The sequence below is a fragment of the Triturus cristatus genome, chromosome 4_2 (genome assembly GCF_964204655.1).
Source record: "Triturus cristatus chromosome 4_2, aTriCri1.1, whole genome shotgun sequence".
Lineage (NCBI taxonomy): Eukaryota > Metazoa > Chordata > Amphibia > Caudata > Salamandridae > Triturus > Triturus cristatus.
In genome coordinates this window covers 855,390,060-855,534,238 of record NC_140586.1, presented here as the reverse complement: position 1 = coordinate 855,534,238, position 144,179 = coordinate 855,390,060, and the positions used below count along the sequence as shown (strand labels likewise).

At 44.3% G+C, this 144,179-nt stretch overlaps 1 protein-coding gene and 1 long non-coding RNA gene across 2 annotated transcripts; one reads left to right on the top strand and one right to left on the bottom strand.

Annotated features, from left to right (window-relative positions):
* The first annotated feature begins 49,750 nt into the window (after window positions 1-49,750).
* On the top strand, window positions 49,751-50,690 carry LOC146835256 (uncharacterized). Its single transcript, XR_014960401.1, has 5 exons — window positions 49,751-49,820; window positions 49,903-49,965; window positions 50,062-50,118; window positions 50,240-50,301; window positions 50,416-50,690. It is a non-coding gene; the product is annotated as an uncharacterized LOC146835256 (long non-coding RNA).
* Window positions 50,691-58,868: 8,178 nt separating this feature from the next.
* LOC146835255 (zinc finger BED domain-containing protein 5-like) lies at window positions 58,869-98,376 on the bottom strand. Its single transcript, XM_085599966.1, has 3 exons — window positions 98,323-98,376; window positions 68,620-70,230; window positions 58,869-58,880 (listed from the first exon to the last, which is right to left on the bottom strand). The coding sequence occupies exons 1-3, from the start codon at window positions 98,374-98,376 to the stop codon at window positions 58,869-58,871; spliced, it is 1,677 nt and encodes a 558-aa protein (XP_085456092.1).
* Between the last annotated feature and the right edge of the window lie 45,803 nt (window positions 98,377-144,179).

Below are 144,179 nucleotides of genomic sequence, written 5' to 3'. Positions count from 1 at the left end.
CTGTGTCACCCACCTTGACTGGTGGGAGAGGGCTAGGGTGTTTTTTTAACATCTGCAGTTCATTAGTCAGTATCAAAATAATGGCTCTCAGGCTCTTCCATACCCGTCCCCTAGTTTATGCCTGTGTTACACCCCAGTTTCTATGCCATAAATGGAACCCGAGACAACAGGATATAAATATCATGATATCTCTATACATTGTTCATGCTTCCTGGTTACGAATCATCGGTATATACAGTTGCTGAATACCATTGCTGGATGTATAATCTGATATGACTATCTGAAGATTATGTATGATGCACAATGTGTGAAATATGAAAATGGCAATAAAAATAAGTTTAAAAAAAAAAAAAAAAAAACCTTCAAAATAATGGCTCTCAGATTGACGGCCCACGTTGGGAGCGGGGAGGGTTGATGGGGCAGTTTTCCAAAGTGGGGAAGCCATGATAGAGAAAGCGCATGGTGTGCTGAATGTTGCAGGAAAGCATGTCGTGCCTGCAGTAGGAGAAACTCATTAAAGAAAATGGGGGCATATTATCAAGCACAGCGTTAAAATTATCGCCACTTTAGCGGCAGAAAACTGCCACTTAAGCGGCGATAATGGGCTTGATAATATACCGCAGAGAATTCCAATAGAAGCCCATGTTGACTCCAGAACATGGGCTTCAATTGGAATTCTTAAGGGCATATTATCAAGCCCATTATCGCTGCTTTAGTGGCAGTTGTCTGACGCTAAAGCGGCAATAATTTTAACGCCGTTTCTTGATAATATGCTCCATAGTGCTTACAGACTAAATAAGACATACTGTGTAATAACCAAAGTAAAGGGGCCAGTCCTCATGGGAGGTTACAAATGAAGACGAGGTGGTACTATGGAGGGACTAACAAGCCTATTAATTAATCAGAAACCAGCATTTTCAAAGGACAATGACACAAGCCAATGAAGAAATTGGGCGGAGCTTCAATTCCATACGCGAATACAGCATGCTCTGCAGAGCAGAGCATGCGCAGCAAAGGCTCGACCTAAAAAAATATTGCTTTATTTAAAAAGCAATCACAGAAATGGTGGTCTGCTGATTCCAGCAGGCCACCATCCCTGTTATTGTAGCCATTCCCAATGGCTGCAAATTGCGACTTGCCTTATGAATATAGACGATAGGGTGACCAACTGGCATTGGTGCAAATTCAGGACGGTGAGTGTAAAAATTCAGGACAAAGGGTCAAAATTCAGGACACAAATTCAGGACAGGAGGTCAAAATTCAGGACAAAACTTCAGGGCAATAGGTAAGTTTTACAGACACATCAGAGGAGGTCGCACCATAGTATATAAGTAAGCCCAGCCATATCCAAACATATTCAACCATTTGCAAACCTATCCATCTTGTATCCTTCATTCTATCATTTCACTCATCCATCCCTTCATCCATCTTTTCACTCATCCATCCATTATCCATCCATCCACCCTTTCACCCTATCCATCCATTCACTCATCCATCCAGCCATTTACCCTTTCACCCATCCAGCCATCCTTTCACTTACTCATCCATCCACCCAGTCACTCATCCTTCCACCCATCCACCCTTTCAGTCATCCATCCATCCTGCCTTTCTCTCTCCATCGGCCCTTTCACTTAGCCATCCTTCCTTCCATCCATCCACCCACCCATCCATCTACTCATCCACTCATGAATCCATCCATTGACTCTATCACTCCTCCATCCTTTCTCTCATTCATTTATCCTTTCACTCCTTCACTCATCTATTCATCCTTTTGTCCACCTACCCTCCCTTTCACTCACTCATCCATCCTTACATCCACCCTTTCACTCATCTGTCCATCCATTCACCCTTGTACTTATCAATTCATCAATCCATCCATCATTTCACTCATCCATCCACCCAGTCATCATCCACCTTTTCACTCATCCATCCACCATTTTACCCATCCAGCTACCCTTCCACCCATACATTCAGCTATTTACCTTTTCTCTCATCCATCCTTCCACTCACGCATTAATCCATCCATCCTCTCTCATTATCCATGTATTCAATCTTTCATTCATCCATTCACCCTTTCACTAATTCACCCAGCCATCCACCCATCCCTTCACTTACTCACTCGCTCATCTTTTCATATTCATTTTGAGCTGAGCCTTTTTGAGAAGAGGCCCATCGAGAACTTCACCCTAGCTGCAGGAGCCATTTCAGGACAGGGACAGAAGCCACCCAGGGCAGAGACAGGATCCGCCACAGGGGGGACAGGAGCCATCACAGGCGGGGGGGGGGGGGACAGGAGCCACCACATTGGGGGACAGGAGCCATCACTGGGGGGGGCAGGAGCCATCACAGGAGGGGGAACAGGATCCACCAGGGTGGGCACGCAGGGTGGGCATGCAGTATTCTAGTATCATCTTGGTCTCTTCCAGGGTGGGGTAGGGATCCTCACCCCCTTCTGGACAAGACAACGAGAAGACAGGCTCTCTTTCCAAAATGTTAGATTTGCCACCCCCAACTGTGATGTACAGTACTTAAAGGTGATACTCCAAGAGAACTGATTTAACTGATTGTCCTCCATGCTTTGTTAATCAGTGAGGGTGCGATTGTGCCATTTCTTTATTTTATTACATTATAGACTGCATGTTTGAAGAACCGAGGTTTGCTTACAATTTAGTAACGGTAAGTAAGCTCTGTGTGAAGAGAACCACGTGCTGCCTCAGTGTAATCAGGGAAAAAGGAAATGTGTGAGGCCCCTCTAAATTGCAGAGACGCATTCAGGGCTGTTTGCATCTGAATAGATGCCCCTGCTCCTGACGCTGCAGCCCCTCCGCTCAGTCACCTTCAAGCACCTCTTAACAGCTCATCAAGGGCTGAAGGTGTGAGGGTTGCCATCCCGCTGCGCTTCTCCAATGCTGCTGGGTATCTGAGCTTTGGTACTGCATCAGAGTCTGTTACACCGACCTCAACAGCATCGAGTCAAGCAGGGAGGTGGGTGGAAGCTGTGCCGGCTTTAGGGTGGTGCGATCGGCGCCCGGTTAAAATTACGGACAAATGGCGTCCGTTAAAGAATCCTTCACGGACAACGGACAGACGGCCGAAATTACGGACTGTCCGTGAAATTTACGGACGGTTGGTCACCCTAATAGACGAAGAAGGTCCATTTGCAACCTATTGGGAATTGCAAACAGTGTCTGAGACACCGCTGTACATAGCTGTTTGCAATTTCCTAATTTAGAATCACAAAAATTCGCACTTAGCAAATCACAGTGATTTCTCTGTACATCTGGCCCTTGGTAGTGCTTTGTTGTGATTTTTGCCAAAAAGTATGGTTGCCCTTTTCAGGTTTTCCCCGTTTTTTTCTAATCTGCTCTATAACTCTTTAGGTCTCGCGAGCCAAAGGCTCGAAGAGACATTTTGTATATGGGCTTCAAAAAGTGCTACCAGGCCAGCCTAGAGCTACAGTGCATGTGCGCGGGCGCGCGCTTGCACTGCTTACTTTCACTTTCTCGGCCGCTTTGATCGCGATCACGATCACTTTCACTTTCGCGGCTTTGCTGCGCAGACCCAGCCTCCTCTGCCGGCACACCCACTGTTTTCATTGAATCACCTTCAACGCCACTTGTTGCTTCTTACTTTCCTACCCTTTCTCCTCTACCTTCCTCTCCTTTTAATCTGCCTTCACCGTATATCCTTTGCTCTCCTCCCTTCCTTCTTTACAACCTTCCTTACTTTTTTCATCCTTCCTTCATCCGCTTTCTCGTCTATGCCTTCCATTCTTAACCTTCCTTATTCTCCCTACTTACCTACTTTACTTCATTCCTTTTTATAACTTACGTATCGACCCTGCCTGCATTTTTTTCTGTGCCATGCTCCTTTTCTTACCTCTTGTTCAATCTGCTCATCAGCTACTACAAAATCTCGCTGAAGTATGTACGGCAGCTCACACGGCGTTTCCTAGAGCTTGTCTTTATTTTGAAAGTGTGACCAGTGCTGATACAGTATGATACTGCGGCCTCACTTGTCTCTCCCGCCCGTGTTGTGTGTCTCTGTGCAGGCGGCGCTGTTTACTTGTCTGGTTGTTGGGACAGCGATCCCGGCAGATCACGTGATGGTGGAAAGCTTTAGTCTTATACACAGAAACCGTAATTTTCAGGGCTGCCAGGCAAATAAAACCTTGCATAACAAATACAGCCAGAAGCAATCAGTCATACAACCGTGGTAAACAGAAGCACTGGCAGGCATCCGCCATTATATAATGACCTTATATGTTGATCTCGCTGAAGTATGTACGGCAGCTCACACGGCGTTTCCTAGAGCTTGTCTTTATTTTGAAAGTGTGACCAGTGCTGATACAGTATGATACTGCGGCCTCACTTGTCTCTCCCGCCCGTGTTGTGTGTCTCTGTGCAGGCGGCGCTGTTTACTTGTCTGGTTGTTGGGACAGCGATCCCGGCAGATCACGTGATGGTGGAAAGCTTTAGTCTTATACACAGAAACCGTAATTTTCAGGGCTGCCAGGCAAATAAAACCTTGCATAACAAATACAGCCAGAAGCAATCAGTCATACAACCGTGGTAAACAGAAGCACTGGCAGGCATCCGCCATTATATAATGACCTTATATGTTGTATGTAGTATGGTTCTACACAGAGTACTTTGTGACAACATTTTTTGTTTATTTGCCTGTGTAATCTATTCCTTCCAGTTGGTTGTATTCTTTTGAAACCAGCCTCCTTCAATTTCTTGATTATTCCCAGTAAATTATTCCTTCGTGAGAGTGTTTTGTTTTGAAAGTGGTGACATTTCCTGCACAGTCGTACACGGCAGGAAAAACTCATACTGTGCCGAATTAGTTACACCAGTCTCTGTAGCCAGTTCACTTTAACTTTTAAAGCGTATACACTCCTGGAGGAAACATAATTGATGGGGTTTCAGAAGGCGTTACAACTAGCAGAAGCCTGTGGCCTATTACATGATTCAGTTCTCAGTGTAGATGCCAGAAACACGAAACAATTTCATACATATTGAGTGTAGAGAAGCCTGCTGGACCTTGCATAGGATGTTGTTTCTATATGTCTAGTAGCCGAGAAGAGCCTGCTGCAGGAGAATGCTGGAAGCCTCATGTGAGCTAGTTGCAGTGAATGAACCGTATTGGAAACTTTGTGGAATTGATTTGGTCTCGGGGCATACACTGTAAAACTTATTTTTACGGTGTTTTATTCTAATAAACTTTGGTCCTTTCAAAATCTCTGGTCCCGAGAACCTATAAATGATGCATGGCCATGATTAGAACCATGCTAACCATGATTCCTTGGGGTTATGGTAGTTTCTGATCACCACATCGAACACAATGCATTCTGTGTTCTCTGTGGTTGCAATCCGAATTAATCTATTAATCAGTGCCACCAAGTCCGGACATCTGGTGGACTGAGAGGTTACATTGTGCAACAGTATTAATGTTTAGTCTTGTTGTACTTCATTTGAATCCCTATCAACGGGAAATACATCCCCCATGATTCTGCGGGGTTTTGTATTCCCTGTGGTAACGTGACGCAGTATATGCACGCGAGTCAAGTGAGATTGCATTCACCTGCAGATGCGGGTTTTTTCTACCTAACTCTCCTCATACTTTATAAGAGACTTGAGACCGGCCCACCGGCACTCACGCTGGGAGTAGCAGACCCTAGTAGGTGTCGCCGCGGGGCCAGGATCCTTGAAGTAGTAAGTGGAGGATCCAACAGAGATGGATATATGGGTGTGCAAGTGAGCATTCAGCATTGGGTTTATTGAATCGATGTTATAATTTTTCTCACATTGACTCCCTCCCTAGAGTTTGACTATAGGAATGCCCCTTCTTCTCTGCACTTGTGAGAAGTGTTTTGTCCATTTCAATTGGGTAAGAGCTTTAGTCTTTCCTGTACACTTTGATGTTCAATATGGGTGTTAGATACAAAAGGAAGTACGCTTCACCACAAGAGCACCTGTTTGTATATAAAGGTGATACTGTCATGACATCGAATCCTGTGTCATGACATCGGATCCTGTTCATTCTACCTCTCAGCTGCGTAAATACACGTTTATAATATTATCTAACGATAAGGGGCCCTGGCATTCCTGTTCACAGCCGCTCCTGCTTTCATGCATGCCCTCTCCCTGCGACCGCCACCTTCCTGAGAGCGCATTTCATGAGACAGTGTTGTGTCGTCCGTCGCAGCCCAGCTGATAGTCGTGGTCGGGTACTGTGTAGTCCTGAATTTCCTTGGGACCAGTGGAATCCTCAGTAGGAACAAGCTCTTTGCCGACCCTTTATCAGTGCAGTTTCCTGTACAGAGTCTGCCATGCCTACAAATTTTAGCGTTGCGGTATATATGTATAAAGTACTGCATGAGCAAAATTACAAAAAACCCTAAAAAACTGTACTGTTGCGTGATAGTTTTTCATTTACTCGCAAGTTTCAACAAGCATTTGCAATGCAATAGGTCTCGCATTTGCGAGAGTTTAAGCTATTGGCATTGTTAAATGCCTTATATTTATGTTTTGAAAATCAAAACATAAATAAAGGCATTGTCATTTACAATGCCAATAGCTCAAACTCTCGTAAATGCGAGACCTATTGCATTGCAAATGCTTGTTTTTTCTTGCTTTGTGGAACCTATCTTTAGGTCTCGCCTGACCCAGCGCATGCGCTGGTCTGGCGAGACTTATTGAGAGGGCTCCAAAAAGTGCTGCCAGGCCAGCCTAGAGCTACAGTGCATGTGCGCGGGCGCGCGCGCCGCGCTTTACCGCGATTACTTTCACTTTCTCGGCCGCTTTGTAGTTTGATCGCGATTGCGGCCGCTTTGCATAGCCAATAGGTCTCGCTTTTGGAACCTTATAAGTATTTCGTTATGCAACTGTTGCATAGCTAAACACTTATAAGGTCCCAAAGGCGAGACCTATTGGCTATGCCAATGCTTGTTTTTAGGAGTTACAGATATATTATAACGTCTGTTTTCCTCACGTTTACATACAAAAATTCAACTCGCGCTGTAATTTTTCTGTTCAAGCAAACAACTTTTTCAACGAATGTAATGTTTGAAGACTTACTTCTCACTGTAAGGTTCTACTTTTTACCGTTGTAGTTTAAGATCCCTTAGGATCTTCCAAAAATTGCATCCAGATCATCAGCGCCCCACGAAGTGCACTGAATCAGCAAGTATGCTTAGAGTGTGAATTGACTCACCTCAAACTAGATTGATGTAGTATATTCAATACACATTACAGTGTTAGTGTGTGTAATAACGAGGGTCAGTAGTCTAATTGAACTTCATGGAGAACAGCTGCACACATGAAAGTCACGCCACTTGTTTATTTCCATCCTATTGATGAATGATAAGTGTAACGGTAGACATGCAGGCAAAGGATTCTGGGTATACGAATATCCGGTAGAAAGAGTACACACAGAAGCAGGCAGCAGTGCGGAAGTAGCTCTTGCCAAACATCAGCAGACCCACAATCCATTGCGTAATGACGTCATCCCAGTACTGCCGTGCAAATACTTGCAGCAGATCAGCGTTCGTACGAGCGTGCCGGCCTGTGCAGCTGTTCTCGTGGAATTAAGACAGATATCGGGAAACAAGTGCAGCATACCCCGCTACACCCGGGGTGATTCTCGAGCTCAGTTCTTACTACAAAGTCTCGTAAAAAACATATAGTTAGACTTTGTGGGCGATGCGCCAAAACCTTTTATTCTGTTAAAAAGTCTTTGGATTGAAAAAGAGGAAAAATGTGGGTCTGGCCTGGGTGCAGTTACTTGGTTAATGTCTGCGCTTCAAATGACCTCTGTAGGCTTAAAGTTGCCGTAGCTCACAGTTATAATAATGGGATTCCAGACACTGTATCATTCGTTCAATCCGTGCACCAGCATTCGAAGTGCAATAAACAAGCATTGGCATAGCCAATAGGTGTCACCTGTTGGGACATTACAAGCGTTTAGCCAGAGCTATTGGCTTTGCAATCTCTTTAAATGATGTTGTAGAGCATTGTGGCTGCTGTGCAGCATGTTGAAAAGTTATAATAAAAACGTGTTACAAGCATTTTTGTTACATTATATGTAACCAAGAAGACCTTTCCAACAGTAAACCGGACTCAATTGGAGTTCCACAAGGATCCGCACTCTCACCAACTCTTTTCAACCTGTATCTGGAGCCTCTCACCGTAATTCTGAAATGGACTAACATACAACATCATATGTACGTGGAAGATACTCAACTGTGTATGAAAGTTTCTTCACCGGACGACATCACTACTCTCAACTATGCTCTTTTAAAAGCCTAGCAATGGTTATCTCACAACCACCTTTTGCTAGTTACACTTGAAACTGAATTCCTCTTGCTTGCCCCGCACAGTCATACAGCGCCCCTCAGGACTGGCTCAAACTACTAACAGCCCTTAACTGCACCCCACATGTTGTTAGCTCCACTAGATCAATTCGCGTAATCCTGGACAAATACCTGAATATGCAGGATCACATCAGTGCTACAACAAGAGGAGCCAATCACCAACTCTGCACATTAACAAAAATCAAACAGTTCCTACCGTCCACTGACATGCAAGAAGCTGTCCAATCCCTTGTTATCTCCTGTTTAGACTACAGAATTGCAACCCTGGCTGGGCTGCCCAAAGCTAAATTGGCCCCTTTAGCCCCTTCGATGCGAGTGACGGAGCGGTTCCGTCATGCGCGTCGGTTGCGCTGTGCGCATGACGGAACCGCTCCGTCATGGCCCCGCCCGCGCACGGAACCTTCAGTACGACGCGGTAATCCGCGCCGCGCTGAAGGGGTTAAGGGCAACTCTGAACTCTGCTGCCCAACTAATTTTGGGCACAACAAAGCGTGACCACATCACACTTGATCTAATCCAACTAAACTGGCTTTCCCTCAATGCAAGGCTCAGTTATAAGATAGCCTGCTTGACGCAAAAAGCACTGCATCAGAACGCTCCCACATACCTTCCAAATAAACTTGAACTATTGGGTGGAAATCACGCCCTAAAAAGTTAAAACACTCTACTGCTGAAACCACCAAAGTTCAAAAAGAGGAGAACCTACAACTGCACCTTTTCCGGACATGCTCCGAGAATATGGAACGCTCTCCCACCAGAAATCAAACAAGCGCCTCGACCTCTACATTTAAGAGAGAAGTCAAAGACCTGCTGATGAATAGCTACATGCGACAATAGTAATGTAGCTTCACAAACGATTTGAATTGACCATACAACCTTGCCCCCCTTATCTACGATGCAATCTGCATCATCTTAACTGTGTTAACCTCCGATCTTCCAACCTCGCACTGGCCGAAACCCCACGCATCTGCAGAGCAGGAGGAAGATCCTTCTCTCACACGGCGGCCAAAACCTTGAACGAGCTACTGTAGACATAAGACTCGCACCCTCAGTGTACACCTTCAGGAAGGCCCTCAGGACATGGCTCTTTGGCTAACGGACCTGCAAATACCCCCCCCCCCCCCCACTGCCTTGAGACCCTCATGGGTGAACAGCGCCCTTTAACAACCCCTGATTGATTGATTGTATATGTGTCTATTTCTTTTGTCCTCAATGTGCTTCTGCTGTATATGTGTAGTTATTTATTATGTTTTCCAACTCTAACTTAACCAGCAGGCAGCATTGTACAGCGCCCTGATACCCTGCCAGGTCCTGATCGCACTTAATAAAACTTTTCAAATACAAAATAAATAAAATAAAGACATTATGTACAACTGAAAGACCTAATTAAAAAAAGAATAAACATAAAAAATGTTTTGTAGAGTTGCAGTGGTGGTGCTTTGGGATGTTGTGGTGGAGAGGCATTTTTGAGGTGGTGGTGTTGTGTTGGCGTTTAGATGGAGCTTAGTTGGTGATAAGGTGGTGCTGAGTTCTGTTCAGTTGGTGTTCTGTTGACCAGGACTTTAAACATGTGGATGAGATCTGGCCCTTTCCAGTAATCCTTTCATCCTTTCTAAATAAAAGAAGGCTAAAATAAATCAGCTTAATTGACGCTTAAGACAGTGGAATCGGGGGAATATGTATGTGAAATATACTTATTTTCTACTGAATTCTTTGTACCATTATAGATGTTTTTACACCTTACATAATGCAGCTGGTATTTAATCCATAATAATGAATTCAGTATTCACTGCTGTAAACCTGTTCATAAGAAATGCATGCAATATTAATGTGTGTGCAATGTGTTCAACCATAAAGCCACTCCAGTATTTTAGTAATAATTGATTCCCCATTATGTGAAATGCCAATGATTTCAAGAATGGCTCTATTTATGTGTTCATTTAATGGAGATAAATGTATTTCCCATTGTAGATAAAAGGCTTCCTGCCACAGAAAAGTGTGCTACCATTAAATTACAAAAAAGGGACCCAAATGATGTACAGAATGCAGAGCAAATCAAACATTCACCCCCTGTCAATAGATCTGGGTTAAATCCATCGTTCTTTTGCTCACCATGTCACCCCAGTTTAGATCCAGCCATATGCAAACAGTCTTGACCCTGTGCCCCATGGGAACAGTCCAGCCCGACTGGCAAGCCAGGTCTTCCCTGGACCAGAAACAAGCATACTGGGATCAGTTTTGGGGTATCACCCCTCATCAGCGAGGCTAGCTTGAATCCAGTGACATAGTGAGCCTGGGACCTATGTCTGGGCATAATTGGCGCACTAAGGGCGAGAAAGCAAAAGACACACAAATGATGGACGGAATGCAGATCAAATCAGTGTGTAGAAGGTTTCTGAAGGTGCTTTGGTGATGTGTAAAATTGCCCTTATTATTGTCATTACCTTCCCACATACTAGTAGCAACCAAATAAATAACTTTCTGTTTCAAGTTAGTTTGTTGGAAAAAGTGAATGAAATATAGAAATACACATCAGCAAATGAGCCTTTCTGTGGTTAGGCTGTTTCTAAATTTTTATTGTTGTTTGCAGCTAGGCTGTGGCGCTTGTAAACAGTGTAGTGTGCCCAGGATCACACACTTTAATCACATGGAGAACAGTGGATTACATCACAGGTTTGCCGCTTCCATGTAATGGACAATAGAGCTGTACAGCAGGGCTCATTCTTTAATGAATATGTGACAAGTAACCGTATAATAGCTGGGCCAAAAATTCTCACACAAACTGTTAATTGTTTGAAGTGTTTCACTTTTGCACAATACTCTTGAAGAGTTAATGATGGCACGCTGGAAATCCAGTTGCAGTTTCATGTGAACTGGTATTTAAATTAAAATAAGGCAGCATAAAAAAGAAAACACACAGATATTTTTTTTGCTTGGGATTTGGGATGGGGCACACTGTGTGGTCTGGATGTTGTTGACTGTAGGGGCATGAGGCTCTGACATATCATTGGTTGTGCTGTAGTTGATTTGACAAAGTTAGCTGTTAGGTCCTAGGGCTGTTGTTTTTTCTTAGATGGGTTTTAAGGAAATAGGGAGATGGGGCTTGTGAAGTGATCCCTTGGGCTGGCTCTCCATCATGCTATGGGTTTTGTATGTGAATTGCCCAAGAGAAATGCAGCCTCCCTTTTGTGGGTCCCTTGTTCACTTTGCCACTGGATTCAAGATAGCCTGGCTGATGAGGGTTATGAACCCGAAACCGGTCCCAGGATGCTTGTTTCCGGTCCAGGGAAGACATGGCTTGGCAGTTCGGGCTGGGCTGTTCCCATGAGGCACAGGGTCAGACTGATTTGCATATGGCCATGTCTGAACTGGGGTTGTGGATTGAGCTAAAGAATGATGATGGATTAAACCCAGATCAGTTGACTGGGGGTGAGTGTTTGATTTGCTCAAATGCTCCGTCCATCATCCCCTTTGGTATCCCTTTTGAGATGGGCAAAAATCTTGCAAATGGGCAGCCATACTTGCATGAATCAGGCAAGAACTACGCAAAGGAAGTTTAAACCAGTAGCTCAAGTAGTATCTCAACAAAACCAACATCACTGATTAAAGAGGAAAAAAGGAAAGCAACAGATGTGTACATGGTGGTCACAGGTGCCACATTCTTCCAGTCCAAGTCTTAATATTGGAAAGTTCAAATTGGTCTGGATGTTGTTGACTGTGGGGGCATGAGGCTCTGACATAACATTGGTTGTGCTGTAGTTGATTTGACAAAGTTAGCTGTAAGGTCCTAGGGCTGTTGTTTTTTCTTAGATGGGTTTTAAGAAAATAGGGAGATGGGGCTTGTGAAGTGATCCCTTGGGCTGGCTCTCCATCATGCTACGGGTTTTGTATGTGAATTGCCCAAGAGCAATGCAGCCTCCTTTTTGTGGGTCCCTTGCTCACTTTGCCACTGGATTCAAGATAGCCTGACTGATGAGGGTTATGAACCCGAAACCGGTCCCAGGATGCTTGTTTCCGGTCCAGGGAAGACATAGCTTGGCAGTTCGGGCTGGGCTGTTCCCATGAGGCACAGGGTCAGACTGATTTGCATATGGCCATGTCTGAACTGGGGTTGTGGATTGAGCTAAAGAATGATGATGGATTAAACCCAGATCAGTTGACTGGGGGTGAGTGTTTGATTTGCTCAAATGCTCCGTCCATCATCCCCTTTGGTATCCCTTTTGTGGTGGGCAAAAATCTTGCAAATGGGCAGCCATACTTGCATGAATCAGGCAAGAACTACGCAATGGAAGTTTAAACCAGTAGCTCAAGTAGTATCTCAACAAAACCAACATCACTGATTAAAGAGGAAAAAAGGAAAGCAACAGATGTGTACATGGTGGTCACAGGTGCCACATTCTTCCAGTCCAAGTCTTAATATTGGAAAGTTCAAATCATATTTACCAAATACTCTGCTGTCTCTGTTAGCTTCTTTCATATGACTCAGTTGCTCTGTATAACAGGAAGTGCCCAGCTACCGGCTGAAACAGAGGCATAGAGGAAGGAGTAGAGAAACAGACACCTGCCGTGACCACCATTATCAGCAAATACACAGACATTTTCAGCATTAAGGTAAAACAAGATAAACCATGAAGCGAGGCGTCCGTGAACCACACAGCACGCTGAGCAAGAGAAAGCGTGCAACAAATAGAAAGGGGCTGAAACATGAAGCACAGTGTCCTTGAAGCGGGTGCTGCGCTCAGATTCAAAGTACAAAAAGATCAAGTGTGACAAAACATGAAGTACGCTTAGTTTCAAAGTAAAACTAGCTGCACCTTGCTCACGACTAACAGGGAGGTGGGCGCTACCCTTGTACCAGGGAGGCAGGCAATACCATTATACAGGACCCGGGAGAGGCCATTCCGGCTCCCGCCACCTTACAATGCACATGTAGGTGGATGCAAAAACAAGTACAAGTGAAGTCGCGGCATAGCTCAGGTGCATGCCAGGAAGTGGCAATTGGTGCTATTGTACTGCCTGAGGCTCCATGGATCTGTTATGGGCAGTGCCAAACAAGCAGCAAGGGGGCGGGACATGGTGCGATCAGAGAACAATGACACACACTACAAATAACAAGCTGCGAGGGGGGGTGTTTTTGTGGGAAGGACATGGGGAGATTAAGTGAACTGCGAGCAATGAGGAGAGAGCGGAAAGACAATGTGGTGCACTGAAGCAAAAGATATGGCCTATAGTTGAAGGATTCATCTAGCTGGGGCTGTCTCCATGGCGGAACAAAACAGCCTAAAGGTGTATTGTTTGTACTACGAGGTCACAATCTGTGACAGAGAGCATTGTAAATATGTAAGTCATTATTTTAAACTTGCATTACACACACTATAAGATAGACTACTACAAAATGTGCAAAAAGGTTTGAGATAAAAGGATGCTTCCAAAATATAGATTTAAGTAATACCCAGACTTTACATAATGCAATTTTATTATATAACTGTACCTTAAAAGCACGTACTTCCTAGCTCTGCTTAGTTAGCAAATAAAAATAATTAGGGGTATATTCACAAGAACATGTGCTAAACATCACCAAAAATGCTAATGCAACTTTACACATCGCAGCCTATCGCGGGACAATAACGACATGTCAACGTGGAATTCACAACATGGCGGTACCATGCGATAGTCTGCCGAAACTGCAGCCAATGTCTGCGATACAACCACATTGACGGAGATAAAAACACAAACCCCAACGCGTAAAAAGACGCAATGTGCCCAAACGCGATAAGAAAACAGTGACAACCAGCGAGACGGCAGCAATACCCACGCGTAATGTGGGATTAAGCACAAGAACAGCATACGCAAAATGCCACTAAAAACTACACCAACTGCGGAGTACCACGGATGCAACCTGACCGACTGCAGAGGACAACATGAACCCCACAATGCCCACGGAGGAACACCCAGGAATACAGGGCCCGTGGAAGGCCAATGAGAAGAGGAAGAGGAAGACGCGGTACAGTCGCCAGGAAAACCCGATTATCGCCACGGATGAGCCAGAACACCAGCACCAACTGTACGTCACCTCCAACGTGTCATTGGCAACAAAGAGGCAAATATGGCACACCACCTCGGACCATGCGAATGATTCGCATGGCAGAGGAGGACAATGGAAGAGCACAAGAGGCCCTGGACTGATGTCAATGGCAAAACCAAGCAGAAACCCGCTGCCAACACAAAAGCAGCAACGCACCCCGGAGGAGGGGGGCCAGCAGAACAGCAGGAGCTGAATGACATGGAGAAGATGGTGGCCACAGTCACCAGGCGGGAGACGGTGACAGGAGTCGGGGATCCGGACACTGTCCAATATTACCTGACACCACAGCAACAGGGTGTGCACCGACCAGGGAATGGGTGGACGGGGGTAGATGGGCACAATGGCACACATGCACAATTAAGCAGACTGCACACCCACAAGGACTCAGGATCATGTCCCTGATCCCACAGCAACACTTCAGCACACACACAAACACCAAGTAGTCCCACGTACACTATGTGCCGAAAGGGGCACCCACACAAGACATCAACAAGCACACAACCAACACATCAAACATGCATATACATTAGCCACACTGACAATGCAAGAGACACCACATGATAAGTAGCACAGCTGCAGTCCAATCACCATGACAATGTACACAGAGCGGGTGCTCCACCAACAGAGACCTCATGTATTTTTGGTAAAATAACAAGTATCTCTGTCTTTAAGTGCTAAAATGCATATAGACATTTTACAAAAGTTAAAGATTATTTTGGGATCCTCCCTAGGCTAGGGAGAGAACCAAGCAGATGCCTTGAAAACAAAGAGCACATCTGAACGATTCAGTGTTGGTCCCTTCCTCTTAGGACCACCCCAAGCACAGTTATGGGCAAAAATACAATCCCAACCAAAGGCCCTACAAAGCATTATGGGACAAGATTAGAAGTGGGCAGTGAATATTATAGTATCCAATATTAGAATAATTCTACAAAGAGCTGCAGTTCAACTCTTCGTTACTAGGTGTCCCTCACAGGTCATATGCAAAAGCATTGAAGCAAGCTGCAGTTCCACTAGTCCTTACTAGATGTCCCTCACGAGTCAAATGCAAAAGCATTGAAACCCTGAGCTGAGAGCTAATACTATAAATACTACAAAGAGCTGAACTGCAGCTTCATGAAAGGGTTTCAAATTCAATGCTTTTGTATTTGACTTGTGAGGGACATCTAGTAACGACTAGTGGAACTGCAGCTTGATTCAATGCTTTTGCATTTGACACCTAGTAAAGACGAGTTGAACTGCAGCTCTTTGTAGAATTATTTTGATATTGGATACTACAGTATTCACTGCCCACTTCTAATCCCGTCCCATAATGCTTTGCAGAGCCTATGGTTGAGATTGTATTTTTGCGCATAACTGTGCTTGGGGTGGTCCTAAGAGGATGGGACCACCACTGAACCGCTCAGCACGATATGCTCTTTGTGTTCAAGGCATCTTCTTGGTCCAAGAGTCACAACTCGACAAAGAGCACAAGTTACCCAAGTCTGTAACATCTCAGCACCGTGGAAGCAAAGAGCACACTGCATGAAAAGGACCCGTGGCAGACAAATCAGAGCTGCAGGAGCGAATCACCCACTGTGCAGAATATGCACATAAGTATAAGTGCACCGTCACGGCAAATCACATCTGGCACAGCAGGAAACCGTGACATGACAATGTTGGACATTTTGTACTTTACCATGATTGCCAGGGACGGCCACAATGTCACGTGCTCATGAGAAGTAATTGTCAATGATGGTGTTCCTACAGACCATTCCTGCCGCAGCTGCAGTGGGATGTGGGCCACCTGCCCCATCGTCCCCATCATCGTCCGGTTCTTCTGGAACTGGGATCCATGGGGCATTGGTGCATACACAGATGTTGTGCAACACACAGCATACAATGATCATCTTGCACACGATGTCCGGGCTGTACAGGAGCTTTCCACCTGTGCCGTCCAGGCACCTGAAACATGACTTCAACACGCCAAATGTCCATTCAACGCTGCTCACGGCGTCAGCCTCATGGCGGACTGTGAGGCACCGCCCTGTCAGTGACGTTGGCTTTTCCGGGAGAGAACCACGCTCTGCGCCATGCAGTTTTTGTCCACACCCCTGCGCAGCCCTGGGGTACGCAGGGCCAACCCACTACGCTCACGCACACAGGGGGGATGCAGCGAGTGACATTTCCGCTATCTGACCCACGGCCTGGGGTGACATGGTTGCGTCCACTGTTCACTACTCTCCAGTCACCAGCAGTTGTGGTCTGCATGGACATATCTTTGGTTTGCATACCCATGTCTGTCCTGCACATCCTCACCTCACTTGTCATTGTGTACATTCCCATTCAGGGGTCACTTGCATCCTTCGCACATGGCTGCATTCTGCATCTACACACGTTCAGCTGTTGTGGGGCTGTGGTGCCAAGATATAGCTGTATTGTGTGCAGGGGTAGCCCAGGATCACCATGGAGTAGTGTTGTTGTGTCTGGTAGGTGGGCATGTTGATTGACAGGTTGTATGTGGTTTGGGCACATTTGCATTCCCACCGTTGTGCTTTGTGTGATGGTGGCTTTGAGGTGTGTGGTGTGTTGATTTGTCAATTACCAACGAGCAGTCCAGTTCCATATGTGCCATCTTAGGAAGCCTTGGTTGATGATGGACTGTCGGAAGATGTATGAATCATGCACATTGCCTGGGTAGTTGGCGACGACATTGGTGAACATTCCCCAGTGGTCCACTATTGCTTGCACATTGATGGAATGTGTGTGATTTTTGTTGCGGTAGTGGTGTGCAGTATCCATAGGGGGCACAAGTGGGACATGTGTGCAGTCTATTGCCCCCAACACGGCTGGGAATCCAGCTATGGCGTAGAAGCCTTGCTTGGTCTCCTGCTGTTCTTGCGCAGTGTGAGGGAAGTGAAGGTACTGGGGTATGAAGCTGAAGATGGCATCCAGGACAGGTGTGATGAACTTTGATATGGCTGGCTGTGAGGCCCCTCTGACTCAGGTAGTTGTTGGTTGAAAGATACCAGAGGCCAACAGGTGCAGCACAGCCAGCAGCTTTGTGTGCGGAGGGATGTTGGTTCTCCGCTGTGTTGGGACCGTCAACCTGTGGCAGATGTGGGTCATTATGCGGATGATGGTTATCCTTTTGAGCCTGTAGTGGGCAATGACTTCCTCCCGCGTTAGGTCTGTGAGAATGGTGCGTTTTTGGTAGGTCGGCTGTCTTACTCTGTGCTGTCTCTGTGGTGGTCGGGGTGGGTGGGTCCGGGTCCTGGGGGTGGTGGCAGTCCTGGGGGTGGTGGTGGTGGGTGTTGTGGCCCTGTTGGGGCTCCGAGCTGTATGATGAGTAGATCAATGGTGTCGTTTGTTCTTCGGGTGTGGCTGTGTGCGGGGCTCCGTTGCCTACTGCAGGTAGTCATCCGGCTTTACATCTGCAGGAGGCAGGTGTTAATTACCTGCTGCTACCGTGGCTTATCACATGGTTTTGACTTGCATCGCGGATCTGGCAGTTCGTTGTGAAAGTGGTGTTGTGGTTTTTTCATGTATTTTTGCACGGGAATGCCTACTCTGCATCTCATTAGGGTTAGTTGGTGGTGTCCACCGTGGAGATACATTTTCGGGCAGTTATCACAGGAATACTGGCGATGTCTGCAGTTTGCACCAGCTTGTGAATGGGGTGTTAAATCTATCTCCACTTTTGATGCGTTAAGGTGGAGATAAATCGGAGATACGTCCTTGTGAATATCCCCCTAAATCTTTGTCATCACAAAGCTGCAAGTGATTCCATCAATTAAAGCCAGTACCTGCTCCCAAGTGCCCTTTACATTTACAGATAAACCAGTTGCGCACATTTGCACTTCCTTCAGGCAAGCAGGCACTCTGGTCAGAAGGCCTATTTATTGTTGAGCTGTCTGCTCGCCTTCGGCTTCACAGCACAATGAATGACACTTCAACTGAAGCATCAAAACTATCGGAATTAACGGTCACGGTTGTCTTTCCACAAAAAGTAGGGGGATGTTTTTTCATAAATTAAAAAAGAACGGGCACGTCGAGCTTCTCCAAATCCTGCCCACTTCGACCTCTGCCATGGACTGTGAACCATGTACAAACCTTGCACAATTGTATTGAATGTATGATTTCATCGTATTTTGTATTATAAAAGAAGCCCTTTTCTGAGAGTGTAGGGCTCACTCTCCTCTGATCTTTAAGAGGCGACCTCTGATTTATGGCTTATTTTATTTGAGCCGAACTACATTTTGTTCTGCTGTTTTGCTATTTGCACTTTATTCTGAGATACATGCTAGCCCTTGATTTAAAATGACTGATCGACTGATTCAAATCATTTCTTTTACCTTTTGTGATGATTTAAAACTTTAAATATACCTTCATGGTTTTTGTTTTAATATTTGTCTTGTTTTCTTTGTAACACCTAATTTACTTTATTATTTATATGGAAATTTCCATTGAAATTGATTGAGGAGGCACAGTTGAGGAAGAACTAAGGCCCTCATTTTCGTGGATTTGGCATCGGGCAGCGCAGCAAGTCACCTTGCTGCGCTGCCCTATGCCAAAGTGAAAGGACGGGAATGAACCATATTTACACAATACGATGCACTCCTGTCCTTTCTCCCTGTGCCGGCAGCCTAGTGACAACTCAGGCACCCTTGCACCATGGTGCATGAGTGCATGTGTTGTTGGCAGTATTGTCTTTATGCAGGAAGGGGCACCTTCCTGCTCAGAAACAATCCTAAGAGGAGCAACGATGAGAAATAAAGAAATTTCGCCTCGTTAAGCCTCACCTCTGTGGCGTAAAGATTTGGCGCTTGCCCAGGTTTACATGCTCTTTTAAATCTGGAGCACCATCAATATCCATGGCTGTTGAGTGGGAACACCTACCGCAACGCCAATGGAACGCCTCCAGACTGCAGAGTAAGGCAACGCAGGGATTTACGCTGCCTAGCCTTACTCAATATCTATGAGGCGATTCAAAGCCACACATAGTGGCTTTGTGTGGCCTCATATATATGATTTTGTCGTTTCCCTGACAGAGCTTCACAAAAGGGGACGCTCTGATGTCACAAGGGGCTCGTAAATATGCCCCTAATTCTTTTGATGATTAGCATGCTCCCAGCACATTACAAGCGTTTTAAATTTGACATTAGTAGAAAAACTATTATCACATGTATGACGAGGCACAAGTTATAGTTAGTTTCTTCAGCTATAAATGGCAAATTTCAGTAGTTTTTCAAAATGTAAACATTAGTTCTTATCCCATTTCAACACCTGACTATAAGATAACTCTAACATTTGTTTTTTCAGCGACTTTCTGTTTTTTAAATTATATTAAAACCTTGTAACCTTACCTAACTATATTGTCATTTTACCCATACATCCACACCCTCCCGATTCAGGCAGGAGACTACCGATTTCAAGGCTACATAACAATATATAACCAAAGGGAGTGTTCATTTGTATGCTTCCACATGGGCCCGGGTGTCAGGTTGTGCCACGGCCTGGAACGAGCTCCCAGTCAACATCAGACGCTCCCCTACCCTGCACACCTTCAGATAGAACCTCAAGACCTGGCTCTTCAACTGAACCAGAGCTGCACCCCCCACCCCCCAGCGCATTGAGACCCTCACAGGTGAGTAGCACACTTTATAAACCCCTAATTGATTGATTAATTGATATGCAACCTTTTTTCTTCTTATTTTCATGACTTGGGACTGAAGCCCTTAGTTATGTATTGGCGACCGCAACATTTCTGCCATGTTGCAACCAGCCAATCATATAGTTTCAGTACTGCACTTCTTTCTATGGATTTGCATTACCAAAAAGGCTGATAGGAGTAAAATCACCAGTAGTCAGCCAAATCTTTGGTACCTCGTTTGTACCAATGTACCCAGAGGTCCAGCTGTCTCTAACTTTTCTTGAGGATTAACCTCTTCATGCCCAACCCAAGCCCCACCTCCAACCCCCTATGAAGCTGAATAAATTCATTTAGCGAATATTGACCAGAGAGAAATACCCAGAATAATTTGTAAATGCAACTGAATATTCCGTGGTCCAGAAGAAAGCCAAGTGACCTGTAGAGACAGTGATTAGGCTGAAATATGTAGACCTTGGAGATGCCGCCAAGAGCATCCCCGATTGTTTTTAAACTTTCAAGGGAACCTTTTTGAATAAAATATAGAAATTCTCTATAAAGGGTACAGCTAGGTCATTTTAACTTCAAGATTCCTCCACAAGATAGTAAGTGCTCCCTTAGAATCCAAGCTAGAGCCCACCCAGTTGCACTAGACAGCTGGAAGTGCACTCAGCGATTATGCATACCCTGAAAATTCTAGTGGATGAGAGTCCTTTAAAAAATCTAGGATGGATTCAAAAGTAGGTTTAAGGAGACAATGATATAGCCGTTGAGGTGTGTTTCTTTTTAGTGGTATTCTATTGATGAGATGGGAAGCAGAGTAACACACTGTGTCTCTTCTCACCCCCTTCCTTTCTAGATTAAACTGTTAATAATTTAATGCAGAATTTTTCCAACTTTTGAAAGTCGACTAAGAATAAAGAGCTATTTTTTTTACTGTCATTTGGTACCAAATTAATGGTGTTTATATCGTAGGCTGTGCTCAATCAAAGGCATGGATTGTAAATAATATAAATAAGAAACAGTATTTCACTAAAACCACTCCCAATATGGCTGTTTTGATGTAACAAGAGGTTTTTTTTTACTTCTGGGCTTGCCCACATGAACTTTGGCTGGAAAGGGGTACACTCTAATCATAACTTCCAAAATGGCGGCTTCTGCTTGCCTACATCTGCCCTCTAGAGTCCACCATGAAAATCTTGCATCTGTTAAGATGGAATGACTTGGGAATCTGTATTTTATAAATTCCACCTAAACGTATCATACTAAAACGTGGCGTTAAAGCAGTTTTTGCAACTGAAATTAGTAATCAAACGAGTTTTTCTTTTATTTCCCACTTTTATCTTTAGATACCATATACAAGGGAAATCAGGTATTATACAGAGAATATTAAAAACTGAGGAAATACTTCCTGATTTGTATATATTTTTTTTTTTAGTGAGAGTTTATGAATTGATAGCTTCTGAAGATTAGATCGAACTGATTCTGAATGTTACAATATATTGAGGGTAAATATACGAAGAATATCCATTCTACCTTCAAGTGACTGATATGATAATTAGAGATCTCTGGTGCCTTTATGAATTATACATTAGATCTGTTAATTCTCCATATGAATAGATTTGTAAGCTACCTTGAGTACATATCCAGTAGACAACTGACCTATTCCTAATGACTTTGGTTGTTGATCGATGGAAAACGTGACTATATATTTAGCTGTGACTAGTTTGTTTGCTGTTGGATGATTAATATATAATAAAAATGATTTCACTATGTGCAATAGAACAGATACATTTGAATTCCTGCAATGGGGTGTTTTTTAAGACGTGTCATTTGAGATACAATCTTTATGTCTACAGACATTATGCGTTTATATAAAGAATTTGTAACCTAGAAAGTGCGTGGTGTGCAAAAACTAATTGGATATGGAATTAGGAGAAGTGGACCCCTTAAGTTAATGAACAGTAAACAGATACAAGTTCACAAGTTGAACCATTGTTAAACATATCTCTCTAGCTGGGTATCATCTTGCTGTTGCAAGTTATGGCCACTGCAATAATTTCTTTCCCAGTGTCTCTGGCTGGGGTTACAAATGCATCATAAATTAATGACTCAGATAAAGAGTATTTCTAGGAAAATATAATTGTATGGGGAATACTGTTTCATTCTTTATAAACAAGTTAGATACACTGATGGTGTGGGGTTATCTTTATGTGAGACCACTATGTACATGGATAATGCCATCATATATGAAATTGTATTTCTAATTTGACTATGTTCTCAATATATCTTTCATATTATTGTACCATGTAGTGAATATTGTGATATGCAATGATTGATTACATTTTATGTATGTTGTAAATATGTTCAGCATTGGTGTACAATCTATATGTAGGCTATTCTGGTCACATAATTTATGTGGTTTGTGATTATGCGTTTTATATGTGCTCTGTTACCAGCCCTGAGGAAGCTGAATATCTGCAAAACACGCGTTTGCTATATACAATTTTGAATATCGATGAAAATGTGTGGCTCAGTCATGAAAATTGAAAGCAACACTTTTAAAAATACTTCAATATGAAAACTGCATAAATCATTTTTTTTATTTAAATCACCACGGGGCATATTATCAAGGGACCGCGATAAAAGTATCGCCGCTTTAGCGTCCGTTTTCGGGCAAAAGGCGGCGATAATTTTATCGCATTATCATCAAGGACACGCTAGCGCGTGATTCCTTGATTTAGCGCCAGTATTCCACACGCCTCGCCTCCCATCGATAATGAGATGCAAAGGAAGCGGGGCTGTGAAAACAACATGGGAAGGCAGCTTCGCGATATTATCAACGAGGGGTAGCAATATTTGAAATCGCGTTAAGTATGCCTCAACGCAGGAATTTAACATCTGTTAAATTCCTGACTAAGTCATTCATAATATGGGGGGTGGATTGTGTGGCTAAGACCACAAGCCCTATCATCAAGGATATCGCCGTTTTCCATAGAACATCGCTGGAAAACCAGCGATGTTCCATGGAAAACACCGCTATTGCTGGAATAATTATCGCCATTGTGCTATGCGTTGTTAATACATCGCTAGCATGGCAATAAAATCCAGCGATAGCCGGCGAAAAAAAATCCTCACGCTTAGAGCGGCCAGCGATAATTATCGCTGGCGCTTGATAATATGCCCCAGGTAAGGAATGTAAAATCAATTGTTAAAACACATACAAGTGCACAGCACTGTAACCAGTGCCACAGGGAGTTCTAGCACCGGACACATATCTTGTTCATCTATGTATATCTTGATTTATGATGATTATATAGAGTGCTAAGAAGGTTGGTTGTTGATAATTGTGTTCATAATTTATTTGCATATGTGACAGAGGTAGTGTCTAAACATATAGATTAGAGGAAAGCATTGGCAACCACATTTCTTTCAGGGATATAATATAGTGATGCGAATACCAAAAATAAGAATCAACCTAAAATAATTCTACCTTAAATGAGATCGTATTCAGAAAAGAGCGGCATTCAAGTGGTGGGACTCAATGATACTTAAGAAGTACTCCGTTAATAGGATCTGCCGGGGCCTATGAATAAATATATTTCCAGTGCTAGAAGACGTAGATGATGAAAGAGCAGAAAGATGGGAACAAAAAAACTAATATACTGAGAATTAATTAAGATGGTGCTAGATTTGGCAGTGTCCCAGGAGGAAAAAATAGTTAAATAAATAAATGAGATTAAAAAAGAAAGTGAGATATTTAATTGTCCCAGAATCTACAAAAGAACTATGACATTTAAAGTGATATCATGCAGAAGTATCAAGAGGAGTGTAAAATAAACAGAGTAAGAAATCAACAATTATCTGAACAGAAAGATCCCCAACAAGCAACTCCCTCATCTCACTCACCATCAGCTAGCATAGAAAGGAAACAAGCACCGGCAATGCCCATCGGTCTCCCCATATTGATGAGTTTAGAGTTGAAGTTTTTAATAGAGAGAATTATTATAATGCTAATCTAGGCTAACCTGCCTAGACTTACTCCAGCTCTTTCTGCCTAGCTGCTCGCCAAAAAGCATGCAACCTTAGATACAAAGACAATAAGTGTAAATGCAGATTAAGAAAAAAACACCAAACCGGACTTGCCTATCAAAGAACAAACAAGCAGCAACTTTAAGCTCTAGCACTCAGCAGCCACATAAGTCCCAAATAAAGGCCCACACCCACTGCTGAGTTTGTAAAACATGAAGGCTAAAAGCAAGATTTTAAAGATCCCCAAAACCTGTCAAAAACACGATCACAAAGTAGACTCAAAATACTTATTCCCTTGAATGAATTGTCTTCAAACTATTTGCAATTAAATAACCACACTTGCATATAAAAAATCAAGCAGCACCTACCTTGTTTAACTTTCCAGTACTCTGCAGCCACATAAGTCCCAAATAAAGGCCTACACTGCATGCTTAATTTGTAAAATAAGAAGTTCCGGCGCTAAAAGCATGATTTCAAAAATGTCAAAAAACACATCAAAAACGCAATAACTCTTATATAGCGACAATAAATGTAAATATCGGCACGCAAATACGCGGATCGGCGTTTTCATTCACTTTTGTTCGGTGACATTTTACCATATTTGTACCGTGGAACATTGATGAAAAATTGATGAATATAGGAAGCCCGATAATGGCATTTTTTGACGAATTGTGTCTTCATGTGAGAGTTTTCTGAAGGGTATACCAGTACCTACTTATGAGTCATTTTGCAAAGCTCATCATGTTTCAAAGAACTCGGGCTACTACTATTATATGATATGCAGTTGTATATTTAAAGGCCTTGAGAAAGTCTTAGAACAAGAGGAAACACGTGTTGGCTATAATGTGCTGGGAATATTTTATGAAAACAATGAAATATCTTCACTGACAAGAATAAAGAAATACAGATCTTCACTAAAATCGGATTGTGTTGAATCAATGTTTTGAATTCCTGTTATTGTATTTTGTCTAATGTGAAAAAGAAGAAGGGAAAATTATCCTTAATATTTTCTATACGCTTGATCTTGAATAATTATAGATCTATTACATATACGAAGGTGTGCCATAGGAAACCTAAATTTGTTATAATAAATAAATATAAATACGGCTGAAAAGAAATCCTCTAAACTGGACCTGCCGATCCAAAATCAGACAAGCAGCAAGTTTCATGCTGCAGTACAAGCAGCAAATGCTACGTTTTACTCTCCAGCACTCTCCAGCCACATAAGCCCCAAATAAAGTACTACTCAGCCATTGCTTGGTTTGTAAAACCTGAAATGCCTGGACTAAATGCAAAAAATTTAGAAATGCCTAAAATCACGTAAAAAACGGGATGTCAAAGTAGAGTCTAAATACTCATTCCCTTGAATGAATTGTCTTCAAACTATTTGCAATTAAATAATCAGACTTGCTTATTAAAAATCAAACAAGCAGCAAAGGCCACGTTTTACTCTGCAGCACCCTGCAACCACATAGGTCCCAAGTTAAAGCCTATACCCAGTGCTTAATTTGTAAAACATGAAGTGCTAGGGCTAAAAGCAAAACTTAAAAAATGGCCTAAAGCACGTTAAAAAACGCGACGAGAAACAACACTCTAAATACTCCTTACCTTAGACAAATTGTCAGTTATCACAAGTGTTAATGCCTCCAAGTAAACTATGTCCTCCATAAAACACTAAAGTGTTTAAAATGCAAGCTTTGGTTGAAATATTTAAAGGTAGATGGCTGCTGAAAACAAGCATTTGGAATGCAATCGGTCTCGCATTTACGCGAGTTTGAGCCATTGGCATACTAAATGACAATGACTTTTATTTATGATTTAGTTTTGAAAATGTAAATAAAAGGCACTGTCATTTACAATGGCAATAGCTGAAAGGGGCTGAAACATGAAGCACAGTGTCCTTGAAGCGGGTGCTGCGCTCAGATTCAAAGTACAAAAAGATCAAGTGTGACAAAACATGAAGTACGCTTAGTTTCAAAGTAAAACTAGCTGCACCTTGCACACGACTAACAGGGGGGTGGGCGCTACCCTTGTACCAGGGAGGCAGGCAATACCATTATACAGGGCCCGGGAGAGGCCATTCCGGCTCCCGCCACCTTACAATGCACATGTAGGTGGATGCATAAACAAGTACAAGTGAAGTCGCGGCATAGCTCAGGTGCATGCCAGGAAGTGGCAATTGGTGCCATTGTACTGCCTGAGGCTCCATGGATCTGTTATGGGCAGTGCCAAACAAGCAGCAAGGGGGCGGGACATGGTGTGATCAGAGAACAATGACACACACTACAAATAACAAGCTGCGAGGGGGGGTGTTTTTGTGGGAAGGACATGGGGAGATTAAGTGAACTGCGAGCAATGAGGAGAGAGCGGAAAGACAATTTAGTGCACTGAAGCAACAGATATGGCCTATAGTTGAAGGATTCATGTAGCTGGGGCTGTCTCCATGGCGGAACAAAACAGCCTAAAGGTGTATTGTTTGTACTACGAGGTCACAATCTGTGACAGAGAGCATTGTAAATATGTAAGTCATTATTTTAAACTTGCATTACACACACTATAAGATAGACTACTACAAAATGTGCAAAAAGGTTTGAGATAAAAGGAATCTTCCAAAATATAGATTTAAGTAATACCCAGACTTTACATAATGCAATTTTATTATATAACTGTACCTTAAAAGCACGTACTTCCTAGCTCTGCTTAGTTAGCAACTAAAAAGAATTAGGGGTATATTAACAAGGACATGTGCTAAACATCACCAAAAATGCTCATGCAACTTTACACATCGCAGCCTAACGCATCGCCAGGAAAACCCGCCAGGAAAACCCGATTCTTGCCACGGATTAGCCAGAACACCAGCACCAACTTTATGTCACCTCCAACGTTTCATTGGCAACAAAGAGGCAAATATGGCACACCACCTCGGACCATGCGAATGACTCGCATGGCAGAGGAGGACAATAGAAGAGCACAAGAGGCCCTGGACTGATGTCAATGGCAAAACCAAGCAGAAACCCGCTGCCAACACAAAAGCAGCAACGCACCCCGGAGGAGGGGGGCCAGCAGAACAGCAGGAGCTGAATGACATGGAGAAGATGGTGGCCACAGTCACCAGGCGGGAGACGGTGACAGGAGTCGGGGATCCGGACACTGTCCAATATTACCTGACACCACAGCAACAGGGTGTGCACCGACCAGGGAATGGGTGGACGGGGGTAGATGGGCACAATGGCACACATGCACAATTAAGCAGACTGCACACCCACAAGGACTCAGGATCATGTCCCTGATCCCACAGCAACACTTCAGCACACACACAAACACCAAGTAGTCCCACGTACACCATGTGCCGAAAGGGGCACCCACACAAGACATCAACAAGCACACAACCAACACATCAAACATGCATATACATTAGCCACACTGACAATGCAAGAGACACCACATGATAAGTAGCACAGCTGCAGTCCAATCACCATGACAATGTACACAGGGTGGGTGCTCGACCAACAAAGACCTCATGTATTTTTTGTAAAATAACAAGTATCTCTGTCTTTAAGTACTAAAATGCATATAGACATTTTACAAAAGTTAAAGATGATTTTGGGATCCCCCCTAGCCTAGGGAGAGAACCAAGCAGATGCCTTGAAAACAAAACTTAGTATCATTCTACGTGGTAAGATTTAAACACAATATATGGTGATGGTCATCTTACGTAAACATTGCGTTTCCGCTCACTTTAATTTTATTTATCGTTCAGGTTCCCCAACCCGTTAGACGTCTGTTTGGTATTCATTTCACCCGAAATCGTGTTGATGACCGTCTATCGGTATGACATTATGTTTCAGACCTCTCGTAGTTTTTCAATCACGGCTTGGGAAGAGGGTTGTTTTTCCACCAGAACTCGTGTTGTTTTTTTACCAGCACTCGTGGTGTTTGGAATCATTTTGTTTCACAGTTGATCTTTGACTCACTGAAACTTTATTGTTTTTCCTCTTTCCATTTTCGTTTCATGTTCTGTTTCTACCATCATCACGTACTGTTGGCATGTCGTGAGTCCTGTCCACATATGGGCCAGAATGTAAATATCCATGCATATATATGTTGTAATGACAAACATGTAGACTGTTGTCGTTTATGTTTCACAGATTCCCCTGACGAAGGGCTTTGCTTTATCAGCCCGAAATGCATTGGGAAACTCAGAAATTGAGACGTTTGTTTTGATCATCTGTTAAATGTAGTGCGTCGCTACATTAATCATGAACACTGATATTCCTTGACAGTAAAGAAGAATTGTTGCACAATCGACATATGATTTCGTTTGGATTCTGTTTGATTCATTGATACATTTTTGGATTCATAAATTTGCAATGTGTTTCAAGTGATACATATGATTTAATGCTTCATAAATGTGAAAGACTTACACTGGACAGTGTTTCTTCGTAGTGCACTAGGTATCCCCAGACACACTTCTGGGCTTTTGTTGTACTGTTGAAAACAAAGAGCACATCTGAACGATTCAGTGGTGGTCCCTTCCTCCTGGGACCACCCCAAGCACAGTTATGGGCAAAAATACAATCCCAACCAAAGGCCCTGCAAAGCATTATGGGACAAGATTAGCAGTGGGCAGTGAATATTATAGTATCCAATGTCAGAATAATTCTACAAAGAGCTGCAGTTCAACTCTTCCTTACTAGGTGTCCCTCACAGGTCATATGCAAAAGCATTGAAGCAAGCTGCAGTTCCACTAGTCGTTACTAGATGTCCCTCACGAGTTAAATGCAAAAGCATTGAAATTATTACAACAAGCTGCAATTCCACTAGTCGTTACTAGATGTCCCTCACGAGTCAAATGCAAAAGCATTGAAACCCTGAGCTGAGAGCTAATACTATAAATTCTACAAAGAGCTGAACTGCAGCTTCATGAAAGGGTTTCAAATTCAATGCTTTTGTATTTGACTTGTGAGGGACATCTAGTAACGACTAGTGGAACTGCAGCTTGATTCAATGCTTTTGCATTTGACACCTAGTAAAGACGAGTTGAACTGCAGCTCTTTGTAGAATTGTTTTGATATTGGATACTATGATATTCACTGCCCACTGCTAATCCCGTCCCATAATGCTTTGCAGAGCCTATGATTGAGATTGTATTTTTGCGCATAACTGTGCTTGGGGTGGTCCTAAGAGGATTTTGTTCTGCTGTTTTGCTATTTGCACTTTATTCTGAGATACATGCTAGCCCTTGATTTAAAATAACTGATCAACTGATTCTAATAATTTCTTTTACCTTTTGTGATGATTTAAAACTTTAAATATACCTTCATTGTTTTTGTTTTAATATTTGTCTTGTTTCCTTTGTAACACCTAATTTACTTTAATATTTATATGGAAATTTCCACTGAAATTGATTGAGGAGGCACAGTTGAGGAAGAACTAAGGCCCTCATTTTCGTGGATTTGGCATCGGGCAGCGCAGCAAGTCACCTTGCTGCGCTGCCCGATGCCAAAGTGAAAGGACAGGATTGCACCATATTTACGCAATACGCTGCACTCCTGTCCTGTCTCCCTGTGCCGGCAGCCTAGTGACAACTCAGGCACCCTTGCACCATGGTGCATGAGTGCATGTGTTGTTGGCAGTATTGTCTTTATGCAGGAAGGGGCACCTTCCTGCTCAGAAACAATCCTAAGTGGAGCAACGAGGAGAAATAAAGAAATTTCGCCTCGTTAAGCCTCACCTCTGTGGCGTAAAGATTTGGCGCTTCCCCAGGTTTACATGCTATTTTAAATATGGAGCACCATCAAAATCCATGGCTGTTGAGCGGGAACACCTACCGCAACGCCAATGGAACGCCTCCAGACTGCAGAGTAAGGCAACGCAGGGATTTACGCTGCCTTGCCTTACTCTATATCGATGAGGCGATTCAAAGCCACACATAGTGGCTTTGTGTGGCCTCATATATATGATTTTGTCGTTTCCCTGACAGAGCATCACAAAAGGGGACGCTCTGATGTCACAAGGGGCTCGTAAATATGCCCCTAATTCTTTTGATGATTAGCATGCTCCCAGCACATTACAAGCGTTTTAAATTTGACATTAGTAGAAAAACTATTATCACATGTATGACGAGGCACAAGTTATAGTTAGTTTCTTCAGCTATAAATGGCAAATTTCAGTAGTTTTTCAAAATGTAAACATTAGTTCTTATCCCATTTCAACACCTGACTATAAGATAACTCTAACATTTGTTTTTTCAGCGACTTTCTGTTTTTTAAATTATATTAAAACCTTGTAACCTTACCTAACTATATTGTCATTTTACCCATACATCCACACCCTCCCGATTCAGGCAGGAGACTACCGATTTCAAGGCTACATAACAATATATAACCAAAGGGAGTGTTCATTTGTATGCTTCCACATGGGCCCGGGTGTCAGGTTGTGCCACGGCCTGGAACGAGCTCCCAGTCAACATCAGACGCTCCCCTACCCTGCACACCTTCAGATAGAACCTCAAGACCTGGCTCTTCAACTGAACCAGAGCTGCACCCCCCACCCCCCAGCGCATTGAGACCCTCACAGGTGAGTAGCACACTTTATAAACCCCTAATTGATTGATTAATTGATATGCAACCTTTTTTCTTCTTATTTTCATGACTTGGGACTGAAGCCCTTAGTTATGTATTGGCGACCGCAACATTTCTGCCATGTTGCAACCAGCCAATCATATAGTTTCAGTACTGCACTTCTTTCTATGGATTTGCATTACCAAAAAGGCTGATAGGAGTAAAATCACCAGTAGTCAGCCAAATCTTTGGTACCTCGTTTGTACCAATGTACCCAGAGGTCCAGCTGTCTCTAACTTTTCTTGAGGATTAACCTCTTCATGCCCAACCCAAGCCCCACCTCCAACCCCCTATGAAGCTGAATAAATTCATTTAGCGAATATTGACCAGAGAGAAATACCCAGAATAATTTGTAAATGCAACTGAATATTCCGTGGTCCAGAAGAAAGCCAAGTGACCTGTAGAGACAGTGATTAGGCTGAAATATGTAGACCTTGGAGATGCCGCCAAGAGCATCCCCGATTGTTTTTAAACTTTCAAGGGAACCTTTTTGAATAAAATATAGAAATTCTCTATAAAGGGTACAGCTAGGTCATTTTAACTTCAAGATTCCTCCACAAGATAGTAAGTGCTCCCTTAGAATCCAAGCTAGAGCCCACCCAGTTGCACTAGACAGCTGGAAGTGCACTCAGCGATTATGCATACCCTGAAAATTTTAGTGGATGAGAGTCCTTTAAAAAATCTAGGATGGATTCAAAAGTAGGTTTAAGGAGACAATGATATAGCCGTTGAGGTGTGTTTCTTTTTAGTGGTATTCTATTGATGAGATGGGAAGCAGAGTAACACACTGTGTCTCTTCTCACCCCCTTCCTTTCTAGTTTAAACTGTTAATAATTTAATGCAGAATTTTTCCAACTTTTGAAAGTCGACTAAGAATAAAGAGCTATTTTTTTTACTGTCATTTGGTACCAAATTAATGGTGTTTATATCGTAGGCTGTGCTCAATCAAAGGCATGGATTGTAAATAATATAAATAAGAAACAGTATTTCACTAAAACCACTCCCAATATGGCTGTTTTGATGTAACAAGAGGTTTTTTTTTACTTCTGGGCTTGCCCACATGAACTTTGGCTGGAAAGGGGTACACTCTAATCATAACTTCCAAAATGGCGGCTTCTGCTTGCCTACATCTGCCCTCTAGAGTCCACCATGAAAATCTTGCATCTGTTAAGATGGAATGACTTGGGAATCTGTATTTTATAAATTCCACCTAAACGTATCATACTAAAACGTGGCGTTAAAGCAGTTTTTGCAACTGAAATTAGTAATCAAACGAGTTTTTCTTTTATTTCCCACTTTTATCTTTAGATACCATATACAAGGGAAATCAGGTATTATACAGAGAATATTAAAAACTGAGGAAATACTTCCTGATTTGTATATATTTTTTTTTTTAGTGAGAGTTTATGAATTGATAGCTTCTGAAGATTAGATCGAACTGATTCTGAATGTTACAATATATTGAGGGTAAATATACGAAGAATATCCATTCTACCTTCAAGTGACTGATATGATAATTAGAGATCTCTGGTGCCTTTATGAATTATACATTAGATCTGTTAATTCTCCATATGAATAGATTTGTAAGCTACCTTGAGTACATATCCAGTAGACAACTGACCTATTCCTAATGACTTTGGTTGTTGATCGATGGAAAACGTGACTATATATTTAGCTGTGACTAGTTTGTTTGCTGTTGGATGATTAATATATAATAAAAATGATTTCACTATGTGCAATAGAACAGATACATTTGAATTCCTGCAATGGGGTGTTTTTTAAGACGTGTCATTTGAGATACAATCTTTATGTCTACAGACATTATGCGTTTATATAAAGAATTTGTAACCTAGAAAGTGCGTGGTGTGCAAAAACTAATTGGATATGGAATTAGGAGAAGTGGACCCCTTAAGTTAATGAACAGTAAACAGATACAAGTTCACAAGTTGAACCATTGTTAAACATATCTCTCTAGCTGGGTATCATCTTGCTGTTGCAAGTTATGGCCACTGCAATAATTTCTTTCCCAGTGTCTCTGGCTGGGGTTACAAATGCATCATAAATTAATGACTCAGATAAAGAGTATTTCTAGGAAAATATAATTGTATGGGGAATACTGTTTCATTCTTTATAAACAAGTTAGATACACTGATGGTGTGGGGTTATCTTTATGTGAGACCACTATGTACATGGATAATGCCATCATATATGAAATTGTATTTCTAATTTGACTATGTTCTCAATATATCTTTCATATTATTGTACCATGTAGTGAATATTGTGATATGCAATGATTGATTACATTTTATGTATGTTGTAAATATGTTCAGCATTGGTGTACAATCTATATGTAGGCTATTCTGGTCACATAATTTATGTGGTTTGTGATTATGCGTTTTATATGTGCTCTGTTACCAGCCCTGAGGAAGCTGAATATCTGCAAAACACGCGTTTGCTATATACAATTTTGAATATCGATGAAAATGTGTGGCTCAGTCATGAAAATTGAAAGCAACACTTTTAAAAATACTTCAATATGAAAACTGCATAAATCATTTTTTTTATTTAAATCACCACGGGGCATATTATCAAGGGACCGCGATAAAAGTATCGCCGCTTTAGCGTCCGTTTTCGGGCAAAAGGCGGCGATAATTTTATCGCATTATCATCAAGGACACGCTAGCGCGTGATTCCTTGATTTAGCGCCAGTATTCCACACGCCTCGCCTCCCATCGATAATGAGATGCAAAGGAAGCGGGGCTGTGAAAACAACATGGGAAGGCAGCTTCGCGATATTATCAACGAGGGGTAGCAATATTTGAAATCGCGTTAAGTATGCCTCAACGCAGGAATTTAACATCTGTTAAATTCCTGACTAAGTCATTCATAATATGGGGGGTGGATTGTGTGGCTAAGACCACAAGCCCTATCATCAAGGATATCGCCGTTTTCCATAGAACATCGCTGGAAAACCAGCGATGTTCCATGGAAAACACCGCTATTGCTGGAATAATTATCGCCATTGTGCTATGCGTTGTTAATACATCGCTAGCATGGCAATAAAATCCAGCGATAGCCGGCGAAAAAAAATCCTCACGCTTAGAGCGGCCAGCGATAATTATCGCTGGCGCTTGATAATATGCCCCAGGTAAGGAATGTAAAATCAATTGTTAAAACACATACAAGTGCACAGCACTGTAACCAGTGCCACAGGGAGTTCTAGCACCGGACACATATCTTGTTCATCTATGTATATCTTGATTTATGATGATTATATAGAGTGCTAAGAAGGTTGGTTGTTGATAATTGTGTTCATAATTTATTTGCATATGTGACAGAGGTAGTGTCTAAACATATAGATTAGAGGAAAGCATTGGCAACCACATTTCTTTCAGGGATATAATATAGTGATGCGAATACCAAAAATAAGAATCAACCTAAAATAATTCTACCTTAAATGAGATCGTATTCAGAAAAGAGCGGCATTCAAGTGGTGGGACTCAATGATACTTAAGAAGTACTCCGTTAATAGGATCTGCCGGGGCCTATGAATAAATATATTTCCAGTGCTAGAAGACGTAGATGATGAAAGAGCAGAAAGATGGGAACAAAAAAACTAATATACTGAGAATTAATTAAGATGGTGCTAGATTTGGCAGTGTCCCAGGAGGAAAAAATAGTTAAATAAATAAATGAGATTAAAAAAGAAAGTGAGATATTTAATTGTCCCAGAATCTACAAAAGAACTATGACATTTAAAGTGATATCATGCAGAAGTATCAAGAGGAGTGTAAAATAAACAGAGTAAGAAATCAACAATTATCTGAACAGAAAGATCCCCAACAAGCAACTCCCTCATCTCACTCACCATCAGCTAGCATAGAAAGGAAACAAGCATTTGCAATGCCCATCGGTCTCGCCATATTGATGAGTTTAGAGTTGAAGTTTTTAATAGAGAGAATTATTATAATGCTAATCTAGGCTAACCTGCCTAGACTTACTCCAGCTCTTTCTGCCTAGCTGCTCGCCAAAAAGCATGCAACCTTAGATACAAAGACAATAAGTGTAAATGCAGATTAAGAAAAAAACACCAAACCGGACTTGCCTATCAAAGAACAAACAAGCAGCAACTTTAAGCTCTAGCACTCAGCAGCCACATAAGTCCCAAATAAAGGCCCACACCCACTGCTGAGCTTGTAAAACATGAAGGCTAAAAGCAAGATTTTAAAGATCCCCAAAACCTGTCAAAAACACGATCACAAAGTAGACTCAAAATACTTATTCCCTTGAATGAATTGTCTTCAAACTATTTGCAATTAAATAACCACACTTGCATATAAAAAATCAAGCAGCACCTACCTTGTTTAACTTTCCAGTACTCTGCAGCCACATAAGTCCCAAATAAAGGCCTACACTGCATGCTTAATTTGTAAAATAAGAAGTTCCGGCGCTAAAAGCATGATTTCAAAAATGTCAAAAAACACATCAAAAACGCAATAACTCTTATATAGCGACAATAAATGTAAATATCGGCACGCAAATACGCGGATCGGCGTTTTCATTCACTTTTGTTCGGTGACATTTTACCATATTTGTACCGTGGAACATTGATGAAAAATTGATGAATATAGGAAGCCCGATAATGGCATTTTTTGACGAATTGTGTCTTCATGTGAGAGTTTTCTGAAGGGTATACCAGTACCTACTTATGAGTCATTTTGCAAAGCTCATCATGTTTCAAAGAACTCGGGCTACTACTATTATATGATATGCAGTTGTATATTTAAAGGCCTTGAGAAAGTCTTAGAACAAGAGGAAACACGTGTTGGCTATAATGTGCTGGGAATATTTTATGAAAACAATGAAATATCTTCACTGACAAGAATAAAGAAATACAGATCTTCACTAAAATCGGATTGTGTTGAATCAATGTTTTGAATTCCTGTTATTGTATTTTGTCTAATGTGAAAAAGAAGAAGGGAAAATTATCCTTAATATTTTCTATACGCTTGATCTTGAATAATTATAGATCTATTACATATACGAAGGTGTGCCATAGGAAACCTAAATTTGTTATAATAAATAAATATAAATACGGCTGAAAAGAAATCCTCTAAACTGGACCTGCCGATCCAAAATCAGACAAGCAGCAAGTTTCATGCTGCAGTACAAGCAGCAAATGCTACGTTTTACTCTCCAGCACTCTCCAGCCACATAAGCCCCAAATAAAGTACTACTCAGCCATTGCTTGGTTTGTAAAACCTGAAATGCCTGGACTAAATGCAAAAAATTTAGAAATGCCTAAAATCACGTAAAAAACGGGATGTCAAAGTAGAGTCTAAATACTCATTCCCTTGAATGAATTGTCTTCAAACTATTTGCAATTAAATAATCAGACTTGCTTATTAAAAATCAAACAAGCAGCAAAGGCCACGTTTTACTCTGCAGCACCCTGCAACCACATAGGTCCCAAGTTAAAGCCTATACCCAGTGCTTAATTTGTAAAACATGAAGTGCTAGGGCTAAAAGCAAAACTTAAAAAATGGCCTAAAGCACGTTAAAAAACGCGACGAGAAACAACACTCTAAATACTCCTTACCTTAGACAAATTGTCAGTTATCACAAGTGTTAATGCCTCCAAGTAAACTATGTCCTCCATAAAACACTAAAGTGTTTAAAATGCAAGCTTTGGTTGAAATATTTAAAGGTAGATGGCTGCTGAAAACAAGCATTTGGAATGCAATCGGTCTCGCATTTACGCGAGTTTGAGCCATTGGCATACTAAATGACAATGACTTTTATTTATGATTTAGTTTTGAAAATGTAAATAAAAGGCACTGTCATTTACAATGGCAATAGCTGAAAGGGGCTGAAACATGAAGCACAGTGTCCTTGAAGCGGGTGCTGCGCTCAGATTCAAAGTACAAAAAGATCAAGTGTGACAAAACATGAAGTACGCTTAGTTTCAAAGTAAAACTAGCTGCACCTTGCACACGACTAACAGGGGGGTGGGCGCTACCCTTGTACCAGGGAGGCAGGCAATACCATTATACAGGGCCCGGGAGAGGCCATTCCGGCTCCCGCCACCTTACAATGCACATGTAGGTGGATGCATAAACAAGTACAAGTGAAGTCGCGGCATAGCTCAGGTGCATGCCAGGAAGTGGCAATTGGTGCCATTGTACTGCCTGAGGCTCCATGGATCTGTTATGGGCAGTGCCAAACAAGCAGCAAGGGGGCGGGACATGGTGTGATCAGAGAACAATGACACACACTACAAATAACAAGCTGCGAGGGGGGGTGTTTTTGTGGGAAGGACATGGGGAGATTAAGTGAACTGCGAGCAATGAGGAGAGAGCGGAAAGACAATTTAGTGCACTGAAGCAACAGATATGGCCTATAGTTGAAGGATTCATGTAGCTGGGGCTGTCTCCATGGCGGAACAAAACAGCCTAAAGGTGTATTGTTTGTACTACGAGGTCACAATCTGTGACAGAGAGCATTGTAAATATGTAAGTCATTATTTTAAACTTGCATTACACACACTATAAGATAGACTACTACAAAATGTGCAAAAAGGTTTGAGATAAAAGGAATCTTCCAAAATATAGATTTAAGTAATACCCAGACTTTACATAATGCAATTTTATTATATAACTGTACCTTAAAAGCACGTACTTCCTAGCTCTGCTTAGTTAGCAACTAAAAAGAATTAGGGGTATATTAACAAGGACATGTGCTAAACATCACCAAAAATGCTCATGCAACTTTACACATCGCAGCCTAACGCATCGCCAGGAAAACCCGCCAGGAAAACCCGATTCTTGCCACGGATTAGCCAGAACACCAGCACCAACTTTATGTCACCTCCAACGTTTCATTGGCAACAAAGAGGCAAATATGGCACACCACCTCGGACCATGCGAATGACTCGCATGGCAGAGGAGGACAATAGAAGAGCACAAGAGGCCCTGGACTGATGTCAATGGCAAAACCAAGCAGAAACCCGCTGCCAACACAAAAGCAGCAACGCACCCCGGAGGAGGGGGGCCAGCAGAACAGCAGGAGCTGAATGACATGGAGAAGATGGTGGCCACAGTCACCAGGCGGGAGACGGTGACAGGAGTCGGGGATCCGGACACTGTCCAATATTACCTGACACCACAGCAACAGGGTGTGCACCGACCAGGGAATGGGTGGACGGGGGTAGATGGGCACAATGGCACACATGCACAATTAAGCAGACTGCACACCCACAAGGACTCAGGATCATGTCCCTGATCCCACAGCAACACTTCAGCACACACACAAACACCAAGTAGTCCCACGTACACCATGTGCCGAAAGGGGCACCCACACAAGACATCAACAAGCACACAACCAACACATCAAACATGCATATACATTAGCCACACTGACAATGCAAGAGACACCACATGATAAGTAGCACAGCTGCAGTCCAATCACCATGACAATGTACACAGGGTGGGTGCTCGACCAACAAAGACCTCATGTATTTTTTGTAAAATAACAAGTATCTCTGTCTTTAAGTACTAAAATGCATATAGACATTTTACAAAAGTTAAAGATGATTTTGGGATCCCCCCTAGCCTAGGGAGAGAACCAAGCAGATGCCTTGAAAACAAAACTTAGTATCATTCTACGTGGTAAGATTTAAACACAATATATGGTGATGGTCATCTTACGTAAACATTGCGTTTCCGCTCACTTTAATTTTATTTATCGTTCAGGTTCCCCAACCCGTTAGACGTCTGTTTGGTATTCATTTCACCCGAAATCGTGTTGATGACCGTCTATCGGTATGACATTATGTTTCAGACCTCTCGTAGTTTTTCAATCACGGCTTGGGAAGAGGGTTGTTTTTCCACCAGAACTCGTGTTGTTTTTTTACCAGCACTCGTGGTGTTTGGAATCATTTTGTTTCACAGTTGATCTTTGACTCACTGAAACTTTATTGTTTTTCCTCTTTCCATTTTCGTTTCATGTTCTGTTTCTACCATCATCACGTACTGTTGGCATGTCGTGAGTCCTGTCCACATATGGGCCAGAATGTAAATATCCATGCATATATATGTTGTAATGACAAACATGTAGACTGTTGTCGTTTATGTTTCACAGATTCCCCTGACGAAGGGCTTTGCTTTATCAGCCCGAAATGCATTGGGAAACTCAGAAATTGAGACGTTTGTTTTGATCATCTGTTAAATGTAGTGCGTCGCTACATTAATCATGAACACTGATATTCCTTGACAGTAAAGAAGAATTGTTGCACAATCGACATATGATTTCGTTTGGATTCTGTTTGATTCATTGATACATTTTTGGATTCATAAATTTGCAATGTGTTTCAAGTGATACATATGATTTAATGCTTCATAAATGTGAAAGACTTACACTGGACAGTGTTTCTTCGTAGTGCACTAGGTATCCCCAGACACACTTCTGGGCTTTTGTTGTACTGTTGAAAACAAAGAGCACATCTGAACGATTCAGTGGTGGTCCCTTCCTCCTGGGACCACCCCAAGCACAGTTATGGGCAAAAATACAATCCCAACCAAAGGCCCTGCAAAGCATTATGGGACAAGATTAGCAGTGGGCAGTGAATATTATAGTATCCAATGTCAGAATAATTCTACAAAGAGCTGCAGTTCAACTCTTCCTTACTAGGTGTCCCTCACAGGTCATATGCAAAAGCATTGAAGCAAGCTGCAGTTCCACTAGTCGTTACTAGATGTCCCTCACGAGTTAAATGCAAAAGCATTGAAATTATTACAACAAGCTGCAATTCCACTAGTCGTTACTAGATGTCCCTCACGAGTCAAATGCAAAAGCATTGAAACCCTGAGCTGAGAGCTAATACTATAAATTCTACAAAGAGCTGAACTGCAGCTTCATGAAAGGGTTTCAAATTCAATGCTTTTGTATTTGACTTGTGAGGGACATCTAGTAACGACTAGTGGAACTGCAGCTTGATTCAATGCTTTTGCATTTGACACCTAGTAAAGACGAGTTGAACTGCAGCTCTTTGTAGAATTGTTTTGATATAGGATACTATGATATTCACTGCCCACTGCTAATCCCGTCCCATAATGCTTTGCAGAGCCTATGATTGAGATTGTATTTTTGCGCATAACTGTGCTTGGGGTGGTCCTAAGAGGATTTTGTTCTGCTGTTTTGCTATTTGCACTTTATTCTGAGATACATGCTAGCCCTTGATTTAAAATAACTGATCAACTGATTCTAATAATTTCTTTTACCTTTTGTGATGATTTAAAACTTTAAATATACCTTCATTGTTTTTGTTTTAATATTTGTCTTGTTTCCTTTGTAACACCTAATTTACTTTAATATTTATATGGAAATTTCCACTGAAATTGATTGAGGAGGCACAGTTGAGGAAGAACTAAGGCCCTCATTTTCGTGGATTTGGCATCGGGCAGCGCAGCAAGTCACCTTGCTGCGCTGCCCGATGCCAAAGTGAAAGGACAGGATTGCACCATATTTACGCAATACGCTGCACTCCTGTCCTGTCTCCCTGTGCCGGCAGCCTAGTGACAACTCAGGCACCCTTGCACCATGGTGCATGAGTGCATGTGTTGTTGGCAGTATTGTCTTTATGCAGGAAGGGGCACCTTCCTGCTCAGAAACAATCCTAAGTGGAGCAACGAGGAGAAATAAAGAAATTTCGCCTCGTTAAGCCTCACCTCTGAGGCGTAAATGTTTGGCGCTTCCCCAGGTTTACATGCTATTTTAAATATGGAGCACCATCAAAATCCATGGCTGTTGAGCGGGAACACCTACCGCAACGCCAATGGAACGCCTCCAGACTGCAGAGTAAGGCAACGCAGGGATTTACGCTGCCTTGCCTTACTCTATATCGATGAGGCGATTCAAAGCCACACATAGTGGCTTTGTGTGGCCTCATATATATGATTTTGTCGTTTCCCTGACAGAGCATCACAAAAGGGGACGCTCTGATGCCACAAGGGGCTCGTAAATATGCCCCTAAATCTTTTGATGATTAGCATGCTCCCAGCACATTACAAGCGTTTTAAATTTGACATTAGTAGAAAAACTATTATCACATGTATGACGAGGCACAAGTTATAGTTAGTTTCTTAAGCTATAAATGACAAATTTCAGTAGTTTTTCAAAATGTAAACATTAGTTCTTATCCCATTTCAACACCTGACTATAAGATAACTGTGACTTTATGTTTTTTAAATTATATTAAAATCTTGTAACCTTACCTAACTATATTGTAATTCTAACCATACATCCACACCCTCCCGATTCAGGCGGGAGACTACCGATTTCAAGGCTAGTCTCCAGCCGCCCGATTCATACATGCAAAAACCCAATTCCTCTGTGGGTTTCAGCCGACAAGAACTGGTCTTGTGTGATTCAGAGTATGGAATGCCAGTAACCTGCTCCTGCAGACCAGTGCACAACATGTTTGTCAACCTCTGTCTGCCTGCCATAGCGCTTTCTCCGCGCTCCTGACAAGTAGGAAAAAAACAATCCTGCAGCAGCACACTTGCACATCCCATGCATGCCAACAGACCCGATTCAGACCTCAGTAGAAGTCAATGGAAAAAAAGTATTATCTCAACTATTGTTGTAACATTTTCCAGTTCCTTCATCTAAAATGTTTGCATGTATGTTGTAACTTATCTATTTTTTCAGTGATTTTGTTGATCATTTTCTATGTTGAGCATTTGTCTGGTGAGATATTATTATCATGCCTAGCTATAAGGTAACTTTAGCCTTTGTTTTGTCAGTGAACCTTTGTGTTTTTTGATCTTCTTCTAAGTTGAACCTACACCCAACCCCTCAGCCACCTGCACCAAACCCTCATGGGCCTCCAACCCACATGGATGACCTGCGGCAAAGCCCCACGATGCGTCTTTGGCCGTGCGCAGCTGCAGGGCCTGGCCTCTAATGCACAGGTGGTTTGACAGGCGAACCCCCTGCTCCGGCAAGCACAATGGCAGTTTCCTAGGGAGCCTGGTCATTGACCAGATCCTTCCAATTTTTTTAGAAATGATTTGGGTACCAATTTACTAAGTTGGAATTGTAATTCCACATAGCAGGACCTTGCTGGGTAACACAGGCCTAGCACTGAAATTTTGGTTTCTGTGACAAAAAAAACTACATAACAATATATAACCAAAGGGAGTGTTCATTTGTATGCTTCCACATGGGCCCGGGTGTCAGGTTGTGCCACGCCCTGGAACGAGCTCCCAGTCAACATCAGACTCTCCCCTACCCTGCACACCTTCAGATAGAACCTCAAGACCTGGCTCTTCAACTGAACCAGAGCTGCACCCCCCACCCCCCAGCGCATTGAGACCCTCACAGGTGAATAGCACACTTTATAAACCCCTAATTGATTGATTAATTGATATGCAACCTTTTTTCTTCTTATTTTCATGACTTGGGACTGAAGCCCTTAGTTATGTATTGGCGACCGCAACATTTCTGCCATGTTGCAACCAGCCAATCATATAGTTTCAGTACTGCACTTCTTTCTATGGATTTGCATTACCAAAAAGGCTGAGAGGAGTAAAATCACCAGTAGTCAGCCAAATCTTTGGTACCTCGTTTGTACCAATGTACCCAGAGGTCCAGCTGTCTCTAACTTTTCTTGAGGATTAACCTCTTCATGCCCAACCCAAACCCCACTTCCAACCCCCTATGAAGCTGAATAAATTCATTTAGCGAATATTGACCAGAGGGAAATACCCAGAATAATTTGTAAATGCAACTGAATATTCCGTGGTCCAGAAGAAAGCCAAGTGACCTGTAGAGACAGTGATTAGGCTGAAATATGTAGACCTTGGAGATGCCTCCAAGAGCATCCCCGATTGTTTTTAAACTTTCAAGGGAACCTTTTTGAATAAAATATAGAAATTCTCTATAAAGGGTACAGCTAGGTCATTTTAACTTCAAGATTCCTCCACAAGATAGTAAGTGCTCCCTTAGAATCCAAGCTAGAGCCCACCCAGTTGCACTAGACAGCTGGAAGTGCACTCAGCGATTATGCATACCCTGAAAATTCTAGTGGATGAGAGTCCTTTGAAAAATCTAGGATGGATTCAAAAGTAGGTTTAAGGAGACAATGATATAGCCGTTGAGGTGTGTTTCTTTTTAGTGGTATTCTATTGATGAGATGGGAAGCAGAGTAACACACTGTGTCTCTTCTCACCCCCCTCCTTTCTAGTTTAAACTGTTAATAATTTAATGCAGAATTTTCCAACTTTTGAAAGTCGACTAAGAATAAAGAGCTATTTTTTTTACTGTCATTTGGTACCAAATTAATGGTGTTTATATCGTAGGCTGTGCTCAATCAAAGGCATGGATTGTAAATAATATAAATAAGAAACAGTATTTCACTAAAACCACTCCCAAGATGGCTGTTGTGATGTAACAAGAGGTTTTTTTTTACTTCTGGGCTTGCCCACATGAACTTTGGCTGGAAAGGGGTACACTCTAATCATTACTTCCAAAATGGCGGCTTCTGCTTGCCTACATCTGCCCTCTAGAGTCCACCATGAAAACCTTGCATCTGTTAAGATGGAATGACTTGAGAATCTTTATTTTATAAATCCCACCTAAACGTATCATACTAAAACGTGGCGTTAAAGCAATTTTTGCAACTGAAATTAGTAATCAAACGAGTTTTTCTTTTATTTCCCACTTTTATCTTTAGATACCATATACAAGGGAAATCAGGTATTATACAGAGAATATTAAAAACTACTGAGGAAATACTTCCTGATTTGTATATTTTTTTTTTAGTAAGTGTTTATGAATTGATAGCTTCTGAAGATTATATCGAACTAATTCAGAATGTTACAATATATTGAGAGTAACTATACAAAGAATAACTATTCTACCTTCAAGTAACTGATGTGATAATTAGAGATCTCTGGTGCCTTTATGAATTATACATTAGATATGTTAATTCTCCATATAGATAGATTTGTAGGCTAGCTTGAGTACATATCCAGTGGACAACTGACCTATTCCTAATGACTTTGGTTGTTGATCGATGGAAAACGTGACTATATATTTAGCTGTGACTAGTTTGTTTGCTGTTGGATGATTAATATATAATAAAAATGATTTCACTATGTGCAATAGAACAGATACATTTGAATTCCTGCAATGGGGTGTTTTTTAAGATGTGTCATTTGAGATACAATCTTTATGTCTACAGACATTATGCATGTCTCTCTAGCTGGGTACCATCTTGCTGTTGCAAGTTATGGCCACTGCAATAATTTCTTTCCCAGTGTCTCTGGCTGGGATTACAAATGCATCAAAAGTTAATGACTCAGATAAAGAGTATTTCTAGGAAAATATAATTGTATGGGGAATACTGTTTCATTCTTTATAAACAAGTTAGATACACTGATGGTGTGGGGCTATCTTTATGTGAGACCACTATGTACATGGATAATGCCATCATATATGAAATTGTATTTCTAATTTGACTATGTTCTCAATATATCTTTCATATTATTGTACCATGTAGTGAATATTGTGATATGCAATGATTGATTACATTTTATGTATGTTGTAAATATGTTCAGCATTGGTGTACAATCTATATGTAGGCTATTCTGGTCACATAATTTATGTGGTTTGTGATTATGCGTTTTATATGTGCTCTGTTACCAGCCCTGAGGAAGCTGAATATCTGCAAAACACGCGTTTGCTATATACAATTTTGAATAACGATGAAAATGTGTGGCTCAGTCAAGAAAATTGAAAGCAACACTTTTAAAAATACTTCAATATGAAAACTGCATAAATCATTTTTTTTATTTAAATCACCACGGGGCATATTATCAAGGGACCGCGATAAAAGTATCGCCGCTTTAGCGTCCGTTTTCGGGCAAAAGGCGGCGATAATTTTATCGCATTATCATCAAGGACACGCTAGCGCGTGATTCCTTGAATTAGCGCCAGTATTCCACAAGCCTCGCCTCCCATCGATAATGAGATGCAAAGGAAGCGGGGCTGTGAAAACAACATGGGAAGGCAGCTTCGCGATATTATCAACGAGGGGTAGCAATATTTGAAATCGCGTGAAGTATGCCTCAACGCAGGAATTTAACATCTGTTAAATTCCTGACTAACTCATTCATAATATGGGGGGTGGATTGTGTAGCTAAGACCACAGGCCCTATCATCAAGGATATCGCCGTTTTCCATGGAACATCGCTGGAAAACCAGCGATGTTCCATGGAAAACACCGCTATTGCTGGAATAATTATCGCCATTGTGCTATGCGTTGTTAATACATCGCTAGCATGGCGCTAAAATCCAGCGATAGCCGGCGAAAAAAAATCCTCACGCTTAGAGCGGCCAGCGATAATTATCGCTGGCGCTTGATAATATGCTCCAGGTAAGGAATGTAAAATCAATTGTTAAAACACATACAAGTGCACAGCACTGTAACCAGTGCCACAGGGAGTTCTAGCACCGGACACATATCTTGTTCATCTATGTATATCTTGATTTATGATGATTATATAGAGTGCTAAGAAGGTAGGTTGTTGATAATTGTGTTCATAATTTATTTGCATATTTGACAGTGGTAGTGATGTCTAAACATATAGATTAGAGGAAAGCATTGGCAACCACATTTCTTTTAGGGATATAATATAGTGATGCGAATACCAAAAATAAGAATCAACCTAAAATAATTCTATCTTAAATGAGATCGTATTCAGAAAAGAGCGGCATTCAAGTGGTGGGACTCAATGATACTTAAGAAGTACTCCGTTAATAGGATCTGCCGGGGCCTATGAATAAATATATTTCCAGCGCTAGAAGACGTAGATGATGAAAGAGCAGAAAGATGGGAACAAAAAAACGAATATACTGAGAATTAATTAAGATGGTGCTAGATTCGGCAGTATCCCAGGTGGAAAAAATAGTTAAAGAAATAAATGAGATTAAAAAAGAAAGTGAGATATTTAATTGTCCCAGAATCTACAAAAGAACTATGACATTTAGGGTGATATCATATAGAAGTATCAAGAGGAGTGTAAAATAAACAGAGTAAGAAATCAACAATTATCTGAACAGAAAGATCCCCAACAAGCAACTCCCTCATCTCACTCACCATCAGCTAGCATATAAAGGAAACAAGCACCGGCAATGCCCATCGGTCTCCCCATATTGATGAGTTTAGAGTTGAAGTTTTTAATAGAGAGAATTATTATAATGCTAATCTATGCTAACCTACCTAGACTTACTCCAGCTCTTTCTGCCTAGCTGCTCGCCAAAAAGCATGCAACCTTAGATACAAAGACAATAAGTGTAAATGCAGATTAAGAGAAAAACACCAAACCGGACTTGCCTATCAAAGAACAAACAAGCAGCAAGTTCAAGCTCTAGCACTCAGCAGCCACATAAGTCCCAAATAAAGGCCCACACCCACTGCTGAGTTTGTAAAACATAAGCGTTAAAAGCAAAATTTTAAAGATCCCAAAACATGTCAAAAACACGATCACAAAGTAGACTCAAAATACTTATTCCCTTAAATGAATTGTCTTCAAACTATTTGCAATTAAATAACCACACTTGCATATAAAAAATCAAGCAGCACCTACCTTGTTTAACTTTCCAGTACTCTGCAGCCACATAAGTCCCAAATAAAGGCCTACACTGCATGCTTAATTTGTAAAATAAGAAGTTCCGGCGCTAAAAGCATGATTTCAAAAATGTCAAAAAACACATCAAAAACGCAATAACTCTTATATAGCGACAATAAATGTAAATATCGGCACGCAAATACGCGGATCGGCGTTTTCATTCACTTTTGTTCGGTGACATTTTACCATATTTGTACCGTGGAACATTGATGAAAAATTGATGAATATAGGAAGCCTGATAATGGCATTTTTTAACGAATTGTGTCTTCATGTGAGAGTTTTCTGAAGGGTATACCAGTACCTACTTATGAGTCATTTTACAAAGCTCATCATGTTTCAAAGAACTCGGGCTACTACTATTATATGATATGCAGTTGTATATTTAAAGGCCTTGAGAAAGTCTTAGAACAAGACGAAACACGTGTTGGCTATAATGTGCTGGGAATATTTTATGAAAACAATGAAATATCTTCACGGACAAGAATAAAGAAATACAGATCTTCACTAAAATCGGATTGTGTTGAATCAATGTTTTGAATTCCTGTTATTGTATTTTGTCTAATGTGAAAAAGAAGAAGGGGAAAATTATCCTGTATATTTTCTATACACTTGATCTTGAATATTTATAGATCTATTACATATACGAAGGTGTGCCATAGGAACCCTAAATTTGTTATAATAAATAAATATAAATACGGCTGAAAAGAAATCCTCTAAACTGGACCTGCCTAGCCAAAATCAGACAAGCAGCAAGTTTTGTGCTGCAGTACAAGCAGCAAATGCTACGTTTTACTCTCCAGCACTCTCCAGCCACATAAGACCCAAATAAAGGCCTACACAGCCAGTGCTTAGTTTGTAAAACCTGAAATGCCTGGACTAAATGCAAAAAATTTAGAAATGCCTAAAATCACGTTAAAAACCGGATGTCAAAGTAGAGTCTAAATACTCATTCCCTTGAATGAATTGTCTTCAAACTATTTACAATTAAATAATCAGACTTGCTTATTAAAAATCAAACAAGTAGCAAAGGCCACGTTTTACTCTGCAGCACCCTGCAGCCACATAGGTCCCAAATTAAAGCCTATACCCAGTGCTTAATTTGTAAAACATGAAGTGCTAGGGCTAAAAGCAAAACTTAAAAAATGCCCTAAAGCACGTTAAAAAACGCGACGAGAAACAACACTGTAAATACTCCTTACCTTAGACAAATTGTCGGTTATCACAAGTGTTAATGCCTCCAAGTAAACTATGTCCTCCGTAAAACACTAAAGTGTTTAAAATGCAAGCTTTGGTTGAAATATTTAAAGGTAGATGGCTGCTGAAAACAAGCATTTGGAATGCAATCGGTCTCGCATTTACGCGAGTTTGAGCCATTGGCATACTAAATGACAATGACTTTTATTTATGGTTTAGTTTTGAAAATGTAAATAAAAGGCACTGTCATTTACAATGGCAATAGCTTAAACTCTCGCAAATGCAAGACCTACTGCATTCCAAATGCTTGTTTGTAAAAGCACCCCATGCCGCGCTTTCACGTTAATGGCAGCCACGCCCCTTTCTTTAGACGAACCGTGTCTAAAGAAATGTGCGCAACCGCCATTAAAGTGAAAGCGCGGTATGGGGCGCTTTTACAAAAAAATAATTGTCAAGTTGACAAACAAAGGTTTTTTTGTAAAAAGCCCCATGCGCGCTTTCACTTTAATGTCTGCCACGCCCCTTTAAGACGCGCCTCGTGTAAAGAAAGATGCGGCCAGCATTACAGTAAAAGCTTGGTGTGGGGCACTTTAAAAAATAAAAAAGCATTTGATAAGCAGGTTAGCGCGTGCCGAAGTGCCGCGCTTTGCAGGGACCATTTTTTTAAAGATAAGGCGCAGCGTCCACGAACGGGCGCCACAGTTTCATGAAAACAGGGTGGGTTAGGGAGAGCCTATCATGCCTGCAAAACCAGCTAGATTAAAGGCATTAAAGAAAATAGTGCTCATAGGCTGTAGATGAAGCAGACCATGTAACAACACAAGTAAAACGCCCAGCCCTGATGGGAGGTTACTAATGCAGACAAGACGTTACTAAGAAGTAACTAACGAGTGTAATAACGAATCAAAAGTAACCATTTAAAAAGGACAGTAACAGGAGCCGATTGAAAAGATAGGCGGAGAGAGGGCGGAGCTTCACGTCCAGACCTGAACATAGCATGCCTCCAAGAGCAGCGCATGAGCTGCCCAGGCCCGACCTTAAACTAACTCAATTATAAGCTGCAAAGGGAATTCAGCAAAGAACAGTTCAGTACCTTACAGTACATAGCATACTCCTATGTATCAAGTCAAAATGTATCTCAACTTGATTAATGGTTGAATGTATTTAGCCAAAGCAGATTGATATGTTAAGAGTGACTGCAAAAAAATCATCAAAATTATGAAATGTGGTTTATGCCCTTGCTCCAAATTATACATTGGAAAAACAATGAAAGAGGCATGCCACAGGATTACCCAACATAAATCACGTATAAAGAAAATTGTACAGACTGCCCCACTTGTGAATCAACCACCAAGAAAAAGATCTTGTTTGGACAATAATATCTAAGATTGAGCAAGATCCTCGTGGAGGTGACTTGGAACAAAAGTTGAGCCGCCGCGAAGCGTTACTTATTGTCAAATTCAACACGACCGTAGATGGCCTCAACGAACTCTATGAAATTTATAAATTGTAAGTCCACATAGTCATAGTCACCGTAACAGTAGCGGGGTCATAGCATTCTTTCCCCTCCCTCCTGCCACCCTCCCCCACTCTTTCGAAGTTGTTCCTGCTTTAGGATGGAAGACTGTCTAGATCACTGCTCAATCATTACGTGAAAATAGCAAAACAACTGAGGCTTTAGTTTCTACCATCTATGCCATTGAGGACTTTGGAACGAAGATACAATTCTGCCCCATAAATTTATATGCTTGGAAGACATATAATTAGATTTGAATTTGGCCTTTGAAATAAGGCAGATAGAGTTCTCCCTTGAGTGACGCTTTTAGAACGCCATTATCCACCTATCCGCCTGGAACAAACACCTGGCCATTTGCTAAGTCGAACGAAGTGCAATTATTTTATGAATCTTTCACACGGACTTGGTTATTATTGCACATAATTTGCCGGCACTTTCTGTGAAAATATTACCATTCATTCATGATTTAGCCAACAAAAGGTTCACGCGACAAGAACTTCAATTCCCTAGAGACATTGCAACTGGGTAACTGTTACGTCACATACACGTGACCTTTTGACCCGCACTCGCAAAACCGGAAGTATAAACAATTCAAGTGCAGACTTTCATTGCTTCACCAGTCCTAGATTCATTCCGGTCGAATGATTTGGAGTTGCACCATGTAAGAGAAAGGTAATAGCTTGCCTTTGTTTCGCAATCTTATTTTGTGTCGTGAACCTACTTTCAAGCTAAAACACGCATGCTCTCCCCGTAGGTCCTGGCACAGCTACGAGGCTGACCTTCCATTCTGAGGTACTATTTCAAATGTAAACCAAAGGTATGTTGACCCCAAATACTTTGTCTAATACCAGTTTAACCGTGGCGTTCGAGAATCCTTAAGAAGTCTCTAAGAAACCTTGTTTTTGCTTTTTAGGCCACCTTTAGCCTAACACAATCAGCTCACAGCATTTTAAGGCTTCCTTCCCACCAAGTAAGTCGATTTGAACAAAAAAAAAACTTCCTTCTCTTCTAAATAAATTAGACATGTTCTGCTGACTGTTTCCTGACATCCTTCTCTGTTCTTTTTCTTTTCCTTCATTTGTGTGTTTCAGGAACATTGTGAGTCCAACATTTTTGATTCATACCGCAAAATCAGCTGATTTCGCCTAAATAGGTAAGCCAGGTGCTTGCAGAAAACAGCAAACCAGTTAATGAAGTTAGAGCATTTTTTCAGCTCTTACACAGATAGATTTTTCCCTAAAATTATTTTTTCATTATTGTTTTTTAGTAATTGGTCCTGAAGAGAACCCCCATCAATTCTAAGGGGTTCGAAACGCGTCGGCCTTCTTTGTTTGTTTGGTCTTGTATTTGACCTTGCATGTTGTTTTTTGGTCTTGTATTGGCTATGTAACAAGTGTAACCAACACAAAGTTATAATTCCACACTGTTACCTTTGGTTTTTCTTTTATTGATCAATCATTGCCTTCGGTCTCTCAAAAACCAGACAAGACCTTTATGTTATATGTTCTGTGTTTTATGTCGTCCATGTAAGTGAGTGGTTTGTTCTTTATGTTGTTGAGCATTTATGCAGTCTTGTTTAGTCATTCATAGCTATTCAAGTCAAATTATTGATGTTGGTCTTTTGGTACATTGTGGTAATATGTTTAAATATATGTGAAGTTTAAAAATGTATTAATTCTCTGAAAAATTAAAATATATTTTTTCGAATTAAATTCGAAAAGGTAGTCATGATTTCATTCTTGGGCACCTTGATCATTCAGGTGACAAAATAAGTATCAGCATTGGCGACTTCGTTGTTGTTTGTTGATTGCAGGCTTAGCCTTGCTGATTAGAGCCAGACCCTGTATTGTTTCACAGCTGCAAAAAAATATTGGCAGGTCTACATTGCCCAAGGCAAGCATGCTTTAAAATGAAAAGCAAGAACCGCTTTCTAAAAACTATATTCAATTTACAGAATAGCATAAAATGAATTAAACTCTGCAGTGAACGACAATCACACGGACATGCTGCAAGCTTATCAAGACAATTACCTGGTGTCGGGAACGCAACCAGGTTATGTATAGTCCGAAGTTTGAAACATGTTGAAAAATATCTGTGCTGTATGCTTGTGACCCAAATAAGGTAAGATGCTGTTTCTGGAGACAACTGGATTAACAAATAATCACAGTTTGTTTCTGGAATTCACAACAATCTCAATGGTTGCTACAAACATCATAAAACTGACTTTAACACTGCCCTTGCAAGGGAAACATTTTTCAAGTGGCTTATTGAACAAATCAGGCTTGTCCAACCTGTAGCATAGGTACTTTATATAGGCCTACCAGTAATACATTTCTATAGGTTTTTCTAATTTGAGGCAATCCTGCAGAACCAGCCTGTCGAGACAAGTTTCTTGTTTGGTCCATATGGACAGCCACAGGATCAATTGACACAGTTTAATATTCTCAGTAAAATAACCTAACCAGAGTTCTGCATGACACACGTAGGTCGAGGTGCTGTTAGGTACAGCAAGAAACCTCCTCAAGAATCCTTTCTCCAGTTTCTGCAAATCAGGACATTATCATACACCCCAGGGTCCAGTGCTATTTGTTGCAATAGGATGGCATTTAACTATATATACAGCCATCAACTCATTGTACAGTTGGATCCTGCAGCTTGGAGGCAAAACAGTCAAGTGCCTCAATGCTCTTTGCAAACACAACCCTCACCGAGACCCCACCACTGCCAAACTCAACTTCCAGAAAAGAATGCAGGACATCGCAATCTGGATGACCAACAGCTGCCTGAAGCTCAACGCCGAGAAGACAGAAGTCCTCATCCTTGGAACCACCCCTTCAGCATGGGACAAAACCTGGTGGCCGGCCGCCCTCGGAAGCCCACCTACCCCCTCAGACCAAGCCAAAAACCTCAACACCATACTCAACTCATCACTCACCATGAATCGACAGATCAACGCCATCACCTCCAGCTGCTTCAACACCCTCCGCATCCTTCGCAAGACTCCCCAGACTCAAAGAAGGCAGTCACCCACACACTCATCACCAGCAGACTGGACTACGGAAACGCCCTCCACGCCGGCATCAACAAATACCTACTCCACAAACTCCAGACTATGCAGAACACCGCCGCCAGACTCATCCTCGGCATCCCGCAGCGCGAACACATCAGCCAACACCTATGTAAACTCCACTGGCTCCCCGTGGAGAAAAGAGTCACCTTCCAAATCCTCACCCACACCTACAAATGCCTACACAACAACGGACCCAAATACCTTAACTTTTTTTTTTTCCTGCCTTGAAGATTCCTGAATCACGACGTGATAATCCCGCACGCCCAGAAACCGCCATTATAAAAGGGACCCAGGAGGTTGGAACTCGAAGCCAATAAATTAAACCTATATATGATGGTCCATATTTAAAAGAACGGCTCTATTTATTCTGGCCGGCGGTACATATGCCCCAGACGAAGGCTAGCACCAGGTTCATCACCGGTGCCTACGAAGGGTGTCAATGAGATTAATTCTTCATTCGTGATCAGGATACTAGAGAGGAGCACGGAGGTATTTGCCCCATTTGTCCTCTACAATATCACACACTTTTATATTTGTGTGAATACCTCTAATCAGTAAGAGGTTTTTAATGGTTCCAATTCGTTTGTCCATGAGAGTTACAACTAAAAGTCTTGATAAAGATGGTATTATAAGGCGTCCATAGAAACGCGTCGACGCCCCTAAAGAAAAACAAAATCCGTGAAGAGACTGCGACTACTGAGTACTTATTGACATGACAGTACCGGGTTCCAGACCATAAAATGAAGAAATCACAGATGTGTGCCATTTGATGACATATTTGTTTGTCTATTGCATGTACTCTCTTTTTAATTTTTACTTTGTTATGCATTTTTTATGTGCTTGCTCAGAAAGCGTTTAGATGTGTGCTACTCTGAATTATCTCCAGATGTTAGTAGAAAAAACAATATAATTGACTATCCACACACTTTCTGACCTATGTATTGTATGACCTGTTTTAAACAATATATAGATTTATATTTTTTATAACAACATTGTCTAGACTGTTAACCTTGGGTATATGGTTAGATTCTGCATATTTAATCCAAAGGAAATTTCTTTTGCGATACGTGTGCCAAATACCTTAACTACAGAATCAACTTCCACGTACCCAAAAGAAACCTCCGATCTGCCAACCTCGCACTGGACGAAACCCCGCGCATCCTCAGGGCCAGAGCAGGCGGAAGATGCTTCTCTCACATCGCAGCCAATACCTGGAACGAGCTACCGGCAGACATCAGACGCACTCCCTCCCTGAACACCTTCAGGAAGGCTCTCAAGACCTGGCTCTTCGGCTAAACAGATCTGCGGACACCCCCCTCAGCGCCTTGAGACCCTCACGGGTGAGTAGTGCGCTTACAATTCCCCTGATTGAACACAGAGGTCCTAATCCGCCCCACTGCATTCGAGCTGCAGGCTTCATCGAATAAAATCCCCAAATAGGGAAAGGTAGGTACTGATCCAATCTTGGAGTTGTTCGAATTGTAAGCCTTGTGCTTCAACCTATTAGCGCCATAAATCATGATGTGAGTTTTATTATAGTTAATGGAAAGAACTAAAACAGCAATGAACTTTGGAGATCTACTAGAGTTCTAGTGATATGTACTGTGATGTCAGCGTACCGTATCACTGGTATAGGACGGGTGCCTACACAAGGTGAATCTATAGCCAAACTGGTCATATGTTTCTTGAGGCCATTAATGTAAAGTAAAAACAAAAAGGGTGCTATGTACACGACACTGGGGAACTCCCCTCACAAGCTTTATTGCCATGGCTGTTTCTCCAATTCAGGAACTCAATCAGAAGAATCCTCACATACAGTTTACTTATTCCATCAGCTCCACTGATTTATCATTTTTGGATGTGCTCATTACTAAGAGTGCCAACAAATTACAAACTACTGTGTTTAAAAAACCTACAGATAGGAATAATTTACTGTTGTTCTCCAGTTTTCATCTACCTTTGTTGTTACAGAATTTACCTTACTCACAGATGTTGAGAACCAAGAGAGTCATGTCTCATGAAACGCACTGATGTCAACTATAGAAAGCCAATGCTCAGAGTTCCAACAGCGAGGATATCCAGCAGCCACTTTATCCCAAGCTGTGACTAAAATACTTAATCTGAATAGAGATGATTTACTCTCATCGAAACCTAAACCACCACAAAATCACATGGTCTTCGTCTCCAAATAGTCCACTAGGTCGTTGGCCTTTAAAAAGATCATCAAATCAAGGTGGGAGTTGTTTAAAACCGAACTGGATTTCAAAGGATTATTTGATCAGGAACCTCTGTATGCACACACAAGGAGCAGAAATATTTCATCCATCACTAATCTCACATATACTGGCATGCATAGATGCCACAACTGTGTCAATTGCAACAATGTGATACTAGAGAACAAAATCAATCATCCTCATTCTGGCAAAAAGATCCAGCTCAGATACTCAGGAGACTGCAACTCCTCGTTTGTCATTTACTGTATAAAATGCCCCTGTGGTTCACTATATGTGGGCAAAACTGAGCGTAAAATCAAAACTAGAATCACAGAACTCAAAAGTACAATTCGAACCAGAAGCTTGACAGCACACTTAGTAACACATTGGGTAGAGAATCATCACACCATAGCACAACTTAGATTCATGATTCTAGAAATGTTGCTGTGTAAACCGGGCAGAGATAATGCCAAACTGCTGTCTCAGCGTGAAGTATGGTGTATCAAGTCAGTGCAAACCATGACTCCTTCAGGCTTAAATGATACATTTGATATGTCTTGTTTTTATGACTTTCATGTCTGTTACTTGTTGTGAATCATTTCATGATCTTGTCTTTCGAATTCACAATGACAGTTTTGTACACTGGGCTTCCATGTGCAACACCCACACTTTTAACTTACACCGGATGCTTGTCGTTAACCACATTGTTTAATTGATTTCAGTTTGGTGTATTTTTATTTTAACACTCCGATCTTATCCTTTCCTTTGTTCTTGCTAGGATGACTGTACCTATACATAGTACAGTAACATGCATTTCACGTGAATATCAGGACATGAGCAGTGTGTATGTGTGCATGACACCATTTACACGGCATCTGTTGTCTGGTTGCATCTATATATTGTTCAGCCACCGTCCGGCATGTTTTGCGTTCAGAGAATTTTTTGCATGGCACGCATGAATTTTGAGTACTGATTGTCTGATTTTATCTTTTCATGCACTACATCTAAGATAGATGCTACAGTTTGTGGACTTCTGAGTAGGGTGAATTTAGAATTTTTAGGGAACAGAGCGTACCAAGTGAATATATCGTTGCGGATGTGCAAAACCAGCAATGTGGTTTACATTCGGAGATTTGTACTACTTAGTTATCAGACACATTTGAATTCATGAACTTCAATGGAAAGTTATGTGTTTAACTTGATACCAGTTTGGAGCTACATCTCAGTAACATAGTATTCAGCGTGCAGATTACTTTTTCAGTCATGTTAAGCAGGCTATCCATATTTGTGTGTACCGGCGTCTTAGTTTCCCAGTTATTTTAAGATGCCATTCTATCTTGGAGGAGTTTGAACACGGACAACAGATTCAGTCCGTCATCTATTCCCATAACTCCGTGTCAGTTTAAAGCTTGGCTTTCGGCCCGTGATCGGTTGCAACTTTTGGCGGCGAGAGCCTCACGGTGGTTAGACATCTTCACAGCACTTCGGTGAGTTTATGGTATGGGCTAGTGTGCGTAATTTCAAGCTCGGGGTAATTTTGTATCAGTATTCACGAGGGGGTTTTCTTTGCTTCTCTAGCGTACTTTACCACTGAAGGAAATCCAGCCGTGAGCGTCTGAGTATTTGGGTCCACATTCCGATTTGTTGGAATAGAGTCCACTCGTTTGCAGGTATTTTATCTTATGATGCAGTATTGTCTGGTAATATTCAGAGTGGAAGTTTATCTAGTAAACGGTTACTTTTTACTTTGATTTTTGAACAGGGTGTCTATCGTCTTGAACAGCACACAATTGATAAGTTGTTGCTCAACGAGCAATTTCTGCATTCAGCAATACGTTTGTCGTACATGCTTATAAAGGTACTTAGGCACTTATGAGATGTGATTTAGGCATCAGCTTAAGGATCTCCTAGTAATTTAGCCATGCAGTAACTTTTGTGTTACAGGCAGTTCAAGTCGTGATAGTGTTCACATTTTCATTCAGGAAGGAACTTGACCATCTTTCTTTTGTATGTTTTGTGAGAAGTTGGCCTGATATATGCTGTCCACTAGTTATAGTGGGCACCTTGTATCAGTCCAAACAACACCTTATTGATTATAGGTTAAAGACAACCTTTATTGAGAGCTATCCTAGTGGTAGCTATGGAGAGCAGCCTTCAGGCTAAGTCTTGAAGGAATGTAAAGCAGCTTGTTTTACCAGTCTATAATCTCTTGAGTCACTAAATGAAAGATAGCCACACCAGGTATATATATAAAATATATGTATTTATTACTAAACACACCCTCCTAGTCTCTTTATGAGACTAGAGGTCAAAACACATAAGTTAAACTTCAATAATCACAGTAAAATAGCTCAAATACACGTCAGGCCCTAGGGGCGAGCCAAACCATATACTAAAATAGTGGTAGAAGAACCACTACTTAACTAGACACAAGGTCTAGAGCCTGTAGAATTGCTGGGACCCCAAGGAACCCCCCAAGGTAGTGACACAGGGGACCCACGGGGGCTGTGTGCAGTGTGTGAAGACAGCCGCGAGCTCCCGTTAGCTTCTATGGGGAAAGTCGCGGTTAGATTTTTAAAGATTAGGGACACTTAGAAATGAGTCAGGACCAAACCGTTTTGCACTTAGGAAGTTCTAGGGCTAGCACCCACGGGATCACCGGAGTACTCGTGTTACCTCACCGAGGGAAGCCGGGTGCATAGGTGTCTTTTGGTGTCGGGTCTCGTCGTCGATTTCAATGGGAGTTGGCGAAGAAGTGCTGCTGCCGTGAAGATGCAAAGTGTCCGAAGAGATCCAAGCCTGAATCGAAGATGAGAAGAACCTAAAAGCAGAGGGGACAGAGTCTGGGTCACTTGTCAGTGACCAGGAAGGCGATGAGAAGATGCCCACCGATGATGGGTGATTTCAGGTGAAAGAGGTGAAGCTTGACTCTTCAGCCACGAGGACCAGGTGGCGTCGAGGACAACCAGGAGCTGGATTCGAGCTGTTTCACGAAGGATGTCGAGTGCTGCAGTGTTGGTGCCCGGACTGGACACAACAAGTCTTCGGAACAGCAACCCATGCAGAAACGAGAAAGATGCTTCGGTGCAGACCAGCAAGGTCTGGGGGAATCACCACTTGGATGGGAGTCAGGTCACGTCTAGAGCAACCAGGAAAGCCCAAGGAAATGCAAAGGGACCTCGAGACAAAACACAAAATGGCGGCCCACGGGTCACTCGGAATGACCAGGCCAACAATCTTCGATGGATTCAGTACTCGAGATGGGGGCTACAAGTCAGCCCAAGCACGACTTCAAGAGATGTCAGGAATAGCCATATGATCTGACATATGTGAGGGAAGGTAAGTCAGCCCTTTTAAAGAATCTTTTAAGATATAGCTAAAAAGGGCATAATCAATTCTTGATTTATGTTTATATTTGAAATTTTGAAAAGAAACCCCCAACTTGTTACCTGAACTTTCCCTCCATACATCAGCCAAACCGAGGTTTTCCATTAAGACCATCAAAGCCAACCTTGATTTAGATGGGACGAGTGCTCTTGACTTGGAAGACTTATCTAACAAAGGATTAAGCACAATATTAAAATCACCGACCCAAATAACTGGATCCTGTGAGAGTATGAGATGGTTCTGAATTACTTTCAGATGGGAGGGGTCATCTTGGTTCGACCCGTAGTATCCTACCAATATTAAAGGTATACCCTCCAATACAATTCTCAAAATTAGCCATCTCCCACTACGGTCTTCCTTACAATCCAATATTTGAATTTTTACTTGTTTTTTAAAGATTATTAGTATCCCTCTTATATTAGCGGTTTGGTCCGTACATAGGAACGTGTCTACCCAACTTTGTTTCCTTAACAGCTCAGAGACCTCTGCTTTTAGTAAATGGGTCTCCTGAATGACAATGGCCTGCGCAGGAGAATCTCTCAAATATTGTAGAATTTTATGCCTTCGACTCTTTACACGCAGGCCATTGACATTCCAGGATAAAAACCTAATGGAGGTCATCTATATAGGATTTTTTCTTTTTTTCCCCTTCCCTCCTCTCCCCTTCCTCTTTTTTTTTCCTCCCTCTCTTTCTCCTTCCTTTCTCATTTTAGGCCGTCTCCCCGCACTATTTTCCACTGCCATGGAGATAATATTACCACAAGCTAGGATAAACCCATTCTCTACTGATAGAAAGATTATAAGACAGACTGAATTTCTAACCTTTGTGAGGTCTGATTCCTGAGGAATTTTATTGCTTTTCCCCCCTACCCCCTGTGCCCCCCTACTACCCTCCCCTCTCCCCTGGAAAACCCCTCCTTCCTAACTCTTGCCAGATGTAAGGCAAGGTTTACGTCTCCCCTCCCCGTCCTACTCCCTTTCACTAAACTAATGGTGACTTATAGAAAGTGATTTCTGCGGGTCCGAGTTCTGCTCTCATGGACCCCCCTCTTACTTCAAAGACTACATAAAAAAAAAAAGACAAGAATAAGAAATTAGCAACGAAATACCCCCACCAAATAGAAAACATGAGTTGATAGCATTTAGACTGTAAAGTAGAAAGATTCTTTTGTGGGTTATAGCTTCTTTTTAATGCTCGAGCTAACTTTCCGATAGGTATCTAGTTACCCTAAGTCTTAGAGACGATATTTTTAGATGTTACGTACATATATACATATTTTTTTTTCTCTCCTATATGTATATATATATTTTTTTCTTATCTCCTTCTTTTATTATTTGTATTATTTGTTTATTTTGGGTTTTTTAGAGTGATACTTAAACCTCTTACCCCCCTTATCCAACCCGGTGCTTTACCCCATGACTATAGAAAGGAGAGAAAAAAAAAAAAACGACAAAAGCGAGAAGCAGAAAGATCCGGCTGGCCCAATCCTTTAACTTCCCCCCCTTGAGCTCTCCCCCATTTTTCCTAAGAATTCGTCCACTTCGAAGGGGGATCGAAGGTTGTATATCTTATTGTTATACATTACCCACAAAAAGGCGGGGAATCGCATCTGAACTGTGGCCCCTGCCACCCTGAGCTTTTCCATCCTCTGGCCCAGTTTCCATTGCCGATCTGATGTCACTTTAGAAAGGTCTGACCTGATTTCACACAAAAAGTCGGGGCCCTTAAGTGTCTTTGATTTTAAAGCAAGACTCAAACATTTTTCTTTCAAGGAGTATGTTTGGAAATTTACCAGAATCTTGCATGGTTTCGTTCTCCCAGCATTGAGGCGAAAGGGGTCGCGGTGGATCCGCTGTATGTCACTATCCAATACCTCTGCTGTTTCATCCAAATTTAGAGAGTCCCGCAAAAGTGACACCACGAACGCTTTTAAGTTCTCCCCCTCTCTACCCTCAGGGTCTTTCAAAATCCGCAGATTATTCCTCCGCGAAAAATTCTCAAGCGATTCAACCCTCTCCTTCAAGGCATCCCCTTCCCTCCGTAATGTTTGAATCTTCCCTCAGCTACCTCCAACTTCGCTTTTATAACCCCCACCTCTCCCTCCAAACACTCTGTTCTGTCACACAGTACGTCCACTTTCCTTTCCAGTATTTCACAAGCCGCTCTTATTTCATTTTGATTTGCCTTAGATATTGCGAAATCACTCCTAATCTCCTCCCTCATGGCTGACATGGTGGTCAAAATAGTTTCAATAAAGTTATTTAACTCCCCTTCCCCTCTCCCGCCACCATCCTCCAAGCAAGTATCCGACATAAAGCCCCCTTGTCCTGTACATGAGCTTGATTTGAATCAATACTGCCGGTAGGAGCAATGGTAGAGGTAAAGGTAGAGGCAGAAGTAGAATTAGGGGTAGGGATGGAGGTTGGAAGGACAGGGGGAGAGAGGGGGGGTACTGAACTCCCTAAAGTAGGTGCCTGTAGAGCCTGTGGAGGTGAGAGCATTACGGGGGGAAGAGACTTACTTATGTGTCCCCCCATGTTTAAGCCACCACTTAGTTCAGGCAGATTAATTTCAGCCATACTTGCCCTTTTTATTGGGTTACCAGCTCCTTCAGGATTAATGGCCAGGACCTGGGGGAGCACTTTGAAGAAAGAGCGAAGGGAGGGGTAACCCAAACCACACTGTGCAATCTGCTCTTATCCTTCCCCTTTCTTCTTTTTCCAGGCTCCTTACTCAGATATTCCCCCTTGTCCTTCTCACTGGAATAATCTGAGCTCCCACCTCCTTCAGCCTGATCTTTCACTGAGCTGGATATTCTGGGAGGGTTCTCCACCTCTGAATTTCTAAGGCCTGCCTTTGCGCCAGTTTTTAAGCCTTGTGCGCTTCTCCCTTTTCCCTGTCCTTTCCCTTTGCCTATTACATGAGACTCCCCGAGTATTATCCGTTGTTTATTTTTCCTAGTGCTTACCCCCACCTCCTCGGGCTTCCCCCCACCCCCACTCTCTTTTCCCAAGTCACACACCTCTTGAGCAGGAACTATGGGGCCCCCTGTGTTGCCTTGGGCATCCACCGTGGCGGTCTCCCCACCACTTCCCGCACCCCCCACCAAACCTCTCTGCAGGAGCCCACGAGCCGCCGCCCTTCGACCTCTCCTCAGCTCCACGGCTGCTTGTCTCCATTTCGGAAGGCAAGCGGGGGGGTGGAGTCTCTCCACCGGAGCCAAGCACATCAGCTCCTGCCTCGAGGTCCGCTGAGGGAAAAACCTCCACAAGAACACCCAAACTCCGAGCCCTGGCGCCGGCACCAAACCGCCAGACACCAGATGCCGCACTCCCTCATAATGGCCACTCTTTTCCGCCACGTCCCCACCTGCAAGAAACGTACGAGAGGCTGGACCGCTGAGAGCGCCACTGCCGCCACCAAAAACGCGGTATTTCAAATTTCGCAAGTCTTCGCAGGTCCTCGCGGCATCGAAAAGCTCCGGGGGTCCGGAGATCCAAGACCCGAAACACAAGGCACGCTCAGGATCCAGCCAACTCACACTGGCTCACCGTGTTCACGAAAGACAGAAAAACAACAAAGCAGGAGCAGGAACTCCAGGGGAGACGTGCGTACCGCGCTAGCCTGCGGCCGCCATGTTTTCCCTCCGATTCCCTCACATATGTCAGATCATATGGCTATTATATTTGATCTTCAAGGGGCCACCTACAAAAAAGAATCCCCCTGGTCTTTCGACCGTACGATATTATTAGAAGAGGAGGAGATTCATTTTTTGTTATCAGAGGTAAAGTCTTTCTTACAACTAAATTTGGGCTCGGTAGACATTAACAAAGTTTGGGATGCCATGAAGGCATATATAAGGGGCTGCATAACTAACAGAGCTACCTATAGAAGGAAAGTTTATCGGGAGAAAATACAAAATATTGAGTTGGAGTTGGCTAAAATAGATCAGCAGCTGGGTTCCAACATGGCATCTTCTGGGGCGGCAGAAAAACATGCTAACTTGAGACGTGAGCTTGAAAGCATATTACAAGAAAGGTTAACTAAAAGATGGGAGGCGAGCAAAATTTCCCATTTTGAATTTGGGGAAGCCGCGGGAAAAGTCCTGGCATGGAAAGTCAAAGCAGAACAGGCGAGAAAGTATATTAAAGAGATCAAACGAGAAGGAGAGAATATCATTAGGACATCGGATCGGGAAATAGGGACTGCTTTCCAAGAATTTTTTCAAGAAATATATAATGAAGTGGTCAGGGACGACCTGGAAGTCAGGGGGAGGTGGCTAAATAATATTGCTTTACCATCTCTGCAAACATCACAAAGGGTCTACCTAGAGAGGGAGATTTCAGAGGAGGAGGTGGGAAAAGCGATTGGTCATCTGAAGAAGGCGAAAGCGGCGGGTCCGGACGGTTTACCCGGAGAACTATATCGAGGGATAGGCCCTGTCATAATTCCAGCATTGACGACCCTTCTCAATGGCATTTTTTTGAGAGGGGAGAATCCCCCTGACTCTTGGAACGATGCCACGATAGTTCTTATCCCAAAGCCAGGGAAAAACCTTTTGGAGTGTGGGTCTTACAGGCCGATTTCCCTTCTAAATAATGACTACAAAAGTTTTACATCTATTTTGGCATTAAGATTGGGGGAGGTTATCGTATCGGTAATCCACCAAGACCAAAGGGGTTTTATAAGGGGACGCCAGCTGGCCGACCACACTAGAGATCTGGTAGGGGCGATCGCAACTACATTTTCTCTTCCACTGGCTACCCTGACCTTAGACGCCACAAAAGCCTTCGATAGGGTCAATTGGCCCTATCTGGTGGAGGTGATGAGAAGGTTCGGGTTGGGGGAGGTTTTTTGTCGGGTTATTGAGAAATTGTACAGGGCCCCTACAGCTAGATTGCTAGTCAACGGTATTTTAACAGACCCGATAAAAATTACCAGACGCACTTGACAGGGCTGCCCGCTCTCGCCGCTTTTATTTAATCTTTACATAGAGCCGTTTGCTCAAGTGTTAAGAGAGGAAGTGGATATTCCTCCTTTTGTATTCGGGGAATGGGAGAAGCGGACAGCTCTTTATGCGGATGATATCTTGGTTTACACGTCAGATCCGCAGAGAGCTTTCCCGATGGTAATTAAAAAGGCAGGAGAATTTGGGCAAATCTCTGGCTATGATATCAACGCCAGCAAAACAGAGATTATGTGCTGGAACGTCCCAAATCTACAGTTAACAGTTGTAACATCTATGAAATACCTGGGAATACGTATTACCCAAGAAATAGGAAAGCGGGCACAGACCAACTTAGATCGTGTTGCCACGGAATGCAGGAAACTTTTGAAATCTTGGTCGGTCCTGCCACTCTCGATTTTTGGGAGAACAAATTTAAATTATCCATTCTTCCAAAGTTTACTTTTATTTTTAATTCTATTGCCTTGTCTTTTGAACGAAAAAAACTGGAAAAAAGTCAGCGAGAAATAAATTCATTCATTTGGAACTTTAAAACAGCTAGGCTGACCTGGAAGAAGTTGAGAAGGAGGAGGGAAAAGGGAGGGCTGGCTTTGCCAGATTTGCTATATTATGTATGGGCATTTCAGCTGACTTACTCCAGGATGCTTCTTAAAACTCCCGCAATATCATCTTTGGGGGCTATGTTCAGGGCTATGTTAGGGGGAGTGGATATCCCATCGGATGGATTTCTATTTAAGTTTGGAGACATGAAATATTTCAAAAAAGTCAGATTAAAGACCTTGCAGTCAGCCATATCAAACTGGGTTCAGATTAAAAAAAAAGTTGGGTTACACTATTACTCCAACTTCGCCCCGGTGTGGGAGTCTCCTGGGCTGCCACCTTGTATGCAGGACAGTTTAGCAACCCCAATAAAAGAGGCTGGGATTCTTAGATGGGGAGAGGTATTGGTGGACGGAAGGGTACAAGACTGGGAGGGGTTAAGGGACAAGGTGGGTACGGCCTTTTCTAGGTTTAAATACATACAGTTGGACAGTTGGGTACGAGCAGTAAATAGGAAAGGTCCTCAATTGGGAAATATAGCCAGTTCGAACAACAACTGGTAGAAAAGCAAGAAGGGGGTAAAGAGGTGGCAATCTGGTACTGGTCTATGGTGGAGGAGGCGGATGGGGATTTCGCCTTGCCAGACAAGTTATGGGGAAATGAGTTGGCCCTTCAGTGTGAGGATTTATGGATGAGATCCTTTTCTTTTCTCTATAAAACAGTGAAACCAGTTTGGTTAAGACGTAATCATCTGTTCACTTTGCATCGGGCCTACCTCTCACCCCTAAGGCTTTCCAAGTTTCTTTCAGGGAAGAAATGTAATAAGTGTTATTTGGTGACAGCTTCAGATACACACATGTTTATGGACTGCCCTGCCATTAGGCTGTTTTGGGAAGAAGTAAAGGTCACCTTGGATTCGATTTTAAGTATATCATTGAACATCATTCTTCCGCTAATAATTTTTGGATTGGAGGAATATGTAAACGGACAGGCAAACTCTTTTCTTTTTTATTCCATCATCCTGGCAAGGCGACAAATATGTAAATTTTGGGTGGAAGCTAAATCTCCATCACACGCAGCTTGGTTAATGTCACTGTATGAAATCTCAAAGACTGACATGGCTAGATCATGTCGTAATAGAAATCTGTCCTTTTGGGATCTGTTAATAAACTGGAGATGGGATGACTGGGGATTTTGTTTTCCTTTTTTTCTTTTTTTTTTCCTGGGTCCGATGATTATGTCAATTAGTCTCCAGAAGGCCTTGGGAAGTGGTCTCTCCCTCTCCCGTACGTAATCCCAGGTCTGTCAGGTTGAACACCATTGACTGGAGTTTCTCCGTTTTCCACTTAAGAGGTTGGTCTCCCACCTATCAAATACATCGTGCCTGGAAAAGGTCATGAAGGAGGATAGATCGCTAAATCACTTCAAGGCAGACACGTGTGGTGGTTGACGTATCCTATGGATGGAGGTAATGGCAAATGAGGACAAAAAAAAAAAAAATGTAGTTAAAAGTGACCAGGAGTTCCGGTTCCACGCTACTCACGAGGGCTGTGGGTCTCAGCTTTGCTGGGGACTCAGGCCAGCCTCTGAGATGTCTGGAAATCCTATTCCTGGGCTGCAAATACTTTGGAGTCCGGCGGGAGCTTCGATGATGCAGACCGGCAAATTGCTTTGTTGGTGCCTGCCAAGCAGGGGAGTCACTCCTTGACCCCAAGGGAGATTTCTTCAGTCCTCTGGTCTTGAGAAGAGCGTTGAAGGTCCAGGATTCAGCTTCAGAGTTTCATCCAGGGTACTCTAAAGTCCTAAAGACAGGGGTTCCATACTTATACTAAGGTAGGGGGTTGGACATACTCTGGGGACCCACCTATGGGAGGGATTGGAAAGAGGGGTGTCTACACCCATTTCCTTTGTCCAGTTTCATGCCAGAGCGGGGACTGGAAGCGCCTGAACCGGTTTGAGCTGGACTATGCACAGGGACACCAAATGTGCCCCAGTGCAGGACTTCAAAGCACTCAGAGAGTGCTCCCACCCAGCCCCAATACACATAAGCCTGTCTGGGAGGTGGTTACACCTCCCTGTGACAGGAAACCTATTTTCCAGTCCTCCTCTGCCGGAGTTTCGGTCAGCAGCAGGAGGCCCGACCCGTGTCTGTGGCTGCAGCATCCATTTTGTGATGCCAGGGCTCTATTAAGTTTCTACCGGGTATAACAGTGCTCTTATGACTCTCCCTCTAGAAGGGTGGGATCATACTCCCACACCAGTTACTGGTGTCGGTATGATTCCAAGGTGTTTGACACCAAACACGACATGTTTCCGTGCAGCCAGTCCAAAGTTACCATTTACCATTTGGTTATAATGCACTTAGGAGTATATGGTCAGGCTGCACTACAAACAGCATCAGAGAAGGGTTTCCGAACGCTTCAGAGGGGCTCTGCTCATGCAGGGGAACCCTCTCACAAAAGAACCAATCACTCTGCCTTCAGGATTGATAAGGCCTGCCATAGGAGTGACTTATAGGTTGATATGTGTGTATATAGGGTGAGATATAGTGAACCTATATCTCAGTAAGGGGTGCATGCACCACCTTAGCCAGGCTGCAGTAGCACCTGTGGTGTCATTTTGGGTGGCTTTCCAGGGGTGGCATAATACATGCTTCAGCACCTGGTAGGCCTCTGGGGTACCTATGCCCTGGGTACATAGTACACCATATACTAGGGGCTTACAAGGGCACCTCATATCCAATCTGTAATGTACCTAAAGTACATGGAATCATTTTAGAGAGGAAGCAGCTAGGATGGGGCCCTGATTAGCAGGGCCACAGCCAGACCAAGGTCGAAAATCAGTGAAACACCAGCAAAAAGTGGGGGCAAACATGTGAAGCAGATGCTACTCTCCTACACATTTTCACTGGGTGCTTCATTATATCTTTGGGACAAGTCCAGGACTTCAGTTTTCCAATCATTCTCCGGTCTATGTAGATTATACTCCACGGTGGCGTGGTTTCTCGGTTGCTTTCTAGTTTCGCCTTGGGCTATTAATTGGATTCTTTATCCCTTCCACCAATGCCCATTTGTCTGTTGCCACTTGTCAGCACATTAGGAGCTTCATGATCCTCACTTCGCCTTCACTGTGCATTGTTTATAATAAGACTTGCAGATATCTTGTTCACATCAGCTCTAAAGATTTGTTTGCATTTTTTAAAAGTTTCCCCTGAAAAAGGGATGTTTTAAATCCCGAAATGGATTGGGCATATCCTCTGAAGAAGATTGGAAACCGATGTTGATTTGAACATAATAAATTTGTTTCTATATTTACCTTTTGTTGTTTGTGTTTTGTATAACAGCAAATCAAAGTTGATCTCGCTGAGAACATGTGGATATCAAGCCAAATAAAGGCAAACACATTCATGTATAATTGATGAATCAAAAGTGTATTAATTCTGTCATGATAAATTTGTGTTTAATTTAGGTTAATCACTGTGGATTAGGTGAATTAGTGTATTCACATGGGATTTGCTATTTGCATGGCTTAATAACACTTATAACTAAAATCCGTATGCATATTAATGAATAGTATATGTGGTGATAGAATATTGCATGATATATGTTGCTTTTGTGATGTTGCACCGTCAAGGAGGATCATAAAGGTGAATATAATGAGTTTAAATGTTGCTAACTGCTAGATAAATAGCAAGGGGTTAACATTAGACTCACTATTTCTATGTATTAATTACTCTTTTGTGTTTGTTTCGCTTAAATTGGCATTCGGGCCTAAATCAAATATGGCCGCTGTCACCACACGCCAAAGTGGCCACTGTCTCATGAGACGCGAAGTGAGCTACTTATGTGCGAGAAATCTCCTAAACCTCGTAGTGACCTTTGAACAGCGTGTCCCCGAACAAGGCTATGAAACGGGACGTTTGCCAAGACAGGAGAAAAATCAACCTTACAGTCAACCGGAACAAGTCGACTTTTCGCTGACCTATGACCTCACCCCTCGAACTGTACTGAGAATTTGGAAATAATAAGTCGGACGATCTCAACCAGCCAATCACGACTGTTCTAAAACTTAAAAATGTATCTTCTTTTACTTCATTGTATTATAAAAGAGTAGTAGAATAGAGAGAGAGGGTTAATTCCATTCATCGCTCCTGAATCCATGACGGTCCGGATACTGCCTGATCGACGGATGACTGCAGATTACCAACTCCACAGGCAATGATAGATGCTTGCATGTCTCTTGTCCTTTGCCGATCTTTGGGACTGTAACGTGCTGAGCAGAGAACTTTGGACTCTGAGCTTTGGCCTGCTTTATTTGGGTGATTGATGACAGAACTCGGTTATGCAGAGCCAATGAAATAGAGAAGCCCCAGATAGCCAGATTAGGTAAATATGATGTTCTGTGATTTACTTAAATTGATATAAAATTTCTAAACTTTGATGAGACAAATGCAAATATAAATCATTATGAAAATTTAGATAAACAATTATTGATTAACGAGAAATCATGAGTTTGTGGTTTTTCATTTAGAGAAAGATTCTGATTCTTAAATGTGTTTTAGCTGGTTCTAAATTACCATCAACCAATCCAACTAATTGGTCCTTCGACCAAGTGGGAGGAGTGGCTTGATGTTTGAGAATAGGGATCTGTAGGTGACAAAGATAGATGTAAATATTTGTAAATTGATTTTCTCTCCCTATAGGTCAGAGGTCTTCAAACTTTTGTAGGCTGAGCCCCCCCAGCTAATTTTTTTTAGATGTCGGGCCCCCCCCCACTACCCGACAAAAATTTCTGGAATCTGGTACACTATATAATCGACTGCCACCCGCATAGCACGGGCGATATCTGGTAAATAATGTTAAACACAATAAGAGTGTTTAGAAAACTGCAGGTTTGTGAGTGGGTTTGGTTAAATGACAGAGGTTTATTACACAGTTTAAAACAAAATTTTCCAAGACGAAATGTGCGCAAATTTTTTTTACTATGAAGCTTTGTTTTACACATATAACACATGATTTGACAGATTGATAATAACACCACTAACATTAATGTGATGGGTGTGCCTGTTTTTCGCCACAGAGACGGTCAATCTGTGGATGGATTTTTGCTACTGCCATCCTCAGGTTGTGCTCCACATCTAGTCTTGACCGGTACTTAGTCTTTAACACTGCAAGTGCTGAGAACCCAACCTCACATAAATAGGACGAGCTGAAAGGCAAGAGAGTTTTGATAGCAGTTTCTCTCAAAGCTGAATGTTCTGCAGACATTTTCAGCCAAAACTCTCCCAGTGAGACTTTGCTGAATTGCATCTGCAAAGTGCGGTCACTTTGGAGATCAATCAGTTCTTCCTGCATGCGAATCGGGAGATGGCTCCCCACGTCTTCCAGAAATGGTTGAAAGACCCAGTCATTGAAGTGATCGATGTCCTCAGGAAAATACTTTTCTAAACTGTTCCTGAGAGACGTCAGGTGATTTTTTATTATCTCACCAACACTTGGAAGTTCATATTCAGTCTCCTCAAGAGCATCTACTAAACATGGAAACTGCTCAAACAGGCCCTCTTCCACAAGTCTTCTCCATAATTCCAGCTTCTTCTTGAATGCAGTTATTCTTTTATTCATTGTAAAAGAAGTGATTTCAGCTCCTTGCAGAGACAGATTCAGGGAATTTAATTTGTCGAAAATGTCAGCAAGGTATGCTAAAAGCACAAGCCAGCGGGGATTGCATAGCTGTTCTGCTTTGCCAGGGTCCAAACACAGAAGAAACTGCCGTACTTCATTCCTTAATTCAAAGATGCGAGTCAGCACTTTCCCCCGGGATAACCACCGCACTTCTGTATGAAACAGCAAGCCATCATGCTCAGCTCCCATTTCTGCACATAAAATTGCAAAAAGACGAGCTCTTGTGGGATGAGTCTTTATAAAATTTACTATTTTTATAGCAGAATTAAGCACATCCTCAAGTTCACTGTCTATGTTTCGAACAGCAAGGGCTTCCCGGTGTATCATACAGTGGGTCCACAGAATATGTGGAGCCACTTTCAACACGTTAGCTTTTAGGCCAGCCCTAGCACCACACATTGAAGGAGCACCATCTGTGCAGATTCCAACACAGTTTTCCCATTTTAAGTCATGGATTTTCAAGAAGTCATTGATAATGTCAAACAAATCAGAACCTGTCGCCCGCCCCTTGATTGGCTTGCAAAATAAAAAATCTTCCAATAATAGTGTTTCATAACAGTATCGAACATAAGCAATTAAATGGGCATCCTTTGACACATCAGTTGCTTCATCTAATTGCACAGCAAACAAACTTGATTTCAACCGGGCTATAAGCTGTCCCTGGATATCTTCTGACATGTCAGAGATGCGGCGGCAAACTGTTGTGTCTGAGATGGGTATGCTTTTGAACTTCTCTGCTGCTTTTTCACCAAGCATTGTCCTAGCGACGTCGAGTAATGCTGGGAGAATCACTTTTTCTCCATCTACAAAGGGCCTTTTATTTTTAGCAATGTGGTATGCTACTTGGTATGAAGCTTTTAATGCATTTGCTGGAGTATTTGCCACCTGTTTCACCGCTTCTTTCTGTTGAGTTATGTCCTGCAACTTCCTGGCAAAAAAATCTCTGCTTTTTCCTGCCAGAGACCCATGTTTCGTTTCAAAGTGACGCCTCAGTTTGGTTGGCTTCAAGCTGTCATTAGCTAAGATCACGCCACAAACCACACACTGTGGTCTACTTTCTCCACTAACAACAATGCAGGTGAACCCAAAGTCCAAATAGGAGGCATCATATTTCCGTGTTTTTGCAGCTTTTCTCTCTCCATCTGTTTCTGTTTCAGCCTTTCGCTTGACCACTCTACCATCTTTTGGCAGCAGGAAACGGTCCATGTCAAACTTGTGCTTAACCTAAGATACAAAATTCCGAAGCTGCATGTTAATTAATAGTACATGGCTACAATTTTACAGCTTCATGTGGTAGAGCATGTTTTGTAGTTTCAAAAAAATCTTCACGAAAATTCTTCTTATATTATAATATTATAAAAAAAAAAATTGGGATGAAAAATTAAATTTTATGATAAGTGGGTAAAAAGTAATTCCAGCTCATCCAGGCTTTAAGTAAGTGCTTCCATAATTGCTGCAGTATGTAAATGCTGTATACCACCGTTGAGGCTCTGCAAGTTACTTGTTCAAAGGTTCATGAGGGCAAACTTCAGCACTGCCCCTTCACCCATCACTCAAAAACAAATGCGTACCTTCTTATTCACTTCCTCGAATGTTCCTGCTGCTTGAATACGAGTCCTCTGCCTAGCGATCAAAAAGCGTTTTCCCTTGCAATGAAGAGAAAATGTTTAAGAAATATTATGTGCATGTTCTTAATATGTTTTGCATGAGACATCATGAAAGCTCCCCTGAGATCAGAATCATAGTGATTGGCAAGGGAGTGAATGACATGCCTAGAAGTTACCTGCTACCTTATCTTAAGGGCAAATAAAGTATGCCATGATATGCAAGTTATTAGTTTCAAGTCCTGACGGCTGGTAAGATAACCATGATCTCCAAGTTAAGAATGTGATTACTGGCAGGGCCACGTTAGCTTTCCATTCTTTCAAGTTTGTTAAATTGATCTTGAATGTACTTCCTTGGAGCTCCTTCACTTCAATATCCCCCATAAACAACACACCCACTCTCCTGCAAGCGACAAGTTTCCTTTACTTTTGCCTTGCCAATATTTCAACACATGCAGTTCCTCTGCAGAGAGGCGAAGGATTGGATGAGCATGTGTTTTGATTTTTTGGTTATGACCCAGACCGTCGCTATGCGAGACTTGCACTGCCTTTGATTCTCAAATCCAGAAGTCTTAAATCATGGTTATTGAGCTGTTTAAGTACGGGCACATCTCTGACCGGCTCAAGAGGTTGTACGTAACTTTCATGGGATATTGCAGAGGGAGGCCAGAGCAAAAAAAGCACTTGGGAAGAAGAATTCTATTGCATCAAAAATTGTCCATATAACATGTGCTGCTGAATGGCATCTATAAAAGACATAAGGGGGGGCTACTGGGATACTCCGTACCGCCAAACTGTACCTTCTAAAAATGTTGGATTCAAAAAATAAATCTTTCCTATGCCCAAGAATGTATACCATGCACATCCCACAACGGTATTCCTCACTGTTTGGTCTAACATTTCCTATAGAATGCTTTATACACAAGATTCATTGCCTCTGAGTAACCAGCACCTATTTTTTTTTGTTTGTTTTACACAAATTAAGCACTGTCTATAACATGTGTGCGATGCAAAGTGCTCTGACACCCTATGGTTGGTATGAGTAGCAATATAAAACAAAAGAAATGCATGCAAGAAAGGGACTGTGGAGAGTTGAGTGACACTATGGGAGGTGGTAGTGAGGGAGTCTGTGGAGATGGAGGTTATTGGGGGCTGGGGTGCCCAAAAAGATTGTCGCACCAGGCGCCCTTAACTTTAAAGCTGGCCCTGAAAGCACCTAGTGTGTTTCCTACCCATAAATCCTCATATTCAAAGAGCACATAGAACAGTTGAGCTATTGTGCCAGTGGCTTTGAGAAAGGAAGCAGTCTCTCAAGCCTGCAGTTTTTTTTGTGCAAAGATGTATATACAAATGACATCAAATGAAACAGAGTTCTCAAAATAACATTTAAATGGCTTTTCACATTGGATAAACAATGGGAAAGAGACTGCAAAATATGTGACAGGCTCCTCGAACAGTGCACCGTTACTGACAGTGGTGGCAAGGTCTTGATTGCCAGTCCATTGTGTTGCCCTGGTTCTAGTGGTGGCTGCTGCAAATAAAAAGTGGTAGGGTGTGGGGCATGGGTGAATTCAACACCCACGTGAAAGCTGTAGAAACCAATAGAAATAACCCACATTAGATAGCAGTATAGTGGTGCAACTAGAATCAAAGCAAGAAGGCACCGGTGTGCTGAAGAAAGCAACGCCCTGCGTGCGCAACACCTGCAAAACTACAGTGAAGTTCTTCAAAAGCTTTCTAATTAGCCTCTCATGAAATATTAAATCTGTTCACTCCCTTCATGCGTTTGTGGTGCGAGATTCTCTGGTTGCATGTGTGTCTTTCTCTGTGCTGTGTGCACAGAGTCCATGATGATGATGCACTCTTGCTTTGCTTCCTGAAAATAAAACGTCTTTATTCTTGTGTGCTTCTGTTGTCTGGTAACAAGTGGCTGTGAATTAGTGATTCCCTTGTGAGTGCAGGCATTTTTGTAATAATGTAAAAATGAAAATCTCTTTGAAAAGCAGAAGGCGCCGTGTTCCAGGTTTTAATTGTCTATAATTGGGCACACAGAGTTTGTTTCTCCCTTGCGCTGTTCCCACGGGCCATGCTGAAACCCCCAGAGAGGTTTCTTTACACTACAGAAGTATAGACACGTCCTGCCCCATTGCAATTTTATTTAAAATAACCTTGCTCTGCATTGCAATGCGTGACATTTTCATAATTTCAGTGTAATTATGACTGACATTTCAACAACTATGAGTGACAAATCAAGCAATGAAGACAAGGGAAACATAAATATCTGAAATTGCACCCATTTGAGCAACGTGACTGCACCAGCAAAAGCACATTTTCATAGCATACCAAGTCAGTGTAACAGTAGATCAGGCTTCTCCAAAAAGTAGCTCGCAAGCTACTGGTAGCTCTCTAGCTACCCATGAGTAGCTCTCCTGTGTGCAGCCCAGCCTACAGAATTACAAGCCTTTGCTTGGTTGAATTATTATACTTATACCTAAATGGAAAAGTGCGTATTTAAGAGGGAAAATGCTTTTAATTTCAAAGCCCATATTTTCCAAATTATTAGGTGACTCAGTGTAACCAGCGCTGCTCGGCTCACTTTCATTAACTACATGATGTATTCTGAAGAAAATGACGTTGCTGATTTGTAAAAGAAGAGTCCATGGGCATACATGTGTGTGTGAGGGAGGAAGGGTGGAGATGGCAGCCAGGCAGAGTGCAGCTCCAGCATAAGTACAGATAGCCACATGCCCTTTCTAAATAGATTTTATTTACACAATCCATGGGCATACATGTGTGTGTGAGGGAGGAAGGGTGGAGATGGCAGCCAGGCAGAGTACAGCTGCAGCATAAGGGAGTAGGGATAGCCACAGGCCCTTTCTAAATAGATTTCATTTGCACAATCTGCTGCACACGAGCGCTAGAGTTTGCTGGTAACTGTTTACTAGCTTGGGTGAGCAGACGTTCCTTCCAAGCTTCCCTTCCCTCTCCCACATCTATATAACATGATGCACTCTATTCCAACAAGATAACAATCCTATTTGTACATTAACAGAACCCTTCAGAGAGAACGGTTCAACAGCAGTTTCTGATTACAATACCATGCACAACTGGGGCACAGAGATCACATTTCCAAGTCTCCCAGAAGATAAACACTCCTCTGTTACTGACAGTCCTTCTGACCTTGAGGTGTGTTTAAATTACGAAATGATGAGCACGTCGTGCCCCGTTGCAAGCTACTTAAAATTGGTTGTGTCTCTTCCATTTTCCCTCGCCCCCCACCCCCAGCCTCCTTCCCTGCCCACCTCCGCCTGACTCAGCGAAAACTTGGGCATGTTTTGCCTGTTCGATTTTCCCCCTCTCCCCCCGGCCTCCTCCCCCGCCCACCTCCGTCCGACTGAGGAAACTAGGCAGCATTGAAAGGAAAATGTTTGCAAATAAGGCTACAAGGCATAGGGAGAAAGTAAAAGTATTATAAACTTACCTGTTGGTGGTTTCAATCTTCCGACAGCAGCAGGAGAACGCCAGGGCATCAGCACAAGAATTCTTCACGTCGATGAAGTCAACTGCAGGTCACCAGGATAAGACAGGAACCAACGACGAAGACAGGGAAAGGCAGCAAACGGCAGGATTGAAGAAACGCCACAATACCCATAAAGTGGACGAATTCAGGAGCTTTATGCTCCACATTTCCCGGCACTTCCTGCCATCGGTATAGCTGTCCCCTTCATTGGTGTAACGTCAGTGGTGACGTTACTGAGTGCTGATTGGCTGCTGCGAAGGAGTTTGCCAATCGAAAAGCCCCATTTGAAAAGGGGAAGAAATGCAGGAAGTAAACGTACTTTCTACATTTAGATTAGATTGAAGCAGGTGAGATTTTCCGGGGAAGTTCGCGCCCCCCCTGAGATGATGGCGCGCCCCCCCAGGGGGGCGCGCCCCACAGATTGAAGAAGTCTGCTATAGGTTATAAGGTGTTCCCCCTACATGTCCAGCGCTTGAATTATTCATCCCTCCTGTGTGTGTGTTCGTAGACTTGAGAGAGAGAGAGAGACGTATGAGTGTTGGTGTTATGGGCCCCACCAATGACTGCGTGTGTGAATGAGTTAGTGTGACATCGGGTCTGCGATACGGGGAGTATATTGGTACAGGTTGCTCCCCATATCCTGTTTTGCGCTGGATCAGTTTTTCTGATAGCAGAGTTATGGTTTTATTGTTTTGGTTTGGTGATTATTGCTTGTAAATTGCTTATTGATAATTGATTGTGGTAAAGTATTGGTTTATGTATTAACACTCTATGTTGAGTCGTGTCGAGTTCTATGTTGTTTGACGGCTTCTGGGATGTAGGAAGTCGGAAGTTTGTAACGGTTCCGTAGTGGAGCAGAGGTAAGCGCTGCTCTCGGGAAAGACGGAATTGTTGTTGCCTTGTAGGTACACGGGGAAAACGTGTGACGATTGGAGTTACATTGTCTGGGTTCGATTCGGTAACATCGTCGTGTGTTACCATTAGGGATATTTTCTGTATGAAAGGAAGTGTATGGTAGCGAAGGTCACCTGTGAAATTTTGGTCTTAGGTACCAGGAGTCCAAAAGGCAATCTGATTACGCTTATCACTGGAAAGGTAATAGGTGTTCCCTAAGCTTGCTAGAAGGATAAAGTAGAGGGAAGTGCTACTTTATTAACAAGTGTCATAATTCTGTAGTAGGGCAGACTGTTCGCTGCTCTCGGGAAAGACAGAATTCTGTGTGAATGAACTACATTTTCCGTATGAAAGTGCGTGGATGAGATAGCATTTGGGTTAATTGCGAAACTCTGGTTATACTTCTCAGGAGCAAAGCGTCTCCAACTAGGTGTCTTAATTCTAGAGAAACAGTTAGCTAATGCTTGCTAGAAGTGTAAGGTAGAGGGATGTGCTACTTTATCAACGGAAGTAAAGATTCCGTAGTAGGGCAGAGGTAAGCTCTGCTCTCGGGAAAGACGGAATTCTTGTGAGAAAGGTCGTTAACTATTCTTTTGTTAGCGAAACAGACAATGGTGGTGTTTTTATGTTGTTACTAACAGATTTGTAAGTCAGAAGAACGCAAGAAAGTTTGCTGATAAAGTTTGTAAAGGAGGGGTCAGCAGGAGCAGGAGTAGGAGCAGCAACAGCGAGAAAAGCTGACATCAGAAAGACCGTGCTGGGATTGGTCCGCTGTAAGAAAATATAGACGCTCCTGGTTGGTGCGTTAGTATATGCCGCGCTAGGATTGGAGAATTACAGGGTGACGTCGACGCTCCGGATTGGTGCGTTAGTGTGAGTCGCGCTGGGATTGGAGAATTACAGAAGTGACATAGACGCTCCAGATAGGTGCGTTAGTGTGAGCCGCGCTACGATTGGTTAAAAAACAGAATAGTCGTAGGGAAAATCTAGCGGTACTGAAAAGACAAAATGATGTATTACGATCCACCAGAAAAAGAGAAAAAGTCCTGGTTTGGAAAGATTAAGGGCCATATGTAGATAATTCCTATTTACCGATTCCTAAATACCGAATTTTACCGATTCGGTATTTATGAATCGGTAAATAGAATGTAGGTAAACATTCGGTAATTTTTAACGATTTGTTAATATTTGTTATTACCGATTCGGTATTTACCGAATCGGTAATAAGGAATACCTTCCCATTCATTCCTATGGGCCTGGAGGCACATAGGTATGAATGGGAAGCCATTCACTATTACCGATTCGGTAAATACCGAATCGGTAATAGGGGGAGCAGATTCAAGGGTGGCAGGGTGTCACATTGACACCCTGTTGCACCCCAGAATCGTGCATGTGTGCACATGTGGCGCACATACATGCCCTAAGGGCATGTATGTCTGCCACATGGCACCGTGAAAAAAGCAAATTATTGCTTTTTTAAAGGTATTCGGTATTTACCACCAACTTGTAGTTGGTGGTAAATAACGAATCCTGAATGCAAAAATGCACTCACTTGAGTGCCTCCTACATACCTTTTAAGGATTCAGTATTTTACCGATTCCTTAAAATAAGGAATCGGTAAATTACAGAATCCTTAAAACCTGCCTCCTACATTAGAAAGGGCTAAATACCAGTCGGTAACGGGAAAATTACCGATTTTCGGCTGTTACCGACCGGTATTTGCCTACCTACATATGGCCCTAAGCGCTTATTTAAAAAGGACAAACCGATTGTGACAAGAGAGGGACAATTGTTTACCCCACCAAAATCGCCCGCATCCTTTATGATTGCAAAATACGGATATCATACTTGTATTTGGTTGGACAATTGGGCAAAGTATACAAAAGATGATGGTGTTTTAGCATTTCCGGATCATGGTTTATTTAATTTAGCGGTTTTGAGAAATTTGAGAGAGAGAATGATGAATCTAGAACCGAGACCTAGACCAACACAGTTTGAAGCATTGACAGAATGGGAAAACGAGATGCATGACAGAGAAAGACAGAGAAGTGGCGGAAGGTATAGGTACATGTTTGGTAGATCATATGGACAGGAGAATCATGATGACATAATGAGGAGATGGCGAAATGCAAATATGGCTGATGGTTTGTTTCCTGTGAGACATGCTGAAGAAGTTAGTAGTAGAAAAAAGAGAAATAATATAGAGTCAGGAGGGTATGGAGTGCATGAATTGGAGGATGATGTTCTTGATGACATGTTTTATAAAAACCCACCCCCGTATCAATCAGATTCCAACATATTGACACCAAGTGCCCCAATGAGAGAGACTCTGCGAAACATAAAAATTGAATCAGTAGCACAAGAGATAAGGAGAAATGATTCGTTCAGAGAGATAGAGAGAAAACAGGATGGTAAAACGAGGAATGAAAATTTGGCAGAATTAGCGAAAACCACTTTAGAGTTAACTGAAAAGATTAGGGAATTGACTAAAAACTTAGAAGCCATAACTGTTCCTGTAACTATAGGACCTGTAATGCCTATTTTTGTTAAACAAAAGGATAGTGAACATTGTCTAGCGGTTCCTCATAACAGTAATAAACAGACTGAGAGGCCAAGAAAGAGTTCAGACGAGAATCCATGGAAACAAACAGCAAGTACATCAGAACAAAGTACGCTTAAAAACTCAACGGTAGATCAAAATTTAGTGGAAAGACTAATAATGACTACAGACTCTGTATCAGGAACACCAAAAGATTTAGAACAAGGTAATGATGAAAAACCAGTAGGGCGTACTTCAGAAGAATTAAGTGAATGGTTGAGGAGTTTACAGAGAAAAGACAGAGAATCCCAATCTATAGATGTGGCCAAGCTAAAGATGGTTTTGGAAGAATTAATAGTAGGGACTATCCCCACAGAGAAGTTAAAAGCCTATCAGGACGAAGAATTATAATTTCTTTTTAAAAGTATAACTTGGAGAGCAAAGAATCTACACGAAAGACTAGAAGAAGTGGCAAATGAAATGGGTATAGACTTTGAAAGAGTAAAAGCCTTACAAAAACCACATCGGGTAGATTTTTCTGAAAAAGATATTGAAAATCTGAACACTGCAGGATGAACAGCTCTGATTAAAGACATAATCATTTTGTTAAGAAAATGGGGAGATGTGGATAAATGGAAAAGTAGGTGGTATCGAAAACGAGATGATGCCTCGGACAAAACGTTTGCAGCTTTCCCAACGAGAGAAAAGGAAAAGGTAGTAACAGAATGCCCTATGAGAGAAATTCCAGGTGGAGGATATGTACATTTCCCTTGGACTAGGCAAGATATTTTGTCATTTACTAATGATTTCCCTCGACTACGCGAGAAGCCTGTCGAGTGGTATAGGCAAGTAGATAGGTTTGTAAAACTATCAAAAGTTTTGTGGATTGATTTAAATAGTCTATTTGACATAATAGTACCACCGGATTTATGGACAGAGTGCAAAATTATGATAAATTGGCCTACACAAGAATACCCTAGAGACCCAAAAACAGGTACCCCTGATCCAGAAGTGATGAAAAAATATGAACAAGTAATTACCGTTCTGAAAAACAAAGTACCTCCCAAAGAAACTGATTGCGTAAAAATTGACCGAACTCATCAGGAGACTAAGGAGTCGGTGCATGCTTACTATGAGAGGTTAATCCTTGCCTTTAAGCAGTTTAGTGGTGACGAGAATTTAAGTGAGAAGGATTTAAGTCATTTTGTATACAGATTTGTATATGGCCTACGCCAGAAATAAGTGAAATGAGTAAACAGCATACAGTGGATTGGCAAAATAAGAAAATAGATGAAGTACTAAGACATGCAAAATATTTTATAGATGTAATTGAAGCCAAGCAGCGTAAATTAAAAGAGAGGGCTATGTGGGCACAGGTAAAGGTGGCAGAAAGACAGGAAGCTCAGCTGATTGAACAGGCAAATAATGCAGGACCAAAACCTACATTTAATGTTGGAAAAGGAAAGGGAAAATTCAATATAGAAGAAGCCAAAAAGAAATGGCCATGTCATAATTGCGGAAGAATAGGGCACTGGAAATCCGAGTGTAAAATTCCCCCGAATACTAATAGTGATAATGCATCATTGAATCCGCAGGTGCAGAAAGAGGTGGGTTGTCAACCACAGCGACAGCAGCAGGTTGTTGCCCAACAGAATCAGGCGCCAAAACCGCCTTTTCCACAGAGCGTAAATTCACAGAAATACAGTAATGAGACAGGGTTCTACAACAAAGAACAGGTAACTAAGCTGCCGCGCGCTAGCGCTTTATCGCAGTATTGGTTACAAGGCGATGAGAGTGAGTCAGAAGAAAATTATTGACGGTGTCGAGGGGAGGAAGAAGAGTGCGTACTTGGCGCAACTCTAGAAGTAGACCAGACAGGCCCTTTTGTGGACGGAAAGGTAAATGATGAAAATATTACTTTCCTAGTAGATACTGGTGCTACTCGATCAACTATTAGGTCAGCTGATGTTAAGAATCTTCCTCTCTCGGATGAAACAATCCAAGTAGTTGGAGTGTCCAACAGACAAATTAAAACGTATCTCACGGAACCAGTAAAAGTCAATATAGGGAAATTTTCGGAAATGCACTGCTTTGTTGTGTGTGATTCAAGCACTGTAAATTTGTTAGGAAGAGACTTAACCTCTTCGCCGTGGCGCAAATTCCGCTGCGGCGCTGGGGAGGGGGGGTGCGGGGTGAGCGCGGCGCCGCCATGCTCGTGACGGAACCACGCCGTCATGAGTCACGGGCGAGCTGTGCTCATGATGGCGTGGTTCCGTCACGACTCCGCCCACTCGTTATTTCGCCCGCACAGGCGGGGAATCAGTGACACGTGGGCGGAGCGCCCACAGCATGACGGAACCACGCCGTCATGAGCACATGCCGCCCGTGGCTCATGACGGCGTGGTTCCATCATGCACACGCAAGGGGTTAATGTGCAAAATGATTTGCACCATATTTTGCACCCTTGATGGTATAGCATTTGAGACCCCTGATGAAGACGTACTGTATAAAATGACTATGGCTAATATGGAATCTGAGATTACTGAAGCATTTGCTGTATTCAACCCTGAAGAACTACCAAAAGAACTGAAAAAAACAGTAAAGGCAGAGGTCTGGGATTTCACAGGAGAAGATATAGGAATAATGAAAAATGTAGATCCTGTAAAAGTGACAGTGAAAGAAGGAATAAGCTACTCTAATATTCCTCAATACAAGTTGGCCCCCAAAATAATTGAAGGAGTTACTCCTATAATCGAGAAAATGATTAAACAAGGTATTTTGAGAGAAATAATGAGTAGTCCATGTAATTCACCAATAATGGGCCTGAAAAAGCCTAATGGAACGTTTAGAATAGTGCAGGATCTGAGAAAAATAGACAAAATTGTGGTGTCATGTTGTCCTATTGTACAAATCCATCTGTGATTTTGTATCAGATTCCTCATGATGCAGAATGGTATACAGTAATTGACCTATGTCATGCTTTCTTTTCCATCCCATTGCACCATGACAGTTAGCAGATTTTTGCGTCCCGATTTGGCGAACGTATTTTGGCATGGTGCCGAATCCCACAGGGGTATACAGAGATTCCCTCAATATTTAATCAGGTATTGAAAAAGTCCTTAGAAGACCTAGAGATGCCCGAGAACTCAGTGATAGTGCAGTATATTGACGACCTACTTGTGGCGTCAAAAACTCGAAAAGCTTGTGTAATGGATATCATAGCTTTGCTAAATCATCTGGCAGGTGGAGGACTTAAAGTATCCCCATCGAAATTACAATTCTATCAGAAAGAAATACACTATTTAGGCCACAAAATTGAAAAGGGACTGAGAAAGATAACTGCATACAGAATCAGGATAATAAAAGGAATGAGAGCCCCAATGACGCAAAGAGAAGTGAGAATATTTCTTGGAATGGTTGGATATTGTCGTCAGTGGATAAGCAACTTTTTCCTGATCGCAAAACCTTTGGTACGCCTGACGAGAAGTGATGTAAAAGACCCCATTGAATTAAATAAAGAAGAGTTGACAGCCTTTAAACAATTGAGAGACAGTTTGTGTGAAGCGCCAGCATTACGAATGCCTAATTACGAGATGGAGTTTGAATTATACTGTAGCGAAAGGAATGGATGTGCACTTTCTGTATTAATACAGAAAGATGGAAAATTGAGAAGACCAATTGCATATTTTTTAGCTATGCTAGACCCTGTAGCTGTAGCATTACCTGGTTGTCTGAAAGCTGTAGCAGCCACCTGTAAGAGTCTGGAACAGAGTGAAGGAATTGTGATGGGATATCCTGTGCGAGTGTTTGTACCTCATGGTGTGGCAATCCTTTTAACAAGGAGCCGCATTCAGTTCATGACGCATAGTCGGCTGACTAAATATGAGAAAGTAATATTAGGTGCAACGAATATGAGCCTTGTAAGATGCCTGAATGTGAATCCATCAACGTTATTGCCTGACGCTGAGAATGTGGAAGTAAGAGACAAAGTGGATCATGACTGTTTGGATGTGCTTGATTTCTGTACCAAACCACGTCCTAACATAAAAGATGTACCCCTGACTGAAAGTGACTATGTGATGTTTGTGGATGGGTCATGCTTGAGAACAGACGAGGGAATTCTGAGTGCAGCGTACGCAGTATGTACAGTAGCAGCGGTTATGGAAGCATCTTACCTAAAAGGAGTAAAATCAGCCCAAGTTGCAGAACTTGTTGCCTTAACGAGAGCATGCAAGCTGGGAAAGAATGTGATAGTGACTGTGATACCAGATAGTCAGTATGGCTTTGGTGTTGTGCATGACTTTGGCCAAATTTGGTCACAGAGAGGATTTTTGACTTCAAGCGGAACCCCTTATAAAGAATGCTGAAGTGGTTGGGAAGTTGCTTCAGGCGATACAGCTGCCTAAGCAATTTGCGGTTGCGAAGTGTGATGCTCACTCGAAGACCGGAGATTACATCGCAGTAGGGAATAAGTACGCAAACGATATGGCTCAAAATTGTGCACGCAATCAGAATTCGGTGAATAGGGCAAAAGAAAAGGAAATGAATTCTTGTTTGTTGTTGTTTACTAACATTGTGAATACATGGGAGGAAGTGAGGCAACTACAGGAAGAAGCAGGAGATGAGGAAATGAGACAGTGAGTGAAAGCAGGGTGTGCACCAAGGGAAACAGACCATGTGTGGGTCTATCGGGATGGAAGACCAGTCATGCCTGATAGCATGGTGTCTGCCATGGCACGGATGTATCATGGATAAGCACACATAGGGAGAGACGCCATGATTAGATCATTTAAGCAGACATGGTACAATGCAAAATTTAGACTTGTAGCTGAGAGCCTTTGTCAAAGATGCCTCATATGTCAGCAATTCAATCCCGGAAGAAAGACAGTGGTAAGTCTAGCAAGGATAGGCCGAGAAGGAGGGCCTTTCACCAGAATGCAGATTGATTTCATTGAAATGCCCCCCTGTAATAGGTTGAGGTATGTTCTAGTAATGGTCTGCTTGTTTTCTAGATGGGTAGAAGCATACCCCACAAGAAGAAGTGATGGAATTACAGTGACCAATCTACTATTGAGAGAGTTCATCCCTAGATTCGGGTTCCCAGTCACAATTGAGTCAGATAGAGGGAAGCATTTCCATAATGAAATCATGAAGCTAATTTGTGAAGCATAGAACGTACAACAAAAACTACATTGTGCCGATCGCCCAGAGTCTTCTGGTGTTGTGGAACAAGTAAATAGCACCATTAAAAACAGATTGGGAAAAATGTGTTTAGCCACAGGTTTGAAATGGCCTGATGTCTTGCCTCTGGTACTCATGACTATTAGATCTATTCCAGATAGGAACATAGGTCTCAGTACCCATGAAATTATCATGGGAAGAGCAATGCGACATGTTTTCATACCAGTCAACAAACTGTTGCCAATAACTGATGACTTGGTGTTAGATTACTGTAAGGGGCTGGCTGACGCTGTACATTCTGTGTTTCATCAGGTTGGATCGGATGCCACCACCCTTGAAAAGAAGCAAGCTCATGATCTGAGCCCAGGAGACTGGGTGAGAATTAAAGTGATTTTGACTACAACAACAGCTGTGAAGTGTGCTGGAGTAAAGAACTGGATTCATGCTAGTCACACATTGAGAATTCCAAATCCAGTGGATAACAAGGAAGGAGAATATTTTGAGGAATCAGAAACTAGTTCTGAATCGGATGCTGAAGAAACGAGAACAAGGGAAAATCCTGAAAGGGGGGAGTCAGAGCAAAATTTGACCTTTGACCCAGAAAATATTCCCCTGAGAAGGAAATGACAGATTTCGGATACCAGCTCAGACTCAGAAACTGAACAAATACAGGTACATTCGGGAAAGGAGAGAAGCAGTGAAGAGACAATTAAAGAAATTGTTGATAAGGAAGTTCCTGATGGAAAGCTGAGAGAAATTCTACCTGAAATAACAAAAGTAGATGGTCAGGTGCCAGATACAGAAAATGAGGGAAAGACTTTTGCGGAAGACCCCCGAGGAGTTGTAGGGAATTTGAACATCCAGTTAGAGGATGAGACAGTCAGTCAGCAGGAAATTGTGTGGAAGAAACACGAGGAGGGACAGAAGTCGGGAAAATAAAAGAAGTGGTGGAAAGAAGAACAGCTGAAAGCAAAAAGCAAGTTGAAACAGAATCAGAGGATAGTGACGAAGAAGTACCAGAAGGTCAAGTCCTGAGAAAGAGAGCATGGAGAGCTGAGAAAAATGAACATGGAAATAAATTGAAAAGATCAGCAAGAGATGAAATCTGACCAAATAAAATAAAAAGACTGAGATACAGGCTGACAAGAGTGAATCTACTCAGAGCTGAACAAGTGAATGAAGTATCTAGTCAAGAAAAATCAAAATACGGGAAAACAATTACAGTAGAGGAAAACAAAAGAACAAGAAAACCTAATCCAGAAGTAGAATTTGCCAGAATGGTCGTATGTGGCCCTGCCTGAAATAAAAGAAGAGGCAGATGGCCAAGTAAACCCAGAAGAGACTATACCAGAAGTGGTTGAGGAAGACGAAGAATCGGAAATCCTGAGAGTTATCTTGGCCGATATTGGAGAAGAAACGGATGTTCAGGAGGTTCTGTATCAAGACTATTAAAGGAAAGTGAAAGATGATCAAATGCCAACCTGAATCAGACAAGAAAATTATGCAAATGGAAGACAATAAAATACGGGAAAAGACATAACTGATAGAACCAAGTAGGTGCTTAGGGGCAGTTTTATGTTCACTGGCGCATCCCTGCAAATCAGCATGGATGCGCCAGGGAAGGGGAACAGCCATTACAACGCGGTTTTTACCACGCAGTGCAGTTACATCGCATGCGTTACAATGCATGCGATGTTACAACGCTATGCCATTACAACGCAAGTCTTTACATCGACTTGCGCTAGATGGTGTACTAACATTACAAATAGTGTAGTTTACTATCCGAACACCTTCCATACTGTTAAGTGGACTGGAGTTGGAATAGTAAATTACACTTTTTTAATGGTAGCACGCCATCTAACGCAAGTCGATTTAAAGACTTGCGTTGTAATGGCATAGCGCTGTAACATCGCATGCGTTGTAACGCATGCGATGTAACTGCACGCGTTGTAAAAACCCGCGTTGTAATGTCATACATCCGCCAGGGAAGATGCGTCACGCAAGTTTGCCCTTGCGCCACCGCAGATGCGCCGCATTTACAATGCGGTGCATCGTGGCGCAAGGACAAGCAGATGCATGACGTATCTGCCGGCGTAAGGTTGGCGCAGTGCTGAAGTTGTGTCGCAAGCGCGACGCAACTTCAGCACTGTTCCAACCTACCCCATACCTAACATGGTGCGTCAAGCCTTACGCCTGCTTCAAGCAGGCGCAGGGTTTTGACGCATCAGCGTTGGGAAAGTGACTCAGTGAAATCTTATAGATTTCACTGAGCCACTTTTCAGGGGTGTTCCTGCGACGGAACGCCCCCCTGCGTGGAAACGCCCACATGAAACCTGACGCAGGTTTCATGTGGCGCTGGGCTTTACACCGTGACGCATCTCCATAGATGCGTCACGATGTAAATTGGGCGCCACGCGGCGCAGGGTTTACGCCGCCGCTGCGTCACAAAAGTGACGCAACGGTGGCGTAAAAGTGGCGCAACTACAACATAGATCTGCCCCTTAGAGCCTTGGGTTAGACAAAACTAGTTGTGAAGTAGAAGAGGCTAAGTCAAAAGACACTGATCATTTTACGAAAATGGCAAACACAGAAGGTAGAAAAGCTAGATGTGTATTTCTTAAAAGATGGTTTAAAATGTGTTGTTGTTGTACAGGATTACTAATGCTTCTATGGAGTGCGTTAGCTTTGATGATCTCATTTAAGATCACACTAGAAACAATAGAAGGACATAGTGAGAATAAAACTAATATAGAAAAGATTCAGAAAATATATCCAACTAAAATAGATAGAAATTATCTACATAAAGACAGGTTTATAAATGATTTCACTAACAATGTATTTTCAAAATTGCTGTACGAATATGTAAAGACAATGGACGTGAGGGACTGCTACGTCTGCATGCAGTTACCTGCATCTGTATCTGAGGGAGTGACCTATCATCACCTCCCAGTAACATATGGAATAACATGTAGTGTAATAGCTAGTTTGTTTTACAAAATACGGAAATTAGAATATTATTTTTCAGATGTAGATAACATATTTTCACAAGTACCCGTAGTTAACAAATTGAATAAAGTAAAGCCTGCAAAGGTGTTAGGTGAATTTCTCTTAGAAACTAAAGAACTAACATTAGAATCCATATTTAGAAATAATTTGACTTGCAGTTTAAAGAAAGAGGAAAACACTTTTTTAGATATGGTTGAAAAAAGGAGATTAAAGATGCAAAGGAAAATACCTGAAGGAAAAGAAGAAAAGACCGTTTGGGATGTTGAAATGGAAAAACATTTGAAGGGAGAAGCTAGTCCATCTATAGCTTTGGATTGGCCTCAGAAGGGAAAGTTGTGTATTAGAAGAAATCAAACTGCATATGATAATTATTTTGTAGGTAACAGTGAATGCCATGATACATATCGAATCATGGGTGGATGGGGATTTAAAGGAGGAAATGATCCAGTTTTTCCTGGGTTATATTTTATCTGCGAGAACAAAGCATATTACCGTTTACCAGACCATTGGTATGGCACATGTTATGTAGGTCTGGTTTTCCCAAAGATATTCCACATTGGAAGAGGGAAACATGGTGTGCATGAATTAGGTAGTCAACTACACAATGAATAGTATATGTGGTGATAGAATATTGCATGATATATGTTGCTTTTGTGATGTTGCACTGTCAAGGAGGATCAAAAAGGTGAATATAATGGCTTTAAATGTTGCTAAATGCTAGATAAATACAAGCACATAGAGGGATTAGCAAGGGGTTAACATTAGACTCACTATTTCAATGTATTAATTACTCTTTTGAGTTTGTTTCGCTTAAGTTGGCATTTGGGCCTAAATCAAATATGGCCGCTGTCACCACACGCCGAAGTGGCCAGTGTCTCATGAGGCGCGAAGTGAGCTGCGCATGTGCGAGAAATCTCCTAAACCTCGTTGCGACCTCTGCACAGCGTGTCCCCGAACAAGGCTATGAAACGGGACTTTTGCCAAGACAGGAGAACAATCAACCTTACAGTAAACCGGAACAAGCCGACTTTTCGCTGACCAATGACCTCACCCCTCGAACTGTACTGAGAATTTGGAAATATTAAATTGGATGATCTCAACCAGCCAATCACAACTGTTCTAAAACTTAAAAATGTATCTTCTTTTACTTCATTGTAATATAAAAGAGTAGTAGAATAGAGAGAGAGGCTTAATTCCATTCATCGCTCCTGAATCTTTGAAGGTCCGGATGCTGCCTGATCAACGGATGACTGCAGATTACCAACTCCACAGGCAATGATAGATGCTTGCATGTCTCTGGTCCTTTGCCGATCTTTGGGACTGTAACGTGCTGAGCAGAGAACTTTGGACTCTGAGCTTTGGCCTGCTATATTTGGGTGATTGATGACAGAACTCGGTTATGCAGCGCCAATGAAATAGAGAAGCCCCAGATAGCCAGATTAGGTAAATATGATGTTCTGCGATTTATTTAAATTGATATAAAATTTCTAAAATTTGATGAGACAAATGCAAATATAAATCATTATGAAAATTTAGATAAACAATTATTGATTAAAGAGAAATCATGAGTTTGTGGTTTTTCATTTAGAGAAAGATTCTGGTTCTTAAATGTGTTTTAGCTGGTTCTAAATCACCATCAACCAATCCAACTAATTGGTCGTCGACCAAGTGGGAGGACTGCCTTGATGTTTGAGAATAGGGATCTGTAGGTGACAAAGATAGATGTGAATATTTGAAAATTGATTTTCTCTCCCTATAGGTTATAAGGTGTTCCCCCCACATGTCCAGCGCTTGAATTATTCATCCCTCCTGTGTGTGTGTGTGTGTGTTCGCAGACTCGATGAGAGAGAGAGACGTATGAGTGTTGGTGTTATGGGCCCCACCAAGCGACTGCGTGTGTCAATGAGTTAGTGTGACGTCTGGTCTGCGATACGGGGAGTATATTGGTAGAGGTTGCTCCCCATATCCCGTTTTGCGCTGGATCACATCCAACATACAAGTGAGCATTCACATGCACACCGCGTTCATTCAGAGGTTGCCACCCTCTTGCTGGCTGGCACGCATATGACTGTACATTTTGAGTCTTTGCATCATTATATAGATAGGTGTGCGCTATCTTCATTTGTTCATTGTTTCTCCATTAGGCCCATATCTTGCGCTTGCAGTGATAGCACTATGCCGTTCCCTGAGGAAACAAACATAACAAGTGTTTACCCCCATGTTGGACATGATGTGCCATAATTTAGATCTGTTTGTATTATTCGAATGCTGAAAATCAAATCCAAAAACGCCAGGTACAGATTACCCTGCTTGGCTATGGTGTACTTACTGATCAACAAATAAAGATTATGGCATTGATGGATAGTGCCAAGACCCACGTGAAAGCCAGACTGTAGGTCTGAGAGAGCGGGATGCTCCTGGGCCCATGTTTCAAGACAATATAGGACAATCCTACCCATCATTTTAGGTGTACAATCAAAGTGAGATATGGGCCGATTAATCTCCCTTCTTAAAGATTTGTATGATCATAGCTCAGGGACAGTACTCCAGGTTTCCTAGAAACAAATTACATCACAGTTGCCCAGGAGACCTAACTGGTCTGGATTCTTACATTTGGCCCCAAACACCCACGACATTCCACGATGCAAATTTGTGTGTGATGAAACATTGCGTTTGCAAAAACAATGTATATTTGATGCTGGTAGTGTACAATGGAGTACACCAAAAAGTGATGGATGTAATGCTTATATTAATCTCAGCCACTTGTAATTACTCAGGCCGCATCCCAGTCCATCATTATTTTGCACGCTATTCCACCTCATTTTGGCCCCATCTATATGCAAATTAGTTTTGACCCGGCTCCAATTGGAACAATCCAGCCCGAACTGCCATGCCAGGTCCTCCCAAAACAAAAACACAAACGACCCAGGAAGGGTTTTGCCCTGGTTATGGGCTCATCAGCCGAGTATAGCTTAGTTCCTGTGACACTGTGTGCACGGGACCCATGTATGGGCATACCCTAACCACTTAGGATGACACACTGAAGCATACAAAAAAGTGATTGATGGGATGCTTGAATTAATCTCATCCACTGGTTATTACTCTGGCTGAATCCCAGTACTGGCACACCCCTTCAATCAATGAGAAACTTTGCTCACAAGTTGCTCTTGACTCTCTGATTATGATGGCCTAAGTATTGGGATACCTTTAAGAATGACTACATACGAGGTAGCTGCCAGAGGGAGCTGGAGGGAAAAAGGCTTTCCGGTTATTGGTGTAGAATATTTTTGCTGGGTAAAGTGCTGCGGGAGGTTACAGGTGGAATAAGTGCCTAGATTTTCAGAAAGCAAATGATTTAACATTGCATTAACTGGTGCAGCGACAGATCTAATTTGCGGAATAGAGCTTGGCCAATACTTTGAGATCGAGGGAGAAGCGTCCGTATTAGGGTTTACAAGTTTTAAAACCAAAACTGCTTTCCTCAATAGATTTCAAGCACCCAATAACCATGTCCATGAACTTCAAAATCAGTCATTCCATATTGGGCAATTTTACATGAATTGAAGCTGCCGACAACACTTTAACAAGCAACACAGAACGAATAAATCAATGACACAATAATGCTTCAAATGTGCATCAGTAAGGACGCCAATCGATAAAATAGGCAGCAACCTGCATAAAACTGTGAGGAACTGTGAATGCTGCAACTAGATATACACCAAATATGGTTGCACGTACAAACACGGGCCTGTCACTGCTTCTAAATTGACTTTTGAAGTGCAAGCCCAATTTAAGATGGCCACCGAATGACGTAGCGAAAACAGATGAAAGCGAGGCTTGGCAAAAATGGCTGCACGCAAGAGCTAATAGAAAGACGCAGTCAACAAGAGGCTCAGCAAAGCGTGCATGAGCCAATCAAGCGACGCGCCTTAGTGCACACCAACAGCTGCATCCCCAAAAACCTTAGGGCCTCATTTATGAGGACTCTTGCGCCTTCAGAACATTACTTTTTGTGACGTTCCGTGGCGCAGAAGCCTGTGTGATATTTATCAGGCAGCACTAAGCCACTTTTTTTGGATTAATTCTGCCTGATAAATATCAGTCCCTTTAACGCAGTGTTCTGCGTTAAAGGAGCGTGCAATGGGTGTTGGTGGGGGCGTTCCCAGCAACATACATGGCCTTTTGACACTGCTCCAGATTTACGAAAAATCGTAAGTCTGAGGCAGCGCCAAAAGCTTACGCCTCCCCAGGGGAGGCGTAAGGGAGGCACAACGAGGAGAAATATCTTAATTTCTCCTCGTTTTTCCTTTTTCTATGTGTGCTGCATTCTGCAGCACACATAGAAAGGGGAAAAAGCCTCTGTGATTATTTTTGTACAGAAAGGTTTCCCTTCCTGTACAAAACTAATCATCCCCGCAACGCAGGCACCCTTGCACCATTGACCATTGAGCTTGTGTAGAGGTTTGTAGAGGTTTGTGAGTAGTCTACGTTTCGACCCCAGATGGAAAGGGTGACTTGCGTCCTCACAAACTCACAAACCTCTACACAAGCTCAATGAACTAAATGTGACAATTAACATGTACAATTGAGCATTGTTTAGATAATATGAACTATTGACCTTTGTCAGGCGGATAAAGGTTCTATTTCATGCGCTAAAAGGTATATATGTCACCTTACCTTTTTCTTGTCCCTCACTCACTGATTCAACACTCCCTATCCCACTCTTATCTTTTTTCTAACTCCGAGAGCACTCTTTAATATTGCTATTATTCTCAGGAGCAACTGCGTTGCCACTAGAAAAGTTGAATTTGCATACAATGCTTATTAGAGATCTTTGAATTAAATATGACTAATGCATTTAAGAAAAATGAATGGTTTCATTGATCCATATGATAAATAACAGTACTGCAATCATATCAACAGTAAAGGAAAATGGTGTTGACGAAAAAAAACCAGCTCGAATATATATATATAGGTTTTCTGCAATTTCAGCAACTAACACATATTCAAAATGAAACAAGATCACACCAATCGAAATATCAGTAGGACAAAACCATTCTGTCTAGCCTTATTTAGGTGTTTAGGGTACACATATAACCTGTGCTCCACATTGCCACAGCTGGCTGGGTTTACTTTCAAAAACAGGTCGGAGCTACTCTAATTGGGGGGACATCATATACTTTCTACCGCTTTTGCCAGGACTGGGTACTCCCAGCTGGTGGTAACGAATGGTATGCCTATGGCCCTTCCTATAATGATGCCCATGTTCATGAACTCCATGGACACTGTGCTAGTATGTAGAGAAAAATGTAAATGACTGTAGCCCTAGAAAGTATGTAAACAGCCTTGCAAGGGTTTAAAATGCTCAGTAAGGTATTGTTGAAATTAAACGAGGCCCTTCGGGTGTCCAGCTATCTCTCATTAGTCTAAGTAAAACATTCATTGTAAAAGCAAGATTACGGCCCAAAATGGCTCGGTCAGAGCACAGTAGGACAAAAGACTTTGAAAATAGTTCCAATTCCGAGAACCAATTTGAACATGTATAATATATAGGGAGATGCCACTATACCGGAATCTATAGATGATATATCAAAAAGGTAAGCAGCTAAGTTGTTTTGTAAAGTCAGTTACAAAATGTTGAAAACTTAAGTGATATGTCACACCAAGGACATAAACGGTCTCCCCTGTCATAGGGGCTGCCTATCTTCCCATGTCAACAGCGTATATGAAGGTTGTGATAAAAAAGTATTTGAAAAGAGCAAGAAAACGTGCTGTCCTGGAAACCATTATTTACATGGAAGGCCTTGGCTAGCTGGGAGCACATATCTGAGTTCTCCTATTCATTAGTAGGTTTTAAGATTGCTGTTCCTAAGTGCTCATTTGGTTTATCTGGCCTTGAAAAAAAGGCAATCCATCAATGCAGAAACGCGATTGCATTACCTGCGACACATAATTTTATGGGCCTCTGGGGTGTCTTTAGGTCGTGCGTCGTGGCACATTCTTACTGGAAGGAGCAACAAACCCCTCCATGAATAAAAATATTCGGGTATCCACTTTTTATACCTAAACAAATGACGGTGCACTTTTTCAAATGTGCAAAATGTAATATTTGGTGCACTGCGGAGCAGATGTCCTCTAATGTCTCAAACAATACAAATTGTGACGTAAGGTTAAACGCAATAAACAATTTGCACATGTACACTGTCAAGAGTTTATCTGTAGAGGACAATGACCATCCAAGCCCTCTCCCCCCTTACTGGATCACGTGAAAAATTGGTCCCTTATTACTCACGCCCCTTTCAGGGAGGAGCGTAGCAAGGCAAGCCCCCGGTTGTTCAGGCCCACAACTGCCTGAAGGACTAACGGGGCGCCGACGTAATTTTTCCAGTACCCTCCCATGAGGCTCCTGGAATTTGGCTCTGGCACCCCTATTGTGCCCACTCATAGGTACCCTTCTGTACCCATCTGCTTCCAGATCGCCCTGTAACTCCGCCAAAGCTCTGGAGGCGGACCTTGTCGCCTAAAGAGCCCCCCACCAAAACAGTTCCTTTCTCACTACAACCTGCAATTTCCCGGGCCTCATTCATGTCCAGTAGGAACAGATCCAAGCCCACCTGTGCCAAGTGCACCCCAACTTTGTCAAAATAACCTTTGGTGTTCGCCCGGCATAGCCCATGCCTGATGAAGGCAAAGCCCCTTACTCTGCGAACTTGCGCATGGAGCAGTTTCTCCTTCTCTGGGAATGTACCAGTGCCTCACATGACCTGCAAGAATGTGATGGCCTCTCAGGAGAGTGCTCTACTAATAGACATCGCTATATTACTCTTCAAGCTGATGTGGCTCCCACCTCCTGTAACCTGTAGTTGCAGTCATTTCGTGCTCCCTAACACCTGTTTCCCCAATTTATGGAACAACAGCACACTTGCTTAGAAGATCGCTTACACAACCAGCCTATATACTCTGGCTATGCGGACGGGGCATTTCATGCATCACTGAAGCAACCCGTAACCTGCCCTGGGAGCAGAGTGCACCTACTTTGTTGAAGTTGACCAGACATGTGCACAGACCTTTGCAATTAATAAACCATCGCAAACAAGACTGTTCGCAAAGTGCACACTATTGCAGTTACAGCAACCATTTGTAGTGACAACTTACCCCACCTACCAGGCTTGCTTAACTAAAGCTCGATCACAGATACACACATACCTGCTAACCAGCTGTGACCCTTGATGCTCAACCCAGCTAATGATCTAGTACTTTGTTATTCCAGGGAATATTGCCCTCCACAAGATCAAGCCGCACATGTGCGTATGGCCTTCACCTACTGGGCCGAGGTGCAGTGTGTGCTCTGGAATTGTCAGCGATGGTGCTCCAAACACATTTCAAGCTGCTATTGGAGCCACGGCACACATTCTAGCCTAACCAACTGATGCATGCCACCTGGCTAACTTGCCGCTGTGAAGTTTTGATCTTAACACCACACTCTTGCGGTTACCGGTGCACATCGTCTATAGGTCTTGCCCCCACTCTATTTATGCAGATTCCTGCAATGTACCCTTCTGCCCCTGTATGGGTGGGAAAATACCTGTAACATTGCAAATCCAACTACACACACATTCTCGGGCAGTCCTGTGGGGGAGAGGGGTCCTTAGAATTGGTTCTGCTTCATTGCCTGGCCTCCTAGCCCGCAAGCACCCTCGTCTGACAGCAGACTATCTGCTGTGTCGCCCATGCAATGTCCGCACCCTGGTGCAAGAAGTCCCGTTCTATACCTCTGCTAATAGACTACCTTCAGGGAGGCTGGAGTGAATGGATGTATGTTGTGCCTCTGACCATGAGAACCTTGGTTTGCTTTGGCAGGGATCAAATTGTTGCATCTGTCACACTCAAGATAGTGGCAACGTGCAGTTCTTTTGCATTCTACACTGCAGAGTGTGCCTGGTATGATCCTAGACACCCCCTGTGTGCCAACCTGTTTTGACCCAAGATGTAAAGCTCTAGACCCAGTACACTTGTTTACCCCCGACTTAATTGCCCTCCACCGAAATCCATGTGTAAAGGTAGCTGGTCCCTGATTTAATTCCTAGTAGTCTATGTGTTATGCCATACTTGTTTTATGCCTTTTTCAAAGCAGTTAACCCGCTCACACACGAGACCCGCTGGTAGCAAGTCCAGTATAACCTCTACATGGAATTTAAATTCTCCTAACAACTGCATTGAGGGCAAGCCACACTCACTGCTACTGGTGTCTGACTAATCGGCCCATGGCGGCCGTAGCAATACTGCCCGGTCAGCAAGTACACCCACTGTACAGTTGTAATTTAGTAACTCATGGCGCTATCACCGCAGGTTCCTAATACCAAGCTGTGTGTATGCGGCCCAGGAACCTAAGCAATAGGCTTGGTGTGGATGGGTTGTTAACAATGCCTGGCAATAAGTGTAATACCTTTGACAAACCTCTCCTGACCAGCATCTATATCATTCTATAACGTATTTACTGGTTTTGCCACATGGCACCCTTCTAGTTGGTGATACAGAACCTCCTACCCAGCATAAGCTGACAGTCTCGCGTTGCCGTCACACCACCTGTGTCCCTTGAATCACCCTCCATCCTCCTGTGTCACATAACCTCGGTTTTAGAGTGCACCTACTTCGCACTGTTGACCAGACAATTCCACAGACCTCTTTGATTGCTAGACCCTGGTGAACACATTAACGGTGTCAAATCTGGTTTGAAACAATATATGTACCGGGCCCACTATTGGAGACAACTCACCCCTTCGTGGAGTAACAACTACACAGGTGCCTAAACAAGTCACCCAACAGACAAGTTGAACCTGACTACCTTTTGTTCTGGAGCCAGATTTGGAAAGAGCCTTGCCTTCACTTGCTGCCCCCTGGGAAACACACAATGCCTGTGCTCTGGCCGCAACGCGGCGATGCCCCCGTGTAGCATCGAACCCCAGGTCAAAAAAGAGTGCCAACTCCAACTACTTAAACCTACACCTTTATCATGGGTGGAGTCTAGCTCGCCCCAAACTTCTGCTGGTGTTACCCACGGTCATGCCTCCTGTTCAGTTCAATTTAGTAATTCCTCGCACTGACAACCACAAAGGCCTAATACTGGGCTGTGTAAATGCGGCCAATCGCTTTGGTGTGGATGGGTGCTAACATTGCCTGGCTGAAGTGCAATCCCTTTGACAATCACTCCTGACAACATGTGCCAATGCAGGTAGAAGAAAGAGTTATCCAGCCCGCCTTGCTTCCTGTCCCAGTTAGCTGAGTAAATTAGTGACAGAAGAACTGGTAGCTAATACTGTTACTTACGCCTGCAAATGCTCTGCTCAGAGCAGCCCGCTAGACAATGGTTTCCATTGAAAGGCGGTGCCAACAGACCTCCAAGCACTTAAGGCGGTAACTCTGAGTAGGGCTATAATCTAACAGATGCCCCCTTGCATCGGATACCGCCTCTGGCTGTAAGCCACTCAGTGCTACTGATGCCTTGGTGCTTCCTGACCCACAGCCAGCTCAGCCTGATACAATCCGTTCGTGACTGGGACTCAACAGTGCTGCGAAAGCATGAGACATCCTAGCCTGACCGTAGCTCTTCACCAGGCTCCCACACAAGAGCCCTCCACAAACCTTGTGGCCTAAAACATTCGCCCTGTGGGGCGGATGCAAATGGACTGCAAACAACTCCTAGGCATTCTCTACCAATGTTGTAAATGGAGTTTCTGGTTGGCTAGGGTATGCACCTAAGCCTGGCCGAACCCACCTCTCTAGTCAGGAGAAGGAAGTACACACTTAAGCTGACACCTGCCCACCCCCTAGGTGGCTAGACAGAGACTTTGGCTTATCCCAGAGGAAGTGTAAATTGAATGTGCCAACTGCACTCCCACAGTGTCCACACTACTGAAGAGACTCCATCCCAGGTTATTTTAATTACCATTCGTATCGTCCATACAAGAGAAACTTAGTTCCATCTGCCTCTATTACCCTGTGCTACCAAACCTCATCATGACATCCCTGGGATTACATAACTCACTAGGTCAATCAGGCTACCGTCCTACAGCTCAGTTAGCACCCTTGTAGCTGCTGGTAGGAACTGTACTTACCATAACACAGCACAGAGTAAATGTAAAATTGTACTTTCCCACCATTGGGCTGGTAACCTACCGCCAAAAAAGAGAGAACCTGGGCATGAGATCCCAGTTTCCTAGAGTAAAACAATAATTATCCTGCACCAATAACAAATGTGCCACATGCACCCATGCCCTATCCACCTGTTGCTGTGTAGATGTCACCCAATTCAATGACATATGCAACATGTCAACCAGTTCTCTCTTTTGTGGTCAACCAAATCCCATATGCCGGGATTTCTCCACTAGTAACTATGATGCTGACCCTGTATTTGTAAGGCGCATGTGAGGTTTGGAGATCGTGCCAATGCTAGTCGCCATGTTTCCAACTTCTCAATAGCGTCTGACTTAGTGTGAGCACTACTAGGACTCGTGGGACGGAATCGGGGTCTAAAGCATTGGTGCCAATTAAGTGCACTGTCAGTAACCTTCCTCACAGTGGGCATGAAAGAACTGAGCTGTGTCAATTAAAGGCTGCTCCAAACAGGTGCCCCCAATAATTTGGTCCAGAACAGCTGGTTGTACTACAGCATGTGCTGTTGATTACAAGTAAATGCACTTCTGACCTCAAACCTTCAGGATGCCATGATTTTAACACGTCAGAGCCCCACACGTGTGCTGAGGGAGGCTGTGCCTTCCCTTTACTACAAAAGGAGCACTTCACCTACAGCAAGCCCATCTATTGGCTAAGTCAATGCTTATTAGTTGCATAAGATAAATAAGCCACAATTATAGCTTTGTTGCATAGCCAACCGAGAGCTAGCCACCCCCATCCGTAGCTGCCAATGTTTCAAATTGCTATGTGTGACATTTTCATCCTTTCAGTTCACTATGAGTGACATTTAAAAGACTATGAATGACACTCTCTTACGAGCAAATCAAACAATGAAGATGATGGAGACATACCAATATTAGTAATTACGCCCATTTGACCAACAAGAAACTCTAAGAAGTCGAAGGTTTAAGGCTGCTTTTGTGAGACATTCCCGAGTGTGCATATGTGTGACATTAACATATATGCGATATTTTAGAAGGCAAAGTGCCTGGTATGGTATGAGACTGACGTAGCTCAGATGGAGCAGAGTATCACAAATATACACAGTCTGAACAGCCTGGCACCGTTAAGTACGGGAGATGGGCACATGCAAACTGCAAGCCCTGCTCGATGTACACACCTTGCGCTGAGGGGGAAACCGGCTCGTGCTGGCTTCACCTCATACTGAGCACGCCACTCATGGTGCCTTCAGCGAGCTGCACCCCAAAGGCCCCCCAAGCAGCAGCTGCACCTACAGAGAGCACTGCCCTCCCCTACCCGGGGACGGGAGGCCCGAATATGCCCCTCTTGAACGCAGGACACCAACCAGGCGAACAGCCCCAATATGGCTGTGGTGTAGTAGTATACTGAAAATGCAACGATTCTGGACAGATGGAACTGTGGCAGTTGCAGACCCAGAAAGCAGTGGCCATTTTGAAACCGGAATGGCAGTGCACAATACCTGCGTTGGAGACAGAACAGACTTGTGTTGGCATCAGCCCCACATTGGTCTTCTAAAATTGCCTGCTTTCCTCATCCCAAGGAAATTGAGTATTAATGCCCCTACCCAAGTCAGTCTGCTCTGCTCGTGCCTTTGCGACCCATGGTGCTCGACAGCAATACCAGTGGAAACCCCGCTCTCCTCTTCAACCCGGGAGAATAAATTGTGATAAATTATTATTTCTGCTGTCTCCTAAGATATTGCATATCCCAGGAGGGCCGCTAGGACACGCGGAGGCCTTGTTACCCGCGCCGGGTTTTATCTGATCAGAGCATTCCGGCGATTAGATGCATAATTTTTGTTCCCTTGGCTAAACTGTGCTCTGGCACAGAGCATCAATTTGCTGCACAGCCGAAGGCTGGCTAAACCAGCCTCATGTGACCGGGACTCAGAGTGATGTCCCAGTGATACAGTTGTGATACGAAATAAGGTTCGAGGCCCAAGTTTCATCCCCCACTGGCACCGCCCACGCCACCACCGGTCTCAGACTGCTGCCGGTGATAGGGTTCCTGCTAGTGCCTCACTGCTAGACATCAATGACTGGGAAAGCATGTGTCGTTAGTCCTCACGCTATGAATGATGCATTCTCATCACACTCGGTGCCTGTGTCTCAACCCAGCAAGCCAGGACACCCCTGTTTATCTTTTGCTCCTGCCTCTAAAACACTTGAGTGAAACGAGAGCGCCGCCCAAACATATAAGGGCAACCCTAAAAACATGATGCTGGCTCTCTCTACCACCCCACCCCAATACACCCCTGGGAAGGGGAGGCTTCACATCTCAGAGTGAGCAAGGATGACGGATCCACCAAACGACTCACATGCGCTCCAGTTGTGTCAGGAGCCCTGTCTTGCTGCCACTTGCACGGTGTCACAAATGGTGCCCCTTCTCACACTTACTGTCCGGCCAAGCGACTCAAACAGCAAGTCCTGCTTCACGCTGACAGTCAGCATGGCTGTAATAGACACGGAACCAAACACCGGCTCCCTGCTCAGTGCCGACAGGAAAGGGAGAAACATAAGCAATGCGCCGCCTAGGCACGCAAGCCGTTCCCCGCAGTTGAAAAGGCTGTAGCTGACCATGCAGTATGCTCCAGCGCCCGGATCTGGCGGCAAACACATGGGTAAATGGGATCAAGGTGGGCCTCCAGACACACTGGGCCCTGCAATGCCGAGGCCTGTCCCCTATGCTGCGCCGGCAGTCTCAAGGGGAGGCGGACAAGGTAGGCTCGCAACCTTGTGAACACTCAGGCATGCGCCTGGGCCCGGGTTTGCCAGCAGCCATTATTAGAGGTGGAAGAAGACTGCCGCTAAAGCGGCGATAATGGGCTTGATAATATGCCCTTGAGATTTCCCATAGAAGCCCAGGTTCACACCAGAACATGGGCTTCTATGGGAATTCTCTGCGGTGGCATGGTGAGCAAAATAACGATGGATTAAACCCAGATCTGTGACTGGGGGTGAATGTTTTGCCAATGTGCAACATTCCGTCCATCACCTTGTGTGTTTTGCTGTTCGCCCTATGTGAGAAGAGTATGCCCAGACGTGGGTCCCGTGCTCACTACGCCACTGGAGTCAAGTTATCCTGGCTGATGACGGCTGATAGCCAGAAACCGGTCCTAGGATGCTTAATTCCGGTCCAGGGAAGACATGGCTTGGCAGTTCGGGCTGGACTGTTCCCATGAGGTACAGGGTCAAGACTGATTTGCATATGGCCATGTCTGAACTGGGGTGGCATGGTGAGCAACATAACAATGTATTAAACCCAGATCTGTGACTGGGGATGAATGTTTTGCTAATGTGCAACATTCCGTCCATCACCTTGTGTGTTTTGACGTTTTACTCTCCAGCACTCTGTAGTAAGACAGTTCCTAAATAAAAGCCTACACACAGTGCTTAATTTAAAGTTAAACTTAATCTTTAACTTAAACATAAAATGCTAGGGCTAAAAGCAAAACTTTAAAAATGCCCAAAAACATGTCATTAATGGCACTGTAAAATAAACTAATCTTTTACTTAATTAATTGACTCGCATTGTTATCCAGGGGTCTCCAACCGGTTGATCGCGAGCTACCGGTAGCTCGCCAAACCCCCATGAGTAGCTTGCGCCTCGCATCTCAATTGTGTAGCCTGTTCTCATCATTTATAGTTCTTAGGCCTTTTTTCATGGCCGTTGCCTGCCATCACCAAAACCAGCTGCTCAGATTGGCCTAACTGAGCTTAGCTGGGGTGGGAAGGGCAAAGATGATGATGCTGTTACTCCACGAGCTGCGATGTGCGTCTTCTAACCTTAGCCTCTGGTATGCCATGGGATCTTGAAAGACTGGGAATATCTTTTTCTCCCGCTTTCCAGCTCTTGGTTATAAACAGGACAGCAGTGTGGTGCCAAGTTCCAGTTTCCTTTACTGAAGGCCCACGATAAATCTGCACTCCTGAAAACAACGTAATTGTTCCTCTCTTCAGAACAGCCTCGATTTTATGATCCAGATTTAACTCTATCATACCCTTTGTGGCCATGTCATTGACAGAGCACAGGCACGCTCGTCCAAATTATGCATGTGTTTATATCCAATATTCAGGGATAGGGATGCAAATAGTCTCTGTGATGCTGTCGCATATCTAATATGTGATGTGTTTTGATCCAAAGAAACTTTTTTATGGATGTTGCATGAACATTAACACAACATTTCTCTGCAAAAGGTCTGTAGCAGACTCACACGTCATCCACATTCATAATGAATTAAAGGAAAATGATATTTAAAACGATTTCTTTAAAAATTAAAGGTGTATCGGGCAAGGCTCTCTGCAGAACAGAGCTGGCTCTATCGGGCCCCCTGAAAGGGTGGGGCTCTGGGCCAGAGCCCACTTTGCCCATGCCTTTAAACTTCTCTGTTCCTAGTGCATGTGGTAATCAACCCCAACACTACAATTTTCTCTGGGTAGCAAAGATCCGGATCATGGACAGATCTGGAGTATTCCATTTAAATCCTCAGTTGAGTTTGGCTGCCTCTTAGGATCAGAGCATATCTGTTAAGAGTGTTTTGAGCTTCCGGCCCGGAGGTGGGGATTCCGGCCAGTGGCGGAGATTTAACCATGGCCAAAATCTCCACCTCTGGGCCGGAAGCTCCGCCTCCGGCCCGGAAGCCCCGCCTCCGGGCCAGAAGCTCCGCCTCCGGGCCAGAAGCTCCGCCTCCGGGCCGGAATTTCCAGCCCGAGTGCGGATGTAGAGTTAGTAGTCATAAATCCATTCTGTGAATAGCAAAAGTAGTAAGTTTATTCTGTGAATCGCAAAAGTAGTAAGTTCATTCTGTGAATACCAGAAGTAGTAAGTGCATTCTGTGAATACCAAAATGGTACTAAGTTTAGGATTTTGTCTTAAGTTTGTTCTGTGAATCGAGCCCTACATTTCCCTTGACTAACTCATAGAAACATGATCAACCATAGAGTTCCAGCCCTATATAACCCTCTTGCAGCAACACAGCTTCCTCTTTCTTTGTTCCTTTGCAGCCAGTTAAGTGTGTTCCTCCATAATTGAGCATTTGATTTATTACTGTTATCTGGCATTATCTATTGTGATCTTATTTCGCATGTCACATGTTTTCTACTGTGTATACTGTGTATCCTGCCTGCCGTACTGTGTTTACTGTTCCTATTATACAGTGATTATTTCCTCAGGTCAGATGATCGCTGATGTACTGAGTGCATTGTGGACCGCTTGTGCGCCATGCAATTTGCGGTCTACATGGGGGTTAAAGGGAGCGTTTTCCTCCCGGCAGGGCGGCATGCCACCCCCGTCTTAGTTTCTGTGTGGAGAGGGAGAAGGGGAGCAAGGACATGCAACTGTTTGTCACATGGGCCTCTTTATATGCAAAGTGATTGGGTGGCCCACGTGCATGCACAGTAGCCTTATTGCCTCCTTTGAGCGTTAACACACAGGTCGTGAATGCGGTGAGATGCTTTTTCTTCCTCTTGCCTCAGCTTTTTCTTTTTGCCTTGGGAGGTTGGCTTTCTCCCACAGGGTTGGGAAATTCTCATAGGCTCTGCATAGAGTTTGGTAGCAGGACCTCCCTACACATTTCATGTTTTGCAACCACAAGATGTGGTTAGACTTGACCTGCAGTTGGGGTGTGATCTGCCCCCTGAATTGCTCCTTATTGGTGGATTAGCCGTATCCTCCTCTTGCCCTTTGTCCTAAGCCCTCCTGAGGCTCTTGAATCTCTGCCGGCCAGAATTTTAAAGATATCTGGGTACTATGATGCTAAAATGGAGGGCTATTATTATGATGACCCTGATGGGTTTTTGCAGCAGGACCTAATGGACTCGCTGGCTGCCAACCCTCCCTTTATGAATAGGAGGTGGGAAATCGGCCTCCCAGGGAAAGACCAGCTCAAAATCTCCTAAGGGCCCCCACACTGCAGGTTTTGAGAATTTGGTGAGTTCTCCAGTGAGAGACCACGATTATAGCTCTCAGACTGCCCTCACAGTCCCTGACTTGTGGCAGCATGACTCCAGCTCTACTTCGTCTCAGATGTCAGACCAAGGAGATGAACCAGGCCCTAGTAAGCGCAAACGCAAGACACGCCACACATCAAGCTTCTGTGCTTACCTTTGAACCAAATGAGATCATCCAACCAAAGTGTTCTGTTTGGTTTGTTCAATCCCATATCCGACAAGGGTTCAATAGGGATGTCAGGGCACTGTTACGATCTGAGTGCCTCCGACCAGACCTTCCAGGCAAGGTCGCTGACACACCAGAGGAGGATCCCACCATAGTTACATACCTAAAACAATATTCTAGGGATCTGCAGAAAGGTATTTAGAGGGCTTGGAGGGAGAGCCGAGATAAACTACTAGTCATATCAGGGCTTCTAACCAAAATACTTGAGCTAGATTACCATGCGAAGGAGTTGGCGATCACCATTGACCCAGACGCCTTGCTTAGCTCGGCCAAAAGAGCTATTTGCCAACTGGGAAATGCAAACTGCACCAAAGACAGCCAGCGAACGGAGCTGGCCCATCCACCTCAAACTCAACCTGAAGATAATCGTACTCACATCGTCAGTCAGGGCCCATAGCTTAAGGTTGTAGTAATGAAGTCTGTGGCCAAGATGTAGTTTCAAGTAGATTTATTAGGCCTTGGTTACAAGTTGTAAAGTTCATGTAGATCAGCCCCACCAGAAGCAGTCTGCCTGCTACTCAGTCCATACTCCAACTTTCACACTTCAGTTCCAAGTCACCCAAACATTCCATTCGTGTCCATCACATCAACATTCCATGCAGCACATTCACGCTGGCTGAGCAGCTTGGGAGAAAGTAAATAGATAATTCCAATATAGGTTACTACAACTTTCAGTAAATTGGATAAGGCTCAGGGGTTCCTCAAAAAGGTCTTCTGCCCACTTCGCTACCGGGTAACAGCTTTCGGCACCATGGCTGTCATCAAGGCCCGCAATGAGGTTTCTATCAAAAAGGTATAGGTGGTGTAGGAGAGTAGGGTCTGCAATCCTATGATCACCCAGATTTTTTGCTTTTGCTTCATTGGTTTACGACTTTCCCCGGCTGTGGGCCTGCCAATCAGACCCACAGCCTAGCTGTTCTCTCTCGAAATTAACACACATGTACATTAGGTGCATCCACTAATTGGAACTGGGCCGCCTTGTCAGTCCCTGTCTCAGCATACCACAGGTATCCAGGGCATCGGTGTACCCAGGGCCTACCAGGGGCTGCAGCATGTATTATGCCACCCCTGGAATGGCCGGCCAAATCTGACACAACTGGCTGCACGACAGCTGGGGCCAAGTGGTGTAATCACCCGTTGCTGTAGGTGTAGTATTCCTACACCTAACCCTAAAATGGACACATGGATTCCTATCAGTCACTCCCATGGCAGGCCTTATCAATCCTGAAGGCAGAGTGCAGGGAGTCATGTGGGATGGTGCTCTGGCGCGAGCTGAGCCCGTCGACGGCTTGCGGAACCAAGTCCTAATAGCCGTTCCATGGTGATGCGGGCCAATTACTTTTAATGCATTATAATCCTTGTGGTTATTTGTTAAATTTGGCATCGCATCACCTACACATGTCGAGTAAGGTGTCATACGAATTGGAATACGAACCCCTTGCTAGTTCTGGCGAAGGGGTTAGCATTCCCCCCTTCTAGAGGGGCACGACATGGAAGTAACCCTGAACCCCGGTTAAAGTTGACTCAAGCCTCAGCATCACAAAATGGATGCTGCCACCAGACACAAGTCTGACCTCCTGCTGCTGGGAGACCTTCCAGCGAAGGGAGTTTGGACAAAGGGTTTCCTGTCGAGGGCGGTGTTAGCACCATCCCAGACAGGGTTTGTGTATTCCAGGTAGGCAGGGCTGAAAGGAAGGTGATTGCAAGTGGCACCCCGGTGCTCACTGTGCATAGCCCGGCTCAGACCAGTTTCGGGGGCACACCAGCCCCTGAGCTGGCGCGAAGCCGGACAAAGGATAGGGGTGTAACCACCCCCCTCCTCGCTCCACCCCTAGGTAGACCCTAGTCACGGGCCAACCCCTTTTTCTTAGAATAAAGGTAGGAGCGAGTCCCCTTCCCAAATTGGATAATCAGATAATCGGATAACTCTGAATCACGAACCACTTTCCACGAAAGGAACTCTTGACTATTTCTGAAGACTCTCCCTTGTGGCTAAGGAGTAGCCACCCTGCACCAGCAGGCACCACCTAAGCGCTTGCGGTTTGCTGTAAGTCTCTCCTACGGATCAAGACTGCCCAGCTCGACGAGACCCGAGTCCCTGCCATCTCTGATCTTTTACCTACCTCATCAGCTCAGCTGAGAGTCGTAGGTGTGACGAGACCTGCGGGACCGGCCATCTTCAGAACCTGCACGACGCTTATCTAGCACGCCCACCGAGGGACCCTCGAGTGAGTACACCTAGGGTTTGAGAAGCCCTAACCCTGAGCAGCTCCAGCATCGAAGTCTGCCTCCCCAGCATCCCCGAGATCTGCGTGGGGGCCCTTCCGCTCCTTGCTGTTCACCGCGTTGTTCGACCACTTGCCGACCGGCTTGTGGCCCTCTTCACAACGCACCACGATTGTTTCATCACTAGTCTGGTTGCTCCAGACTGGCTCTTGCTCCCCTCCAACAGAGGAGTACCACGGACTCTCCTAGTCCACTCCAGACGCCATCTTGACTCCACCACGTGGGCTTGCCACTGCCAAGATGCGCTGCCCCATTCCTGGGCCCAGCATCATCGACAGCAGACACCTTCGTGGGACAGCTCGCCCTCCATCCTGGTCGCCGCCGCGCCTCCTAGACCGAGGAACAGCCGAGTCCGACGTCATCCACTCACCTGGTCGAGGTGAATTCAGCCGGTACCCTCCTGGTACCCACACGATCGCTGGCTAGCGGTTGAGAACTGAGTCCCCTCTGCTTTCAGGTTTCCTCCATCACCGATCCAGGCTTGGATCTCGCTGAATATCGACACTGGTCGCCTGCCAGCAACTCTTCTTTCAGGCTCCTGAGACTACAACGAGGACTCCCGACATCTTGCCGAACCTTCTACAGCCGCAGCCTCTGGGCTAGGTAACACGAGCATTTCGGTGCTCCATCGCAGGTTCGCTTTACAAGTGTCCAGTTCCTTTTTCGTTTAAGTCCCCCTGATCGGATCACTCCGGAATCAGTAACTTTAGACTTTCTAACCTCTCCCCTTCCACTTGCAGTGTAATGGTTTCGTGCCCTCGGGCATTTGTGTAAATTGTGCAACCAGAAGTATTTTCCTAAGAGTTTTGTATTGTGCTTAGCTCCCTGACTCAATAAGAGCCAGGGTAGGCTTGTTATAAATAAATTTCCTTTATTTTCATAACAACTTGTGTGGTGTCCTTTCACTTGGTGTTCAAGGGGTATATGTGATGGTAAACAGCTGGCTTAACACGCCCTCTAGAGTTTAGCCTAAGACTGCTCGTATCCACGCTACTAGGTTAGCGGGTCTATAAGGTTGACTTACAACCAATCATCAATAAGGGTCGTTTGGAATGATACACAGTGATCACTAGAATAGTGAGCACTACATATCAGGCCAACTTCTCACATTGGTGAGCAGCGGTGGGATTTGAGCTTGCTGTTGTTTTACCACACACGTATCCTAAGAATATCGCAGTGAAAGATCACATAAGTACCCAGGTACATATAACTTAACTTAGAATACTCCGAGTTCTACTGAACCGGCTGTTGTAGTGTAACAGGGCTTAGCACACCCTGACTACAACTCTTAGCAAGGGACCAGTAGGTAAACACATAGTGTAGGTAGGTGCATCACTTACACCTCACTAGACAAGCATGTCGGTCCACGGAGAGTCCTCGCAGACTCCCTTAGTGGTCAGTGACCCTCCACAGGTCGTGTCACGATATGCAACCCTTAGCTTCAAGGAGATGAGACAACTGTGTGCCTCCAGGAAGCTAAACCAGGGTTCTAACCCTACCATCGCAATTCTGATAGGTCTCTTAGAGGCGTACGATGCTAGGAGGTCCTCTAACACAGGTCCCCCCAGTGCAGATGGGAACATGCCTCCCTTAGAGGGAACCCTCGGTGACCCCGACCTCGACCTCCACACAGAGGAGGAGGACGAGGACGAGTTATCGGGAGACGAGGCAGACAAAGGTCCAGTGGTAGTCAGCAGGCTTACAAGGACCAACTTAAGCAGGCATGAGAATGGAACTGGGGGAGCCCCGGGCCCACGCTCAAGCAGGCTTAACCTTGGGAACGGACGAGCTAGGTCTCTCTCCAGAGGCTCCGGCAGATCGGTTCATACACATGTCTCTCAGGCATCTTCTCAGAGAGGGATGACGTCCCCCCAGAGAAGGGAGCATGAAGCGAAGATGAGGGAAGTCAATCTGAGGATCGAGCGGGAAGAACTTGCCCTCGCCAAAGAAAGACTTGCCCTGGCCCGAGAGCAGAAATTAAGTGGGTTAGATCCCACTGGTGGCAGCATTCTCAATAGAGAGAAAGACAGGGGTATAGACACTAGACACCTGAGTAAAATAGTGCCCCCCTTTAAACAAGGGGACGACATCCACAAGTGGATAACTGCCTTGGAGAGGGCCTGCACTGTCCAGTGCGTCCCCCCAAGTCAGTGGGCAGCTATACTGTGGCTTTCCTTTGAAGGTAAAGGAAGGGACAAGCTCCTCACTACTAGAGCTGAGGATGCTAACAACTACCAAGTCCTGAAGAACACACTGATTGATGGGTTCGGCCTAACCACGGAACAGTACCGGGTGCTGTTCCGGGACACCCAGAAAATTCAGTCTCAGGATTGGACTGACTTTGTTGATTGTGCCACTAAGGCTTTGGAAGGCTGGTTACTGGGTAGCAAGGTTACTGATTACACAGGATTGTACAATCTTATCATGCGAGAACAGATTTTAAACAACTGTCAGAACCAATTGTTGCATCAGCACCTTGTCGACTCGGATCTGACCTCTCCCCAAGAATTGGGAAAGAAGGCAGACAGATGGGTCAGAACAAGGGTCAAGCAGAACCAGAATCAGAACCAGGGTGGTCAGAAGAAAGCAGACCAAAAGGGTAACAAGAACGAACAAAATGACCAGAAGTCTTCGACAGGTCCCCAACAAACCAAAGAGGGTGGGGGTCAGGCTTCACAGAAGAAGAAGACTCAAGAAGGCCAGTCAAAAAGGTGGTGCCAATACTGTAAAAGTAAGACTCACTGGTTTAGTGAGTGCACCAAGAAAGGAGGGCAAACTCCTACCACTGCAGCCCCTAAGGCACCTGCACCCCCTAGTACAGTCAGCAGTGGTAGTGCGCCTCCCAAGGCATTAGTTGGGTTAACCTTGGGAACCGAGGGGAGTGACGACTTAGTCGGCACGCTCACTCAGGCCGTCCTTGTCTGTACCGGGGATATGGATATGTCCCCTGATGCCAGTCCCAATACTTTGGGCAAATACAGACAGACACCTTTGATCAATGGAAAAGTGGCTCAGGCCTACAGGGACACTTGTGCCAGTGTCACCATGGTGACGCCTAACTTTGTGGACCCTGGACAGATCATGCTAGGTACCAGTTACCTAGTGACCAATGCCAGCAACGTCACTACCAATCACAGTATGGCAGTTGTTGATTTCTCCTGGGGAGGGGTAAGTGGCCCGAAAAAGGTTGTGGTTAGTTCAGACCTCCCCGTAGAATGTCTGTTGGGCAATGATTTGGAAACGTCACAATGGTCAGAAGTGGAGCAGAGGACTCACATGGAAATGTTAGGCTTGCCGGCACATGTCCTTGCTGTGACCAGGTCACAGGCCAAAAGATGCCCCACTGAACAGGTGCTGGATCCTGGAAGAACGGACCAGACACCTTCCAAGAAAAGGAGCAGTAAGGGTAAGGCTTCGCCTTCCCCCTTGCCCCAGGTCGTGGATCAAGTCTCCGAGGAGGCTGACCTTAAAGAACTGAGGGAAACTGAGCCGCAAGAGCTTGAACCTGGTCAGGTTGAGTTTCTGGGCTCAGGGGGACCCTCCAGGGAAGACCTGGGGAAGGCACAGTTAGACTGCCCCTCACTTGAACCCCTCAGACAGCAGGCTGCTGCTGAGGCTGCAGGGAACGCCACAGGTACCCACAAAGTGTACTGGGACGATGGACTCCTGTACTTTGAGGCAAGAGACCCCAAACCTGGTGCGACCAGGAGGCTGGTCATCCCCTTGTCTCTGAGAGGTTTCCTTCTCACCTTGGCCCACGAGATTCCCCTTGCAGGTCACTTAGGCCAGAATAAGACTTGGGACAGGATTGTTCCACACTTTCACTGGCCCCACATGTCCGAAGATACGAAGGAGTTTTGCCGCTCCTGTGTCACTTGCCAAGCCAGTGGTAAGTCAGGTGGCACGACAAAGGCCCCCCTCATACCACTACCAGTGGTGGGGGTACCCTTTGAACGAGTGGGGATCGACATTGTCGGACCAATGGAACCCCAGACAGCATCAGGGCACAAGTTTATACTGGTGGTGGTGGACCACGCCACCAGGTATCCTGAAGCTATTCCCCTTAGGACCACTACAGCACCTGTGGTGGCACGGGCCCTACTTGGAGTGTTCTCCAGAGTGGGCTTCCCTAAGGAGGTCGTCTCAGACAGAGGTGCAAACTTCATGTCGGGATATTTGAATGCTATGTGGAAGGAATGTGGTGTCAACTACAAATTCACCACACCCTATCACCCACAATGCAATGGGCTTGTTGAGAGATTCAACAGGACCCTAAAAGGGATGATTCACGGACTACCTGAAAAGCTTCGGCGGAGATGGGATGTCCTGATACCCTGCCTCTTGTTCGCCTACAGAGAGGTCCCGCAGAAGGGGGTCGGCTACAGCCCTTTTGAGCTTCTGTTCGGGCATCCTGTAAGGGGACCCCTTTGTTTGGTAAAGGAAGGATGGGAGAGACCTCTCAGAAAGCCGGCATCGAACATTGTGGACTATGTACTCGGTCTCCGCTCGCGGATGGCGGAGTACATGGAAAAGGCGTCTAAAAACCTTGAGGCGAGCCAAGAGTTACAGAAAGCTTGGCACGACCAAAAGGCTGTCCTGACTGTGTACCAGCCTGGACAGAAGGTGTGGGTGCTGGAGCCAGTGGCCCCAGCAGCACTCAAAGACAAATGGTCTGGGCCCCACACGATCATTGAGCAAAAGGGAGAGGTCACCTACCTGGTAGACCTGGGAACTCCCCGGAGCCCCCACAGGGTGCTCCATGTAAACAGGCTCAAGGCATATGTCGACAGGGAGGGCATGGGCTTGCTCATGGCCACAGATGAGGGACAGGAGGAGGAGAGTGACCCTCTCCCGGACCTGCTCTCTCAGAACCCTGACGATGGATCAGTAGATGGTGTTGTCTTTTGTGGCAGCCTCTCTGGGCATCAACAAAAGGATTGTAAACAGGTTCTTCAATCCTTTCGACATATGTTCTCTCTGACACCCAGTCAGACCAATTGGTGTACCCATGAGGTCGACACTGGGGACAGTCTACCCGTAAAGAGTAAAATCTATCGGCAACCTGATCACGTCAGAGACTGCATCAAGACGGAGGTGCAGAAAATGTTGGAGCTGGGAGTCATTGAACCCTCGGACAGCCCCTGGGCTAGTCCCGTAGTGCTCGTGCCGAAACCTCACACCCAGGGCGGTAAGAAAGAGATGAGGTTTTGCGTGGACTACAGAGGTCTCAATGCAGTCACTAAGACTGACGCCCACCCGATACCAAGAGCAGACGAACTTATCGACCGGTTGGCCTCGGCCAACTACTTAAGTACGTTTGACCTGACAGCTGGGTATTGGCAAATCAGGTTAGCTGAGGAGGCCAAGCCCAAAACCGCATTTTCTACCCCGGGTGGGCATTATCAGTTCGTGGTAATGCCCTTTGGTTTGAAAAATGCACCTGCCACCTTCCAAAGGCTGGTGAATCGAGTTCTCACTGGGTTGGACGACTTCTGTGCGGCGTATCTGGACGATATCGCTGTCTTTAGCTCCACCTGGGAGGATCACCTGGTCCACCTGAGGAAAGTGTTAGAGGCCCTGCAGAAGGCAGGCCTCACTATCAAGGCCACCAAGTGCCAGATAGGGCAGACACAGGTTGTATACCTGGGCCACCTTGTAGGAGGGGGTCAGGTTCAACCGTTGGAGAGCAAAATACAGGCCATCCAGGACTGGGCTCCTCCAACCACCCAGACTCAGGTTCGAGCTTTCTTGGGCCTGACTGGTTATTACCGGAAATTTGTCAGAAATTATGGATCCATTGTGACCCCGCTAAACGACCTGACAAGTAAAAAGATGCCAAAAAAAGTTCAGTGGACAGCAAGCTGTCAGAAGGCATTCGATGACCTAAAGCAGGCCATGTGCACAGCACCTATCCTAAAGAGTCCAGACTACTCCAAACCATTCATTGTCCAAACAGACGCTTCGGAGCTGGGTGTGGGAGCTGTTCTATCGCAACTGAATTTTGATGGTCATGACCAGCCCATAGCTTTTATTAGCAGGAGGCTGACCCCCAGAGAGAAGAATTGGTCAGCTATTGAGAGGGAGGCCTTTGCTGTGGTTTGGGCCCTGAAGAAGTTGAGGCCATACTTGTTTGGCACTCACTTCAAGATTCAGACCGACCATAAGCCCCTCTTGTGGCTAAATCAAATGAAGGGTGAAAACCCCAAACTACTTAGGTGGTCCATTTCCCTACAGGGGATGGACTTCACAGTGGAGCATAGACCTGGCACTGATCATGGCAATGCAGATGGGCTCTCCAGGTATTTCCACTTAGAGCAAGAAGACTCACCTGGTCAAGGTTAGCTTATTGTCCCAAAGTTTGGGGGGGGGTCATGTGGGAGAGTAGGGTCTGCAATCCTATGATCACCCAGATTTTTTGCTTTTGCTTCATTGGTTTACGACTTTCCCCGGCTGTGGGCCTGCCAATCAGACCCACAGCCTAGCTGTTCTCTCTCGAAATTAACACACATGTACATTAGGTGCATCCACTAATTGGAACTGGGCCGCCTTGTCAGTCCCTGTCTCAGCATACCACAGGTATCCAGGGCATCGGTGTACCCAGGGCCTACCAGGGGCTGCAGAATGTATTATGCCACCCCTGGAATGGCCGCCCAAATCTGACACAACTGGCTGCACGACAGCTGGGGCCACGTGGTGTAATCACCCGTTGCTGTAGGTGTAGTATTCCTACACCTAACCCTAAAATGGACACATGGATTCCTATCAGTCACTCCTATGGCAGGCCTTATCAATCCTGAAGGCAGAGTGCAGGGAGTCATGTGGGATGGTGCTCTGGCGCGAGCTGAGCCCGTCGACGGCTTGCGGAACCAAGTCCTAATAGCCGTTCCATGGTGACGCGGGCCAACTACTTTTAATGCATTATAATCCTTGTGGTTATTTGCTAACTTTGGCATCGCATCACCTACACATGTCGAGTAAGGTGTCATACGAATTGGAATACGAACCCCTCGCTAGTTCTGGCGACGGGGTTAGCATTCCCCCCTTCTAGAGGGGCACGACATGGAAGTAACCCTGAACCCCGGTTAAAGTTGACTCAAGCCTCAGCATCACAAAATGGATGCTGCCACCAGACACAAGTCTGACCTCCTGCTGCTGGGAGACCTTCCAGCGAAGGGAGTTTGGACAAAGGGTTTCCTGTCGAGGGTGGTGTTAGCACCATCCCAGACAGGGTTTGTGTATTCCAGGTAGGCAGGGCTGAAAGGAAGGTGATTGCAAGTGGCACCCCGGTGCTCACTGTGCATAGCCCGGCTCAGACCAGTTTCGGGGGCACACCAGCCCCTGAGCTGGCGCGAAGCCGGACAAAGGATAGGGGTGTAACCACCCCCCTCCTGGCTCCACCCCTAGGTAGACCCTAGTCACGGGCCAACCCCTTTTTCTTAGAATAAAGGTAGGAGCGAGTCCCCTTCCCAAATTGGATAATCAGATAATCGGATAACTCCGAATCACGAACCACTTTCCACGAAAGGAACTCTTGACTATTTCTGAAGACTCTCCCTTGTGGCTAAGGAGTAGCCACCCTGCACCAGCAGGCACCACCTAAGCGCTTGCGGTTTGCTGTAAGTCTCTCCTACGGATCAAGACTGCCCAGCTCGACGAGACCCGAGTCCCTGCCATCTCTGACCTTTTACCTACCTCATCAGCTCAGCTGAGAGTCGTAGGTGTGACGAGACCTGCGGGACCGGCCATCTTCAGAACCTGCACGACGCTTATCTAGCACGCCCACCGAGGGACCCTCGAGTGAGTACACCTAGGGTTTGAGAAGCCCTAACCCTGAGCAGCTCCAGCATCGAAGTCTGCCTCCCCAGCATCCCCGAGATCTGCGTGGGGGCCCTTCCGCTCCTTGCTGTTCACCGCGTTGTTCGACCACTTGCCGACCGGCTTGTGGCCCTCTTCACGACGCACCACGATTGTTTCATCACTAGTCTGGTTGCTCCAGACTGGCTCTTGCTCCCCTCCAACAGAGGAGTACCACGGACTCTCCTAGTCCACTCCAGACGCCATCTTGACTCCACCACGTGGGCTTGCCACTGCCAAGATCTGCTGCCCCATTCCTGGGCCCAGCATCATCGACAGCAGACACCTTCGTGGGACAGCTCGCCCTCCATCCTGGTCGCCGCCGCGCCTCCTAGACCGAGGAACAGCCGAGTCCGACGTCATCCACTCACCTGGTCGAGGTGACTTCAGCCGGTACCCTCCTGGTACCCACACGATCGCTGGCTAGCGGTTGAGAACTGAGTCCCCTCTGCTTTCAGGTTTCCTCCATCACCGATCCAGGCTTGGATCTCGCTGAATATCGACACTGGTCGCCTGCCAGCAACTCTTCTTTCAGGCTCCTGAGACTACAACGAGGACTCCCGACATCTTGCCGAACCTTCTACAGCCGCAGCCTCTGGGCTAGGTAACACGAGCATTTCGGTGCTCCATCGCAGGTTCGCTTTACAAGTGTCCAGTTCCTTTTTCGTTTAAGTCCCCCTGATCGGATCACTCCGGAATCAGTAACTTTAGACTTTCTAACCTCTCCCCTTCCACTTGCAGTGTAATGGTTTCGTGCCCTCGGGCATTTGTGTAAATTGTGCAACCAGAAGTATTTTCCTAAGAGTTTTGTATTGTGCTTAGCTCCCTGACTCATAAAGAGCCAGGGTAGGCTTGTTATAAATAAATATCCTTTATTTTCATAACAACTTGTGTGGTGTCCTTTCACTTGGTGTTCAAGGGGTATATGTGATGGTAAACAGCTGGCTTAACACGCCCTCTAGAGTTTAGCCTAAGACTGCTCGTATCCACGCTACTAGGTTAGCTGGTCTATAAGGTTGACTTACAACCAATCATCAATAAGGGTCGTTTGGAATGATACACAGTGATCACTAGAATAGTGAGCACTACATATCAGGCCAACTTCTCACAGGTGGATACCAAGATTCCTCCAACAGTTCCACCTTCTACCCCTCCTGCCCCCTAACCAGCAGGAACAGTTTCTGGAAGAGACGATACGTAGGGTCGCAGCGCTCTTCACAGGAGTCTGGCTCCACAGGTGAGAATAATTCCACTGTCAGAGGTGCTGCTGGGGGGCAGGACCAGGTTATTCCTAAGCAACTGGAAGAGTATAACACAAGACACTACTGTGCTAGAGGCTGTTCAAGGTTACAAGTTAGAGTTCTACAACGCCCTGATGCAGACCTCCCCTCCTCCCACAATGTATTTTTCCCAACAAGAGAAAGACTTTATCTCCTCAGAGGTTCAAGCTCTGCTGCAGAAAGGCACCATAGAAGGGTCATTTCCGCACCCAAACAGGTTTCTCGGCTGCATCTTCTTAGTGGAGAAGAAGGGAGGCGGGTCTCGCTGTCAGAGCTCACCTTCAGCTTCTCGCTGGTTCTGTAGTCTTGCACAGGAACAGAAGTTGCTTGCTTCCCAACTCCCACTACCAACCACTCAGCCCCAAAAGAATACTTGGCGCTAACTGATCAGCAAGGGGGAAGGGGGAAAGTGGATAAAATAATAAACAATAAGAGAGACTGGTTCTGGACCTTCTGGTTTTTCTATCTGGAAACCTTCTTCTGCCTTTGATCTGGCTAGCTGATGTCTCCCTAGAAAAACTAAGCACACAACAATTATTTGTTTTCCCTCCTCTACTCTATCCTACTTCTTGCTTCTACATTTTTCTTTGAAAAGCTACCTACCCGAGATCCTAAAACTCTGTGCCCCTCTCCTTGGCGCTATGCTGCCTTCTTCTCTCTCTCTGGTTCGAGTTGGTGTTCTTTCCTGCAATATATTTTATTGGTTATTACCTATTTATTCCTTGCTTCCTAATGTGTTCCCCTCCTACTCCTTAACCTACCAGATGTGAATTAACTGGGTTTTTCTCCTAATATGTTGTTGCTTCTTCCTTATGGCTTTATCTATTGTCTAGTAGGTTGTTTCTTTTCTTGTCTCTTTATTTGTTCTTGGTTCGGCTTCTCTCCACAGGAATTCTCAGTTCTAGTTCTATACTGGATTATTCTCCTCAGGTATTGCTTCTTATCTTTTCTTTTACTATCTTTAATGTCTTATTAATGTTGTATCTCTTAGGACTTCTCGCAACCAATAATCATTTATCTTCTCTTATTTTCTTACAGGTTACTGAGTCTTAAAATCTGCTGTCAATGGTAAGTATCTACCTTAACGACATTGTATTCTTACATTTACTTATTATATCTTATCACTCTAGGAATTCTCTCAGAAGTTCACTTAGCTTTCTTCTTCTTCTTTTCTTTTCAGGTTTGCTGCTTCGCCACTTGACTCGAAGACTAGAACAAAGAAGCGCAGTCAGGATGTCGGTAAGTTTCTTTCCGCTCGGTATTTCCGAATAACTTCTTTCTCTCACCTCGGGTAACTATGGTGATTCTTTGACTAACTGACTTGGACGCTTGATAAACTCTCCTAAAACTCGAGCCCTAAGAGTATCTATGCCTTAAACTACGGACGCTCTTAAATTCTGTCTTCTCTGTGGAAACGCTTCAGTGAAGTGCGCAATACTTCAGGTGTGCGCGCGTCACATCAGCTCGCTCCAGAATCTTGTAATCAACTAGACCGCTGACCTGAAGGACTGGGTTATTCTTAAGACCCAGCGGTGCCAGGGAACAACACCTGAAACCTTCGTGGGTTACCTGTTCTGGCGTACCAAACACAGAGACACGGGACACTTCCAGCGACGTCAGAGATCAGCGTTTATTACTGCAGGGATACAGAAGTCACAAGAAGTACACAACGTGTAGGTTCTCGGAGACTGCTTCAAATTCGTAGAAGTGGATCGCTCCTTTTATACAGGTTTTGGCCATAGCACAGTATGGTGAACAAAGGTTACAACTCAGTTCCCACAATAAACTTCAAAAGGGTCGCGTTCATGTTTCAGGAGGCCGGAACATAATTACAACAGTCTTGCCGGTTCCCAACTGTAAAAACGTATCCCCTCCGCAATAAACACATTTCATCCTAACCATAAACACATTAAGAGGAAGGACGAAAAACAGATGCGAGAAAAAGACAAGGATGCACAACAGGTTAGAAAAGAGTGTGAGGGCAATAGAGGAAACTCGATAGAGGGGTCAAAGACCTCGTGTCTAATGTATGCGTGACTGAAACAATAGACCGGAGCGGCAAGATGGGCCTTGAGCGGGGCCATCTGCCTTACTCGTGTCATTCCCCTCATCATAAAAGTCACCTCAAAGGAAACATGTCCTTCGTACTAGCTTGAGAGTCCCAGGGTCACGAAGCGGACAAGAAGCCCGTTCGCTGGCTACCTGAGGGCAAGAAACAAAATGGATGCTGTATCTAAAATGGAACCCGAGGGTTCGGATGAACGAACCCAAAAATGAGACGAACCATACGTGGCTGCATAGCGAAACTTCGTACACCCACTATACTCGTCATTTGCGGTTCGCAGATACCAAACTCAGCCATATTCGTCACCACTCGAAAAGTGCCGTCCCGTCTCACACGGAACCTCAGACGCTCCTTTTGCCCTCATGTAGGCAAGCACTAGTCAAGATCGGAATCTATATCAATATTCATCAGATCGTTCAGCTGCTGCTGGAACATCATTCTATTCATCAATGTCTCCTTAGTAACAGATGGCCGCCTTATACACGTCGCAGCACATAAGCCACATAAGGCAGGACCACACTGTACACAAAGACAACACGTAAACAGAAACGCTACAACAGCCCCTACGATCATTAGAATCTTCCAACCCCAGGTTGACATCAGGCCCCAAAACCATCCTAGGAGCGTCCAATTACCTTCGTCCACGTGTATGGACTCGGAAATCTTGTGCAACTTCGAGATGGCTTGGTAAACAGTTGGAGCATTATCAGGAATAAAAATGCAACAACTCGAATGGATAATTTTACACACACCCCCTCTATCTGCAAGAACAACGTCTAGAACCATACGGTTCTGCAACGTCATGAGTCTATCCGCCTGTAGTTCAGCTGTTAGATTACCAAGGGCATTTGCAGTAATATTAGCAGTCGACTCTACCACACGGGTCAACTGTCTTAGGTTCCTACTATTAACCATAGGTCCCCAAAACGGCAAGAAACCCTTAAAGAAGTCTCCTGCTTCTTGACCAGCAGTATCCTCTTTGCTAATGACGCCTCTCGCGACTCTAGTTTTGTGGTAGTCCGAAGCAACTGTGAAGGTCGGAGGTAAAAGATTCGCAATATAACAGGTACCCGAAAAGTCGCGGGGTAACCATGTATATGCGCGTTCATAACACACAAAATAGGTGCCCTTAGCAGTCAGAAAAACAGGGGAGGAGAGCATCGGTAGGACATACGTTTCAGTGCAAGCACTGTTCCCAAGTTGTGCTCTCGGATTTCGACCCAAACCCTGCAAACAGAAATTTCCAAGGTGCGGTACAATCCATATTGGGGACGAGCTCTTAAGCTGTCTATCACCCACTGATGTACTGTACTCAGTCTCACTCAGGTCCTTATAGGCCTGTACGTCTTCATCTGGAATGAGTGATGCATCAAAAACATCTCTATCCAGATCTGCTATGGCTATCGCCAAAGGCTTGTGGTACGGCCCAGGACCAAAGTTGACAGACCGTGGCTCTCGACTGGGGTAGGAATCTAGTGCACTGCGGAACATAGTTTGGAATACTCGAGCTGAACCCTGGGAACTGTATGGAAGGACCAAATACGGAATACCCCTATCCATGGTGTGTGGCATTAACCCACATACCCAACAATTGGTAGTATTCACCACCAACTGATGCTGATGTAGGAGTTGAACAAAGGAATTATTCATGAATTCCGCACGTCTAACCTGCTCATGTTGAGGCAAAGGATGAAAGGAATGTGGGGAGACAGTGGTGAGGGAACTTAGGTTAAGAGAAGAGGTAGGTGAAACAGAAGGCAAGAACAACGATATTCCGAAATACACTCCACCCACCCATAACATAGATACGGTTAGGAACAATAGAAACACCTGAAACAGAAAACATTTTGTTCGTACAACCCTCCATAACTCTGATCTCTGTGCTGACACCCTTTCTTCGTCCACTAGCTTAGAGAATGCCATCCTCTACAAACCGTCCGTGACGTACTTGACGCACTTCGTTCTGAGTAGCGATTCTCAATCCCCAGGAGATCCCAGAGATCGACAAAAGTAACCAACCTAGCGTCAGAAACCTGCTAAACAGAAAGAAGTACCCGCACGGCCCTACGGTGACCCGGATGGCGAGGTTTCCTGGAAACGTTCAATTTTATTACAAGTCTCTTAGCAGTGGAAAGCACAAAAACTCAGAAAGAAAGGATGTAATTGTCCATAATATTCGTAACATAAAAAAACTATACTGTTAATTTTTATTAGTCCTTGAACGAAGAAAGTATCGACTTCTTCCAGGTCGAGTTTGCTCTACGAACAATTGTTCAGCTGGCGCAACAGTGTTCAATGAAGTGGATGACGAGTCGGACCTTGGGTTCTCTGCTACTGGTGACTCCACTTGTGGATCTGGAAATGACAAATCCTCCTCCACAAGTTGAGCGTTGCTAAATGGCACAAAGCGCAAAGGAGTCTCAGTTTCCGCGGCCGAAATCCCAGTTCTCACCCAACCGTCGGTTGGTAAGGGGATCGGTACCTTCTTTGTGTGGCTGGCATGCACCCAATTTTTCCGGCCCTCCAGTCGAACCGCTGTCCTCGTCGTCAACAAGACTTGGTGGGGTCCGACAAATCTTGGCTCCAAATTACGCTTTCGACCAAAGTTTCGGGTAACCACCCAGTCTCCTGGCCGGAGCTGGTGTCCAGGACCCTCTGTCTGCGTTGGTAGAGCTTCAAAGACCTGTTGATGAATTAACCGTAGTTTAGTGGTCAAATCATGCAAATAATCGATCAACATTGGATATTCAAGACTATCAAAAGCCCTAGGCCTCGGGACTCCCCAAATATTCGCAGGGCGACCGAACACAATCTCATATGGGCTGAGCCCTACTCGAGAGTGTACGGTTGCTCTGGTCGATAGGAGAGCCAGAGGCAAGGCATCAGGCCATGACAGACTAGTCGTAGCTTGAATCTTAGCGAGTTTCAGCTTCAGGGTACCATTGTACCCTTCAACCAGACCCGCTGCCTGAGGATGATTAGCACTGTGGAATTTCTGACGAATTCCAAGGCCCTTACACACACTCTGCATTACACTTCCCACAAACTCACTTCCATTATCCGACCACACAATCCGCGGCATTCCATACCTAGGAAAGTATTCCTTCAGCAGGATTTTTGCTGTGGACAGGGCAGTATTATCTTTAAGAGGATAGGCCTCAATCCATCTGGAGAACGCGCAAACCACAACCAGAACATACTTCAGATTATTGCATCTCTCCATATGGATGAAGTCCAGCTGGATAACCTCAAAGGGACAGGCAGGAGGAGCGAAATGACCAGGTGGAGTGGGGGTGCCTTTTCCGGGATTGTGCATCAAACACACCATACAATTCTTAACCACTCTTTCGGCACACTTAGCGATACCATCATTCCTCCATACAGGAGACAAGAACTTACATATTCCTTTCGCACTAATATGTGACAACCCATGAGCCATCGTCACAACAGCTAATACATACGCGTCTGGTAACATCCACCTCTGACATTCCGTCAGGTCAACCCAACATCCATGCATATCCAATTTCCCTGTACTTTCTTTCCACTTGGTCTTTTCGGCTTCAGTAGCTTCGTTCTGAATTGCTTTCACACTCTCAATAGTATTTTCACACATACCAGTCTCCGTCGGCCACCTTACTGAACTCGTAACATACATTCGAGTCGCAATATTCTTAGCCGTTTCCTTAGCGATTTCATCCGCAAATGCATTACCACGACCAACATCGTCCGTCACTTTTCGATGTGCACTGCATTTAACAATCGCCACTTGTTTAGGCAACGTAAGTGCATCCAAAAGATCATTCACGAGATGCCCGTGTTGGATCTTCGTACCATGCGATGTCATAAATCCTCTTTCTCTCCACAATCTTCCAAAGTTATGCGCAACACCAAATGCATATTGACTGTCAGTGAACACATTCACTCGCTTTCCCTTCGACAGAACACACGCTCTTGTCAATGCAATTAACTCTGCCGCTTGCGCAGAATTCTGGTTCAATCTCGCAGTTTCCACCACCGTGCTCAACGTCACCACAGCATACGCAGTCATCACATCGCCATTCGGCAATTTGAAGCAAGAGCCATCCACATACAAAGTACCATCAGGATCTGACAAAGGAGTGTTTTTCAGGTCCACACGACCTTTTGTTTCTTCCTCAGTCCGTAAATAACAATCATGGGGCAGCACATCATCTGATTCCATATTAATCGGCAACAATGTCGCCGGATTTAGTACGTTACAACGCTTGATCTGTATATGACTTGCCAAGAGGGTCAGCTCGTAACCAGACAACCTTGCACTCGTCAGATGTTGAGTCTTCGTCCGATTCAAGAGCGTATCAACTGCATGCGGAACCATGACTATGAGCATATTGTCCATGACCAGACCTGCGGACTGCCGAATAGACGCCGCAGCTGCCGCTGTCGCCCTCAAGCAACTTGGCAACGCTCTAGCCACCGGGTCTAAGGTCGAGGAAAAATATGCACACGGACGCTGCTTATCACCAAATTGTTGCGTTAGAACACTCAACGCACAACCGTCCCTCTCATGGACGTATAATGTGAAAGGCTTGCTGTAATCAGGAGTACCTAACACAGGAGCTGAACACAGCGCATCACGTAGTTCAGAAAAACTGTTCTGACATTCCTCCGTCCAAGGCAAAGGAATCGAAACGTCCTTGCACGTGAGAGCTACCCATGGCTTCGCTAACAGTGAAAAGTTCGGGATCCACTGTCTGCAGTATGATGTGATACCTAAAAAGGCACGCACATCTCTCTGAGTTGCTGGCACAGTCATTCGAGCAATTGCTGCAATTCGTTCAGGGGTCAACCTTCTTCCCGCCTTTGACAATAAGTGACCGAGATAGGTAACTTCTTGACAACAGTATTGTAATTTGGAAGGGGACACTTTATGATGCAAAGCGCAGAGATGCTGTAACAAGGACACTGTAGCGGCTCTACAGAGCTGTTCAGTGTCAGCAGCAACCAACAAATCATCAATGTACTGAATCAAGGCTGCACCGGCCGGTAACACAAACGCATCAAGTTGACTTTTAAGAGCTTGGCTGTAGATTGATGGACTCTCACAGTAGCCCTGTGGAGCGCGTTTGAATCTGAAGCTGCGACCACCTAATGAGAAACCGAACAAGTCTCTGCTTTCCTCAGCAATCGGAATGCTAAAGAACGCATTCTTCAGATCGATCACCGAGAACCATGATGCAGTGGCTGGAATCAGAGTCAATAAAGCTGTAATGTCTGGCACCACAGGAAACTGCGGAACAACGACTTTATTTACCTCCCGTAAGTCGATAACTAGACGATACACGGGAGGCTTGGAGGGATCCGTTCGTTTCAGAATAGGCAACACGGGACTATTGCACACATTACCTCGTGTCTCCTCAATAACATCTTTGCCGATCAGATCGTAAATGATCGCTAACAGTGCCCTTTCACCATCAAGGGAAATACGATACTGAGGTATACGTGGCAAACGCGCACCAACTTTTAGTTGGACAACATAAGGTGGTATATCCAACAGGCCCACGTCATTGGGACCTGTCGCCCACAAGGAGTCTGGAAGAGATCTCAATTACGATGGGAGCTTGTCGATCGATAAATACATAGGGGAAATCACGCTCTTACCCAACGTAAGCTCCACACCCGTAGGAGAACAGTACAAAGTCGCGTGTAACCTTTTCAACAAATCTAAACCCAAAAGATTCTCACCACAACCAGTAGTCAAAATCAAAGGAGCTTCCAGCTCATGAGACCCAATTGTAAGGGGCAAAGGGCTAGAAACTGGATTGCTAACGGGGGCGCCAGAAAATCCAACGGAAACATTCGTTAAGCCAGACAAAGGCGCGCCAGGGAGTTTTGAATGCATGATGGAACTTTTTGCTGCACCAGTGTCCAACAGAAAAGGCTCAACAACGCCCAAAGTGGCTACTGCAACATAAGGCCCTCTCTGATCAACCGGAACTGATACTTCTCCCTTCCTTTGTCTATGGCTGTCCTAGTAGATACCATCCGCATTAACATCACACTCAACATAGCAGTCGTCCACATGATACTGTGCAGACCGACCGGACGGCAGGTCGCGCCGATCGAAACAATTTTGCGAGTCCGCAGACGTTGAAAAACGGTCAGCCTGATTCTGAGTAACTCCACGACCTCTACCACGAGAAACCTGTTGAGGACCACTACGTCCTCCTCGAGCCGACACACCATTGGTCCTATCACGGAGAACCGGACAGTCAAACTTCAGATGGCCTTCCCCACGACAATATGCGCATTGATTATATCCCAACACAAAGCGAGGTGCGGGAGAAGCATGTCGCGTCTGCGATCTGGAAAACTGTGATTGCGATCTGTTTGGCTGCTGTGTATCACTGAAATTCGAACGCGGTGGATAGGCTTGCTGCAACAAGACCTTAGTTTTGAGATCCTTCGTTTTCTTTTCTGCACGCTCACTTTCCTCTTTTTCTCTATTTTCGTAATATTGGGCCGTAGCCAATATTTGGGCAGTGGTAGAAACAGCCCACGCACTCTCAGAATTCTTCAACTTGTTGCTAAGGTCAGGCAACAAATTTGATACAAACTTATCAACGAACAGCCGCTGACCACCCTCGGAACCCATGTCCTGACCACTATGATCAATGAACGCTTCCTCAAATCTCGTAAAGAAATCGGAAACACTTTCATCCCTCTTTTGCTTGCACGCTGATAATTTGTCCCAATTGACGCGCATCGCTGACATAAGCGTTTTCATGAGGGTAATTATCCTCTGGGGCAAAGCCACAATAATCTGTTCAGGTTTAGCCCCACCGACCTGTCGGGCATCTGCCGCTGTAAGGGCAGCCCAGTCACCGCCTAACTCGGCTACGTGATTCTCGTGACGAATTTTCGCCCAAATCGGCTGAGGCACCACATTGCCGAACAACATATCAATATCGGCTAGGTTCATAACAGTAGCATCCACCAATTGGGACAGCTCCTTATAATAACCCGCAGGATTCTTACGGGGATCAGGTAGGGATTGTTTCACTTGCAAAACTTCCGATCGCTTCCAAGGGAGGTGTATCCACACTCTCTGGAAATGGCCTGGGACAGGGGGGTTAGCAGCAGCATCACCTGGCATCCATACCGGGGGAACTTCCCGCATAGGATATTGACCAGGTTGTGCCATCCATTCCGCGGTCGCGTCCTTAAACAGTGCACGTGGTTGCACTGTACATCGAAAGGATAACAAGCGTTCCAGAGCCTCTCGAACTTTGTCACCTACGATTATACCCGTGGCAAACCGAAGCTGTAGCTCGGAAACCTCAGGTGGTACATCATCAGCTATATCATCGTCCCACTCCTCTTTCAATGACTTACACAATTCTTCGAACACAAATCGTTGCGTGGGCACATTAAACTGAGAAAACGTTTCAAACACTACACGTGGGGTGTATTTAACAGGGTTACGAATCCATCTACGTGCCGTTTTCACCAACGATTCACGTTCCCTACCATCAGGAAGCTGGCTGCGTCTTTGAGCAACATCTGAAAGAGTCGAACCAAGTATCGGCCCAAAGAGCGGAGAATAAAGAGAAGCAACAGCAGTCAAGAGACGACTACGAACAGAAGGAGAAGAGGAAGAAGATGCAGGCGTAGCAGCCATAGGGGTGGAAACAGTAGAAGTAGACGCAGCAGCAGGAGTAGCGGGAACGACAGGCTGAGGAGGGACTTGGAAAGGCGCAGTGGGGAGAGAAACCGGAGCAAGAGGATGGACGATCTGTGGCCCAAGGGGATTCGGGAGTACGTGAGGAACGGCGGGCTGACCAGCAGCCGCCAAAACAGCGGGTTGAGGAAGGGGTGGACGAACGGGACCCATAACATCGGGAGCATAGGGAGGTGGCGATTTCATCAGATAAGACAAAAGCGAATCCTCCATCGATTCTTCTCCTGTCTTATCGATCGTAGAAGGTAGAGCCGGATAACATTTGTCCACTGCCATGTGGTGGAGCCGAGCACTAACTTCCTGCTCTTTCTCATCTTTGTCTAACTGATACTGTTCAGCATTCCGCATCACCGTAATAACACCTTCTCGTTTATTTTTCTTATTCTGTTTGATTTCTTTCTGTTTGGCCTCTTTCCGCCATAACCGGAAGGAATCAAACATGGCCGGCCTAGCTTTCCTTTTAAATAATTTAGCTTCCAAGTTATCTAAAATGGCAGTCTCGAAACTACCATGAGGTGGCCAACTAAGGACGCCATCCTTTTTAGTGTAACGAACCCAATATTCATTATATACGATAGGACCCACGCCATGACGACTATAGAGCTCGTAAAGCGGAGTTCCAGCCGGAGGTATCGGACATGAATCCTCCAGCCGGGAATCCATGCTGCAACATTTGAGAAACCCAAACAAAGTACTACGGCCAGGCATCGTGCACACTAACCGAGTATACAAACTTCAAGGGTTATCGAATTACGATGTCCTCGCAAAAATGCAAGACCCTCGGTTTTTGGCAATTGCAATCGTCAAATAAAACCCAACAACTAAGAACCACGAATGCTATGGAACCATGCAAACAACAAAGCAACACTGGGAGCGACCCACAAATACTTAACTGAGAGAACAATGGCGTCACCAGGAAGGCCCGTTGATCGTCTCGCCGTACAAAGGACTACGCCAGGCGCCAAAACAGGTCGACAGTCAGGGCATCGGTCCGTCGCAGCCGTCAGGAGGCGGGGATCTTCGCGGGAAAAGACGTCGGGCCACTTATTTCGACAACTGGATCGATGAAGCGGGGTGCACCTTCCCTCGGAGATTTCACACGAAGTTCCTCACGATCGTCGGGCTTTGGACCGGTACCGTTGATGTCGCCCCACGTTGGGCGCCAACTGAAGGACTGGGTTATTCTTAAGACCCAGCGGTGCCAGGGAACAACACCTGAAACCTTCGTGGGTTACCTGTTCTGGCGTACCAAACACAGAGACACGGGACACTTCCAGCGACGTCAGAGATCAGCGTTTATTACTGCAGGGATACAGAAGTCACAAGAAGTACACAACGTGTAGGTTCTCGGAGACTGCTTCAAATTCGTAGAAGTGGATCGCTCCTTTTATACAGGTTTTGGCCATAGCACAGTATGGTGAACAAAGGTTACAACTCAGTTCCCACAATAAACTTCAAAAGGGTCGCGTTCATGTTTCAGGAGGCCGGAACATAATTACAACAGTCTTGCCGGTTCCCAACTGTAAAAACGTATCCCCTCCGCAATAAACACATTTCATCCTAACCATAAACACATTAAGAGGAAGGACGAAAAACAGATGCGAGAAAAAGACAAGGATGCACAACAGGTTAGAAAAGAGTGTGAGGGCAATAGAGGAAACTCGATAGAGGGGTCAAAGACCTCGTGTCTAATGTATGCGTGACTGAAACAATAGACCGGAGCGGCAAGATGGGCCTTGAGCGGGGCCATCTGCCTTACTCGTGTCATTCCCCTCATCATAAAAGTCACCTCAAAGGAAACATGTCCTTCGTACTAGCTTGAGAGTCCCAGGGTCACGAAGCGGACAAGAAGCCCGTTCGCTGGCTACCTGAGGGCAAGAAACAAAATGGATGCTGTATCTAAAATGGAACCCGAGGGTTCGGATGAACGAACCCAAAAATGAGACGAACCATACGTGGCTGCATAGCGAAACTTCGTACACCCACTATACTCGTCATTTGCGGTTCGCAGATACCAAACTCAGCCATATTCGTCACCACTCGAAAAGTGCCGTCCCGTCTCACACGGAACCTCAGACCCCAGCACCTTAGCGGCCATCTTGGAATTGCGAACTTGCCAGCAACTCGACCACTGACGCCTGGTTTTCAACCCTGAATGATCACTAGTGTGTAACCGTTTGCGAGTCTTTTTGGGACTGGAGCTAGGGATCCTGACAGTACCCCCCACCAAAGATGGTCCTCCCACCCTGGGTTTGGTTGGATAGCGTTGATAAAAAAGTCTTATTAGTCTAGGAGCATGCACATCTGAATCTAATTCCCAAGATCGCTCCTCTGGACCATAGCCTTTCCAATCAACCAGATGATACAGTCTTCCTCTGACTAGTTTTGAGTCTAAGATTTCTTTTACCTCAAACTCCACTCCTGTATCTAACTGAATTGGGTGCGGAATCGGTTCTTTTCTCAAATTTGGAGCTACCTTCTTCAATAGGGAAACATGAAACACCGGGTGAATTTTTAATTTGGAGGGCAAAGTCAACTTATAGGTCACCGGATTAATCTGCTCTGCAATGGGGTAAGGACCGATGAACCGGGGCTGAAATTTTCGGTTCCCTTTTAGTCTTAGATTTTTGGTATTTAACCAGACTTCGTCTCCAATTTCTAAAGGAGGAGGTTCCTTTCTTTTCTTGTCTGCGTACTTCTTATACCTTTCCTTAGCCTGTTCTAGGTTTCTTGATGCTAATTCATGTACAGAATTTAAATGAACCACCAAGTCCTTGACTGCTGGGACTGAGAGCTCAACATCTTGTACTGCGGAATTGGGATGTCTTCCGTAATTTAAATAGAGCGGTGAATACCCAGTGGACACATTCTTCGCGTTGTTGTGAGCAAATTCTGCTGTCCACAAGTAGTCAGGCCATTCTCCATCCTGTTTCAAGGAAAACAATCGTAAATATTGCTCCAATTCCTGGTTCACTCGTTCCGTCTGCCCATCCGTCTCCGGATGGAAACTGGTGGAAAAGCGAGTTTCTACTCCTAATCCTTTCATAAAAGCCCTCCAGAAATGTGAGACAAATTGAGTGCCCCGGTCCGATATTATGACCTTGGGTATTCCATGCAACCTTACAACCTGTGTGTTAAAATGACTTGCTAACTGTTTCGCTGTAGGAATTCCCTTTAGGGCCAAGAAATGTGTCATTTTCGTGTATGCATCTACAACTACCAAAATTGTGTTTATTCCATGGCATGATGGTAAATCTGTGATTAAATCTAAGGTGATTGTGTGCCAAGGATGAGGAGGATTGGGCAAAGGTTGCAACAGCCCCTGGGGAGCATGCCGTTCTGATTTTCCCTGAGCGCATATCTCACAGGTTTTCACATATTGTTCTATATCCTTATTCATCTGTGGCCACCAATATTTTCTTTTGATTAAATCTGCCGTCTTGAACTCTCCCTTGTGTCCTGCCAACAAATGATCATGACATTCCTGTAAGGCTTGGTTCTGCAATGCTATTGTTGGCAAATACAAAGCACCTTCCTTGTAAGGTAGTTCATCTCGAACTTCTCTTCCATGCTCTTGCTGCGCCCAAGTCAGCATTTCTTCGGGGGTCAAAGCTTGGATCACTCTCTCCTTGAAGTTCAGAATGTCTGTGGCGCCAATAATTTTAGTATCTGGTATGATCGCTTGAGCACTAAGTGGGTTCTTTTCTTCTCCAGTTCCCATCCTGGACAAGGCGTCCGTTTTTCCATTTTGTGTACCAGGCCGATAAGTTATCACAAAGTCATAATCGGCAAAATAAAGTGACCAACGAAGTTGGCGAGGTGTCAAAGTTCTAGCAGACTTCAGGAATTTCAAATTGCGATTTATTTATTTATTTGTGTATTTTATAAAGCGTACAGCTGCCCCAACGGGGCGTCCCGGCGCTGAGAACTCTGGGAAAAGGAGAGCAAGGAACGGAGGACCTGTCTAGGAGAAAAGGTGTGTCTTCAGCAATTTATGAAATGCTGATTCTGATTGGCTGGTGCGTAAGGCTAGCGGGAGCTTGTTCCAGCGCTGAGAGGCACAAACCTCAAAGGTTTTTCCACCTGCACGAACTCGTTTAAATCGTGGAGTGTCAAGGAAAAATAGGGAATTGGAGCGCAATGTCCTGGAGTGGACATACGGTCGCAGGATGTTTTTCAGATGAGCCGATCCGGTACCTTTTGAAGCTCGGAAGGCCAGCGTCATGGCTTTGAAGACACTTCTTTTAGCAATGGGTAACCAGTGCAGTTTGCGTAAAAGTGGAGAGACATGGTGTCTAGCAGGGATTCTCTCCACAAGCCGAGCGGCGGCATTTTGGACTGTCTGAAGTTTATGACACAGGTCTGCTGTGATACCAAGGTAAAGGGCATTAGCATAATCAAGATGGGAAATTATCAATGCCTGGATCACAGTCTTACGGCAGTCCGCCGGCAAGTAGTTAATAAGGCGTTTAATGGTCCTGATTTTGGCGAAACAGGAGGCTGCTACTGTTTGTACCTGATTGCTAAAACTAAGATGGTTGTCCCAACGTACCCCTAGGTTTTTCACCGAGTCTTTTGGGGTGGGGGCTTGGCTCAGGTCATCTGGCCACCACAGGCTAGAATCCAAAGGAGATGGAGAGTTGAAAAACAGGATCTCCGTTTTTCCTGCGTTAAGTCGGAGGGAGTTAGCATCCATCCAACTAGAAATGTCCCTAAGGCAGGATTTCAGCGGATCAAAGGCAGAAGCAGAGGGGGTATCAAAAGTAAAAAGAAGCTGAATATCGTCAGCATAGGAGGTGGATTTAATCCCAGTCTGGGCGATCAGCTTGGCCAAAGGGGTAAATTAAACATTAAAAAGGAGCGGACTCAGGGAAGAGCCCTGGGGAACTCCCCATTTAAGTGGTCTGGCAGGGGAGGTGTAGGGAGGGGTGAAAACCTGCTGTGTGCAGTCCGAAAGATAGGATGAGAGCCATTTCAGCACAACACCTCCCACACCCCAGTCCTCGAGCCTACTCAGCAAGATCTTATGAGAGACGGTGTCGAATGCTGCTGATAAATCCAACAGCACTAACACCGCCCTCGACCCCTGGTCTAGCGTCCACCTCACCGAGTCCGCCATTTCAATAAGGGCAGACTCCGTGCTGTGGCCCGATCTGAAGCCGTGCTGGGAATCATGGAGAAGTCCATTGGATTCAATATAGTTCGCCAACTGAGAGTGCACCAGTTTTTCCAGGATCTTTGCTGGTGCAGGCAGGAGGGAAATGGGCCTGTAGTTGCTAGGTTGGTCAGGATCCAGGTTGGACTTCTTAAGGATGGAGACCAGAGAGGCATGTTTCCATTTGGCAGGAAAACAGCCCAGTCTGAGGGAGCTATTCCAAATGTGGTTCAGATAGGGATTAAGTAGAGGGGCAAGTTTTTTGTATTGCTTGGCTGGCCAGGGATCATTAGGCGAGCCTGATTTACATTTGAGTAATTCAGCCATAGATTCGGCTTCCGAGACGACTGCAAATTCGGATAAGATAGACAGAGGTGGCGAGAGAGTAGTGGGCTTTTCTTCCCAACCTGCTGTGTTGAGGGTGGGGAAGGAGGAATAGATGATTTCTATTTTATCCTCAAAAAATTGGAAGAGTTTATCACATAGTGATTGTGAGGCAGGCTGAGTTCGAGTCAATGCGTTGGGGTCTGTGAAGGATCTGACTATATTAAAAATCTCCCTAGCGCCATTACTGGCGAGCATAATTCTGGAGGCCAGAAAGTGTCGTTTGTGCTTCTCAATCAATCTCCTGTATTCTTTGAGGGCTAATTTATAGGAGATTTTACTATCCATAGTATAGTTCTGTCTTCAGAGGCGTTCAAGAGATTTGCAGGAGGCCTTTTTCTGCCTGAGCTCGTCAGAGTACCAGGGTGCCGAAGGTACAGCCCTGTAAGTTTTGATGGATTTAAGGGGGGCCAGAGCATCTAAGGCCTGACTGATCCATGTGTCCAGGTGATCAATCTGTAGATCCGGGTCAAAAGACGAGCAGGGTTGAGTATTTTTTAGGTATTCCAGGAGCGTTTCAGGGGTGATGCGGCTCCAATTTCTTCCAGGTGATTTGGGAGTGATAACGGGTCTAGTGTGACAAGAAATGTCGATCTCAAAAGGGATAAGGAAATGGTCCGACCAAATGACCGGGGTAGGGGGAGTCACCCGAATAGATGGTAAGTTGGAGCAGATCAGATCCAGAATATGACCCGCTTTATGCGTGGGTAAAGATATTATTTGAGCTAGGTTGCAGGCTGCAAGCGTAGAGGTGAAGAACTTACTGTGCGAGCATGACTCGTTATCAACATGGAGATTGAAGTCTCCCAAAGCGGTAAAGTTAGCGTACCGTGTGCTAAGCTGAATGACATAGTCAGCTAAAGCGGATAAGTGAGAGGTATTGGAGTGAGGGGGGCGGTAGATGAGAATTCCAGAGCAGGAGGAGGAAGGGGAGATTTGAACAATGGAAGGCATGCCTTCTATACATTCAATTTGATTGAATGGAGGGAGGGTAACCGACCATTTGGAATTGTAAATTAAAGCAATCCCACCTCCCGGTATATTATTAGGTCTATTGGCACAAACAATACTGTAGCCCTCAGGTAAGGCCAGGGTGATTGCGGGATTCGTAGTGTCGTTCAACCATGTTTCAGTTAAAAAGAGCAAGTCCCAGTTGTTATCCCGGAGGGACTGCCAGATGTCAATGGCATGTTTGCTCAGTGAGCGACAGTTAATCAGCGCAGCTCTGAGGGTCAGGGAGGACTGAGCTCCATAAGTGGAGGGAGGGTTCAATGAGTGTATTGTGTTGATACTATGGTCTGAAGCAGGAAGGGTGAAGTTACAGACAGGGCAGGAATAAACCTGACTCCGGCCGTCTGATATAGGAAGCGGGCGGGTCTCACATGGTGGGGGTCTCACAGACATCAACTCAGTCCAGGAGTATGATGCGGTAATGTGGCTAGGGAGGCGGGAAGGGAGACCGGCCCCGATCGCGTCCTGATCGCGGACGAGCGCAGACGAGCTTGCCTTAAGCGCGCCTTCGGCGCGCAATCGGCGCGCCCGCTGCGCTCGTCCGCTGCGCTTCCGGTACATACACATATTTATGGAGATGTGACGGAGGGAGAGGGCGTGGCCTCGGAGTGGGCGTGTCCTAGTCAGGGCGTGGGGAATGACGGTCAAAGAAGGTCGTCAATTTCGCCCTAATCAGCGCTCGTTGTGCTGCGCGGAGGGGATCCTGCAGACTGCAGCTGTGTATCAGGCAGAATGAGTAAGTTCTTTTAAAAACTAAATTTTAGCAGTTTGTTAAAAACAGTAACATGCACAATCAATCTAGCTACTCCCGGCTGAGCCTTAGGAGGTTCCGAGAGTTATCTGGGGGCGTACAAGGCAGCGTGTCTTTTATCAACGCTTTGCAGGGGGCGTGGCCTCGGAGTGGGCGTGTCCCAGTCAGGGCGTGGGGAATGACGGTCAAAGAAGGTCGTCAATTTCGCCCTAATCAGCGCTCGTTATGCTGCGCGGAGGGGATCCTGCAGACTGCAGCTGTGTATCAGGCAGAATGAGTAAGTTCTTTTAAAAACTAAATTTTAGCAGTTTGTTAAAAACAGTAACATGCACAATCAATCTAGCTACTCCCGGCTGAGCCTCAGGAGGTTCCGAGAGTTCTAGCATTTCTCTTGGTCCTAACACCTCTCTATGCCAGATAGGCTTTTTTGGCATGGTCTGTGTAAACTGTTACTACATGGTGAGCTCCCATTAGATAGTGTCTCCACTCCTTGAAAGCGTCTTTTATAGCCAACAACTCTTTTTCCGTAATCGCATAGTTAATTTCGGCTGGCGTCAACTTCCTAGATCGATAGGCCACCGGGTGTAATTGGCCAGTTTTTTTATTCCTTTGAGAAAGCACTCCACCAACCGCAAAATCAGAGGCATCTGTCTCTACATAAAAGGGCTCCATCGGACCAGCATGCAGGAGGACAGGCGCAGTGGTGAACTCACTCTTTAGTTCCTCAAATGCTTGCTCTGCTTCTTCTGACCACTCGAATCGTACCCCCTTCTTCAGTAATCGCGTAAGAGGTAGGATTCGTCGAGAAAATTCTCCAATAAACCTCCGATAGAAGTTTGCAAATCCAATGAACGCTTGGACTTCTTTGACACTGGTGGGTGACTTCCATTCAAGTACAGCCTGAATCATCCGTCTGTCCATATGGATTCCAATTGGCGAGATCACAAAGCCCAGAAATTCCACCTGCGAAACTCCAAATGCACATTTTTCCAACTTGACAAATAATCTGTTCTCTCGCAGTTTCTGTAGGACTCCTCGAACTTGTGTTTGATGCTCCTGCGTATCTACTGAGTAGATCAGTATGTCATCAATATACACGATTGCGCATTGATCAATGAATTCACTGAGTACGTCATTTATGAAATGCTGGAAAACTGCGGGAGCGTTACACAAACCATAGGGCATCACCTGGTACTCAAATAGCCCCAAACGTGTCCTGAATGCCGTCTTCCATTCATCACCCTCTCTAATTCGAATAAGGTGGTAAGCTCCCCTTAAATCCAACTTCGTAAATATCCGCGCCCCTTTAATCTGGTCCAATAAGACGGAGATACGTGGAAGAGGATACCTGTTCTTTTTTGTGATGCGATTGATGGCTCTATAGTCGATACACGTCCTCAGCTCGCCCTGCTCTTTTTTAGGCACAAAAAACAGTGGTGAAGACACTGGGGATTGGGAAGGACGTATGAACCCATTTGCGAGATACTTGTCGATATACTCTCTCAGGTGGTGATTCTCTTGTTCCGTTAATGCGTACACCCGACTGCAAGGCAAGTTTGCCCCTGGCTCTAGGTCTATCTTGCAGTCGTAGACACGATGAGGTGGCAGTTGTTCGGCTTCCTGCTCGTTGAAAACATCTTCGAAATCTTGATATTCCGGTGGTTTTGATTGCGTATTGATTACGCACACAGACACTTCGGCTGAACATAAGGCGTGAGCCAGGTTCTGTTTACTCGTCTCCTTTAAAGTTCCAAAACAGTGTTCTTTACAATACGCTGAATTCATTTCAATTGTCCTATCATTCCAATTTATAGAGGGATTATGCTCCGTGAGCCATGGAAGCCCCAATATGAGTTGAAACTGAGGGGCATCGATTAGATTAAAGTGTATTGCTTCTTTATGCCCATTTTCTTGAATCAACTCTACCAATTCCGTATGACTGATTATAGGCCCTGAGGATAGATTGGTACCATCAATTGCTCTAACTGGTTCACCTTTTGCCTTGGCGATTGCTTGCAGTCCAATCTTAGCCGCGAACTTCAGATCACAGAAATTGCCTGTGGCTCCCGAGTCCACCATAACCGCTACTCCTTGCATTACTTCTTGACGGAATCGTATTGTCATGGATAAAATCAAATGCGGTGATGACGACTGTAACGTATTCGCCAACCGATGTTCCTGGGGAGTTGATTTCTGATTCGCATCCACCTGCACAACTCCTTCTACAGGTGTTGCTGCGAGTTTTCCTTCGGCTTAAAAGACCCCTTTGGCTTCTTTGGACAATTTCGCACAAAATGCCCACTTGAACCGCAGTACATACATAAGTTGCTGACTCGCCTTTTCTCTTTCTCTTCTTTAGTAAGCGGCCCCCGAATAGTTCCTATTTGCATAGGTTCTGGTCCTGAGAAGCCTTCTGCGCTCTTTCCAACTTCAGTCTTTGCTCTGTCGAATCGTGGAACGGTACTTCGATACTCTCGTCTTCTCTCTCCTCTTCGCTCCCCTTGCCTGAAATCCAACTCTAGAACCAGATCTATAAGGGCGGAGATTTCAGTTGGACGGTTGGGTATCTGAGCCAACCCATCTTTCAATTCGTCCCGCAGGCCTCGATAGAAAACTGCAGTCCGCTTGCTTTCCGGCCAGTCCGTTTCCGTTACAAGCTTGTTGAACTGAGCTAAGTAAGCCACTAAGTCTCTATTTCCCTGCTTCAGCTCCAATAGTTCATTATCTACCGCTTGAGAGATCCGCCTTCGGTCAAAGATTCTCAGGAATTCTCTTTTGAACTCGTCAAAATTCTGCAGCAATGGATCATCTCGTGAGACTATCGGCATCGACCATGCCGCAGCGTCACCACTCAAGTATGACAAAATGAAGGCCACCTTAGATTGCGCATCAGGGAAGATAGAAGGGCGACACATGAAATGAAGTGAGCATTGCGTAATAAACACCTGCGCCTTTTGTGGGTCCCCACTGAATCTCTCGGGTGCTGCCAAAGGTATTACTGGTGACAAGGAATGTATTACCTGTGTTGTTAGCTTATTTGTGTCTCCCATAGATGTGGTTGGACCCTCCCTTCCAGCAGTGTACGGTTGCCTAACTCTCTGTGCTAGTTCTGCCGTCTCTTTCCTTGAATTCATGACCTCCTGCCTTAAACTTTGATTCTCTTCTTTAACCGCTATCAATTCCTTTTGTATAGCCTCTAGGACCGACCCTAAGGTCTGTAAGTTTATTCCTTCAACCATTTCTTTTCTGTTCGGGTGCAAGATTTACGACGTGGGCACTTCACTCTGTCAGAGCTCACCTTCAGCTTCTCGCTGGTTCTGTAGTCTTGCACAGGAACAGAAGTTGCTTGCTTCCCAACTCCCACTACCAACCACTCAGCCCCAAAAGAATACTTGGCGCTAACTGATCAGCAAGGGGGAAGGGGGAAAGTGGATAAAATAATAAACAATAAGAGAGACTGGTTCTGGACCTTCTGGTTTTACTATCTGGAAACCTTCTTCCGCCTTTGATCTGGCTAGCTGATGTCTCCCTAGAAAAACTAAGCACACAACAATTATTTGTTTTCCCTCCTCTACTCTATCCTACTTCTTGCTTCTACATTTTTCTTTGAAAAGCTACCTACCCGAGATCCTAAAACTCTGTGCCCCTCTCCTTGGCGCTATGCTGCCTTCTTCTCTCTCTCTGGTTCGAGTTGGTGTTCTTTCCTGCAATATATTTTATTGGTTATTACCTATTTATTCCTTGCTTCCTAATGTGTTCCCCTCCTAGTCCTTAACCTACCAGATGTAAATTAACTGGGTTTTTCTCCTAATATGTCGTTGCTTCTTCCTTATGGCTTTATCTATTGTCTAGTAGGTTGTTTCTTTTCTTGTCTCTTTATTTGTTCTTGGTTCGGCTTCTCTCCACAGGAATTCTCAGTTCTAGTTCTATACTGGATTATTCTCCTCAGGTATTGCTTCTTATCTTTTCTTTTACTATCTTTAATGTCTTATTAATGTCGTATCTCTTAGGACTTCTCGCAACCAATAATAATTTATCTTCTCTTATTTTCTTACAGGTTACTGAGTCTTAAAATCCGCTGTCAATGGTAAGTATCTACCTTAACGACATTGTATTCTTACATTTACTTATTATATCTTATCACTCTAGGAATTCTCTCAGAAGTTCACTTAGCTTTCTTCTTCTTCTTTTCTTTTCAGGTTTGCTGCTTCGCCACTTGACTCGAAGACTAGAACAACGAAGCGCAGTCAGGATGTCGGTAAGTTTCTTTCCGCTCGGTATTTCCGAATAACTTCTTTCTTTCACCTCGGGTAACTATGGTGATTCTTTGACTAACTGACTTGGACGCTTGATAAACTCTCCTAAAACTCGAGCCCTAAGAGTATCTATGCCTTAAACTACGGACGCTCTTAAATTCTGTCTTCTCTGTGGAAACGCTTCAGTGAAGTGCGCAATACTTCAGGTGTGCGCGCGTCACATCAGCTCGCTCCAGAATCTTGTAATCAACTAGACCGCTGACCCCAGCACCTTAGCGGCCATCTTGGAATTGCGAACTTGCCAGCAACTCGACCACTGACGCCTGGTTTTCAACCCTGAATGATCACTAGTGTGTAACCGTTTGCGAGTCTTTTTGGGACTGGAGCTAGGGATCCTGACACTCGCTTGGTGCTGAATCTGAATGATTTCAATGGGTGGATTGTTTGCCATCATTTCATGAATATTCTTCAGTAGGGAGATTGGATGGTGTGGTTAGAATTAAAAGAGGAAAATCTAACCGTCCCCATTTTTCCGCCTCACCTGTGTTTTCTTCAGTTCTTCAGGCAATGTTTATTATGAGTACAAAGTCCTCCCTTATGGTCTCTCCTCCACCCCTTGGTGCTTCACAAAGTTCATGAGACCAGCGGTGGAATCCTGAGAGCCTGAGGTATTCTTCTATCTATTATTATTCAAAGTCCTTAGTTGGCCCTAACCCACTTGGAGTGGACATTTCTCCTCCTTCAAGATCTCGGTTTCATCATAAACGCTCAGAAGTCGATCCTGACTCCCTCCCAATGGTTGGAGTTCTTGGGTTTTCAAGTAGACTCCCTCCTGTCCTAAATAATCCTCCCTCCCCAGAAAGTCTGAGGTATCAAGAAAGAATTGAGGTCGACACTGAGCAGCCAGACTGTATCCTTAAGGTTGATAGCTCGTATTGTAGGCCTGTTAGCCTCATCGACACGGGCCATATCTCCCGGTCCCCTCCACTATGACGCCCTTCAGAGACTCAAAATTCAACATTACCAAAAGTGCACCCGTTTCCTTGGCTTCAGTGAACATCTTTAGCAGATAAGTGCCTAGGAGCTCGACATTCCTCTTAAATGGTTCTGCAGGAATGCCAATGGGACCAGGAGTTTTCACGATTTTTAAGTTGCCAATAGTTCACAGCACTTCTACTAAGCCCATCTCCTCTTCAAGGGTCTGTCGGTCATCCCTCCTCAAAGTTGGGAGTGATATCTTTCCCTGGCAAGTACCTATCTGGACGGGCCTTATAAAAAGTCGGGTAGTCCCTTGCAAACTAATCTGCGATATTCTTCGGTGTAACGAGGGAGATGCCATCATCTCCGATAACCTCATGCTAGACCTGGCATCTTTTGGCGTGTTTCCTCTATCTTTTTACTTTCTGAACTCCTTGTTTTGACTCTGTTTTTGCTGGTTAGGTCTCGCCTAGTGAAGCAGCGCATGTGTTGCTCGCCTTGGCGAGACCTATAGTCGGCAGTTTGGTGGCCGAAGGGGGACAGGGATGTGCACGCTCGCCTTAGCGAGACCTATAGTCGTCGGTTTGGTGGCCGAAGGGGGACAGGGATGTGCACGCTCACGGTGCCCGGACAGCCCATGTGCATGCTCACGGCGTCTCTAACGACACAGGCAGCAGAATAGACGCACTCCCTTGCAGAGAGATGGCCCGGAATCCTTCCTCTTGGATCTCCCAAACTCTCCCGATCTCTCAAAGGCGGGGGGCAAACAGAGACGCTACTGAGGGCTGTATTAACCCACCTTCCCGTTGTACAGAGCCATATGATGTCTTTGGCAATGTTTTCTTTCCTCCACCAAGTTCTCTTCTGATTTTGCCGGGCCCTCACACGTCTTCACTTCCTTGATTGTCGCGGCAGCAGCTGGAGGCGGATTGTCAATGAGAGCTCCTCCCGCCACAGCTCCGACAGTCAGTGGGCCGGCAGTTCACGTCTTTGCTGCTTTTCCTCCTCACCCTGCCATGACTTCCACAGGATACGCTCTCCTACACACCGCAGCCAGACACCGGTACTGGCGAGAAAGTGAAGGACTCTGGAAATTCTGTCTGCGATCCGGTAAGTCAGCCCCATGCGCAGGTGCCCCAAGCTTAAACCGAATGGACATAGATCAAGCAAGCAGACCATGGGGGAGCGGATAGCGGGGAGCGGTGAGAAGTGCGTCGGGTGAGACAGTCACCATCTTTGCTCCACCCACAGTCTGTTTTCTGGTGATGATAAAGAAGGTTGTTTTCTTATTTGATTGTATGGTGGGCCCAGATGCCTTTGCTTCTTCATCTCAAGTTTCAATCATCTATATAATTAGACTGCATAAGAAGTTCGGGATGTTAATTGCTTGAATGAGTAAGCATCACCGGGGGTTTCCATATAAGGAAATGACAAAAGAATATTGCACAGAATTGTATCTGTAATTGTATGTTTGGTAGATCCCTAATAACCTTCTACTGTAGACTGATACCGGCTTCATTGGTGAAGTGGAATGATGATGTCACTTTAGGGAATTTTAAGACCATATTCTCCTCAACTGCGCTAACATTGCTATAGTTTATCTCGACTGTAAGTTCCGATGTTGTTACCCAAATCAATGGTATTACTTTAATTGACCTCAGAAAGATGAATTTTAATTGGATTTTAATCTGAGGCATTCAGGTTAGACATTTCGCTCAACAATCAATACATGAGTCCATTTAACTATTTTGATAGTTACTGTTAACTTGTTTTAATGTACTGTGGGAGAGCCTTCCTTTAGCACCTGAGGTGGCAAAAGGTCTTTTTGGAAGCACAGACATCATTTAGGGGACACCAGGGGTCGCAGCTGTGGCCATTGCCTTGCCCCTTTCTACCCCTGGCACTGTCTTTGTGACCCCTGGCCCCAGAAGTGGCAAAGTCAGTGCCTGGAGCAGCTCACTCTAATGAACATTGTTTGGAGCTCCATTTTCATGATTTCTGTCAAGTTTTATAACACAAATAGTAAATAATATTATTCAGTATTAGTGCAATAAAAACTTGACTATAATTAGCTGGAATATGACCCTATCTGACAGCTAAGGTAAGAAAAAATGCTTTGAAATGTATGTTGTATGCATGCTTGTAGGTGAGTGTGTTTATCTGAGAGTGTGCACATGTGTGTGTATGCTTAAGCATGTGTTTGTGCGACTCAAAGTAAAGATCAAATGATGTGTGATGTCACTTTCTCTACAACTGGCATTCTGGTGAATTGACGCCCATGTGTGGAAGGCACTTGTTTTTAAGGTTTGGATGATGTTTACAATAGTTTCAGGCTTTGCTGGTGAGAAGACAAATTCACTCACTATTGTAGGGGGTTCCATGAGATAACAGATGAGAACAGGTGGGCTAGCCAAACAATTAGCAGGGAGAGCCGAGCCAGAGCTGAGCCAAGGGTCTGACTCGGGTCTTAGAACATTGCACGAGCCGAGCCCTGAAAATATTTGCTAAATAAATCATACAGCAAAGCTTAAACATTAATAGGGCACATTATAGCACTGCACTGAGAAGTACTTGTTAAAAGCGATAGTATTGTACAACTGGTAGTCTGAACTCACATATTTTGTCAAAGTTCTTTTTATTGAGCCTCAAAAGCAGATACAACAACATGAAGGCAGTAGGATGCACAGGATCCAGGGTCAAAGCATTCAGCCAATTGTAGTCCAGTTTCATATGTCTCTGAGTCCCCTAAACCCTCCCCCCCCCGCAATCAAAAGAGAAAATGGCTTTTATTTTTTAAACGTACAACCCTTAGAAGACCCCCCTAAACAGAAAAGAAAAGAAATATCAAAAGAAAACCCCCTCCCCCATCCCTCCATCCTCCCCATCCCAGGTGGTGGTGGAGCTATATGTAGGCATAGCGAGAATCATGGGTGTAACGGAAAAATGAAATTGTATAGGTCGGACAACAGCTTCTAGGAAGGTGGTGAATACTTCATCAAACCCTCGTTGAAGTGGTTAGAATTGAAAGAGATGCAGAGCCCGTAAAGAGGGAGGGTACATAGCCGAGGGTAGACCCTGGAACAGATAGGTTACCAAGGGACCCCATTTGTGTTCAAAATTCTTGTATTCGTCCCAGAAGATATCTGCGAGGCGTTCCTTGGAGAGGATTCTACATAGGCAGGCATGCCATAAGGAGACCGCCGACGCAGCCTTCTTTTTCCAGGCCGCTGCTCTCGTAAGCTTTGCTGCCCCTATTCAGGCCCACATGATGGCCTTGTCGGCTTTTGTTTGGTGTTCCAGATCAGGGTCCCTAATGCCTAGAAGCGCCCCTTCAATAGTTGTCGGGATGGGATACCCCGGCAGGTCTTTGATATGAGAGAGAATTTCTTCTCAGAATGGACGTATCCCAGGGCAGTCCCACCAGATGTGCCAGAAATCCCCCCGCAGCTCACAACCCCTCCAGCAGAGATCTGAGGTGTCAGGGAAGATCTGTTTGAGTTTAGTGGGGTATAGGTACCAGTCCAGGAGGGTCTTGTAATGTGCTTCCCTCAAGGCGACTGAGTGGTTATGCCTGGGAATGTCACCCCAGATGTGTCGCCATTCCTCATCCAAAATTTCCCTTCCCAGCACTTGTTCACAGAAGGACATATAGCGCACCCGGGATGCATTTAATGTGTTTAGTAGCATACCATAGAGCGAGGAGATTGCTCCCTTCATGGATCCCAATTTTCGTACTAGTCTTTCCATAGCTGTGAGTTCCCTGGTAGCGGCTTCGCTCACGTGTGGGAGGGTGACCCAGTGCGTAAGCTGGAGGTAGTGGTAGTGAAAACTCATATATTTTAAGTGTTTTTATAAGCGATAATGAAGAAAAAAGAGTTTTGGGAAAATAAAATATTTACCTAAGGTCACACAATGAACATGGTGAAGCCACAATTTATCCATGTCTTCTGGTTTCACTTTCTACAAATGAGCCAGTAAATGGGTATCTATTTGTCGTTATTTATGTTAGAGCTTTGTTTTTACCTGTTTGTGCATTTTTCTGTCATTTTTAAATATAGCACGAACTCGACCCAAAGGCCGAACGCCAGTTACATTACACAAGGTCACCTGCATTCTTTATAGGCATAATTAAGGGGCATATTAACAAGGAACAGGGAAAATTAACGCTAAGGGCGCTTAGAGTTAATTTTTTTAACGCCTGCTATCGCTGGATAATATCGCCTGGTTATCGCGTTATTAACAACGCTAACCGCCTAGGCGATAAAAAATCCAGCGATAGCGGCATTTTGGGAGGTTATCGCTGGTAAAGCAGCGATAAAACTACAAGGATAGGGATATCCTTATTGATAGCCCATGGTGGATTTAGCCATGTAATCCACCTCAAATTGGATTACATGGCTAAGTCTGAAAATTAGCAGACGTAAAAGAGCAGCGTTAACCGTGGTTAGCGCTGCTTTTTTTGTCTCTAACAGGGTTATCGTGAAGCTTAATAATAGGAGAAATGTCGCTTAGCGACATTTCTCCTATTATTTTGCTCTGGAACGCCCACTTTGCATCTCATTAGAGATGCAAAGGGAAGCGTAGTGAAAAAGGGTGCTAACATGCGATTTTGCATGTTAGCACCCTGTTGTTGATAGGGCGATATTTTTATCTCCGCTTCTTTGGCTTTTAAAGCCAAAAAAGCGGAGATAAAGCCCTTGTTAATATGCCCCTAAGTGATTTTACCAGAATTGTAAAATGTTGAGACAATGCCAATACTCAAACCTGGTTCCCAACTTCAGGTGGGCAATTTTGACCTTAATGCCACATCCTAGGTAGAAGGAGGGAGGCAGTCAAAAGCCACAAGAAAGCTCGGCTTGTAATGGGCTTGAAGTTAGTTCCACCTTGACCTCGAGCTGAGCCAGAGCTAGGCTTTAGGTTCGAGCCTGCCTCTAACTTTCAGTGGCCAGCCCACCTCTACTGATGAGCTACACAGATTGAGAGATGGTTAATGCCTCTATGGGGATTTTGGCAAGCAAGAAATTGGTCCAGTACAAAACAAGGATGCCACACTGCCCAATCTGGATTTGTGAAAGCTTATGACCTGTATCTGCTATCTCTAAATTTAAACTTTTGGGGGCATATTATCAAGACAGGCGATACAATTATCGCCGCTTTAGTGGCAGAAAACTGCCGCTAAAACGGCGATAATGGGCTTGATAATATGCTCTATGGAATTCCAATTGAAGCCCATGTTAGATATGAAGGACATCTAACCTGAGCTTCAATTGGAATTCCATAGAGCATATCATCAAGCCCATTATCACCGCTTTAGCGGCAGTTTTCTGCCGCTAAAGCGGCGATAATATGCCCCTTAATGCTTCACCACATCAGTGGGTGGTAGTCTCTCAATTAAAAATATGTGGTGCAGGATTGTATTCTTTTTGCAGTTTTTGCAATTTAAGCACTACTTCCACACATCTGCTGAGAAATGTAGTGCAAAACTGCTCTGGTTCATGGTACGTTTTGCAGAGCTGGCGAGCGGCCATATCATGTATGAATGACACTTTCAGCCAGTCTGTGATCTTTACCCAATGCCACTTTGCATGATGACATTTAGGTCCATGCTAATAACAGAAATAGTGAATCTATAATTCACAGAATGCCAAGTGACATTGACTACAAACCAGGACACGTTGAAAGTGTCATGCACAGCATTGGACCGCTTAGCTGCTCTCTGTGTGGTTTACCAGAGATAAAGAATCACTGACATTTGTAAACTCAAATCACAACCCAAAATGTTTGATAAAAAAAGACAAAAACACAAATTTAGAGCAAACATCTTGAGGAAATATTTACACAATCTGTGTAGACATGCTTCTGATGTTGAAAGGTGCAACCAACTATGCAAATACTTTCAATATCGAAACGGCAGTTCCGTGCCTCTTTAAGATCCTAGGTGGTTTCCGTTTTACATACTATTATTACGTAACTCCTATAGCTATTCAAAGATTTTTAGGTTGAGCACTGGGCAGCGCATGCGCTGCTCTGCGAGGCATGCTATATTGGAGCATGGCCTTGAAGCTCGGCTACTCTCCGCCCATAATTTTCACTGGCTTGTGTCATTGCCCTTTGTAAATGCTGGTTTCTGATTAGTTAAAAGGCTTGTTAGTCCCTCCTTAGTACCGCCTTGACTTCATTTGTAACCTCCCATGAGGACTGGCCCTTTCACTTCTGTTGTTACACAGTATGTTTTATTTAGTCTGTGAGCACTATTTCCTTTAATGAGTTTCTCCTACCGCAGGCACGACATGCTTTACTGCTACATTTAGCGTGCCATGCTTTCACTTTCCAAGCAAACTCGGGACAATGGTGGCCGCTTCTTTGAAATGAAATAGGTCTTGCATTTGCAAGAGTTTGAGCAATTGGCATTGCTATTTATTTATGTGTTAATTATCAAAACAGATAAATAAAAGACATTGTCATTAATAATGCCAATAGCTTAAACTCTCGCAAATGAGAGACCTATTGCATTGCAAATGCTTGTTTAGTGTCTCGGCGCACTTTCTCACTGCTGTTCTGTGTTAAAGTGCAAGTGCTCCTATTGTAAATTATATTATGGATTGGTGTTTCCATGATTGGCATATTTGATTTACTTGTAAGTCCCTAGTAAAGTGCACGGAGAGTGCCAGGGCCTGTAAATCAAATTACGCTAGTGGGCTTGCAGCACTGATTGTGCCACCCAACCGAGCAGCCTTTCAAAGGGTTCTCAGACCTGCCCCTGCAGTGTCTGAGCACAGTTTTTCCTGCCATGTGACTTGGCAAGTGCACCCACTTGCCAAGTGTAATTTACTTGCATGCTATAGCATAGAACTAATAGAACTTTTAGTTGTCTTAGTAATAGAATGAGAATCTCATGAGCTCATCGTTGTTGTCAAGCATTCTGACCTTGGAAATGCTGGAGAGCAGACCTGTTTGTGTCGGTGGTTGTATTCAAATAAAGCCTGCCTTGGATTGCTTACTCACCTCTGGCTTTTATTACCAAGCCTTACCCTTCCCTTTCATAACATATGAGGTACCGCTAAGGTAGGCTCAAGGTACCTCTGTGGGCAGGGTGCAGTGTATGTGAGAGGCAGGACATGTACTGGTGTGTGTAACATATCCTGATAGTGAAATACAGTGTAATTTGTTTTTCATTATTGAAAAGCTATCTGTCCCATAGGATATAATTGGGAATACATTGTAACATCTTAAAGGTATATCTTCCCATTGGGACAAGAGAGAGAAATGGAGTTTAGCATTCCTGAACTCAGAATGTACAAATGCATCTTTTTAGTAAAGATGATTTTTATATTCTGTGTTTGAAAATACCTCTTTTAGAAAGTAGGTATTTTCTTGCTTAGCCATCCTGTGTGCCTCTGCTTGGTTATGGATTGACTGTCTAGCTTTTGAATGATAGGGGCTGGTGATGCACATTCTTTTCAGACAGCCACTTTGGGGGTCGAGGTGTGTCCTGCCTTTCCTGGATGAGTAAGGGCTGGGCTAAATAGACTTGGGCTGCATTTAGAGCAGTGGGAGGAGATTTCCTGGCACCTGAATGGACCTGCTCTGCCTTGGACAATGCTGTCTCCACCTCTGCTAGATAGAACAAAGAGAGATGCGGTATAACTATTGGGGCCCAGACCCCAGAACTTGCTGGAATCAAGGAACCCGCCAAGAAGAAGAGCTGGAAGAACTGCTAGGAGGAGGACTGCCCCATTAATGTGTGTTGCTTTGTTGGGTAGGCCTGCAGTTCCTGCTTCTGCCTTGGGCAGTGATAGGACTGGACTGAACTTTCTTTTACTTGTTGCTGAGTATCTCCAAGGGCTTGAAATAGAGCTTGACTTCTGTTCACGAAGTCTCAGGGTAAGCAAAGACTTCATGTAGGAAGCTGGCTCTGTATATACTATACGGAATTGAGGTATAGTGTGCACAGAGTCCAGTGGAACCCCAAGGTTAGGCAGAGGTAAATTTAGATATCACCTCACGCTATATTTGTGGTAGTGTGGTCGAGCAGTAAGGCAGTATCAGAGGACAGTGTTAAGCATTTGTTGTACACACTCAGTCAGCAAATGAATTCACACACTCAAAGACTTAACTTCAGACCAATTGTTTTTGTATAAAAATATTCTTTTAGTTATTTTTTTTCCTAGAAGTAAGCAAGACTGGCACAGGTAAGTGATAAGTACTTTGCAGTAAATATACAGGGGCAGATTTATATCAGACTTGCGCCACTTTTACGCCGCCGTTGCGTCACTTTTGTGGCGCAGCGGCGGCGTAAACCCTGCGCCATGTTGCGCTCCATTTACATCATGACGCAT

Coding starts and splice junctions, on each gene's coding strand:
- LOC146835255 (XM_085599966.1), bottom strand. CDS start 98,376: ATGCTGACTGTCAGCGTGAAGCAGGACTTGCTGTTTGAGTCGCTTGGC. Junction 70,231..98,322: donor TTGAGTCGCTTGGCCGGACA/GTAAGTGTGAGA, acceptor TTTGTATCTTAG/GTTAAGCACAAGTTTGACAT.